This window comes from Heloderma suspectum, chromosome 1, assembly GCF_057233095.1.
Source record: "Heloderma suspectum isolate Gila_16-S chromosome 1, 16-S_ref, whole genome shotgun sequence".
Classification (NCBI taxonomy): Eukaryota; Metazoa; Chordata; class Lepidosauria; order Squamata; family Helodermatidae; genus Heloderma; species Heloderma suspectum.
In genome coordinates, this window is record NC_139458.1 from 21,003,144 (window position 1) to 21,125,039 (window position 121,896).

At 44.3% G+C, this 121,896-nt stretch overlaps 1 protein-coding gene across 1 annotated transcript; it reads right to left on the reverse strand.

Annotated features, from left to right (window-relative positions):
* Positions 1 to 19,097: 19,097 nt before the first annotated feature.
* On the reverse strand, positions 19,098 to 121,677 carry LOC146356986 (60 kDa lysophospholipase-like). The gene is made up of 16 exons (XM_084826635.1): positions 121,394 to 121,677; positions 108,176 to 108,305; positions 103,222 to 103,333; positions 94,730 to 94,855; positions 93,255 to 93,338; positions 91,241 to 91,367; positions 70,836 to 70,948; positions 65,367 to 65,552; positions 62,627 to 62,740; positions 58,209 to 58,328; positions 57,378 to 57,473; positions 56,074 to 56,237; positions 45,007 to 45,093; positions 25,976 to 26,075; positions 24,251 to 24,311; positions 19,098 to 20,265 (listed from the first exon to the last, which is right to left on the reverse strand). Exons 1-15 carry the CDS (start codon positions 121,557 to 121,559, stop codon positions 24,255 to 24,257), a joined length of 1,782 nt encoding a protein of 593 aa, XP_084682761.1. The 5' UTR covers positions 121,560 to 121,677; the 3' UTR covers positions 19,098 to 20,265; positions 24,251 to 24,254.
* Positions 121,678 to 121,896: the final 219 nt, after the last annotated feature.

Genomic DNA, 121,896 nt, shown 5'->3' on the forward strand with positions numbered 1-121,896 from the left:
AATATTATCCTTTACTGCAACAAAATTGTGCTTGTGATGTAGCGGTTACAGTGTTGGACTGGGACTTGGGAGATCTAGGCCCTATTCCTCACTTAGCCATGAAGCGCCCTGACCTGTTGCTGACTTTCAGCCTAACCTACCTCACAGGGTTGTTGTGACGATAAAATGGAGAGGAGGCGGAGGACCATGTAAGCTGCCTTGGGTTCCTTGCAAGAGGAAAAAAGGCAGGATAGAAATTTAATTAATTAACTACATTAAATTAATAAGGGCACGATCCTGTCTTTATGGTGGCAGGTGAAAATTTTTAAAAATCCTCCCAGGCGTTTTAAGTACAATAGTTTTAATCACTGCTTTAATCACTATTATTATCTGATTGATTATTTTTATGTCTGTATTTTCCATTTTTTATATTTTATTTTATATTGTACCCATCATGGCTGGCTGGGGCATGCTGGGAGTTGTAGGCCTTTTCTCTGTCTAAACATTCATAGGATTGTTCCCTAAGTGACTTTAAAATGCAAAACTGTGCATGCTCAGAGTATTTCTATATGTGTGTTTATATATATAATCAAGGTTGGCAAACACTTTTTGTTGATCTTTGCTCCAATATATCAGGAATGTAGAAGCAGTTGTAGGGGCCGCGGTGGCTTAGTGGTTAAGACGCTGAACTGCAGACTGGAAGGTCGGCAGGTCAGCAGTTCGAGACCCGAGTGCTGCGTGACCGAGTGAGCTCCCATCTTCAGTCCCAGCTCCTGCCAACCTAGCAGTTCGAAAGCAAGAAATTGCAAGTAGATAAATAGGTACCGCTTCGGCGGGAAAGGTAACAGCGTTCCGTGCACCTCGGTGTTCAGTCATGCCGGCCACATGACCACGGAAGCGTCTTCGGACAGCGCTGGCTCTTCGGCTTAGAAACGGGGATGAGCACCGCACCCTAGAGTCGGACACGACTGGTTGGGGACACCTTTACCTTTTAGAAACAGTTGTAAAGCATGAAATGGTGGTCGGCCATGTATATCACTTCAGCCACAATTGAAGTGATACTACACATGGCTGTCTAAAGGAGAGACCATAAGACCATGGAATCCAGGGTCTAAAATTACCTAGTTGCACCACTGCAAATACCAGCTCCAGAAAGGGGATGATGATGATATGGACAAAGGAGAGTGAACAACTGAGATGTCTACATGAGAGAACTCCAGCAGAGCTATTCCCACTGAGAGTGTGAGAGAGAGAGAGATTTGAAGAACCCTTTGCAGACATCTCAATTTATGTGGCAGTGGGTAGAGCCAACGTTCCTGGCCATTCAGTCCATCTCAGTTCAAAATGTGGCTGACGTTAAAAATGAGTTGTCAAGCACAGATGTAGATCATTACGTGTGAACACCCTACATGTATGCAATTCACTGGGTATACATAACAAAATATACATACACAGGATTCTCATTTGTGAAAATCTACATGAGGATTTTACACTTTTCCTTACACTGAAGAATTTTTCTACCAAGGGTAGGCATAATACAGCCCTGTGGGCCTCTTCACCACTGCACTTCTTTTTTCATATCTGATATGGCAACCCTAGAGTTTTGAATCACTATGTCCAGCCTTGTTTCAAGTGATGTAAGAACTGCATCCATTTAATTAATTTGTAAAAAAAGAAAAAAAAAAAAGAAATGTATATGTCATCCTTCAAACATACTTCTAAAAAAAATATAAAAATGGAAAATACAGACAAAAATAATCAATCAGATAATAATAATGATTAAAGCAGTGATTAAAACTATTGTACTTAAAACGTCTGGGAGGATTTTAAAAAAATTTAACCTGCCACCATGAAGATAACAACGTCGGTGCCAGGCAAGCTTGCCTGGGGAGGGAATTCCATAAATGTGGTGCCACCACTGAGAAGGCCCTCTGTCCGGGGAGCACCCACCTCTGTCTCTCTTCTTCACACATTAAATTTCTTAAAGTGAACTCCTAAGTTTTTTTACATGTACATCTAAAGATGTAAAGTGGGAAAGTGATCTACCAGTACAGACATCAGGCAAATGGGATTCAGTGTGCATTCAGTTGCAAACATCAGTTTGTCCTTGTGTAATGTGTGCAACTTCTCTCCATTTCCCCATCTATAAATATTAGGGCTACGCACTGCTTCAGCCCAAAGCCCAAACTCTGAGCTGAAACAGGGCACTTCGTGCTGCTTCCGAGGCAAGGCAGAGGGACACAAAGGGGCATGAAGCACGCGAGGATGCTCCAAAGCACTTTGGCGTGCTTCGGCATGATCTGGAAGCCCAGACGTGCCGCCCAGCCCCCAGCTCCTTACGTGAGCCCTCAGGACGCACGTCGGCAGCCCTCTTCTTGTGCCAGGGATTCACCATTTTAAAAATGTTGACTCCCTGTATTCCAGAAACAGATCCTGTGCTAACGGCGGCCATCAAGCATGCAACATTAATGCAGCATACTTGACAGTTTGACAGCCATCATTTGCCCAGGATCTATTTCCGGAAACACAGGGAGTCACCATTTTAAAAATGGCAAATCCCTGGCACAAGATGATGGCTGCCAGCACACGTCCCGAGGCCCCAGATAAGGAGGTTGCAGTGGAAGGCAGCAGTGAGCCGTGGCGGGCAGTAGTGGCAGCGATGAGTCCCTGGAACAAGAAGATGGCTGCCAGCACACGTCCTGAGGACCCAGGAGCTGGGGGCTCACACAGTGCAGCGGGGGGGGGCAGAAGCAGGTCGGGGAGTGCCTAATTAGCCCAAAGTAGATTGGGCCCAACTCAGAAGCTCCAAAGGGGCCTCCAAGGTGGATCAGTGGGTCCCTATGCAGACCTAATAAATATTGGTTAGCTCACAGCATGTTGGGATCTTTGTTGTTGTTGTCGTTCAGTCGTGTCCGACTCTTCGTGACCCCATGGACCATAGCACGCCAGGCCTTCCTGTCCTGTGCTCTCTCCCGGAGTGTGCTCAAGTCCATATTCATTGCATCGGTGATGCTATCCAGCCATCTCATCCTCTGCCGTCCCCTTCTCCTTTTGCCTTCAGTCTTTCCCAGCATCAGGGTCTTTTCCAGAGAGTTTTCTCTTCGCATTAGGTGGCCAAAATATTTGAGCTTCAGCTTCAGTATCTGTCCTTCCAATGAGCAGTCGGGGTTGATTTCCTTTAGGATGGACTGATTGGACCTCCTTGCAGTCCAGGGGACTCATAAGAGTCTTCTCCAGCACCACAGTTCGAAAGCATCAATTCTTCGGCGCTCAGCCTTCCCTATAGTCCAGCTCTCACAGCCATACATTACTACTGGGAAAACCATAGCTTTGATTAGATGGACCTTTGTCGGCAAGGTGATGTCTCTGCTTCTTACTATGCTGTCTAGGTTTGCCATAGCTTTCCTCCCAAGGAGCAAGCGTCTTTTAATTTCATGGCTACAGTCACTGTCTGCAGTGATCTTGGAGCCCAAGAGAGTAAAATCTGTCACTGCTTCCATTTCTTCCCCTTCTATATGCCAGGAAGTGATAGGGCCAGATGCCATGATCTTAGTTTTCTTAATGTTGAGTTTCAAACCAGCTTTTGCACTCTCCTCTTTCACCCTCAACAAGAGGCTCTTGAGATCCTCTTCGCTTTCTGCCATTAGGGTGGTATCATCTGCATATCGGAGGTTGTTGATAATTCTCCCAGCAATCTTAATTCCGACCTCTGATTCATCCAACCCAGCATTTCTCATGATGTACTCTGCATATAAGTTAAATAAGCAGGGTGGCAATATGCAGCCTTGTCGTACTCCTTTCCCAATTTTCAACCAATCGATTGTTCCATGTCTGGTTCTTACTGTTGCTTCTTGACCCTCGTACAGGTTTCTCAGGAGACAGGTAAGGTGGTCATAAGCTATGCCGTGCAGGGCCACCTAAGACAGGCAGGTCATGGTGGAGAGTTCTGACAAAATGTGGTCCACTGGAGAAGGAAATGGCAACCCACTCCAGTATTCTTGCCAAGAAAACCCCATGGAATGTATCACAAGGCTAAAAGATATGACGCTGGAAGATGAGCCCCTCAGGTCGGAAGGTGTCCAATATACTACTGGGGAAGAGCAGAGGGAATTTCCAAGTAGCACCAGAAAGAGTGAAGCGGCTGGGCCAAAGCTGAAAGGACACTCAGCTGTGGATGTCTCTGCTGGTGAAAAGAAAGTCCGGTGCTGTAAAGAATAATACAGATACTGAAGCTGAAGCTCAAATATTTTGGCCACCTGATGCGAAGAGAAAACTCACTGGAAAAGACCCTGATGCTGGGAAAGATGGAAGTTAAAAGAAGAAGGGGATGGCAGAGGATAAGATGGCTAGATAGCATCACCGATGCAATGAATATGAAGTTGAGCACGCTCCTGGAGAGAGCGGAGGACAGGAAGGCCTGGCGTGCTATGGTTCATGGGGTCACGAAGAGTTGGACACGACTTAATGACTGAACAACAACAACAAATATACAGCCTTGTCATACTCCTTTCCCAATTTTGAACCAATTGGTTGTTCCATATCTGGTTCTCACTGTTGCTTCTTGGCCCTCGTACAGGTTTCTCCGGAGACAGATAAGGTGGTCTGGTACTCCCATCTCTTTCAGAATTTGCCACAGTTTGTTCTGATCCACACAATCAAAGGCTTTAGCGTAGTCAATGAAGCAGAAATAGATGTTTTTCTGGAATTCTCTTGCTTTCTCCATGATCCAGCGAATGTTGGCGATTTGATCTCTAGTTCCTCTGCCTCTTCAGAACCCAGCTTGTACTTCCAGTAGTTCTTGGTTCGCATACTTCTGAAGCCTAGCTTGTAGGATTTTGAGCATCACCTTGCTGGCATGTGAAATGAGTGCAATTGTGCGGTAGTTTGAACAGTCTTTGGCATTGCCCTTCTTTGGAATTGGAATGTAAACTGACCTTTTCCAGTCTTGTGGCCATTGTTGAGTGTTCCAAATTTGTTGGCATATTGAGTGCAGCACTTTAACAGCATCATCTTTTAGGATCTTAAACAGCTCATAATCAATCTGATTTCGATATTGACCATCTGGTGATGTCCATGTGTAGAGTTGTCTCTTGTGCTGTTGGAAAAGAGTGTTTGCTATGATCAGCGTGTTCTCTTGGCAAAACTCTATTAGCCTTTGTCCTGATTCATTTTGTACACCAAGGCCATGCCTGCCTGTTATCCCGGTGATTTCTTGACTTCCTACTTTAGCATTCCAATTCCCTATGATGAAGAGGACATCTTTTTTTGGTGTTAGTTCTAGAAGGTGTTGTAGGTTTTCATAGAATCGATCAACCTCAGCTTCTTCGGCATCAGTGGTTGGGGCATAGACTTGAATTACTGTGATGTTGAATGGTTTGCCTTGGATTCGTACTGAGATCATTCTATCGTTTTTGAGATTGTACCCCAGTACTGCTTTTCCCACCCTTTTGTTGACTATGAGTGCTACTCCATTTCTTCTAAGGGATTCTTGCCCACAATAGTAGATATGATGGTCACCTGAATTAAATTCGCCCATGCTTGTCCATTTTAGTTCGCTGATTCCCAAGACGTCGATGTTCAATCTTGCCATCTCATGTTTGACCACCTCCAGCTTACCTTGATTCATTGATCTTAATGTGTGAAGGGCAAAGCATGATTGTTCCTGCTAGTCCTGCTACCAGCCTAGATGCATTCATGGGAAGCTGTGAACAGCACCTATGCACGTACAGTTGCGGGAAGGACCGTAGCTCCATGGTAGAGCATCTGCTTTGCATGTTCAGTCCCTGGCATCTCCAATTAAAACCAGAACGTGGAACCTCCAGCCCGCATAGATTCCACATCCAGTCCATAGAACTCCCTTGGGTTCCTCCAGGAGGTAGAGTTTGGCCTCCATAGATCAGAGATAACTGCAGGGATTCTGCTGTACGCCACCCCGCTCCCAGTTGGGAGGACAAATGGTATATGGCAACTTTCCATGTTTCTGTGTTCTGCACCTGCCCTTAGGAGCCTAGCAAAATGCCAGCCCCTGACTGCACAGAGAGGGCGTGTGCATGTATAATCTGCACACCTATAAGCTCCCTTCAGACCTTCTCAGGAGTGCTGGGAAGTTGAAGACAGGGACTGTGGCTGCATATATGTCATGTCAATAGGGCACTAGATATGCTTTCCCTTCTAGAAAGACCAAGCTGTTTCTTACTAACAACCAAATAGCAAATAAATAAATGGAGCAGTTTGTTTGTAATTTTAAAAATATTTTTATACTGCCTTTCCACAGAAGTCATCAAGTTGCCATACAGCTGATCAAAATAAAACAATAATAATACCGAAAATCAGCAATAAACCATGCTAAAACATTCAAAACAACATTAAAATGGCTAAATGCACTTTAAAAGGCCAGATTGGAAACAGATTACAATAAACAGATTACAAATGGTCAGCATAAACCACAAATTTATGGAGGAGTGGAAACATTTTATTGAATATTGGCAAAATAATTATGGTATAGAAATTAATATATATTTCTGTTTTACTATCTCCTAAATTATTAGTATAAAGGCAAGTTAGATGTGATGCTTTATGTTAATTACCTTATGTGTGTATTTAATTTAATGATAATTTCACATTAGTATCATTATGTAAGTCTTTTTTCATTGCATAGGTAGTATTTCTTATATAATTTGATGCAACAGATTGATAGTAATGTAATGATTATATTGTTCCTAAATAACATTTTTATGTATCTGTGTGTCAAAAATAAACTTCAAAATACAAACAAATGGTCAGCAACTAGTTTTGACAGGCAGAGATAAGTGAGGGGAGGGAAATTCTTTTCCCCACATTCCAAAATAACATGCCTCCAGGCCGCATTGTCATAGATCAACCTAGCCTTCCCCAACCTGGTGTCCTCCAGATATTTGTGGACTTCAAATCCTGTCAGCCCCAGCCAGCATGGCCAAAGGTCGAGGTTCCTGGGAGTTGTAGTCTAAAACATCTGGAGGACACCAGGGGCCAATCTACACTTACAGGGGTTTTTTTTGCTTCCAATGAGGTTTCACTGCCTGTCTTTCACACCGCACAGTACCCGCCTCAAATTGGAACCGGAATTTCCTGCTTCCATGCTACCGTTTTCGATACCCTGATATCCTGGTATTTCCCCTTAATGTGCTCTGATTTTCCTTGTTCGTTACCATATCTGGTTGTAGTTTCCTCCCATGCCTGTCCATATACAGCGGTGTTTGTATTTCCCTCTTGTCCAATCACAGCTCTCAAGGCCCCATGTCGTCTTCCAGCTACTGTCGTCTTCCAGCTACTTAAGCAAGCCCAGGAAAGCTTAAATGTTTTCACAGTCCCATCCATGCTCGCTGCACGGAAAACATACACATATCCAGGCAGACAGTCCTCTGTGTCCACAGACTAACATAGATAAAAATGTCCATGGACAATTATAACGTCATCTCAGCAGCGGGGTGCAAACACAGGGCGGTCTTCGAAGATGCAAAGTTTTGAAGTGTCGAAGAAGCTAGCAGCCCCCCCCCCCAAATGCGAGCACTGGGTGCCACTGCCGCTGCCCCTCTTCCTCACGCTGGCTATCAAGGGCTGGCGTGGGGAAAAGAGCATTGGCAGACAGCCCCCAGCCTCTCGCCCTGGCCTCCAGCAGGTGGAGGAGGGAGAAGAGGATAGATGCCTCCTTCTTCCGTCCACCCTCACCTGCTATAGCAGTAGCAGGAAGGGACAAGCTGGTCGTTTTCTCTAAGGCCAGGAAAACATGTGGAAAACGACCAGCCTCTCCCACACCACTGCCGCTGTAGCAATGATGGGGGGAGGATGAGAGGTGCTTCCTTCTTCCCCTCTTCTTGCTGAGGGAACTGGTGTGCGAGGGGGGGCGGGGTGGTAAATCTCACAGGGCTTTGAGCCCCAACAGGATGCTCACGCAATCCCCACACACACAGGGATAGAGGAAGAGAGGGATGGTGGGCGGGGAATCAGCAGAAACAGGAAGAGTTTATGCTCCTCCAATGAGAGTCGCCATCTTTAAGAGCAGGAAAACAGCACAGTGCTCGAGTGTGAACCGTGCTTGTGCATTCAATGAAGTACTGCAATGGGGAAACAGGGTGAGTGTGGATAATCACATTTTAATGCGATGGCATTTACCTCGCCAGTCTACCAAATTTGATGCACTAGCAGATGCAATGTAGATTGGCCCCAGGTTGGGGAAGACTGTCATAGATGCTGCTTTTATCCTTATTCTTTTTCCTTATTTGGGATTGGGAATTGGAGGACCAGATGGCATTTCTAAGAAGGCTGGCGTGTGGCACAGGGACAAGTAGTTGCCGACCCCAAGTTTATACTTTTCATTGTACAAGGCTGACGAGCATTTCTCGGGCTTTCTGCTTCCATTTTGCAGGATCACAACAGAACCCTTTTTCACATGCTTCCTTTACCCCCTCCCCTTTCCCCCTCCTTCTCCCCGTATCTGAGTATCTGAGTCTCCCATTATCTTTCATTGATCTCACTCCTCTTCTCGCCACTTTTCCTCTCTTCATGGAGGGAACTCAAGCGGAACACAACAGGGTAATTTGGTAGCTCATTATCTGCGATCTATTTAAAAACGGAACAAAGGGCATTTAGTGCAGGAGACACATTGGATGATCACGGCATCATGTAAAGAGCCCGCAAACTTCCGTGAGGGAGCAATCTCAATCACAGGATAAACGTTCTGTGTGAAGAAAGCCCTAATCTGAATTTTGCCATCTTTCTTTCCAGAAGTCATGAGGCTACAAGCAGGCCTAAAGCAAACACAATCGCAAATCACCTACATTACAAATCCATATAGGGTTTATACCACTATAAGTGTCATGATTTCATCCAAAGAACTGTTTGTAATCCACCCAGAGAACATTGGCGATTGGGTGGATTAAAAATATAATTAATTAAACCTTGATATTGTAGTTTGGTGAGAGTTTAAGATTTTTCTGAAACAGATCTTCACGCTTCTTCCCTTCCCCATACCTAGCACGACAGCCCCTTGGGTAGAGGGAATGACTGTCACACCTCAAACACAACTGTCCTTTCTGTATCGCACACAGAACTGCAGAACTTGGCAGAAGCTCCACCCACTGCTGCTACTCCCAACTCTACAGGAGCTGCCAAGGTTCAAAACAATAACTAGCCCACAGTACCACCACCACCACCCCTGAATACATAACAGACCTTATTTATTTATATATTTATTTATACCCCACCTTTGCTCGTATTGCTCCAGGCAGCTTACAGAAATAATCAACTACAATAAAGACAGCAATATATAGAAGGAAAAAACAACAGTAGGAACAAAAAACAGCCACCGTAAAACATCATAAAAAACAGGGCAGCAGGCTAGTTTAGAGGGTACCAGGCAGGTTGTATGGCACACACACAATTCTGTCCCCCAGTATCTCACTGCTACTCCCATCCTCTCAGCATCTGCTGCCTGAGGCAGCTGCCTCACTCTGCCTAATGATAGGGCCGGCCCTGCTCTAAATCTGAACACCTGAACAGGGCTATTCGAAACCCATGACCGAATCTCCCATCTCTTAATAAAAAAATTATAACAGCTGCCAGGGTGGGGATGGGCATTCAGATTAGGACCATATTGCTGGGAAAGGTGGAGGGGGGCCCTTTCTCCCCACACTGTTTTCTTGATGTAAATCCCAGCCCTCACCCCTCTGAAGCCATTACTTGTCCTGTTACGGAAAACCTATGGGATATCCTCTATTAAAACCCAGTTTAAGTCTGCAATACATTGCATACTTACCTGGGAGTAAGCCCTGTTAATTGAAAACAGTGAGACTTTTGAGCAAACACACGTAGGACTGTGCAGCATATCTGTGGTGTAGAAATGCTGTAAATGTGCTCTTCTCCATCCTTGGAAATTGGACCACTGTACCAGTAGTGTGATTCCTGTAGATCAGTTTTTCCCAAACTGATGCCCTCCAGATGTGTCAGCCACAAGTCCCACCATTCTCAGCCAACAGGGTGATCTGGTCCTTGGCAAGAAAAAAATACCAGCTGTCTGTTTCAGTCTTGACTGAATGGTCCCAATCCAGCAATGGAAACCAGGTATATAATACCCATTTGTGCTCATTGTTTGCGATCCAGAAAGGAATTTGAACTACAAGGGTACCCGGGATTGTGAACTATGAAGTCTACAAGCAGGATCCCGGTATCCTGCTGGAAAAAGGAGGAGCAGTTCTGTTCTCTGATGTGCTGCAGTAACAGTGACACCACTGCTAATGGACAGATGTGGTGCTGCAGTTACCAACTCAGTGGGGCTTAGGTGACCCAAGACACCAGTAAGGCTCCAACTGGTTCCATAAAGCTGAAGATTCTAGCCTGCAGGGCTTAAACTCATCATCCTGAGCTGCCCTGCCAGCATCCAGACCACCACCAACATCTTGGATGCAAAATGAAATGTGCACATTACTACATCTGGAGTTGCTATAACCTGCCACCATTCTATACACACCTAACCAATCCCAATGCAAAAGTTACTTTTGGCAATATAATCCTGTTTGTCATTAGAGGAATTATTACTATTGAGTGTTGGCACCACCAGTAACCTATTTTGCAGACATAAATCCCTTCATTACAGCCTCCGAGCTAAATTACGAACCTGGGTCCAACAATAACCTCAAAGCGGAACAGCCAGCAGAGTTTCAAATAAATGCTTGGTAATGCGAGATGATGCTAGAGAAAGAAGTAGATGTTTGAAGACCAGGATCTATTTTTCTTCCAGTGTGCTGAGAACCTGGACTGTTATTGATTAGATATGGTTTTAAAATAATGTATTTCCTTTATTTTTTTCATTGAAAGGCACTTTACATAGTAACATTGGCCAACAATTTCAACATTCTAAGTGTGCTGTCCTATGGCTGCTAGTCAGAGGCTAGACGGCCATAGGATAGGTTGGTTCCCAGGAACCGACCTTGGGGCCCGTGCTCTGAGGTTGGTTCCCTGAGAACCAACCTCTACCCCCTCCCGCGCTGCCTCGTAGAGGAGGAGAACTCTGCAGAATGAGCAGAAGGGCCCCCAAATGCTGACTTAGCACATGTTGAAGTCAGTGAAGTAATACACATTGTCATCTAAAGAGAAGGACCCAGAAGAGGAGCGCGGAGCGGCAAAAATGGGGCATTCCTAGGAGCGTCTCGGGCCTGGGAAGTCACAAATGCCGGTACGACACATCCTATGTGTCATCCAGCTGCTGCTTCCTGCGCTCCGAGGTCCCATGGCTAGAAATCAGCTGTCAAGCCATAAATGCAGGGTGGCTGAAGCACAGAGGGGATGATCCCCTCCACGCGTCTCCTGCCCTGCATTGGATAGGTGGTCGCCTCTGTGTTCCGAGGCGGCCGCCTATGATAGGATTGCACCCTAAAACATCCTCTGAAGTGTTCACGGGAGTTTCATATACCCTCTTCTACTCCGAGTGTTGTACATCTCATGTGGGAAGGGCCATAGGTCAGTGACAGAGCACCTGCTTTGCATGTAGAAGGTGCCAGGTTCAATCCTGGGATCTCCAGGTAGGACTGGAAAACTCCTGCCTGAAACCCTGGACAGCTGCTGGCAGTCAGTGTCGATAATACGGAGCTAGATGGACCAACGCTCTGATTCAGTGGAAGGTAGCTTCTGATGTTCCTATGCTCCAGATGGTGTCACCGCTCTTGGCTCCATTTGTCGCCTATGTGCTAGAAGAACCCCTGTCCCAGTCGGGAGGCTAACATGGTTAACCCCCGGCCCTAAAAAGCGTAGGCGACACAAAGTGCAGGCTCAGGGGGCCACACAGTGAATGAGTATGTGCCTGAAAGCTGTGAGTAGGGGGCTCCTTGGGAGTAAAGGGCCATTTGAGGGCAGGAAAGGGCCCTTTAAGTCTTTGCAGCTAGACACAAATTGTGCCAAAATGGAGAGTAGGTGAGTTTAAACCCAAGCGGTTACTTTGCTTAGCCAACTTAACCACCACTGCCCCAATAAACCCTAAAACCCACTTCTGATAACTTTTTACACAAAGACTTGATTTATTTTAGAGCAGGAAATGCCTCCATTTTGAAGTACACATGGGATTCTATCTATCCTAAATAGATAAAATCTCTTCCTTTTCTGCCTCACCTTTCCAAACTTTTTCCAGGTATTGTTTTGCTGTACAGAACTCATGGGCTCTCGTATCCCAGCTAAATAGGTTTTAAATGCTTCACAATATTGTTTGGAGATCTTCTGGACGGTTTCCTTTGCAAGCTGTAACTCATCCCAGATTTTTGTGTGTAGGATGGATGGCACATTGTGCAAGACATATTGTGCAGAATTATCACGCCAGAGCCATGGGGTTTGCTTATTGGCTACAGCAGATCAATCTTCATTTATAACACAGTACTAACTATTCCCAAACCACAGGCTGGGGATGGTTCATTCTACATCCTTGAACTCAATGGCCTGTACATACAAATTTACTCAAGTTCGTGGCCTTTTAAAATAACTTCTTCTATATCTGGCATTCATCTCATCAACATGTATTGAAAGACAGCTAACTCCTAGCTTTGAAAGAATTTCATTTGACTATAATAACTGGATGCAGGGATGCCAGATAAAGAGGAAGAGAATGTCCCACCCCTCCCTCAGCTTCCAGGAGCTGTAGGGTGGCCATGTGTCCTCTTTTACAGAAGGCTGTCCTCTATTTGAGGGGCTGTCCAATTGCAGTTTAAAAATAAGGAACCATAGGAAGTATTTCCCATCAACACCTGGACAGCAGACTGAAGAGGCAGACACACAGGTCACCTGGTCACAGACTTCTGCATTATTGTGAAATGCACTATATTTCTATTGAAATTATAATAATTATTTCTAAATGTGCATCTATACATATAAATTAACATATGCAACTTTTATGAAGATCGCTGCCCTCTTTTTTGGTGATGCATGTCCTCTTTGGGGGTGATTCAGAAGTGCCCACCCTTTTCAGGAGTGCTTGTGTTTCTGGCTAGCTGACTGGTTCTATGCACTAGTGTGATAAACCATTAAATTGGCCTATGTACCATGTATGCCTGCCAAAGGCACAAATCTCTTTGCTTAAAAAAATGTAGGTGAGTGGGTGACTGATCCAGGTTGGTAACATTGCTGTAGTCATTTTGAAATCTTAAAAAGGAACTGACATGTTCTCTGTAGGCACAGTGAATGAAGGGCAGCCCAACCTCCAGACCCCTCCCACTTCTTGTAGAATTGGAGAATGCCTGCTGCAGGGCTGTGTTTGGCATCCTGTCAGGAATCCGTATATAACCCTGAGAAATACGTTCTTTAAATTACCAACATCTGAGTGGAGCTTGAACCCAGTAGTCATATTCTCAAAATGTATTGGTCCAGAACCAACAGCTCTGTAAAAGAACCCTACTGATGAGCTGCTTGGAGGAATAGGGGCTACCACCCTTCTCCTCCTCTTAAATAGTCAGTCAGCTGGATAACAGTTTTCTTTACATATATGCATCCCTGGCTATAGAGAGTCGTGCACACAACACCCACTTATGAGTGTGATTCCACAGCCAGCTAAGGACATGCAGAGCTTTTGGTGGGTTAAGGCCTTTTTGTTTTTTGCAATTTAGCAACATGTCCTAGTGCTACCAGGGGTGCCCCTGAATTCTGTAGCACCCAAATTCTGTCCTGCATTTTGGAGGACTGTCTCACGTACGGTTTGTTTATCTCACTGTGGAAATCAAGATTGTAATTTGAGGTTTGATCTCATATCAACAACTTCACCTCTAGGTTCAGGCAATGGTCTTCAAATAGAATTGCCTCACTACTCGATCTGCAAATTACATTCTTGGATAGGTAATTATAGTTTAGTTGTTGTTGCTTTTCCTATTCTCTGACGAAACAAGGGTGCTATGAACATCCAGATCTGCTATGGCATCTGGCCAGTTTTTGAATGATTTATCAATAGTAAATAAGCAATTTAATAAGCTCCTATAGCCATAGGCCACTGCAGAACTCAAATAAAGAACTGATTGAATAATTTTCTGAAGTACATTAAAACAAAAATATACTGCCTAAAGCTTAGTCAAAGATCAACTACCCTATACATTCCAAGTGTGCCAAGCAATTAATGAGTTTATAGCTGATTAATGATCTACCTTCTAACAAATTAATCTGTCAATTCAGTTATTAAAGATAAATTCATTTGCATGTTTCCAAAATCTCAATCTAAGTGCCAATTTTAGAAATGGAAGGACAGGTTAAATACCTTATGATTTAGGCTGTAGTACTATACACACTTACCTGGAAGAAAACCCCAGTAAAAACAGTGGGGCTTACTTCCAAGTAAATATGTGTCCTCCTTAGAAGGCTAGGGTATTTTTGAATTCCCCATTACAGGAACCATCAGAAACTAAGTAGCCTTTTAAAAAACCCAAGTATCCATTTAACTTGCAGTGCCAATGATTAAAATTGACCTCCCATTAATTAATTTATTAATAGCAAGAAGCTATTGGAGAAGAGGTAAAGGTGCAGAAAAGAGCAACCAAAATGGTAATGAGACTGGAGCGACTCCCCTATGAGGAAAGGTTACAACATTTGGGGCTTTCCAACTAAGGGGAGACTTAATGAAGGTGTATAACATGATGCATAGGGTAAAGAAAATGGAGTTTTTCTCCCCCTGTCATAATTCTAGAACCCAGGCTCATCCCATGAAGCTGAATGGTGGGAGATTAAGAACATAAGAAGAGCCCTGCTGGATCAGACCAAGGGTCCATCTAGACCAGCATTATGTTCACACAGTGGCCAACCAGCTGTCGACCAGGAACCCACAAGCAGGACACAGTGCAACTGCATCCTCCCTGAGGACAGACAAAAGGAAGTACTTCTTCACACTGTGCATACTTAAACTATGGAATTCACTACCACAAGACCACCATTGTCTCTGGACCAGAGCGAGAGGGCAGGTGAAAAAGCAGGTTGCAATGGTGAAGAGAAGCAACTCCAGGGGGCTCTTGTCACTGGGCCCCTGCTGGGGTGTGGGCCTTCGACAGGTGCCCAGCCATGCCTGTCATTGACACCAGCCCTACCAACTTGAATTGCTTTAAAAGGGGATTAGACAAGTTCATGTAGGATTGAGCTATCAATGGCTGCTAGTCTTGATGGCTATATGCTACCTCCAGTATCAGAGGCAGTATACCGAGGGCGTCCCACAGGCACCAGATTGGCCATTGTGAGAACAGAATGCTGGACTAATCAGGCCTTGGGTCAGATGATCCAGCACATCTCCCATGTTCTTAAGCTGCCAGCCTTAATAAATACATTAACTACTCTGAGCATTCTTTATCTAATCAACTCAGCTTCAGTCACAACTGATTTAAAACTGCACCTGCTTTTAGAAATTGCTCCCTAGTTTTGCTGACTTCTATTCAGTGCAAGACACAGCATCAGTAATTTCCATTCCTTTATTTATTTGGATGTATACCCCACCTATCTTGTAGGCTCAGGGTGGCTGACAATAACTTTAATACTTAGTTTCTCTTAACATCCTCCCTCTCCACAGCCTGTAACCCTCCAAACGTATGACATCCACGGACCATCAGTGGCAGAACTGGAACACTGTTACTGTCAGCCGCTAAGCAAAAAGACATAGGGAGGGATGGGGCAGGAACAATCCCAGCTCATGCCATACCATTCTCTAAAAATGCACCTGGGTATTAGAAATTTAAAGACTCCTTTCCAAAAAAAGTCACCAGCAAATACTTTCTTGGCAACGGACAGAAATACTATGAAAGATATGAAAGACCAATGATTTGGCTTGGCATGCAAAGACAAAGATGTGATTCATGTTTAATGTATAAATGTAGGTCACTAGTAGGTTGTGCTAATTATGTGTCCTCTCATCCTTATTTGCATTCTCCACAGAAGAGTCTTTTTGATGCAAAACGTACAGTGCAATCCTATACATGTCTCCTTAGGAGTAAGTCTTGTTTGGGGGCTTACTCCCAAGTACCTGCATATATGTCCCTATCTTCGAAAAAGGGCAGAAAGGAGGAACCTGGGAACTACAGACCAGTCAGTCTGACATCAAGCCCTGGGAAAATTCTGGAGCAGATTATAAAGCCATCCATCTGGAAGCACCTTGAAAACAAAGCAGTGATTACTCGAAGCCAACATGGATTTGTCAAGAACAAATCCTGCCAGATGAATCTTATCTCATTTTTTCATCAGGGAACCTCCCTTGTGGACTGTGGGAATGCTGTAGACATCATATACCTCGACTTCAGCAAAGCTTTCGACAAAGTGCCCCATGATATCCTGATAAGCAAACTAGCTCAAAGTGGGCTAGATGAAACAACAATCCGGTGGATCCACAGTTGGCTACGGAATCGGATTCAAAGACTGCTTATCAATGGGATCTTCTCAAACTGGGGAGAGGTAACGAGCGGGGTACCACAGGGCTCAGTCCTGGGCCCAGTGCTCTTCAACATTTTTATTAATGACTTGGATGAGGAGGAGTAGGGAATGCTGATCAAATTTGTAGATGACACAAAATTGGGTGGGATAGCTAATACCCTGGAAGACAGAAACAGAATTCAAAGTGATCTTGGGATAAATTCAAAGGGATAAATGCCAAGTTCTGCACCTAGGAAAAAGAAACCAAATGCACAATTACAAGATGGGCGATGCTTGGCTGAACAATACTACAAGCGAGAAGGATCTTGGAATTGTCGTCCATCACAAGCTGAATATGAGCCAACAATGTGCTGTGGCTGCAAAAAAGGCCAATGCTATTTTGGGCTGCATTAATAGAAGTATAGCTTTGTGATTTGTTTGAGGATCTCCAAGGGAGGGAGTAGAGAAACTTCTCTCCGTCCCCTCCCCCAGTGATCCTGACACAAATCATTCTTTTTGTGTGGCACTTGGTGCCACTGGATTGGCAGTAACAAAATAAAGCAATACACGAGGCTCATGAAACACACTACACAGGGACAAGATATAGTGGTGCTATCACGGTAGGAGTCTGGGGCAGATATCAGGGCCCACTCTGCAGAACGAGCAGGAGGGCCCCCAAATGCTGACTTAGCACATGTTGAAGTCAGTGAAGTAATACACATTGTCATCTAAAGAGAAGGTCCCCAGAAGACCAGTAAGTCCAGAGTCTAAAATTGCCTAGCCACAACACTAACAGGGCATATGGCATCTAGGAAGAGGCCCCCATTGCTGAGAACCAACCAAAGAGCAGAGTGATAGGAATGTGCCTTATACCAGGTCGAACTATTTGCCCGTCTAGCCCAGTACCACCTACTGTGACTGGCAGCAGCTTTCCAGGGTCTCAGGCAGCTGGATGCTTTAAACTGGAGATGTCAGGGATTGAACCTGGGCCCTACCGTATGCAAAGCACACGCTCTACCACTGAGCTGTGATCAAGTGCTGCCACTGAGGCAGCCCCCATGTCCTCACCAGCCGGCATGGCAAGCCTGCCTCGGAGCATCAGTCAGCAGCAGCGCAGCTGCTGATCCTTCAGGCACGCCCAGCACAGGCCTGCCGTCCGCAGTCACTCGCCTCCACAAGGAAAAACACACAAAGACACAAAACGTTACGAACACCAATGGAGGTGCGCCGCTGCTATTCATGGGGTCATCCCATGAAGCTGACTGGTGGGGAGATTTAGGACAGATAAAAGGAAGGGCCTCGTCACGCAGCGCATACTTAAACTGTGGAATTCACTACCCCAAGGTGTAATGATGGCCACCACTTCGGATGGCTTTAAAAGGGGATTGGACAAATCTATGGAGAAGGCTATCAGCGGACCATCAATATAGTCCTGATGGCTATATGCTAGCTCCAGTATCAGAGGCAGTGAGCTTATGTACACCAGTTGCTGGGGAACATGGGCAGGAAGGTGCTGTTGCTCTCATACCCTACTTGTGGGTTTCCCACTGGCAGCTCGTTGGCCATTGTATGAACAGAATGCTGGGCTAGATCCAGCATAGCTTTTCTTATGTTCTTATGAGCCAATGTGGGCACAGCGTAGGTCTTATGCAAGCAAATATAATTTTGTCCTATAATTGTGGCAGCACACATAGATTCTGTTTATGTTGCTGTTTCCATCTATAAGCTGTCAGCATGAAGTCTACTTTAAACTGGGTCCTTGAACAGACCTTATGGGCTGGTTTCCTTGTGATGTTTATTTCAGTAATTGTTTTAGGATTTCATTAGCTTAATCCAGGGCATAAACCAATGCTAACCTGCTTGCCTTTAATTTACTCGTTCTGGTAGGGCTAGCCACTTAATGGATGTTGAAAAAGTGGCAGATCATGCTTTGGATGAATTTGTTCCTATAGCCAGCAGTCATCTCACATCCTGCCTGGGTTAGGCTTGTGTGGTTTGAAGGTCAAACTATATGTTCCAAACATGCTTTTCCAGAGTTCAACCCTAATTGGCCCAGGATAAAGCCAAGCCTTTGCATAGGCAGAATTTCATTTAAAAAACTGATTATGCAATCCTTGCCTATGGCTATGCTAGGGACTCAATGGAAAGCACATGGTTACTTTACTAGTTTCAGTCACCAGCATTCTAGTGAAAACTTTACCTCAGTTTTCAATGAGCTTGTTGGGGGGGGGGGGGAATTTCCTGGGGTGGGAGCAAAATTCTCAACAAGGTTGAAAAGCCTGCCTTGGTATATATTCAAGATTAAATTGCAAAAAGAAAAGAAAAGGTATCTTAAGAGCATTTGTTGTGGTTATTTTCTTCGTTATACCTCATTATAGCTAAACCAATGTTAACAAAGTGGGCCAATCAGCCTTTTTAAGCAAAAGGATTTGTGGCTTTGGCATCCTTACCTAGGCCCATTTAATTGCTTGTAAGTATAATCACTAGGTATGTAGAAAGCCAGTGAGTGGGCCAGAAATATGAGTGCTTCAGGAAATATTCTGCATTGGTGAACTGGGTTAAATCAGTGCATTGCATTTTCCACTCACAGGTAAGTGGTCCTTGCAAGTGGCTTCTCCACCAGTCACCTAAATCACTTCAGATACCTGACGACATCCTACTTAATATGGGACAAGCTCATTGTTCAGAGCAATGCACCATCATCACCCCCCCACACACACACACACAGCTTTCATGCTGAGCTAATATATTTTTTAAATATTTTATTGAAAAGCATAGCAACATGAGCATTTTCAGAGTAAACAGTAAGAAAATCATGCCTATTTCCAAGAAAATCATGACCATTTCCAGAGGGTTGCCACATAATCATAGAATAGTAGGGTTGGAAGGGGCCTACAAGGCCGCTATGATTTGTTTGCAAGCAAAAGCTTAACTAATGGTGGCATTACAAGCAGAGATGCACAGAGGCTTTCTGAGAAACATCACAAATCTTCTGAAAAAATAGTTAAATTTGATCTCAAATTTTTCCACCTGAACAGGGTCATCTAAACGTGCCTCAGGTGTAGGCAAAAGACCCCCTTAGATAGATTTTGCAGATCTTACTGACATCCTTTGAACTTCCTCTGAAATTACAAAGATTTCCCCTGTACCCCGCAAGCAGGACTCTCCAAGCTCACACTGAATTTTGCTTTAGATGAAACATGTGGTACCTGCAACAAGACGTTGCAATATATCCTCACCTCCTAGCGGGGGTGCTTCTGTTCAAGGTTCCAGCCAGCCAGCCCCTCTTCGAAGATACTCCATTCCACACCCTACTCGTTTTGTTTTTGTTTCCGAAGTGCCTAAGCATCTCATTTCTTTAAAACACTGTAAGTTGAAATGCACAATGTAATTTCTATATTCTAGATTTCTGTTAAAGTGTCTACCCTGACACATCTGCCACTGAGCTACAATAAAAGGCTATAGCTCAGTGGTAGGGAACATTGCTTTGCATGCAGAAGTTCTCAGGTTCAGTCTCCATCACCTCCAATTAAACATTCATGCAAACAATACTACTGGTGGACCAGTGGTCTTGACACACTGTAAAACAGCTTCATATGTGGTTTAAAGACTGCAGTTTGTTCCATCTTCACACTTTCCTTCCTGAAAACATCATTCAGTTCAATGGGCAAGTGTGGGAGCAGAGTTTTACATGTTGCACCCTTACATATTAATGGCAGACCATTTCCTTTCATAAGAATTGGTTTTTAAAAAATCAAGGCTAAGAAAAGAAATCTGTTTACTACATTATTGCTAAAAACAGTAAGCATTAGGTCATGTTCTTCAGTACTTCTCAGCATAGCTTGCATTAATATGTGTACAGTATGTGCCTTTTTTTCATGACCTGATAAGAATTCCATGTACCTAAAGAAAATCAGGAAAAATAGATTAGATATATACAGTTCACTGTCCGGGCACTACTTCCAATCAACCTCTCCCCTTCCTAACTATAGCTTAAAAAGTAGCCTACCACACTCGTTTTCAACTCTTATCAAGGTAATCTAAAAATTGTATATCCTGTCCTCTATTGCATTTTCAGTTCTTCCAGATTTTTATCACATACAAATTTGATGAGTTTACTTGCTATGCCATTAAAGAAAATGTTGAATTGTGGCCAGAGCACATGAACACCTGTGGAATGGAATTAGTTACCTCCATTCTGTTTAATGCTAATTTACTGAAAATTATTACTCCATTAAGGGTGCGATCTTACCTTGATTGTCATCAGCCTCCGAATTTGGATGCTGCTGAGTATCCTATGCAGGGTTGGAGCAGGGACCCACTCCTCCATGCTCCAGCCACCCTGCATTTCTGCCAAGATGGGCGACTTCAGCCGTCTAGACACAGCTCCGGGGAGGGGGAGGAAAGGGGCCTGGAGACCTGATAGGAAGCTGCATAAAGCAGCTTGCACAGTCTTCTCCCTTCCCCGTCCCTGGGATCACTCCCTTTCCCCCATCTTCATGCTCCATTTCCGAGCACAGAGATGTAGCCGGCACAGACAGAACCACGCTGGCTATGAGGGGGTGGGGGGGGCATGGTTTCTCAGAACTGAGGTTAGAACCTTGGCTCCAACCTCGGTTCCCAGAAACCGAACAATCCCACGGCCCTCCAGACAGTGTCTAGCAGTCATAGGATTGCTCCTTAATGTACTTTTTAATATGAAACTTGGCTTGATCTTTCAAGTTTACTGGCTGTTGTCCAGATGCTTTAAAAAGACCACAGTTATTGATCTGAAATACAGGTGGTCTGGGCTGGGTGGGCAGAGGGAGCAGAAGACTGGGCTACAAAAGTGTATGACAGAAACTGCACCGATAACTTAGTTGCTAGAGCAAACAGCTACTGGAATGCTGACATCCATTTATATAGCACCATAGTATGTTGCACCATACAAACACACAAACCAGGATCATTGCCCATAGAAGATGGCATACAATTTAATATACAGAGATAAATACAAGTCATTTCAACACGCCTGTGAACAGACGAGAAACGTGTTCCACAGTACAGAGTTATATTTCAGATAATCTGAAAGAGCATTTGAAATTTGAAGGGGGATTTCAGAGCCTGCCTTGTTAAATATTTACGCAGGACAATTTCATATATTTCACAGCAACAAGCCCAGAGTTGCCACCAAGTGTACAATGAAGAGGAAGCTGTAGACCATCACAGCTCTACGGAAAGCATACCAGCATGATACATGCATTTCAAAACATGTTTGCCTCATTCATGATTCCAATTTTTAGGGGTAAGCTTACAAAGAATCTTAGTAGCACTATTTTTAGCTGATCTGGAAGCACTCCCACTGTGTCCAGTCCACACTTATATTTTCTATCTAGGATTGAGTTGTGAAGGAGGAAAACAACCCCTAAAGGTTGGCTAGTCTGAAGTAGATGCTCACTGTGCACTGCGCTGATTGGATGCCCCTGTGATGCCACCAAGAAACCTCCCTGCAATCACTAGAGCAGTTTAATGCTTAAAAAAAAAACTTTCCTCCTTTTAACGGAGATGGGAACAAATTCCAGAGGCTGCAACAAACTGTATTAGTTTGTTGCAGCCAAACCAACAGAGTTTGGGGCACGAAAGAGAATTATGATGACATAAGCTTTCATGGGCTAGAATCTACTTCAGCTCTCTTAGCGACTGAGTTTTTTTAGCAGGATCATTCTTCTTTAATCACTGGTTTTCACAGCAGCTTTAGATGACGCCGCTGTTCTCCTGCTGCTATCTCACAACTTTCCTTCCCTTTTCCCATGTTATCTGAGAAGGGGGAAAACCCGGCATTTTCTGTGCTGGCGATTGATATCATTTCCCCCTGTGTATTTCCCTTTTAGCGCTTTTTCCCCCTTTGTGTGGGCGTGTGCTAGGGGGTGTTGCTGGGCCGTGTTGAATAACATTGTCATGACAACAAATTGGGCGGGGGGAGGTCACTGACCACTTCCAGAGAGACTGTTTCTGCCTCTCTCCCATTCCACAGCAGTGCTTACTTCTGAGTAAACTCACTGGCTGTAAGGCTTTCCTTTCCTGGGAGTAAGTGTCACTGAAATCTGTGTGGCTTGCTTCTGAGTAGGCATGCATAGGAGTGCATTGTAAGTCTACTTAAAGTAGCAGTCTTAAGGCCTCCCATCCCCTTCAATGCATTCACTTTGAACCTCCCCCTCCCATTGACTTCACTGATTGCTTCTTCTCCCTTTTGCTCACCAGATTGATGGGCTTTTTTCTTCCCAGGGTGGGTGGGGGACTCTCCCATATCAGCCACGCAGGAGAAAGGCTTGACAGTTAGGATTTCAATGGGTATTAAAAGTGCCTTTTCTCCTCCTCTGAATAAATACATCATATAGAGCTTGGAATGGTCATTTTTAATAATTTCCTTTTGGGGTGTGGAGTTGTTTTTAGATAAGGCAGTAATGCTGAGGTGGTTTTCCATAGTACTCCCTCCCACCTAGCCAGCCACTATCTTTTGTCCTAGCCCACCTTGCAGGGTCGTTGGTAAGAATAAGGGGGAAGAGCAACAACAGTGCAGGGGGGGGGAAGCAAGCTGGGTCTAATGAAGAAGGTGTCCCTCATGAAGCGGTCGCCTGGGAGGGGGGCTGCTAGGAATGGCTTGGTCCATTGACTGTATACAAGTCCGTTTGTGTTTTTCTTACTTCTGTAGTTGGGAACCCGGAAATCGGTAAATTCAAACTCAGTAGTCCAAGCAATATACTGCATTTGATTCCATCACACACTAACATATTTAGCAGAGAAGGACTAGCATTGCCAGCAACCTGGGGGTAAACCACCAAGAAGACTCTGTCTCCCTTGGAGGAAGAAGGGGATCAGCTCCCATAGCCTGCTATCCAGATCACTTCCGACTTCCCTCCTGCTGTGGAGGAGTGGAGGGATGGGGCAGAGCCATCAATCATGTTACAGGAACCAATGATCAGGGGAGGGGAGGGAGTATGGAGCCAGCAGCCCCCTTCTGTCCTGATTGTTCCATGCAGCTCTGCCCAGCCATGAAAAGATATACTGCGGAGGGACGCACTATGAGCGATGCCTGTATACAGGGCCAGTGTAAATCCCAGAAAGGATCTTGAATCAAAAGGACCAGTTTGTAGTGGGATAAAATGCCAGGTGTGAAGAGAGCCTTCTTCAGATCCATTAGGACAATGAGCAAATAGAGAAACATAAGAATGTTCATGCTGAACTTTGGGAAATACAAAAGGCAACCTAAAGCATGGGGAAAGGGCAAAACAGACAAAAAAGCCAGTATTCAATTCGTTCACACGTACGCCTGTAATTTAAATTGCAAAAGTGGGCTTGCACAGCAGCTAAAGAACTCATCTGTTTCTATATTCTGTCTGTCTTCACCCAAATTGTTTCAGATGGATCCAGTGCCCTAAACATTCTGCTGGTTCAAGTGCCTTAGCAATGAGGTTTCCTGGCTCTCTCCTCAACTCACCCTTCAAGGGAGAGGCTGTAGCTCAGAGGCAGAGCACCTGCCTTGCATGCAGAAGGTCCCCGGTTCGATCCCCAGCATCTCCAGGCAGGGCTAGGAAAGAATCCTGCCTGAAACCCTGGAGAGCTGCTGCCCGTCAGTGTCGCCAACACTGGGCTAGATGGACTAATGGCCTAACTCGGTATAAGGCAGCTTCCTGTGTTCCTAAGGCACAGCTTATTCACACGGTGGTTTGTTAAGGAAATAGATAGTTATGTGCAAAAGGTTACTGTGAGAGCCAGTGGGAACACTACATGCTGAAACCAGAGAACCATGGCCATGATTCATCCCATTTTCTAAAGGACCTATTCCACATGCAACAGATGATACACATACAGACACGGACCAGCAAATGCCATTAAAAAAAAGGCTTACCACATTAGGCCATGAGCTTCCTCAAATATTCCACAACTTTTTCATGCCCTGCAGCCTTGGCCTACAAGAAGATATTTCAATATCAGTAAGCATCATCACATGATGTGTATATAGATGCACATGTACGTGCTCAACACACACAGGACATACACACGTACGCACCAAATCATACTGTTTCCTTATGCACCATCCTGTATGCATCACTCTTCAACGGAGGCTCTGCTTCAGATCCGTTCAACACCTGAGGCCAGAATGGTATCTACTACAGGGCATTTTTTGTGGTGGCATCTTCCTTATGAAATAACCTCCCAAGAGAACTTCACCAGGCTTGCCCCACTGGAAACTTTAGGAAAGCAGTACAAGTGTTTCTATACCACCGCATTTAAAATTATAATGGTGGAGTTTTTTCAGAGAGTCAAGGATGGTTTGAAAGATAGCGAGGTTGTTTAGAAGAGGGAACACTAGAAACTCATACCTCTTTTTCGGAGCTAGAAACTGAGTGGTTTTATTTTTGCTGCTTTCTATTAACGTTTATTGTTATCTATCCATTCAGAGGTTTTATGTATATTTTATTGCATATTATGTTACTTTTAAATGGTGGTCTAGATGGCTCTTTGAGCTGAGTTGGCAGGATACAAATTTAATACAGATAGATATATAAAAACATCTATACTGTACCACATACACTCAATTAGAAGCATTAATTGCATTAAGGCCATGACTAGAAAGCAGCTCTCTCGCTCTCTCTCGCTCTCCTTCTTTCCTGTCTCTGCAATTTAGCATTAATCTAGAAGTATTAGAAGCAGAGCCTGGAAGAAAGGAGAGAGGGAGAGGAAGAGGGAGACGGAGAGAGGGAGGGAGGGAGAAGTTGTGCAGGCATTTGCACAAACTCCCTAGCAATTACTTATTTGAATACTGCCATTCTTGGTGGCCCTGCTAATTCCCTCTAGGGAACAGCCCTCTGTCGCTCACAAGTGTCAAGTATATAGGATACACACACAGGAGATTCTGTCTATGATGCAGGTCTCCCAAAGCGTCCCACCAACAGCACAGCTCCATTGTATCCTCTAAAACGTCACTCCAGTTAGCATGGCTGGCTGGGGAATGCTGGGAACTGTAGGACTTTTTTCTGTCTAAACATGCATAGGATTGTGCCCTAAGTGGTCTGGGAGTATCTAGCCCTGGGATCTCCAACATGGTGTTTGTGGGCACCAATGTGCCCACAGACACCCCTCTTGGGATCTGCCAGGCTCCCTGCCCCTCCTGATTTTTATTTTATTTCTTAAGAATTGCTTTTATTTATTTTTTTAATAACTGGGAGGCTGGCCTGCTGTAAAGCCAAGTGCTGCCATCCAGTGCCATCTTGATTTCGGTTCAAAAGAGTGGTTTTGCATTTTGGAGCTCAGATCTCACCTCTGCCTTATACTTAGTGTCTTGGGCAAGTTATTATTCTTTTAGTCTCACCAGTTTGTCTTCTGAGAAATGAGCATTTTGTGACCAGCCATGTCCATCAGGGTAGCTGTTTAGTGAATGGGCAATTCCCCTCCCCCCATGGCAGCCATTTTGTGTGAGCATCCCTGGCACACTCTCAAAATTCCAAATATGCCTACTGACCCAAAACGTTTGAGAAGCCTTGCCTCTAGCCTCTGTCTAGAAGAGATGTCTGAATTTAATACCTACATTAAACAGGAGGCCCACTTTACGTATTACAATAGTTATACTTGCCACTTTAAATGGAGTATTCCCATCGTAACCGGGTTGCTTCAGATCCACACCAGCCAGATGCCATCCGTGCAGACCATCAACATCTCCATTAAAAGCAAGACTGGAAAATATATATATATATATTTATATATATAATACTGGGTCCAGCAGACAATTCTTCTAGTCTAGTCCATTATTCTGTATTAAAGGCAGTACAAGTTGCTTTACAAACTTACAACACAATCATGCCTGTTTCGTTGTCAAGTCTTCCAACCAAAGGACTTGTGAACGAATGGAGCTTTCTAACAAATCATTTTTACCTGCATAACGAACACAAGCCAGTTTCGCTTCTGTTGCTTAAATGTCATAGGTTTCTTCCAAGGAAAATTGGGGACAGTAGTTGTAGGCCTAGGGATCTCAAACACAAAACTCTCACTGTCCACACAAGTCCACCAAAGGTGGTGGATCATCAGAGGGGGAAAGAATAATTTCTTCATTTGATCTGAGGAATGAGGGAAAGAAAGAAGCAGGAATGGGTTTGAGGCAACAGGGAAGAGACATGGAGGGGGAAGTCTCGGGTGTTGCCAAGACAGAAACATCCCAAAGTGACTGTCTCCCCCATTGCAGCAGTCCTTCAAGCTTCCCGCCTTTTGCTTCAGCTTCCTTAAGGTGACTTCTCTAGTTGTCTGTCTTTAAAGCTGAGATGTTTTGGAGTACCCAAACATTTCACAACATATTTCTGATTGAACTGGACATACATGCTAGCTGCCTTGATTTCTGCCAGGGCTCCTGCGCCTGTAACAGCTGAATGACAGGCAGAGGACAGTTTCTACCACCATCCTGGAAAAAAACTTCTCCTGTTGAATTTCTGTCATGTACCTGTTAAAAAGAAACCTTTCCACTTGCATAGGATCTCCTTCCACAGGACAGATCCAAAAGGCTTCCAGTTGGCTCTCATGGCTCTCAAGTTATTGCCCATGCTCACTTTCAGGATGATGAACAATGTTAAACCTTTTGAAAAGATGTGGGCACCACACATTTCTTATCTGAGTGATCATTATAGGATGGATATTAACTCCTTGAAGACCTTTTAAATGTTGCCAATATATTAATATGTATTTATTCTGTCATTTTCATATGTTAATTACTGTTTTGTGGTTTTGAATATAAATATTATATAATATTATATACAAATATAAATATAAATATTTATCACTGCTCAGGAATCTTGTTAGATATACAGCGGTAAAGAAATCCTGTAAACAAATAATAAATAAATTATTTATGTAGGAAAGGCTTACATTTTTAGCAGCATTAGAGATTACAATTAGTTTTAAAAAATCCTAAATTAAAATTTTAATGAAGATTGCAATTCTAAACATACTTTCACAGAAATTTTACTGAAATTAACTTAAGAGAAAACATGTTTAGAAAGTGCAGCATTAATGTGCAATGGAAAGATGTTTCCGTTTGGGAGTTTAATAAGTGAATCATACTAACTTCATCACCTGCCCTCCAATTCCAATATTATGCCTAATAATAAACACCTTCTTCCTACTCCGCATAGTTATATGCAAAGGTCCACATAGTTAAAGCAATGGTATTCCCCTTAGTAACCTATGGCTGCGAGAGCTGGACCATAAGGAAGGCTGAGTGAAGGAAGATAGATGCTTTTGAACTGTGGTGCTGGAGGAAAATTCTGAGAGTGCCTTGGACTGCAAGAAGATCAAACCAGTCCATACTCCAGGAAATAAAGCCAGACTGCTCACTTGAGGGAATGATATTAAAGGCAAAACTGAAGTACTCTGGCCGCATAATGAGAAGACAGGATACGCTGGAGAAGACGCTGATGCTAGGGAAAGTGGAACGCAAAAGGAAGAGGGGCCGACCAAAGGCAAGATGGATGGATATTCTGGAGGTGATGGACTCGACCTTAGGGGAGCTGGGGGTGGTAAAGGCCGACAGGAAGCTCTGGCGTGGGCTGGTCCATGAAGTCACAAAGAGTCGGAAGCGACTGAACGAATAAACAACAACAACTTCCTACACAAGAACAGACTGGAAAAACTGATCTGACACCTTGCACCCCACGCACCCCCGGCACAGATGAACAGTTCTTAATGCCTTTCATCCTGGCACAGATTAACAATTCTTCATTGTTGATTAAGAATTGGCTGCCAATATAAACTCTATTGCATATGCTCAGTAGCATAACATTTATACCTATGTGAAAGAAGCACATAATTAACATAAGCCTAAATTTATTATACTGCAGTAAAGATGAACACCTCTGGTAGTTACAGAGCACACACACACACACACACACACACACAGCCTATATTTCCCAAAAGCCATAAATAAAAGAGTGTTCAGAGAACTAAATTGGGACCCTGGATACAGGCATTCTTGCCAATACATCTCTGTCCTAGTAAACATTTTTGTTTTCTTAGCTCAAAAGTCTTAAATCCTGAACCATCAATTCCATAGGGGTACAGGGGCTCCAATATGTATACGGAGCTCCCCACCCTCAAAGGCTTCCCCTACTTCTTTCAATGGAGGAAGGAGCTTCCACCATGGAAGCCACACACGCGTATGCAACGCTACCCCATCCATTGAAGGAAACAAGGAAGGTTCCTCATGTAGATCTGTTTTGTCACCTTTGTCTAGATCTCACTCATATCCTACTGCATCCATTATTGTTCAAGATGCAATCCATCTTCTACAATCAGCATGATCAATTGGTAATGCTTTTCCTGGAATGTACCAATTCAGGCGGCAGATGGACACAGTTTCTCTTTTGAATACTCCATTGCTAAAACCAAAACAAAACAAAAACCTCCCTGAGCACAGGGGAAAAAAATGTAAGGATAACCAAGCTAGTTCCTTCTCCTTGATATGCCCATTTTTCTATGTGTGGGGAGAGTTCCACCCCACACCACTGCCCCCCTGGTGGAACATGCGGGCCTTCATCTCTACAACTTAAAGTGGTACACTCCAGGATAAGCTTTAACGTTTGTTTCTGCTGAATGTACACACTGGACCGTCAACTCATTCAAACCTTTTACAGACATGTTTCTTCACTTTGTGTGGCATCATAATAGGGCCAAGGCAAATTTGCGTCCCACACCTCTTACAATGTTATTACTAGAACATTCTTTCGCTATTGTATTGTTTTCTGTGCATTGGCTTCTGTGCACTGACAACAACAAATCCCGGAGCAGGGAGACAAACAAAAGGCTTGGAATGTCTGCCAGGAAAAGCAGGACAGATTACAAAAGCTCCAAACAGCTGAACAAGCAATACTGCTCGATGAATCAGCCACACAAATTAATAGGGGTGTATGAGAAGAAGCTTTCGACAGGCTAGTTTCACCCAGTGGGTGTGCCCATGACCAAAGGGGAAAAGGCACAGGTAGTTTCATATTTCACAACGTAAGATTTATCCCATATGAAAATGCAGTTTAAATGGGATATCCTGCAGTCAAGTTGTATTGCATTGCATGTTTTTACTTTAAAATTTGCCAGCCAAATGCAGTGTAAGAGCAAACCTGGGGCAAAAGGATTTTGTTATTCTTTTTAATTTCAAGAAGGCTGTAAAAATAGAAGTCAGCAAGTAGCCCTCTCCAAGAAAAATCTGGCATTCTGAAGGATGATGCTTGCCTCTTCCAGTTGACAACCTAGAGGCAAAGTAGGTGCGGCAAGATAACTTACAGGCAGGGATTTTTAGGGTGCGGGGAGTGGGATGCTGGTTCACTACCCCTCACTCACTTCTCGAAGTAGACCTCTAGGGAAACTAATAACTTACTGGTGTAAAGTACCTCCTCTAGCAGAGATGGCAAGAGAAGAGAGCCATTGTGGTGTAGTATTTGGACTACAAGTTAGCGTTGGACTAAAGGTTGGACTAAGACTAAGATGGCTAGCTGGGCAATGCTAGGAGTTGTAGGACTTTTTTCTGTCTAAACATACATAGGATTGTGCCCAGTTACCACGTGACTTGGGGTTTTGTCACTATCTTTCCGCCTAATGCACCTCACAAGGTTGTTGTGAAGACAAGGGCAGGACCAGGTATACCTCCCTGACGTCTCTGGGATAAATTATTTTTATCTTTTTCCCAATACTGGGAATACTTTTCCCAATACTGGGACTCAAGGCGGCCTTACAACATTAAAACTGCTACAATTAAAACCTATGAAAAGAAATATAAATACAACTGTATAAAAGTTAAAAATATAATTAAATCATCAATATTAAAATTGTAAAGATATTAAAACATTAAAAGATTAAAAGAAATAAATTAAAATAAAAATGAAATAAATAAAAACAAGAGATGTCTGAGAAGTTTTCAAAAGGCTGGTGGGTGTGCAAATATTTCCTTGAGGCCAGTCAGTGGGATTTTTTAAATAGCAAAAGTTATGGAAGTGTTACATTTATGGAGTGCCCTCTACTTAAAACCATATAAATTCTGGGACTTTAAAGACCACCTATATTTCTGAGTGATCTTTAAGATCGCTTAAGGAGAGCCTCTTGACTATAGCACCTATGGATCAAATTTGTATCATGAGTGCAAACAAAACAGGTCTTCTCAGTGGCTCCCCACAACTGGGGAACTCCTATCCCTAGGAGATTCTCCCAAGACCAAACTTGAGTGTTTTCTGCAAGCACTGTATGATCTTCCGTGGGGCTGGCATTCAATGGCCAAGTATGGTTTAGCAGCTATATGGTCATTTTAGTTTCATACAGTAGCTTAAAAAGCTCTTCATAAACACAGAATTTAATATAGTGTTTTAGAAAGAGCCAGGAAAATATAATGGACAGGGGCTGGAGATCAGAAAGCGGCTAAGACTGCAATCCTTTGCACACTTACATAAGAACATAAGAAGAGCCATGCTAGATCAGACCAAGTGTCCATCTAGTCCTGTTCTGTTCACCAGCTGCCTGTGGGAAATCCAGAAGTAGTACATGAGAGCAATAGCACTTATACATGGCAGTAATCCATGGAAGCAATATATGGAAGTAAATCCCATTGATCACAGTGGGACTTCTGAATACACATGCATAGGATTGTACTGCATGAGACTGAGCTACAAATCAGCAAGCCCATAGCTCGAATTTCATCTCAGCCATGAGCTCACCAGGTGGTCTTAAACCGCTCAGCCCCCCAAATGCAATATGAGAATAATAATACTCACTCACAGGGTTGCATTGTGCACTGAAATGTACTATACAGGAACTAAGTATTCAATATTATGTATTTCGTTTTATTACTATTATTAAGCTACAAAATTCATTGGGTGGCTTTGGGCTAATCTCAAGATCTCAGCATAACCTATTTTACAGGTTTGTTGTGAGGATAAAATGGAGTAACACCATATAAACTATCCTGAGCTCCTTGGAGGAAAGGTGAGATAAAATGAGTTAAAAATTGAAAACACTGTTTATTTAAATAAAATATTTTAGCATTTTGTGTTTTGAAATGCTAATCTCAGCTCTGAGCTCCAGCATAAGGAGAAGTAGGTGAAATGTCACAGGAAATATCTAAGATTTCCTATGAGACTTACAGGGCTGCTCTGATACGGTACAGCTTGAGGTCCTCCCTGCCTCTGAAGCCACTTCTCCGTCCTGAAGTGTTGATAAAATATTTGTAAGCGTTTGGGAATGTGCAGCACTGGAAAGCAGTGGAATGCTCTGGCTGCAACAGCCCCTTGATGAGAGGAGAAGGAGAAGGAGCCAAGAACGGCAGCGAGTGTCAGCTCCGGGTGTTTGAGGGCCCTTGGGCAAGAGACCTTCAATTGGCCCGTTCCCTCAGTGAGTCTACCTGCCCACCACCTTTGCCACCAGCTGCTGTAGCTCCTCCTCCTTTAATGGTTTGCCATTAGATGCTCAGTGAGTAAGGGGTGGCTATGGCTCAATAGGGCAGCACAAACTTTGCATTTGTGAGGTCTCCACTTCAATAAGTGAGGAAGCAGGGCCAGCCCTACCATTAGGCAGAGTGAGGCCACTGCCTGAAGTGGCAGATGCTGTGGGGCAGGGAGCAGCAGTGACATGCTGGGATGACAGAGTTGTGTACTCCACACAGCCTGTCCTTTGCCCCCCTAAGCTAGCCTGCTGTCCTCAGGTGAAATGGAGGAAGGCATCCCATTGCCAGTGTTGAAGTAAGATTCACCCGCCAGTTTGGTCAGCTTTTGTACATGGAAAGGAGGGAGGGCGCCATCTTGTCTTTCACCTCAGGCAGCAAAAGATCTTGGGCTGGTCCTGAGAAAGGTCCATCACTTAACATAGCATATTTCTTTCTAAAAGCCTGCCTTTTTGCCTCCAGTGGTGTGGTGGTTGCCAACCCCATAGTCACTCCCATGCCTATCTGAATATATGTAAAAGCTTCCCAAGGTTCCGGCACATTCCAGCGTGATGAAAAGACAGAACCCAGAATGGGAATTATGCAACAGAAGAGGCAAGATTATGCGGAGAGGAGGAGCAGGCTTGGTTCTGTGTCCTCGCTGACAGGGTTCCTGCAGAGGGGTATATCTGAGTGCAGAGCACTCCTACAGGCTTCTCCACACACACACCTCTTCCCATAATTATGATGAGCATTTGCTAGTTTTCAGTAAGGATGATGATGTGCAGGAGAGAGACAGCCAAAGAAGACCTCAGGGCCTGCTCCACCAGGACTTTCCCCTCCTCCCAGCCACAGGGCCACCTACCATCAACTGCCCTGTGGGGAGAATTCCAGGAGAGAGGGAGGCAGTGGCCATCTGGGACCAACTGCCCAGTGGGAAAGATCCTGATAACTTTTAAAGAAATATATATTTTTTTAAAAAATTATTATTTTAAAATTATTTTTATGCTACTTGTAAGCCACGTTGGCAGGATTTGTATCCTGAAAGGCAGCATATAAACAATTGTAATAAATAAAATAAAAATAAGTTATGAATCCAAATGGGGGGGGGGAAACCCACCTCAAATAAAAGATGGTCACATGTATTATATTTCTAGCCCATTTCAACTTTGACTTGCAGGCTCAGTTTATTGTCACAGAAAACGATTGAAAAGTAGCATTTTTCCCCGACATAACAACTTTTGAGCATTTCATGTGAGGCCTCTTTAAATAAATACCTTTCCCCTGTGAAAATGAGATAAAGTATTCATATGAGTCCATAATCACCTCAAAAGCAAATACGTATACTGAGCCTAACCCCCCCCTACCCCCGCAACGGATTTTTGCCTCTTGTTCCACTTCAAAAAGAACACGAGAGAGGCAAGAGTCTAGTTCAACACAAATGTTTTGCAGCATTCAATCTTTTAACCATTCTGTTTCAATTTTTATGATTCTTCACGGCACTCACAGTTAAGCTTACTACATAGTGGAATTCCCTCCCTAATTCCTAGCGAATAAAGATATCACCACTAAAAACAATGGAATTGATTAGAACAAGTCATTTATTTAACCAAACCATTCTCCTCACGGTTCATATATTGGGTTAATGATGTTCCTGGCCTGGGAAAATTGCCTTTCAGATTCTAGCCCTTTCCCTCATAATGAGTCAGGAGATTTACTTAAACTCTTTCATCAGGTGCATCACTAATTATGTCCTTTCCACCATCTTAGATATACACAAGATTAGTAATATGTTGAAAGATTTCATAGGTGTATCTAATAAAGAACTCTTCAGTTGAATTTCATGTATTAAAAAAAGAAGACAACTTGTTACTGAAACAACCTGAAGTAAAAGGCTGAGAATGGAGTTTGTGAAGCTGAGTTTGTGTGTAAACCGAAGATCCTCAAGCATCAATATTTCAGGATAAAAATGGCAAAATATAAATCATTCTTTCAGTTCTGGTTGACAGGGAGAACACAGCAGCAGAACAAGTAATCTGCAGTGTTTATGTCTGTACCTACTGAATCGGTGTGCCTATGCTTTTGAATGTGCACCCCTCATCCTACCCCGAAACTAGTAGCAGTTTCTTAACTTGCAGCATGTCAAAGGAGCTCACCCTCCCAGACAAGACATGATTGGCGTGGGAAGAAAGCATCAATCCTCTGAATTCTGGTGTGGGGTCTATGTGAAGCAGCCATTAGTTAAGCACATGGGACAGATTCGGGCTGGATACAGCTTATAAGAGGGTTGGAAGTAGTGCAACAGAGTAATCTGTGCAAACAGCCATTTCTTTTGTCCATTATCCTCTGTATCATCTCAGCTCTTGCAGGTTTCTGAAGTGCTTCGTCAAAAGCCTACAAAATCTCCTTGACCCAGACAAAATAAATGGGGGCGTATATACCAGCATTACCCAATGTGGTATAGTTTTGGACTACAACTCCCAGCATTCCTGACCATTGGGTATGCTGTCTGGAGCTGATGGGAGTTGAAGACCAAAAATCCAGAGGGTGCTAGTTTAGGGAAGGCTGGTATACACCCAAGGCAACAGTGGGCTCTTTCATACCACCTGCAAACACAAGTCTCATCTGTCTCCACCCTAAGAACCCCCCCCCCAAAAAAAGCTAGAAGTTGCTCAGAAGTGCATACTCACAAACTGCATAACCCATGGATGATGACTGCAGCATCTTCCTCCTAAGATGTCTTCAGGCCTGCAGAGCCTGTGACCCACCAACATAGCCCACCAGCCAACAGAGTCTCAATAATGTGTTTTTGCTACCCATCTAGATCTACACCATACAAGGTGCATACGTCAAGGGCAGGCGTAGTTGGACACCTGTCAAAAGCCCATAGCCCAGCAGGGGACCACTGACAAGAGCCCCCTGGACTTGTTCCTCCTCTTCACCATTGCAACCTGCTTGCTCACCTGACTCTTGCTCCGGCCCACGGAGTGGTGGTGGTGAGATGAAGGAGCAGGAGATGCCACTCCCTACTTGCTCACTGGCTCTCTGCCTATCAAGCGAGCAAGCACTAGCAATGAGGAGGAAGAGGACGAGGACCAAGAGCAGCTGGTGACAATGATGGTGAGAAGGTCGACTCACTGAGGGAGGGGGGCCCTCAAAAACCTGGAGCCAGCACTGGCTGGTGGCTTGGTAGGTCACATGTTGTATAGGCCTGTCCTAAGAGGATAGTCCTAAGAGGGAGAGCTAGGTGTCTTTGCTCATCTTTTCCCAGGAGCTCTTGCATATCTTTCTTCTCAACTCCCCACAAGAAGCACGCTAAGCCACCATGGGAGATTGAGATGTTTATAGCTGAAAAGTGTCACCCAGACAGTGAAGAGATTATGCCTCTCCGTTGGTGAAGAGCCTTGATAAGCAGAGTGGTGATTTCGCATGAGGGGAAGATAATTCTGCCTCAAGCACATTCAAGGATACCATTCCTATTAGCCAGCCTGCCAGTGCCTTTTTATGCAGTCTCTGTAACTGCCGGGACAGATGACAGATTAAGATCATAAAAACCCCACTCCATATTTTATTTCACCAGAAAGATAATCAGGTATTAGAGGCATGGTCAAAGTTCTGTCAGAAGCATAATTTTTCCAGACAGCTGTGATCAGAACTGAACAGCATTTTAGCCTGGAGATGGGCTATGATAACAGGCTTGAATGAAAGCATCCTTGGACTTTCATTAACTGGCATTTTGATATATAGGCAAGAGAGCAGGGAAAGAAAGAAAAAGGGGATTTGGTTGCTTCTCCTCCACCCTGAACACTCCCACACCTTGCATTTTTCCATTTGGGGTGACAACGAAATATGAATAGGTCAAGGCTCACCCCATTTTCTACTAGTTATTGTAACAGAGATGTCAATCAAACATAATCTCTGGTCAAATAAGATCTTGCAGAGTCATTTTTAGAATGGATTCGTATATTCCTGCCATATATTTTTTTCTGTGACATGAAAACTGGTTTTGCAGTTAATGTTAGGAAAACTGTGAGCCATTTCACACTGCAAGTCATGGACAAGGCTTTATATGCCGTGGGGCACATATGCCCCACTGCCATTCACAGTAGGCGATGCCCATGTACTCTGCATTTTCTTTTCTTTTTGAGAGGCCATTTCTGCACAGTGGGCACTTAGAATATAGGAATCTGCCTTATACCAGGTCAAAATATTTGTTTATTCTGATTGGCATCAGCTCTCCAGGGCTTGGGGCAGGAGTGCATAACCTCTCCTTCTTGTTGTTCAGTCGTTAAGTCGTGTCCGACTCTTCGTGACCCATGGACCATAGCACGCCAGGCCTTTAGTTAATGGCAGTAAGAGCTTTAAGCTAAAATATGCTAGTATTTTTTGGCATTTTTACCCTGCCCCTTTCACCTTCAGCCCAGTTCACCAGGTCTACAGCCTTTCCCAGTGCTGCTAACTGAAATGCTTTTATAACTGGAGATGGCAGGAATTGACCCTGGGACCTATTACATCCAAAGCATGTGCTCTCAAATATTGGTCCCTCTCAAATATTATTTCCTCCCACCATTATTTTCGTGTACAAAATAATGTACAACGTACCACATGCTATTACCGCTCATGGAACTTTTTTGTTGTGTGCACAGGTGTGGGGAAACAGTGACTGGCAGGAACACACAGCAAGTTGGTGGGAGCAGGGGAGGGAACCGTGCAATCCTCACACGTGATAATCTTTATACAGAACATGAATTTCCTACATAGAAGTGGCTTTCCATGCAGGAATTTTGCAAAGCATGAAGCAGCCCTAAAATAGCATTGGGACACAGAGCTGGGTTGCGACCATGTTATACTTGAGTTCATGGTTCTAAAGGAAGCAAAAGCCGAGTGTAGCCAAACCCGTACCCTGGATTTTAGGAAAGCTGATTTTAATAAACTCAGAACAATGATCAGTATGGAAAGCAACTCTAACGAGAAAAGGAGTCCAGGATGGGTGGGAGTTTTTAAAAAAGGAAAGTCTCAAGGCACAATTACAAACAATTCCAACAAGAAAAAAAGGTGGAAGACAACAGAAGTAGCCAATATGGCTTCACAAAAAGCTTAGGGATGACCTGAAAACAAAAAAGGACACATATAGGAAGTGGAAGGAAGGTCAAGAAACAAAAGAATAGTATAGGCAGGTAGCAAAGAATTGCAGGGATGGCGTCAGGAAGGCTAAAGCTGAGAACGAGCTGAGGTTAGCGAGGGATGCTAAAAGCAACAAAAAAGCTTTCTTCAGCTACGTGCATAGTAAAAGACAGAGGCAAGAAATGGTTGTTCTGCTATTAAATAAGGATGGCAAAATGATAACAGATGACAAAGAAAAGGCAGAAGTGCTCGATTCCTACTTTGGCTCAGTCTTCTCCCAAAAGAGGGTCTATGACCCCCCTGGCAAAGGCGAAGTACAGGCTGAAGGAGCTGGATTGCAGCTTGAGATTGACAGGAATATGGTCAAGGAACACCTCATTACTTGGAATGAGTTCAAATCTCCAGGGCCAGATGAACTGCACCCTAGAGTAATAAAGGAACTGGCAGAAGAACTCTCAGAACCACTGTCTATTCTCCTTGAGAAATCATGGAGGACGGATGAAGTGCCAGATGACTGGAGGAGGGCTAATGTGGTCCCTATCTTCAAAAAGGGTAAAAAGGAGGAACCTGGGAACTACAGACCAGTCAGTCTGACATCAATCCCTGGGAAAATTCTGGAGCAGATGATAAAGCCATCCATCTGTAAGCACCTTGAAAACAATGCAGTGATTACTCGAAGCCAACATGGATTTGTCGAGAACAAGTCCTGCCAGACGAATCTGATCTCATTTTTTCATCAGGTAACCTCCTTTGTGGACTGTGGGAATGCTGTGGACATAATATATCTCGATTTCAGCAAAGCTTTCGACAAAGTGCCCCATGATCTCCTGATGAGCAAACTAGCTCAAAGTGGGGTACATGAAACAATGATCCAGTGGATCCACAGTTGGCTACAGAATCGGACTCAAAGAGTGCTTATCAATGGGATCTTCTCAAACTGGGGAAAGGTAAGGAGCAGGGTACCGCAGGGCTCAGTCCTGAGCCCAGTGCTCTTCAACATTTTTATTAATGACTTGGATGAGGAGGTGTAGGGAATGCTGATCAAATTTGCAGATGACACAAAATTGGGTGGGACAGCTAATACTTTGGAAGACAGGAACAAAATTCAAAGGGATCTTGATAGACTGGAGAGCTGGGCAGAAAATAACGGAATGAAATGTAATAGGGATAAATGCCAAGTTCTGCACCTAGGAAAAAGAAACTAAATGCACAGTTACAAGATGGGGGATACGTGGCTCAACAACACGACAAGCGAGAAGGATCTTGAAATTGTTGTCGATCACAAGCTGAATATGAGCCAACAATGTGATGTGGCTGCAAAAAAGGCCAATGCTCTTTTGGGCTGCATTAATAGAAGCATAGCTTCCAAATCACGGGAAGTACTCGTTCCCATCTACTCAGCACTGGTTAGGCCTCATCTGGAGTACTGTGTCCTGTTCTGGGCACCACAGTTTAAGGAGGATGCAGACAAGCTGGAGAGGGTTCAGAGGAGGGCAACAAAGATGATCAGGGGACTGGAAACAAAGCCCTTTGAAGAGAGACTGAAAGAACTGGGCATGTTTCGCTTTGAGAAGAGAAGACTGAGGGGAGATATGATAGCGCTCTTCAAGTACTTGAAAGGTTGTCACAGAGAGGAAGGCCAGGATCTCTTCTCCATCATCCCAGAATGCAGGACACGGAATAATGGGCTCAAGTTACAGGAAGCCAGATTCCGGCTGAACATCAGGAAAAACTTCCTGACTGTTAGAGCAATGACAATGGAACCAATGACTTAGGGAAGTGGTGGGCTCTCCCACACTGGAGGTATTCAAGATGAGGCTGGACAGCCATCTGTTGGGGATGCTCTGACTTGGATTCCTGCATTGAGCAGGGGGTTGGACTCGATGGTCCTGTAGGCCCCTTCCAACCCTACTATTCTATGATTCTATAAATTGAAAATGCTGACTACCCACTTTACAAATTTAACCAAATTTGCACCCCCCAAAAAAGTATACTCATAAAAGCATATTCAGAGAAACAAAGAAATACATGAAGTGGAAAGTTAGTCCTGGGTAATAAAATGCCTTGGTTCAAAATTGCATCATACACTGATTTATGTATTTTTCTGGTTCTTGCTGAAAGCCCCAAAGCTTTTTGCCATCCTCTAAGGCTAGCCAGTTAAACAGGTTCTTTAGAGGGCAGAAGAGGCTAAGTGCGGGGTCAATTTATTTGTGAAATAATATGTTGCTTTTTTAGCCACTCCTCTTAATAATCCTGACAGCTGAGTAAGTTCTGACAAAGCAAATTCCAAACCCGTCAAACTGGAGAATGAAGACTGTATTTATTTATTTTATTTATTTATTTCATTTCTATACCGCCCAATAGCCGAAGTTCTCTGTATTAGTTTTCTTTATGGAATCAAAGGCTGGAATGAAGAAAGCAAAATTGGTCTTAAGTTCAAAGATCTTCACCTCATTTCTGTGTTGCAGTACTTTGGGAACTTTGCAGCATAGCTGTTTTCTTGTCATTCTTTTTCTTATCATGACAACTGAGATCACCTAAAGTCTCCCAACAAGAAATTCCTATATTTCATGGAGGATAGGCCTATCAATGGCCAGTGGCTCCGATGTCAGTGGGATTGTATATCTGCTTCAAGTTTCAGACAGCATCAGTCAGAACTCACCTTGGATAGCACCTTTAGAGTTCTGACTGGTGCTGACTGAAACCCAGAGCAGATTCATTGCCCCATTGACACTGGAGCCACCAGCCTCCACTAACAGCGGCAAATGGTGGCTATATAGAATCTCCATACTCAGAGGCAGTGTACCTCTCAGTGCCAGTGCCAGGTTTTGAGGGCCCTTGGGCAAGACAACTTCAATGGGTCCCCTTCCCTCTATGAGTGTACCTTCTCACCACCATTGTGGTGACAGCTTCGGCTATTGGGCGGTATATAAATGAAATACATACATACGTACGTACGTATGTACGTACATACATACATAAAATTGTCACCAGCAGCTATAGCTCCTCACCCTCTTTCCCATCGTTGCTACCACTTCCTTGCTTGACAGGCAGAGAACCAGTGAGGAAGTCAACAGTGGCATCTCCTGCTCCTCCTTCTCACCACCACTGTTGTCTAGGACAGAGCGAGGGGCAGGTGAACAAGCAGGTTACAATGGTGAAGAGGAGGCACAACCCAAGAGGGCTGTTATCAGTGGGTGCCTGCTGGGGTGTGGGTCCTTGGCAGGTTCTTAATCATGACTACCCCTGACACCAGACCTGGAACCTCTGAATATCTCTTGCTGGGGAGCAACAGCAGGAGAGAGCCATTGCCCTCAAGGCCAGCTTGTGGGCTTCCCAGAGGCACATGGTTGGCCACTGTAGAAAGCTGGATGCTAGACGAGGTGGATCAGTCCAAAAGATCAAAGGTGGATCAGTCCAAAGATCAAAGGTGGATCTTTGGACTGATCCACAGCTCTGCTGAGTTCTTAACTGGAAGTCTGAGAAATGGTAGAAAAGCCTTCAGTGGGAATTCATTTCCCTGTGAGGTCATCAGGGTTAGAAAACCATATTTATTTATTTATTTTATTTTATATGTTTCTATTCCATTGTTCAACCCCAAAGTGTTCCCAGAGTGGCTAACAACCCAGAATAAATAAAAACAAGCAAATACAAGCAAAAGTAGAGATAGCAGCTTTAAAAACACTAGAAATGGATGTAAAAACAGGAAGAAAGGGAAAAACCTGTCCGGCCACTGAGGTCATCACAGGGCATGTTCCCAGTGGTTCCACATGGACTCATTGCCTGATTGGAGTCCACCAGGAAAAGAGCCTTCAGTGTGGTTGCCCCCTTCCTATGGAATTCCCTGCCTCTGGAGGTCAGGCAGATGCCAATGCTTTGTCGCTTTCGACGCTCCTGAAAACACTGGTATGTCAGGAAGCCTTCCTTGAGTGACCAGCTGTGGTTTATCAAACTTGGTTTATCAGAAGTCTGTTTCTTCTAAAATTATTTAAAATTATTTTAACATGCTATTTTTATTCTTTATCCTGTCTGCTGTTCTCCACTCCAAGGTCTTTGGATATGGAGCGGCATACAAATACTGTAAGTAAATAAAGAAATATATTTTTAAAAGCCTAGAGTGCTAAGCAAGATTAAAACAGTTGTTAAAACAGCATCTAAAAGTTATGTGCCTCACAACAGAAATAATAAACATGGCCATCTAAAAGGAAGGCCTATAAGATAATTAAGAGCGCAATCTTATGCATGTTTAGACAGGAAAGAAGTCCTACAACTCCCAGCATGCCTCAGCTAGCATGGCTGGCTGAGGCATGCTGGGAGCCGTAAGACTTGTTTCTGTCAAAACACGCATAGAATTGTGCTCTAAGTCCAGGATCTAATATTACGCTGCTGCACTACTGGGAAAGGATACCCAAAAAAGGGCCTCTAAAGAAGATCTCAACATCTGGGCTAGAGGTGTGAAGGCCCAGAAGAAGAAAAAGCTCAGAAAAAAATGCAGGAAAAATGTGTGCTTTTTTCCTTGTTGTTGTTCTTTACTCCTCAATGGTTTTTTTTTTTTTATCTTCAGTGGAAATTTGAGGGAACACTGAATAAAGCTCCTTGTTTGTTTTGGAGTGAACAAAAAGCTTTTTAATAGAAAAGTTATACTTACTCAATGTATAATATGGAGATGTATAAGTATTACAATCTACAGCAGGCATGAGGAACCTCCAGCCCACCAGGCTCTCTAAGATCACCCTTGAAGCTCTCTGAGCTGGGCTTGCCTCCTTCCACCATCATGCCCCCTTGCTGTTTTTTCCCCTGGTTGAGGAGCATGGATGTGTGAATCAGCGAAATTTGAGCTCGCCAAAGTTCTCCCAAATTGTATTGTGAAGCTCATTCGGACTTGGGTCTGTATCAAATTGCAAGGTTTATTTTATTTTCTCATGAAAATCCATGTGTATTTCCATGTGTATTTTTTCCAAATGTATGCATCAGTTGTATCCATTCTTTTCCCATTGATTAAACTGTGTTTGTGCACATTTTTACCATGTGCATTTTTCATGTTCGTTTTTGCTGAACGCATTTTGTTTTGGTCTGTAAATCACACTGTAGGCTCAGAAATGTCTGGACTTCAGCCACGGATTGCATCTGAGTCCATGTTCGGTCCAGAAGGTGCAAACTGAGTAAATCCTGATAAAAAATGAACTGAAACTAATTTCTCATACATCCCCAGGGAGGAGGTGCTCTTGGGGGCTCCCTAAGCTTGCCTATTACACCCAAGTGTGGTGGAGGCTGCTGTCCATTCACCACTGTTGAAGTAAGATTCATCTACCTGTCTGGTCATCTTCTGTACCACCCTTCATGGGGGTGGGGTGACATTTTGTCCTTCGTCTCAGGCAGCAAAATGACTTGGCCCAACCCAATCTATGTCTTACTGTATTCTATATAATGTGCATTTATACACACTTGATGTGTGGCCCTGGGAGTGCATCCCAGGGGCCACAGAATTTTACAAATCTCCCTGAAGGGCAGAGAAAGAGCAAGATGCCCAATGTCAGAGAGGTAGATCTGACTTTGCAAGCCTCCTCTGTGGGGCTCTGGATCGGTCCACAGTTGGGGCTTCTCCAACAGTGGAGAGTACAAAAAGGAGGCCTTCCAGGGGCCTCCCCTTGGCATGTTGGGAGAGGCTGTGGATCCACAGGTTCCAAAAGCCTCCATGCCCCCAAGATACCCCTGGAATTGATGTGATTATTTAGTAATGATGCCTCCTGTTAGAAAGGCAGAAAAACCAAAAGGCATAACAGAATGACTGTTTACCAGTCCCACATGCACACAAAGGCTACCTTAGGAAAATAAAGGAGACCACATTCTTCTTCAGTGAAGAAAAGTAAAATAGTTTACTCGCAGTATTCTTGCATATAAGATGCAGGTACAGCATAGGGTTTCAAAAGGAGTTTGTTCAGTCCATTTTGTGTTCCATTATTCAGGCAGGAGCAAGAGCAAACACATCTGCTCCCAGCAATGGCAGAGGTCAAGAGGGGAAAGGAGGGGAAGGAAGGGGAAGAGAAAAATCACAGGAAACCACATTGTAGGCTATAGAGATCCTAAGGCTAGAGGTGGAAATTCCCATGCATTAGCATACTGAAACACTGCCCCCTTTCAGCAACTTGCAGACGGGGTTGCAGTATTCCCAGCAGGAACAGAGGAAGAACTATGCCAGCGCCACAGCTGTCATAGTTCATTTCCCTCTCATCAGTATCAATGGGAGTGAAACTGTTGAAGAAGAAGAAGAAGAAGAAGAAGAAGAAGAAGAAGAAGAAGAAGAAGAAGAAGAAGAAGAAGAAGAAGAAACACTAGAAAAGGAAAAGAAAAATGTTGCTCCTTTCTCCCTTCTACCATGCCAGTATGAGCCAGGCAGGGCTTTCGATAAGGCAAATTCTCCACCTTTGGATCTCCCTGCCCCAACAGATGGATCACTCTGCCCAATTTCCCAATAACCAATGATCCTTAATCACGCTGCTGGCACTAATATCCAATAGGGATAAAAGGCCTGCTTCACATGCTTGTTCCTCCCATGACGACTGCAATAGGAAGGGATGGCTCCCATGCATTGTGTGAATGGGCCACCACAGATAAATCCCATGGGCAATGCTGTAAATGGGGTCAGTTCACACGTTCCACTCTTAAATCGACAACTATACTGTAAATGAGTGTAGAGAAATCAAGTGACATACATGCATGTGTGAACCAGTCCAGAGTCACAGTTAGGGATGTCAGAGAAATCCACAACAGATTCAAACGAGTTTAGATTTCTACAAACCTGACTGAAAGGATTTTCTTAGGCCTTGTAATTGTTATTTAGTATAGTAAGAAGCTTTTGGGGTGCAGGGGGGTTTGGGGTAGCTTGACCATAGTGCTTGTAGTGAGGTAGAAATTGGGGTAATGCTTTGGAACTTAGAGGGGGCAAGTAAGGGAGCAAGAGACACACAGATCTACTGTATTAAAAGCTATTTAGATACTATATATATATATATATATATATATATATATATATATATATGATATGTTGCATTAATCTTTCAGCTGTGTGAGTCATTATAAGGGAATAAGGTGACCAGTCAAGGGAAGGGAAGGATAAAGAAAAGAACATGTTGTGGTTTGGGATTCCTTATCTGAAAATAAAGGGAAGCAAAAAGAGCCGTTCACCTCATAAAAGGAGAACTAAGGCCCATTTTGGAGTAAACAACCTATATCATATCAAAGATAGGAGAGAACTTTGGGGGGAAAGGATGGATTTTCTGGGAAGAGGGAGGCCTCAAATGTGACATGGACCAATAAATTTCAGAATTTCAGAATATGTATTAGAAAGGAGCTCGCCTATTAAAAAGGTGTATTTAAGTCTGAGCACAGTGAGACCTGGGGTCCTCCTCCCAGGTGCAGGGCCTTGACAGAGGTCCTGAATTGTGAGAAGGTTCCCTTTGCCGTTGAGGGAGGATACCCCTTTGCTGGTAAAGTACAGGTGTGAGCGGTGGCCATACAGCTGCAGGATTTGTGAGATTGTTAAACTTTCTTTATCTTTCCTTAATAAATGCATTTTGCTTATGTCATTGTTTTAGTCCTTATTTGTAGAATTTAAGTAAATTTGAGTGAATGTGGACATTCTGGCTTGAGTCCTCAAGGGAATCTCACCTACAACATCAAGGCTAACCTGGGGCTATCAAAGAAGGTGTGCCCAAGTATCTAATACCAGGGACCCTGAAATTTTAGCCTCAAGTTTTTCCCTTAAACAACCTATGGATTCCACAGCAGACCGGCTTTTTCCAAGTCACACAGATTCCACAGACTTGTGGATTAATTTTTTACTTTGGGGTTGGGGGGATTTGTGCAATTTCGTTTGTTTGCAAATATGCACTTGCGCTAATGCACATTTGCACAAGTGTGCATTAGCACAAACGTGCATTTGCAAACAAACAAAATTCTCATACCAAAGAATCAGATTCCTTCAATGAGCGGACAACAGAACAAAAAATGCCTGACTATCCACGAAACACAGACAGAATGGATTTAACAAAACCCAGTCACACTACAATGTAGTCTCAGAAAAAGCATCTTTTTCTTACCTGCAAAGTTCTGTTCCAACATTTATGAGCTCTTGGCTGGAAAGATGAGCTCCAGTTATGCGGAGCAGGCGAATCACATGGTGGTGCCTTTAAGAAAAGGGGGGAAAGAGAGGTTTTATTCTTAAACACGCTTTCTAGAAACATCTGTAGCATACTAAGAAACAACTCATTGATAAACTGGATCTGAGAACCACTTCCCACACTGAACTTTCTCCACAGAACAGAGACTTTACTTTGTCACTAAGGGATAAATCCTATGGCCGCTAGTCAGCAGCTAGATATCCATAGGATATCTGGCTTTCCGGGAACTGACCTCAGAGCCTGTGCTCTGAGGTCAGCTCCAGGAAAACCGACCTTCCTCCTCTTCCGCGCTGCCTCACAGGCAGCCTGGAACAATCTTGCACCCCGCACTCGCAAGAGGAGTGTGGAGTGGCCAAAATGGGGCGTTCCAGGGGTGGGGAAGGCGGAAATGCCGGTACAACACATTCTATGTGTTGTCCAGCAGCCTCCTCTCCCGCTCCATGCAGACACCAATTCTTGCCTTCATCTATCCCCCTCATCTCGTGATGCCCTTGAAGCAGGTAACGTCACTCTACTGCACGGCAGAGCTGGCCCGGGAACAGGTTACTTTCAAAGCTAACATATTACTCAAAAGCATAAGAACATAAGAGCCCTGTTGGATCAGATCAATGGCCATCTAGTCCAGCATTCTGTTCGCACAGTGGCCAACCAGCTGCCCATGGGAAGCCCACAAGCAGGACATGAGTTCAACAGCACCCTCCCGCCCATGTTCCCCAGCAGCTGGTTTACACAGGCTCACTGCCTCTGGTACATGTTACCACAACAAACATTCACATTGCACTGCAGCAGCTCTGCAGCCTTTGCTCCCCTGGTTTCTCAGCAACGTTCTCTTCTTCTTAACCCTCACAGTCCTTGGCCTCATTGGCTCCTCTACCATTTTATCTGATTGGCTGATTGTTCACACACACACACACACACACCAAGGAGAGAGCCTTTTCTGTGGGGGCACCCCAGAGAGGCTTACCTGGCACCTACATTGTGGTATTTTTGTGCCAGGTGAAGGCCTTTTTATTTTCCCAGGCTTTTTAGCCTTTCAGGGTTTTTTTTAAAAAAAAAAAAACACACATTAGTGTGTTTTAAGATCCTTGCACTGCTGCTGGCTTTTGCTTTGGTTCTTACTATGGTTTTAAACTTTTAAAAGTGTTTACGTTATGTTTTATTACGCTACTGTATTTTATAGTTTTAAGTTTTGTTATGTGAACTACCTGGAGAACTTCGGCTATTGGGCAGTATAAAAATGTAATAAACTAACAAGTGCAAGCAATTGGTGACAGCCTCACCTAAGGGGTAGGATTGTGATACGATTGACAAAATCACATGAGTTGTCTCAGCCAATAGGAAGGGCAATGTGAGCAAATGAGGCAGAAGATTGTGTGAGAGGGAAAAAGAAGAGGGAAAATAGCATGGAGAAGAGCAGGAGAGAAACACAGCAAATACATTTGCGATGAGTGCAAAAATATCACCAAAAATAGGGGGCATGCTTGCCAACATTCACAAAAAAGGGCATAAAAATGAGTTAAGTCGTTTCAGCTCAGCCCTTCCTTTCTACATTATGATTTGCAGGAGCAATGCCCATAGAGCCTGGTCTATGCATGATCTTCTGTCCAGCTGTAGGATTGCAAGCATACGAATAAAAGAATTGCCTGTGCTCAATCAGACCAGAAGTCCACGTAGCACGCAGCCGCCAAAGATGACCAATGTAACTGTGGATGGGAGAACCAGGGATGGTTGAGCTTGATGAAGTTCTCCTACTTTTACTTCAAAGCTTGGTTCACTTCATTCCCGTTCAGTTCATTCCTGTTTTTCAGTTCGTTCAAATGGGAAAAGTTGCACATTTTTCAAAAGTTGCTCCTTTTGAGAAAGTTCTGCATTTTTCAAGTGCTCATTTTGCGAATGCAAGTTTGAGAATTTGCAAATATTATCGGAGAAGGTGGGCTCCCATTCGTATTTGGGGTTGTGAACGGGGCATTTTCAAGGGACGTGTGAACTGAAACAAAACTCCATCAATCCGTAAATGCAATACCTTCGGAAAATTCAGAGAGCAAGATGGAGACAGCTGTCTCCTCATAGGCCTGTGGTCCTCCATCTGTGCAAGGGAAATGAGCACCATCAGGGAGCTCTGAACAAAGGAGAACTATTTATATCCAACTCCCAATAGCCCCAGCCAGCATGGTCAATGGCCATGTATGATGGGAGTTGTAGTCCAATGACATGTGGATGGTCACAGGTTCCCCAGCCCTTATTTAATCTTACTTTCAGTGCTTTCTGAAAAATGAAGACAGGGAAACCCCCTTGCTACAACACGCCCAGCTGGCATATGACTGCACCGAATTAGAACTTAAGGGCCGGTAGGCTTAGGATGGGCACACAGGGCTGGCCATAACCCCCTTTCCCATTCTTCCTACCCATAAAAATCACACCTTTGTATGGCACTTTGGCCCCATGTAAGGGTTTTGTTGCTGCAGCACTGCAGCAGCAATGATGGCTGTTTTTCAGCATAAAAGTTCCCTGGAGAGAGGGAACAAGGCATCTCATTGCATGATAGCTGAACCAACACGCATGTATGCCTCAGCTGCATGCGCAAGCACATCACAAGAGCACCTTCAGTATGTTCAAGAGGCAAACAGGCTTTAAAACCACCCTAACACCTAACCTTAGAACTCAGAAGTGGCATGTAACATGTCCAGAACAGTATGTGGGAGCTTCGCGCTGGAAACGGTTCCCTATTGTTTGTTTCTAAGGTAACCACACGCACACAAACTTGCATAAGGGTTGCCAGATATGACTAAGATAGAACACTATCACATGTGAAGAATAGGACTTCTCAAAGAAGTTTTGTTTTTGTTTTGTTTCTGTTGATTAGTGGAAAAAACATATTAGATCACACTGCTATTTTCCCTTCTCTGAATTTCCCTTCTCTGAAAAATAAAAGAATTAGTCAATGCTCTGTTCCATTAGCAGAGATGTATTACTAACTGCTACTGCAATTATAGACCTCACATGTTTTGTTTGTTATCTTAAATATTTCATCACAAGTGTTCCTTGAGACACAGCACATCATCAAGGACAATTCTACCCTCCCCACTTTCTGGAGGCAGCAACTGTTGTACTTACTTTTTATTCCACAGCACAACCTAACGTTTATACCAGTAAATGTTGAAGGAAAAGTGTAAACAATTTGTGCATCAACTTATACTGTGTTTGGTGAGGGAAAGAGTTGACTTGGTTGTGAACGGTCCTGAACTGCAGTTCAAGATCCATATTCTTGAGCAGCTAGCTCAAGCTGCAGTCCTACACACCCTTACTAGGGAGTAAGTCTCATTGGACTCAAAACGTAATTCTGAGGAAATATGCTTGGGATTATTGCACTGTCAGTTACATTCTGCACAATCAAGTAATTGTGGAATATGCATGTATTGCTGAACAGGCTTGGAAATGATGACCAAGCTACCCGAGGACTTGAAAAACCTCTTCGCCTCAGAAAACATCAAGGAGAACGTGTTTAACATTCTATGGAGAATGTGTCTAACATTTTAATTGGTTTACTCTAAGTATGACTTAATCTGGATCCAACCCACTGGGCTGGTTTGCATGACAAGGCCAGGTCATCATATGGTCGCCATTTTGAATACACAATCCTCTACTACTAATAGAGGTTGTTTAGGGGTTGTTTAACCCTCTAATAACCCATGTTGGCTGGGTTCGCATGACACAGCGCAACCCCTTGTTGCTCCGATCGCAGATGGCATACTGAAAATGGCAGCCGCATGCACCCAGCATGCACCATGGCTCTTCATGTGTTTACCAGGTCAAGTGGGTGGGCTGCATAATTAGTTGTGTATAATTAATGTAATTTACTATGCAGGTGAAGCAGTGCCTTGAATATGTAAATTGCAAGCACCATCTATTAGGCTTCTTGAAATAATGGAACTTTAGTCAGTCAACAACAATCTTGTTCCACTGACTTCAGTGGAACTTAAGCATGGCTAATGACTTCTGCATTAACTTGTCTGCTCTGACTCGCACCTGAGTTAAGAATGTGAGTGAGGATTGACAGGGATGGGAGCCACAAATGCATTTCCCACCAGTCATTTAAAGAAATGTAACCCACTCCTAAACTTGAAGGGTTTCATTCTTTTGGCTCCTCAGTTCTTCTGTGAGAAACAATGAACTGACCTTTCACACTAAACATTGCAAACTTCAAAAGGTGGAAGCACTGCTTAATGTATGGAGGAGACCAGGAGGGCTATGCTTGTAAACAGTCAGGACAAGGTTCTCTCCATGCCCTTAAAACTTCTAAAAGTAATATACTTGCAGATGAGAGAACATTGTCATGTTTACCCAGAAGTGTAAGCAGCCACACACTGTCGTTGGCTAGTTATTTTGCTTTCCCAGAATGGTTACTAAAGGGCTCATTCACACAGCTGGAAACATAAAAATATTGCACACATGGACCTGTTATGCTGGATCTGTTGCACAAAAGACAGAACATGTATCACATGTACACTCGGTTCCCACAACCCTTCCAAATTCTTTTTCTTTTCTTTGTTTAGAGGGAAGGATTGTAGGAAATTGGGTACACAATATTTTGTTTTATTTATGTATGTATTTATTATTGCATTTATATCCCGCCTTTTTTCCTCTTGCAAGGAACCCAAGGTGGCTTACATTATCCTCCTCCTCTCCATTTTATCCTCACAACAACAACTCTGTGAGGTAGGTTGGGCTGAGAGTGTGTGACTGGCCCAAAGTCACCCAGTGAGCTTCCATGGCCGAGCAGGGACTAGAACCCGGATCTCCCAGCTCCCAGTCCAACACTCGTGCCACTATACCACACTGGCTCTCTTTATTTGATTTATTTATTTATTTGATTTATTAATTGCCCATCTGGCTGGTCACCCAGCCACTCTGGGCGATGTACAAGTATGTAATAAAACAGTCTAAAACAATAAAATTGTACAATAAAAACACCATTCTCTAAAAATACCCTAACCCACCCCAAATGCCTGCCTGAACAACAACATTTTTAATGCGCGGCACAAGCTCATTAAAGAGGGGGCATCACCAGTATGTGAACCGAGAACTACCAGAAGCACAAGCTGGGTTTCGAAGAGGCAGAGGAACTAGAGATCAAATCGCCAACATTCGCTGGATCATGGAGAAAGCAAGAGAATTCCAGAAAAACGTCTACTTCTGCTTCATTGACTACGCTAAAGCCTTTGATTGTGTGGATCACAACAAACTGTGGCAAATTCTTAAAGTGATGGGAGCACCAGACCACCTTACCTGTCTCCTGAGAAACCTGTACGAGGGTCAAGAAGCAACAGTGAGAACCAGACATGGAACAACCGAGTGGTTCCAAATTGGGAAAGGAGTATGACAAGCCTGCATATTGTCACCCTGCTTATTTAACTTATATGCAGAGCACATCATGAGAAACACCGGGTTGGATGAATCACAGGTCAGAATTAAGATTGCCGGGAGAATTATCAACAACCTCAGATACGCAGACGATACCAACCTAATGGCAGAAAGCGAAGAGGATCTAAAGAGCCTCTTGTTGAGGGTGAAAGTGGAGAGTGCAAAAGCTGGTTTGAAACTCAACATTAAAAAAACAAAGATCATGGCATCTGGCCCTATCACTTCCTGGCATATAGAAGGGGAAGAAATGGAAGCAGTGACAGATTTTATTTTCTTGGGCTCCAAGATCACCGCAGACGGTGACTGTAGCCATGAAATTAAAAGACGCTTGCTCCTGGGGAGGAAAGCTATGGCAAACCTAGACAGCATAGTAAGAAGCAGAGACATCACCTTGCCGACAAAGGTCCATCTAATCAAAGCTATGGTTTTCCCAGTAGCAACGTATGGCTGTGAGAGCTGGACTATAAGGAAGGCTGAGCGCCGAAGAATCAATGCTTTCGAACTGTGGTGCTGGAGAAGACTCTTACACAAGTCCCCTGGACTGCAAGGAGGTCAAATCAGTCCATCCTAAAGGAAATCAACCCTGAGTGCTCATTGGAAGGACAGATACTGAAGCTGAAGCTCCAATATTTTGGCCACCTAATGTGAAGAGAAAACTCTCTGGAAAAGACCCTGATGCTGGGAAAGACTGAAGGCAAAAGGAGAAGGGGACGGCAGAGGATGAGATGGCTAGATAGCATCACCGATGCAATGAATATGGACTTGAGCACACTCCAGGAGAGAGCGCAGGACAAGAAGGCCTGGCGTGCTATGGTCCATGGGGTCACCAAGAGTCAGACACGACTGAACAACTGTTCAGAGAGCCAGTGTGGTATAGTGGCAAGAGTGTTGGACTAGGAGCTGGGAGATCCAGGTTCTAGTCCCCACTCGGCCATGGAAGCTCACTGGGTGACTTTGGGCCAGTCACACACTCTCAGCCCAACCCACCTCACAGGGTTGTTGTTGTGAGGATAAAATGGAGAGGAGGAGGATAACGTAAGCTGCCTTGGGTTCCTTGTAAGAGGAAAAAAGGCGGGGTATAAATGCAATAAATAAACTGAACAACAACAACATGGCAGAGTTTCCCAGGGAGGGAGTTCCACAAAGTGGGGGCCACCACAGAGAAGGCCCCCACTTTGTGGAATATGCATGTTTTATGTGTGTGGTGCCCATGTGCAGGCCTGCACTCTGTCATGCATACAGTCTTCCTCCATTTTAAGTCTTAGGAATATAAAAAAGCCCTGCTGGATCAGACCAAAAGCCTCTCTAGTTCAGCATCCTGTTTCCTCACAGTGGCTAAACAGATGCCTCTGGGAAGCCCACAAGCAGGAATGAGGGCAACAGTGAGGCCACTGTTGTTCCCTTTTAAACTGGTCCTTAGCCATTCGGCCTTATGTAACACTTTCCTCCTGGTTTTGTTCTCCTATTATTTATACTATATGAACTATTCATATCCCACCTACTAACCAAAGATCTCAAGAATGGCTTACAATATATTTTAAAATACAGCAAAACAGACAAGAGTTACTAGGGAGGGACAAAGGTATATACAAGTTTCCCCCCATACCTCAGATTGTCCAGCTCCTAATCCTAACCTGTTTCTAAAACTCTAGGCCAAGGGTGCAGAATCTCGGGCCCAGGGACCAAATCTGGCCCTCTTGGGGACCAAATCTGGCCCTCTAGGGCTCCCCAGATGACCACACCCTCTTCCCCTGGCCTCTCTCCCTCACCCCCATCGTTTGGTGGTTTCTTGGTTTTTGTGTAGCTTTTTTCCCATTCTAAAAAGTTGAAATGCCTCTCCTAAGGCTTTGTTACTGGAAGTATGAACTTGAAGCTAAAAATATGCTGGTATTTTTGGTCCCTCCCATTTTGCCTTTAGCCCTGCCCACCACTGGAAAGCAGGCCCCGAGAGCTTCTCAGGCTGAGAGAGGTTCAACACCCCTGCTCTAGGCTATGGCAGACCTCAGAGGACATGGCTGCTGTAGCAGCCAGAAGTTAGTCCCTCACAGAGTAGGGCTTCCTCACCTGGCCAGCCATTGGTGATGTCTCTCGTAGACATCATGTTTCCATTTGGATGCAGTTGCTCCTTGAACTGCTGTCGGATCTCAACAGCTCACTAAGATTGTGTGTGTTTATGGACAAATGTACTTATTCCATGCCCCAGGACTATTCACATAAATGCTTCAAACTATGCTTCAGAATTACCCCAGGACCTAGGGGAATAAATAGTTTACTATTTGGATAATGCCATGCTACAGGCAAACTAGAAGCACAGAAGTAACCGGCCATGACACCACTTCTTTAGAAACCCTCATTCAGCCTGGAAGATTGCAAGAACTATCATCCAGTCACATATATCGCCTTCTTGGTCAAAGTGCTTGAGAGAGTGGCAGCTGTCCAACTCCAAGTGCTGTTGATGAAATGGAATGTCTTGACCCATTTCAATCTAGGTTTAGTCTGGGGTTTGGCACAGAGGCAGCCTCAGTCATCCTGATGGATTACCTTTATCGGGCGAGACAGGGGAGTGCAATCCTGTTGATTCTCTTTGAACTCTCAGTAGCTATTGATACCATCCATCAGGGTATATTCTTAAACCAACTCTGTGAGTTGGGGTTGGGGGCCACAGTGATACCATGGTTCCACTTATACCTGAAAGTATAAGTGGAACCATGTAAGTTCCACTTATAGTCTGTTTCAGAAAGTAGCGCTAAGGATTTCTGCTTGACTCCATGGCACTTCAGCTGCAGAATCCTGTAAGGTTGTATCTTAACCCCCACACTCTTTAACATCTATATGAAGCCACTGGGTGAGGTCATCTGGAATTTGGAGATTTACACTGGGATTTACACAGATGACACCCAGCTCTATTTCTCTTTATCATCAGAGCCAGGTGAGGCTGTGGAGTTGCTGAACCATTGTCTGGATTTGGTAATGAGCTGGATGAGAGCCAATAAACTGGAGTTCAGTCTGGACAAGGTGGAGGCCCTGGGCATAGGAGGTTCCCAGGTATGGGAGGCTGGTGTATTACCTGTCCTGGAAGGGTTTGCATTCCCCCTGAAGGAGCAGGTGCACAGCTTGGAGGGGCTCTTGGATCCAATAGTATCACTTGAGGCCCAATTGTCCTCGGTGGCTTGGAGCACCTTTTGCCAGTTTTGGCTTGCTCATTAGCTGCAGCCTTTCCTGGATAGGTATAGCCTTGGCTACAGTGCCAAGCAGTACTGTAGCAGAGTATCCATGCTCTGGTAACTTCCAAGGTTGGATTACTGCACTGTAATATATGTGAGCCTTCCCTTGAAAACTCTTTGGAAGCTTCAACCAGTACAGAATTGAGCTGCTAGAATTCTGATTAGTTTGCCTAGATGAAGTCATATTACATCAGTTCAGAAGCAGCTACGTTGGCTGCCTATTCACTATGAAGCCCAATTCAAGGTGCTGGGGCTTACCTTTAATGCCCTAGACAGCTTGGAGCTCAAATATCTGAAGGAATGCCTCCACCCCTATCAACCTTCCCTAGCTGAACAAAACCAGTACTGCGGCTAATTGCTACTAACAATACAGAATCTCTGGAATCATATTGAGAAACAGTGTGGTGTAATGGGTTCATTATACATTATAATCTGGAATGAGAGAAATTAAGGACCAACTCACTTAGTCAAAATTGATTTTGGATATATCAATACAGCCAAGACATTTTCAATCAAGCCAACTGGCCCTTCTAAGATACATCTTAGGGATATTTAAGTGTAAGAGGATCATGCTTCAGGATAGAAGGTGAGATTGCATGACCACCAATTCCTTCCTCCACTACCCCCAATTCTATGAATTTGTACTACTAGTATAAAATATTGCTATAGCTAAATTCCTTTTCTGTATATAATTAATTCTGCAAACCTGTTGCACCTACAGTAGTAGTATCTAAGTAATTCTATACGTTTTAAATAACCCAATTCCACCTTAAGCTTTGCAGTGAAGTCTGTTGACAGAGTAGGCCTGAAGCCATTGGGAACTGACAATTGATTTAGTTCATCCTCTCAGCCTGACAAGAACATAAGCCTGAATCCAAAGATGGCTTCCAACTCCCCTTTCGGCAGCTTTTAAAAGATCAAGCATCCCAGTAGGAGTTCCTTGTGAGAGTGGTAAAGCAAAAGAATCTGAATAACAAACTCATGTGAAATTCCTCAGGCAGTCACTGGGTGCGGTTAAAACACACATACACACACAGCTCTTTGCAGGAACATCTTGCATAGCTGGGCTGGACGAGTGCCACCTCGGTTCACCAGCAAGTTTGTTTAACTTGCTTTAAAGAATTTTAAGAGATTGTTGTCCATTTTTCATGTATTTGAATGACTTGGTTAGCCATCAGATTGTCATAGTGACTATTAAGATTGCAGGCCAAGTGACTAAGAGTGCAATCCTGTACATGTATAGACAGAAAAATAGTCCTACAACTCCCAGCATGCCCTAGCAAAGCCATGCTGTTTGGGGGATCATGGGAGTTGTAGGAATTTTTTCCTGTCTAAGCATGCATAGGATTGTACTCTTAATGACCTATCTGCAGTGCAAAATACTAATCCAAGAGTATGGAGACCAGACCGGATAACTACTAAGGTATCCAGACCAACTCTAAGAAGAAAGTTTTGTTTGCTTGGAATTCCCTAGATGTTGAGGGCGGGGTTGGGAGAGTGATTATCCACAGGTGAAGCTAGCACTGTTAGGCTTGTTGGATTATGATGCAGGTGTTATGAGCAAGACTCTTTTAACTCTAAAGAGATTCTAAGGAAAAACATATTTAGCTTACTCAATAGCCAGAAGTTTTCCTCCAACAAACAACAGATTCGAATGTGACAAAGTTGCAGAGTGAATATGAAGCGAGAGTGCCTCATCCTGTTCCTTCACAATGCTGTCCTATTTGCAACACTTTTCCATCCCTACTGCTTAGGAGATACGCATGCTCTTGATGCAAGGACATCCTATAAATCTACAAGACAGGAGAGATATGAATGGTGATTCTGGAAGAGACAGAATTGCAAAGGCACAGGAAGCGTGAGGCACTTGTCCTTCCTGTTCATGACACCATCCAGGCCAAAACCACTCTAAGGGTGCAATCCTATGCAAGTTTAGACAGAGAAAAGGCGTACAACTCCCAGCTTGCCCCAGCTAGCCTTGCTGGCTGGGGAATGCTGGGAGCTGTAGGCCTTTTCTCTGTCTAAACATGCATAGGACTGTGCCCTAAAGCACTGTATAAAGTGGAACTAGGTTTCAATAAAGCAGCACAGGCCTTTACTAGGGAGAGGCCATAGGTCAGTGGTAGAGCACATGCTTTGTATGTAAAAGTTCCCAAGGTCAGTCCCCAGCATCACCAGTTAGGGCTGGAAGACCCCTGCCTGAAACCCCAGAGAGCCGCTACCAGTCAGCGTTGATAATACTGGGTTAGATGGATCAATGGTCTAGCTCAGTATAAGCCCGCTTCTTATGTTCTTATTCTTCCAGGAGCTTGACATGAACTGCATTTTTTTTTTTTAATACCTGAACGTGATAGCATTCATCAGCGGAGTAGCTCCCAATCGGTCTTTTGCATACACGGTTGCACCAGACTCCAGTAGATGTCTGACTATGTCCAAATTGCCTTCACAGCATGCAACATGAAGTGGAGTGCGGCCATCATAATCCCCAGAGCTCAGGTTTCCACCCTGTGACAAAGTTATGTCTTGAAAAATATCATTCATACAGCTAACAAAAGTTTCACCTATACACCCACGTTTTCCAGTTATGATCAGGGCTTGGGCCCAGCACAGTCAAGAAAACATCTCCCCACCCCACCCCTGCCATTTTTGTTTTATCATGATCTCTAGGATTAATGGAAGGCATCTCTTGAGGTGGCTTTCTGCATGCCAGTCCACGACAGTTGAAGTACATAGAAACAATCAGTCAGAGCCCTCTTCAGACCTTATGTGAACACATGGAGGGGAACGTGAGATTGCACACAACCAGCCTCTACTTATTCGTGAGGTCTGAAAAGGGCCCCCAGTTGTACATGTGTACAGAGGCATGTGCACACGTCTCCTCTGCATGATCAGGTGTCCCTGCTTTTTCAAGGGTCCTTTCCATGGGAAGAGAAACCCACATGCATACACTTATACATGCAGGGGGCTCTTTTCAGACCTTATTATGAAAAAGTGGGAGATAGGAACACATGATCCTGCTCTCCCTGACCACATGCTTGCATTTAAGCAAGCCCTTTATCATTTAACACTATTGCAGATAACAATCTGATGACCCCCTGCCAGAATCCAAAAGCAACAGCAAAGTGATAGCTTTATTAGGATGAATGACAACTTCACAAACTGGTGAGCAAGCTTTCGGCTTCACCAGAACTCTTCTTTAGACTGGATATTAAGCAAAAAGATGTGGGCGGGGGGGGGGGGGAGGGGAGAGAGAGAGAGTCCGCATTTGTAATACTCTTAAGATGATGTGGCAAAGGTTTTATGAAGACTTAATGAGGTTGTTCAACTATACAAGGCACAGAAAAAGATCTCCTGGGACAAAAATAATGGCTGCTCTCCCTTTGAAAATATGAAGGCCAGCAATTATTCAGATCTGTCCCTAGCTCTGATCTGCTGTTACTTTTGGATTCTTTCTAATGGATCAAAATAGCTACCTGCAATTGTTTTTCCCTGTTGTGAGACTACTTTGAGTTTTTTATTGTCTCTTCACTACTTGGGACAAATGTATTTAGGAGAATATACAAAATTCACGAGCACAGGGGGTGAGGTTTGCTCATCCTCAGGAACTGAGTGATATATAAAATACACTAAATAAGAAGTTTTTACCATATTCTGTAAGGCTTTTAGAGCATCCAAGTCACCATTTTTTGCAGCCACACAAGCCAAAGGAGGAGTCAAAGCATCCCTAACAGCTGCTAGTTCCTGCAAATGTAAAATAAACTCTTAGCAATGCACACATATATATATTTCTCATCTAATCATGCCCGCATATCGCTTGATTTGCTTGCGTAAGGTAGCTAAAGATGCTTGTGCTGCAAACACCTTCCGCAGCACACCTGCTCTCTCCTTCTGGTGCACAGAGGTCTGGGATACAGCATGCTCTGGAACAAGGGTTTGGACTAGATGGCCTTTTTATCACTTCAGGTTCTACGAAATCATGGATCCTCTCTCTGTATTCCAATTATTCCAGCAATTTTCAAATGCAGGTGTTTTTGCAACTTTTAAAAAGTTGTTTGGAGTGATCTTGCTTTAACCTGTCTTGAATGCTCATGAAAAGGCAAGATTTTTAATTTTGTTTTTTAAAAATCAAATCAAATACACAAATGGGGGGGGCTTGATAGCCAAGAACTACTTTGTACTCATGGCTACGTGCAGAAAACTGATCATGCGGACTAACCTACTGTCCTGAATGATATATTCAACTATCCCTTTTGCTGTTTTAAACTCCGGCTTCCATCCAATGTTGTGCAAGGGAACTTCCACTGGTGCAACGGGCTTCCCCTTCCTCTCCTCCCCCCTGCAGCCCTCACACCCACCCCAAATCCGTTCTAGAGATGATTTGGGACGGGGTGCAAGGGGACGGGAAACAAACACAGTTGGAGACTCTACCTTTTGCAATGAGGTTTCTGCTTAAACAAGTTCCATTTGAACAAGTACCTCCTTGCAGCTGATACACAGATATTTTGCAATCTCTTGAATAAACTTGCTATCTTTGAGGGTGATCTGGGTTCTGATGGGCACAACAGTCATCTCTCCTCTCAGATTCTCATTCAGCATCTGAAGGAGAGGAAAAAGAAATAAGTAAGCAAGCTGGGAATCAAATAAGAGAATCCAAGGTTGACTCTAGCCCTAACAGGCATTCATTCTGTGTACACTTAATGTGTGTATGTGGCAGTTCAAAACAAGCCATGGTTTCAACAGATGGTTTATGAAGCTGGCCTGTTAAACTAACCAGTTTGCTATAAACCATGATTCCCGGTTTGTATGCAACAACAACCTGAGATTCTGTGAAAGCAAAACTAAATGCAGCAGGAGGAGGTGAGGGGAAGGGTCAGTCCAGGAGCCTGAGTCTTGCTTGGACTCATTCCAGCTTGTCCACATAGTGGTAAGCCATGGTTTAGTGTTATGTGTTAACTGGTCCGCAATTTGAACATCTGTGCAGAGCCACTTAATGTTTTGTTTATTGATGTTAATTAGAAAGGCTTCTATAATCAAATCTTGTAGACACCAGAAAGCTCTTCAAATTGCTGGATGTTTTTTGCAGGCTTCCCAAAAAGTACAAAACAAAACAAAAACACAGAGACCCATTTGTGGTATTAATTGCCTTGGAATAGGAAAGAAAGATCATGCCAATTTTCATCTGAAATAACTCTACAACGTAAAAGGCAAGATAAATGATTAAGTATATCTTAGATACAGTACAAAGGGAAACAAGGACAGGGAATATGCAAATGATTGTGTAATATTGGATCATGGCCTGTAAAAAGAAAAAAGGCCCTTCAAACTGCTGAACTATTTTTCTACAAGATTTAAAAACATTCGAAATGGAATCGATATGTAAAGATATCTCGGAAACCCTTTGGAAGGAAGGACCCTCCAGCTGCCTCACTTAAAGCAATGAAGATGGTGGTGGATTTTTTTAAAACCCAGGACTCTCATATGGTAGTGGCCATCTAGAATTTGGGTTCTTGCTTTGTAAAAGGATTGTATATAACCACAGAACTTCAGCTATTTAACTTAGATCTCAGTGGAGGCTGGTGGCTCTGAAGTCAGTGGGGGGCTAAATCTGCTCTGTGTTTCAGTCAGCACCAGTCAGACCTCTAAAGGAGCTATCCAAATTGGATAGCTCCTTTAGAGGTCTAATTGGTTCTGACTGAAACCCGGAGCAGATTCAATGCCCCACTGACATCAGAGCCACCACCCTTTACTGCTAAAACTCACTTTGGGGATTAGATCCTGTGAATTGACTGCAATCTTAAGTGCTATCTACATAGCAGATTCATTATCAGTTTTATACCAATGCAATAGTCATGGATCCCTAAAGAATCTAGGAATTGTAGTTTGGTCAGTGGTGCTGCTAGAGCTGAGAGGGGCCTTGGGCTAGGTGCCTTCTGCCTTGTGCTATCTTGGGTACTCTGTTCCCCTGGCTTCCCCCACCCACCCCCCAGATTGCCCTGGCTTTCTCCCACTGCCACCCCACTTGCTCTCTCTTCCCACTGACACCTCAGTTTCTCCCACTGCCACCCCGGTTGAATGATCCAGAGCCATGTTGCATCAGACTAAGGTCCATCTTGTCCAGCATTCTCTGTTCACACAGTGGCCAACCAGTTGCCTGTGGGAAACCCGCAAGTAAGACATACATGCAATACTGCCTTCCCAGTTGTGTTCCCCAGCAACTGATGTACATAGGTGTCCTGCCTCTGATACTGGAAATAACACATGGCTGCCAGGACTAGACCCATTGACAGCCTCCTCTTCCATGAATTTGCCCAATCCCCTTTTAAAGCCATTTAATTTGGTGGCCACTTAGCAGGCAGAAGGAAGGAAACAAGCAGGTTGGGTCTCTCTTCTTCCTTTGAAAAAAGAAACTTTTTTACAGAGGTCGTCTGACTTGCCAGGCAGCCCAACAACCTCTGTTAAAAGGTGGGGTTGGTTGGGGGTTAAAGAAAGAAGAGACGACCAAGTCCTTCCCACCTCTTGGTTGCTATCCTACCCTGTTCAATCTTCTCCCCCATGCCCCACCATCATGCATGACCATGGCAGTACCTGATTTCCCTTCTTTTAAAAAACGCTTTACAAAAGAGGTCAGGTGCACTGCAGAGTGAAGATCCAGTTGCGCCCACTATCCTCATTTTCCCAGTATGCCTCTGGGCCCATGAGTACTCTGGGGCGATAAAGGTAGCAGGTGCAACTGAATCTTGGCTCTGCAGCACAACCTCTTCTGCAAAAGGTTCATTAGAAAGGAAACAAGTTGCTGCTGGAGGCCCTCTGGGCTGCAGGGTGCCTCATAGTCTGGCCCTAACAGTATCTCACTGATGCTTGGTTAAGCAATTCCCAGGGTCCCCTGGGATACTTGAGAGAACAGGGAGGCGGGAGGGCAGGAAAAGGTTCTGGTGCAGTGCAGGGGCACCACTTTTCAAAAAGAAAAATGAAACGTGCTGCTGCACACATGCAGGTCTGTACATGCACATCATGGGTATCAGTGGATTTTGGCCTTACTTGCTTCTGTCATGTAGAACTGCTCCATTATTAGAGAGAGTCTGGGAATACAAATCCACTGTGATAACTATCTGGAAACATGGCTGTACCAAGTTAAAGAAAGCGAGGAGTACTGTGGGAAGGAAGACTCCCCCAGCTTCAGTTTTGTGTAGGCATGCCTTAAAAAGACAGAGGAAAAAGAAGACATTGTAGGTGTGCGAACTGGGAGTGTTTCATTGCTCCTTCCTAGTGGAGGTTAGAGACTGGTTTGCTGTACAGGGGCGTGTTCCCCCATGGCAGGGGTGACAGTTAGGGAGAACAGTTAGAGAGAACAGCGCTCCTGCCCCACTCCAGGTTTCAGACAAAATGCAATTATTCTTCAGCAGCAATTGCATATGTAGTTACTATGAGGAAGAAATCAGGAACCAGAACAGATACTTTTAATACAGGTTTTATTTTTGCAATTTAATCTAATTACAACAGCAGGCCTTTGAGCCTATTGGGTGAGTGGGACTTGAGGTAGTGGGCTCTGAAGCTCTCGTTCAGCACATCCAATTATCATCAGCCACACAGCATCTCTAAACAGCACACACAAATCGTCCCCATAGTTCATTGGGCAGATGAGGTAACGGCAAGATAACCATGGGGTAATACACACGGTGCAGTGCACAAGTATGCGCAAAACTCTGTGCATGATGGTACCTTTTCGGTTCCCTGTATTCTTGGCTTTGCACTAAAGCACCAAAGTGGAAGCACCTGATGCTCCCTCCCCACCTCACCCCCACAATGAGAACATGCCGCGGGAGATTCCAACGTTAAAATGGTCATCTCTCCAGTTAGTAGGAGAAGAGAAACCAGCAGACAACACACTCAGTGCTACAGCTACTACATCAGGGGTGGGCAAATTGGGTGAGATATTACACCATTGGAAGGATAAATGCTCACCTCCTATAATGCAACGGATCAAGGACTTTACAACGCTTCAGATCTTTGAATGGGTGGCGTATAAATGCCACCTTTGAATGGACACTTATTACAATATCTGGGCCGCTTTTGTTGAAGTTTATGTACAATTGCTAGAAAGATATATTTTCATATATATGCATTTCATATGTATTCACTGCTATGGATGTATATAAATCTATCTATGTATATTTTTTAAAAATGGGGGGGGGAAATGTGGGTGGGAGAGGGCCCCCCCAAGTGAAACCCCCTCCCCTGCCGCCAGAAGTGGCCACGCAGCTGCCAGAAGTGATCGCACGGCCAGATTCCCAGCGATTCTGGGATCCAGGGCTCCACGCTCATCCTGATTCCCAGCAAAAGCACCACTTCTGTAGAGAAACAGGGCAAGCAAGGAACAGCTGCACACTCAGTATGGTAAAAGCAAAGCCACTTTCATAGGAAATCTAGGGCTGGGATCCAAAGGGTTAGTTTAAGTGCCCCTAAGGCAGCCTTCCCCAACCTGGGACCCTCCAGATGTTTTGGACTATAGCTCCCATCATCCCTGACCACCAGCCATGCTGGCTGGAGCTGATGGGGGCTGTAGTCCAACACATCTGGAGGGCGCCAAGTTGGGTAAAGCTGCCCTAAGGCATGCCCAGTGGCTGAGGTTTCCTTTTACTTTGAGGAGCAGCCCCTCCCTGCAATGCGATGCCACAAACTGCTCCCGTCGCTTTCAAAGGTGGCCTGCTATGCTGCCTGCGGAGGTGTTGTGGGTTGAGGCTTGAGAAGCACATATCCAAGCCGCCCTTGGGCACATGCAATGAGCCGCGCAGGTCTTCAGCTCTAGGGCTGGCCAAAGGAAATAACTTCTCCGCAAGCCATAATCTGAGAAAAGGACTAGAATTTTAAGAACTCAAAAGACAAAAACATTTCACCTGTCTCTTCTCAGCCAAGGTAAGTCCAGGTTTGCTCAGGACATAGGACAGCTTGGCTAGAGCGGCTTCCGGCGTCATATCTGCCCCCGGAATCACACCTGCATCCATAAGAGTCTGCAGTCAATAAAAAAAATGCAGCTTGACTGATGAGTGCATTCTTTCATGAGCTAAGCATATTGGAAAGCACGTCTAACGCAAGGCAGGGCCCCCGATTTATGCCAATCCTCCCTACCTACTGCAGCCCTCTATCTTATTTATTTATTTATTTATTTATTTATTTATTTCTATACTGTCCAATAGCCGAAGCGCTCTGGGCGGTTAACAAAAATTAAAACCAAATGGCCCATAATAAAACAATTTCAAATATATAGAACATCAAAACCACAATATAACAATACAACCACAATAAAACCTAGCAGCAGTACAGGAACTTAAAATACAGATTTAAAACAGCAAAGCTAAAAGTCTAGAAAGCTAAAATGCTAAAATGCCTGGGAAAATAAAAAGGTCTTCACTTGGCGCTGAAAGGAATACAATGTAGGTGCCAGGCGAACCTCACTAGGGAGCTCATTCCACAGCCAGGGGGCCACAGCAGAAAAAGCCCTCCTCCTAGTAGCCACCCACCTCACTTCCTTTGGCAGGGGCTCACAGAGAAGGGCCACTGAGGATGATCTTAAGGTCTGGGCAGGCACATATGGGAGGAGGCGATCCTTCAGATAACCTGGCCCCAAGCCGTTAAGGGCTTTAAATGTTAATACCAGCACTTTGAATCAGGCCCGGAAATGGATTGGCAGCCAGTGCAATTAAAAAAGTACTGGCATAATATGAGCTCGCAGGCCAGTCCCTGTTAACAATCTTGCTGCCATATTTTGGACTAGCTGAAGTTACCGGACCATTTTCAAAGGCAGCCCCACGTATAATGCACTGCAGTAATCCAAATGAGAAGTTATCAGAGCATGGATAACTGTAGCAAGGCTATCTCTGTCCAGATATGGGCGTAGTTGGTATACCAGCCTAAGCTGATAAAAAGTGCTCCATGCCACTGAGTTCACCTGTGCCTCAAGTGACAGTTCTGGATCCAAGAGCACCCCCAAACTACGAACCTGATCCTTTAGGGGGAGTGCAACCCCCTCCAGAACAGGTTGAATATCACCTAGCTGGGCAGACGAACCACCCACTAACAGTACCTCCGTCTTGTCTGGATTGAGTTTCAGTTTATTGGCCCTCATCCAGTCCATTACCGTGCCCAGGCCCTGATTCAGAACAGCCAATGCCTCACTTGGGTTTGATGAGAAAGAGAGGTAGAGCTGAGTGTCATCCACATATTAATGGCACCTCAGCCCACACCTTCGGATAACCTTCCCCAGCGGTTTCATGTAGATGTTAAACAGCATAGGGGATAAAATAGAGCCCTGTGGAACCCCATGGCACAATTGCCATGCCACAGAGCAATAATCCCCCAGCACCACCTTCTGGAGTCAGCCATCCAAGTAGGAGCGGAACCACTGCAGCGCAGTGCCTCCAACTCCCAGCCCAGACAACCTATCCAGAAGGATACTATGGTCGATGGTATCGAAAGCTGCTGAGAGGTCCAGGAGAATCAACAGGGTCGCACTCTCCTTGTCCCTCTCCCGGCAGAGGTCATCCCACAGGGCAACCAAGGCAGTTTCTGTTCCAAAACCAGGCCTGAAGCCTGATTGAAATGGATCTAGATAATCCGTTTCATTCATATGGGTCTTATATCCCATATTGTTGCAGCAGAGTGCTGCAAGCTTCAGGAGCACCTTGCTTATTTATTTATTTATTTATTACTGACTGACTGACTGACATTTTTATAATGACCGATAGCTGAAGCTCCCTGGGCAGTTCACAACAATTAATACTATAAAATACAGCACGATAAAACATAATCTATTTATCTTTAAAAAGAATTAAAACTACAGTATAAAACCAAAATAAAAACCAAATAAATAAAATATGATATATATAATCATATATATATGATTTAAAAACAAAAAAATGAATAACTAAAATGTCTGTGAAAATAAAAAGGTCTTCACCTGGTGCTGAAAAGACAACAGTGTGGGCAACCTTCCCTGGGAAGGGCAATCCACCGAGAAAGCCATCACTGGAAAGGCCCTCTGCTGAGGAACCACCCACCAAAAAACCCCAGACCTGCCCCAAGCTTAACATTTGGCACCACCACTTAAACTTAGTTCCCCTCCTATTCATCTAATCATATCAGAGTTAGGTTTAATTCTGCCATTCACTTTAAACCTTTTGGAGACATCCCACTGAGAGCCTGGCTCACCAGCAAACCTCTGGGAGGGGTGAGTACATACAGCTGTGTGGCGGAGTTTCTTAGACATCTTCACATTGAAAACCTCTGATATATGCACCCTGTTGTATTATCCCTAATTATATATGGTGGCCCCCATATCCAGTTAGGCACACAAACGCCTCCACAGCATGCTCAAGCACTTCCAAACTGATGTAATCATCATCCGATCTGGATTTCACCATCTTGCACATGCTTGGCCAAGTATAATGCAACCTCCAAGCATGTCCAGAAGTTTTGGTAGTTTTGGCCCAACCTCCTTTTGTCTTTGGCCCCATCCCTTTTTGCATCTGGCCTCACCCACCACTGGAATGCAGACCCCCAAAGCTTCTCCAAAATGGAATTCTGCCCTTCAGCTGAAAGAAGTTCTCCACCCCTTGTTTAAATCAGAATTCCTCTCACCTTTCCTGTGGCATAGACTAAAGAAACAGTTCCTCGCAGACACTGGGTGCAGTTCAGAATCACCACATTGCGATCAGTTGCATTCTTAAGCTCATCTAGCAACTCTGGACGATTATTGGGGGCATTCCCAAGCCCATAGGTCTCAAGTACAACCCCTTCCATTGGACTCTGAAGAAACGCCTTGACCTGCATGAAATAAACATGATATAAGCAATTACATTTTAAAAATGTGTGTCACAGAGCCAGTGTGGTGTAGTGGCTAGAGTGTTGGACTGGGAGTCAGGAGACCTGGGTTCTAGTCCCCACTCAGCCATGGAAAAGTCACTGGGTGACTTTGGGCCAGTCACAGACTCTCAGCCCAACCCACCTCACAGGGTTGTTGTTGTGAGGATAAAATGGAGAGAAGAAGGAGGAGGAGGAGGAGGATTATGTACGGCACCTTGGTTCCTTAAGGAGGAAAAAAGGCGGGATATAAATGTAATAGATAGATAGATAGATAGATAGATAGATAGATAGATAGATAGATAGATAGATAAGTGTGTCACTATTGGAATTTGGCTCCCCCCCAACTATTCACATTGTTGTTGTTCAGTCGTTAAGTCGTGTCCGACTCTTCGTGACCCCATGGACCACAGCACGCCAGGCCTTCCTGTCCTCCGCTCTCTCCTGGAGTGTACTCAAGTTCATATTCATTGCATCGGTGATGCTATCTAGCCATCTCATCCATACACATACATATTCCTAAATACAAAGCCAGGTTGTATTAATGCAATCTTCTATATATTTATAAAACAGTCATACAAGATACATTCCTCTATACATTGACATACTTTTATGGGGTACAGGCTGGAGAAGAGTAGGGCTAGGACCTACTGTACATAATAGAAGAGACAGATGGGTAGGTACAAGATTGGTTATACTGGGATGAACAACTTGGGCTGAATCTACACATAGCAGATTTACCATTATCATACTGCAATGATAACTACTGCTGCACATGAAACCAATAGGCACCAATAGTTATCACCGCAGTATGATAACAGTATAACTGCTGTGTGTAGATCCAGCCTTGATCAACACTAAGATGCAATATGGAAAAAGTATGATGAGCCAGAAAGATGCAAGTAGGGATGTACAGGTTGTGTAAAATCCATTCCGTCTGTGTTTCGCGGGTTGTCAGGCACCTTTTCTTCTGTTGTCTGCCCATCAACAGAATTGGATGTTTTCTGTTTCCAAATTTGTGCAAATTTGAATTTGCGCAAATGCACATCTGTACAAATTCCCCCCAAATATGAATTTTCACATTTTAGCCTGGGAAGGGGGGAAATGCACATTTTGGGCCAGGTTTTTGTATTTTGTGTATTTTTCTACAAAACCTGCGCAAAATTCGGGAAGGTTAGAAAACCAGTCTGCAGTCCATGGAATCCACCTGACAGGGGAAAAGCCAGTCTTCTGAGGAATCTGTGGGTCGGATTCATGAAAATCTGAACTCAATTTGGTTCCATTGCAGATTTCTCTGACATCCTTAGATACAAGTTGTTGTTGTTCAGTCATTCAGTCGTGTCCAACTCTTAGTGACCCCACGGACCATAGCACGCCAGGCCTTCCTGTCCTGCGCTCTCTCCTGGAGCGTGCTCAAGTCCATATTCATTGCATCAGTGATGCTATCTAGCCATCTCATCCTCTGCCATCCCCTTCTCCTTTTGCCTTCAGTCTTTCCCAGCATCAGGATCTTTTCCAGAGAGTTTTCTCTTCACATTAGGTGGCCAAAATATTTGAGCTTCAGCTTCAGTATCTGTCCTTCCAATGAGCACTCAGGGTTGATTTCCTTTAGGATGGACTGATTTGACCTTCTGGCAGTCCAGGGGACTCGTAAGAGTCTTCTCCAGCACCACAGTTCGAAAGCATCAATTCTTCGGCGCTCAGCCTTCCTTATAGTCCAGCTCTCACAGCCATACATTACTACTGGGAAAACCATAGCTTTGATTATGCGGACCTTTGCTGGCAAGGTGAAGTCTCCGCTTCTTACTATGCTGTCTAGGTTTGCCATAGCTTTCCTCCCCAGAAGCAAGCGTCTTTTAATTTCATGGCTACAGTCACCGTCTGCGGTGATCTTGGAGCCCAAGAAAATAAAATCTGTCACTGCTTCCATTTCTTCCCCTTCCATATGCCAGGAAGTGATGGGGCCAGATGCCATGATCTTCGTTTTTTTAATGTTGAGTTTCAAACCAGCTTTTGCACTCTCCTCTTTCACCCTCAACAAGAGGCTCTTGAGATCCTCTTCGCTTTCTGCCATTAGGGTGGTATCGTCTGCATATCTGAGTTTGTTGATAATTCTCCCGGCAATCTTAATTCCGACCTGTGATTCATCCAACTTGGCGTTTCTCATGATGTGCTCTGCATATAAGTTAAATAAGCAGGGTAACAATATGCAGCCTTGTCGTACTCCTTTCCCAATTTTGAACCAATAGGTTGTTCCATGTCCGGTTCTTACTGTTGCTTCTTGACCCTCGTACAGGTTTCTCAGGAGACAGGTAAGGTGGTCTGGTACCCCCATCTCTTTCAGAATTTGCCACAGTTTGTTGTGATCCACACAATCAAAGGCTTTAGCGTAGTCAATGAAGCAGAAATAGACGTTTTTCTGGAATTCTCTTGCTTTCTCCATGATCCAGCGAAAGTTGGCGATTTGATCTCTAGTTCCTCTGCCTCTTCAAAACCCAGCTTGTACTTCCAGTAGTTCTCGGTTCGCATACTGCTGAAGCCTAGCTTGTAGGATTTGAGCATCACCTTGCTGGCATGTGAAATGAGAGCAATTGTACAGTAGTTTGAACACTCTTTGGCGTTGCCCTTCTTTGGAATTGGAATGTAAACTGACCTTTTCCAGTCTTGTGGCCACTGTTGAGTGTTCCAAATTTGTTGGCATATTGATTGCAGCACTTCAACAGCATCATCTTTTAGGATTTTAAATAGCTCAGCTGGAAGACTGTCATCTCCGCTAGCTTTGTTGTTACTAATGCTTCCTAAGGCCCACTTGACTTCACTCTCGAGGATGTCCAGCTCAAGTACAGTGACCACACTATCATGGCTATCAGGGACATTCAGATCTTTCCTGTATAGTTCTTCTGTGTATTCTTGCCACCTCTTCTTAATCTCATCTGCTTCTGTTAGGTCCCTGCCTTCTTGGTCCTTTATAATGCCCGTCTTTGCATAAAACGTTCCCTTGAGATCTCCAATTTTCTTGAAGAGATCTCTAGTCTTTCCCATTCTGTTGTTTTCCTCGATTTCTTTGCATTGTTCATTTAAGAAGACCTTTTTGTCTCTCCTTGCTATTCTCTGGAACTCTGCATTCAGTTGGATATATCTTCCCCTTTCTCCCTTGCTTTTCACTTCCCTTCTTTCCTCAGCTACTTGTAAAGCCTCATCAGACAGCCACTTGGCTTTCTTGCATTTCTTTTTCTTTGGGATGGATTTCGTTGCTGCCTCCTGAACAATGTTACGGACCTCCGTCCATAGTTCCTCAGGTACTCTGTCTATCAGTTCTAATCCCTTAAATCTATTCCTCACCTCAACTGTATATTCATAAGGGATATGATTTAGGTCATACCGGAATGGTTTCGTGGTTTTCCCTACGTTCTTCAATTTAAGCCGAAATTTTGCAAGAAGCAGCTCATGATCTGAGCCACAGTCAGCTCCACGTCTTGTTTTGACTGACTGTATAGAGCTTCTCCATCTTTGGCTGCAAAGAACATAATCAATCTGATTTCGATATTGACCATCTGGTGATGTCCATGTGTGGAGTCGCCTCTTGTGCTGTTGGAAAAGAGTGTTTGCTATGATCAGCATGTTCTCTTGGCAAAACTCTATTAGCCTTTGTCCTGCTTCATTTTGTACACCAAGGCCATGCTTGCCTGTTATCCCGGTGATTTCTTGACTTCCTACTTTAGCATTCCAATCCCCTATGATGAAGAGGACATCTTTTTTGGGTGTTAGTTCTAGAAGGTGTTGTAGGTCTTCATAAAACCGATCAACCTCAGCTTCTTCGGCATCAGTGGTTGGGGCATAGACTTGAATTACTGTGATGTTGAATGGTTTGCCTTGGATTCGTACTGAGATCATTCTATCGTTTTTAAGATTGTACCCCAGTACTGCTTTTCCCACCCTTTTGTTGACTATGAGTGCTACTCCATTTCTTCTAAGGGATTCTTGCCCACAGTAGTAGATATGATGGTCACCTGAATTAAATTCGCCCATGCTTGTCCATTTTAGTTCGCTGATTCCCAAGATGTCAATGTTCAATCTTGCCATCTCATGTTTGACCACCTCCAGCTTACCTTGATTCATTGATCTGACATTCCAGGTTCCTAAACAATATTGTTCTTTACAGCATCGGATTTTCTTTTCACCACCAGACACATCCACAGCTGAGTGTCCTTTCAGCTTTGGCCCGGCCGCTTCACTCTTTCTGGCGCTACTTGGAAATTCCCTCTGCTCTTCCCCAGTAGTATATTGGACACCTTCCGACCTGAGGGGCTCATCTTCCGGCGTCATATCTTTTAGCCTTGAGATACGTTCCATGGGGTTTTCTTGGCAAGAATACTGGAGTGGGTTGCCATTTCCTTCTCCAGTGGACCACATTTTGTTAGAACTCTCTGCCATGACCTGTCCATCTTGGGTGGCCCTGCACGGCATAGCTTCTGGCTTCACTGAGTTACGCAAGCCCCTTCGCCACAACAAGGCAGTGGGGAAATAGCAGTAGCTGGAGAACATACAGAGAGGACTCTGGATTGAAAAGTTGGCTATTGATTGACTTCCCTTTGCACTCAGAACCACAGTATTGCAACAGACCTAGTGGCCATCTAACCCCGTTCCTTTTCTCCAGTCCTAATTACTGAAGCCTGGCCTACACAATGCAGGAGAATGAGCTGGTAGAATGCTGAAGTGGTAGAAAGAACTGCAATTTCTCCAGAAACTGTGCTTAACTCTTCACGCAGCCCAGTTTCTGGACCTACTGCAGTTCTTTCTACTACCTCAGCATTCTACCAGCTCCTTCTCCTACTACGTCTGCACTGTTCATCTCCCTTTCCTGACCTCATCTCCCTTTCCTGACCTCAAACGATCAAAATTGTGGAAGTGCCTCTCAACAGAATAAGATTCAAAAGCATCATAAGACATGGCTTTGTTACATCCTTGGTTACATCCCCCCCCTCCCCCCAGTCTTTGGACTGTTTTTGCCATTACAATTTTTTGACATGAGAGCATTCTTGGACGCATCTCACATCTGAGCAAGTATTGTGGGAGTGTTGACTACACGGAGTTAGCTTGGAGGAAAAACAAAAGCACTCTGGGAGTGGCTCAGTAATACCAGTGTCTTTTTTCTCATTGTTCATCATATGTAATCAACACTCCCACATTTGAGTGTCGTCATAGCTTTTGCTTCTTGAGATGCTCTCAGAAGGAGGGAGGACTGACCGTGGCAGCAGTGATCCCTGGGAAGATCCTCAGCAGCCCAACATTGCTGTTCATGTTGGTGTGGATCTCAAATTTCTTGGTGGTACTGGCTCTCCATACTGTCTCCCAGTTAACTGTGAAAACAAAACAATTATCCTTCATTTAAGAAGCATTCCTTCCAATCCCAGCTCAAAGTCTACCCCTTCTATGAAGCCTTGGACTTAATCCTTTACAGCATTAACCCACGCATGTTTAGTCAAAGACTTGCCACTCTTTTCAGTGCAGCTTACTCCTGGATAAGTGTCCATAGAACTACAGCCATAAGCTTCATTCAGGGCACAATCCTATGCATGTTTGGACAGAGAAAAGGCCTACAACTCCCATAGGATTGTGCTCTCAGTTGGGGATGAAGGCATGTAGTGTCTAAAATTTAGATTGGAAACTTCTTGAAGCAGAGAAGCGTCTTGTATTATTTTGTAAAGCAGCATGTATGCTGGTGGTGTAACATATAAAATAGCAAAGTAGCAATTACAGGACAAAGTAGCACTTACAGGAACTCTGGGGGAAAGCGACCATGTTATACTTGAGTTCTTGGTTCTAAGGGAAGCAAAAGCCGAGCATAGTCAAACGTGTACCCTGGATTTTAGGAAAGATGATTTTAATAAACTCAGAACAATGATCAGTAAGGTCCCATGGCAAGTGACTCTAACAAGAAAAGGAGTCCAAGATGGGTGGGAGCTTTTAAAAAAGGAAATTCTCAAGGCACAGTGACAAACAACTCCAACAAGAAGAAAAGGTGGAAGACAACAGAAGAAGCCAATGTGGCTTCACAAAAAGCTTAGGGATGACCTGAAAACAAAAAAGGACACATATAGGAAGTGGAAGGAAGACCAAGCAACAAAGGAACAGTACAGGCAGGTGGCACAGAATTGCAGGGATGGCGTCAGGAAGGCTAAAGCTGAGAACGAGCTGAGGTTAGCGAGGGATGCTAAAAGCAACAAAAAGGCTTTCTTCAGCTGTGTGCACAGTAAAAGACAGAGGCAAGAAATGGTGGTTCAGCTATTAAATAAGGATGGCAAAATGATAACAGATGACAAAGAAAAGGCAGAAGTGCTCAGTTCCTACTTTGGCTCAGTCTTCTCCCAAAAGAGGGTATATGACCCCCCTGGCAAAGGCGAAGTACAGGCTGAAGGGGCAGGATTGCACCTTGAGATTGATAGGCATGTGGTCAAGGAACACCTAATTACTTTGAATAAGTTAAAATCTCCAGGGCCAGATGAACTGCACCCTAGAGTAATAAAGGAACTGGCAGAAGAACTCTCAGAACCGCTGTCTATTATCTTTGAGAAATCATGGAGGACGGATGAAGTGTCAGATGACGGGAGGAAGGCTAATGTTGTCCCTATCTTCAAAAAGGGTAAAAAGGAGGAACCTGGGAACTACAGACCAGTCAGTCTGACATCAATCCCTGGGAAAATTCTGGAGCAGATGATAAAGCAATCCATCTGGAAGCACCTTGAAAACACTGCAGTGATGACTTGAAGCCAACATGGATTTGTCAAGAACAAATCCTGCCAGACGAATCTCATCTCATTTTTTGATCAAGAAACCTCCCTTGTGGACTGTGGGAATGCTGTGGACATCATATACCTCGACTTCAGCAAAGCTTTCAACAAAGTGCCCCATGATCTCCTGATAAGCAAACTAGCTAAAAGTGGGCTAGATGAAACAATGATCCGATAGATCCACAGTTGGCTACAGAATCGGACTCAAAGAGTGCTTATCAATGGGATCTTCTCAAACTGGAGAGAGGTAATGAGCGGGGTACCGTAGGGCTCAGTCCTGGGCCCAGTGCTCTTCAATATTTTTATTAATGACTTGGAGGAGGAGGTGCAGGGAATGCTGATCACATTTGCAGATGACACAAAATTGGTCGGGATAGCTAATACTTTGGAAGACAGAAACAAAATTCAAAGTGATCTTGATATACTGGAGCGCTGGGTAGAAAACAACAGAATGAAATGTAATAGGGATAAATGCCAAGTTCTGCACCTCGGAAAAAGAAACCAAATGCACAGTTACAAGATGGGGGATACGTGGCTCAACAACACGACAAGCGAGAAGGATCTTGAAATGGTTGTCGATCACAAGCTGAATATGAACCAACAATGTGATGTGGCTGCAAAAAAGGCAAATGCTCTTTTGGACTCCATTAATAGAAGCATAGCTTCCAAATCGCAGGAAGTACTCGTTCCCCTCTACTCAGCACTGGTTAAGCCTCATCTGGAGTACTGTGTCCAATTCTGGGCACCACAGTTTAAGAAGGATGCAGACAAACTGGAGAGGGTTCAGAGGAGGGCAACAAAGATGATCAGGGGACTGGAAACAAAGCCCTATGAAGAGAGACTGAAAGAACTGGGCATGTTTAGCCTTGAGAAGAGAAGACTGAGGGGAGATATGATAGTGCTCTTCTAGTACGTGAAAAGTTGTCACAGAGAGGAAGGCCAGGATCTCTTCTCGATCATCCCAGAGTGCAGGACACGGAATAATGGGCTCAAGTGACAGGAAGCCAGATTTCGGCTGAATATCAGGAAAAATGTCCTGACTGTTAGAGTAATACGAAAATGGAACCAATGACCTAGGGAGGTGGTGGGCTCTCCCACACTGGAGGCATTCAAGACGAGGCTGGACAGCCATCTGTCAGGGATGCTCTGACTTGGATTCCTACATTGAGCAGGGGGTTGGACTCGATGGCCTTGTAGGCCCCTTCCAACCCTACTATTCTATGAGTCTATGGTTCTATATCTATTAAACAAGGTTGACCACATTCCTTCAGTTCTGCTCCATTATTGTTCCAACATTCTGATATGCCCCAGATCCTGCTCAGCTTCTAGTAAGAATTGCAGGTTTGGGAATATCAAGAACAGATTGCACACATGCGCCTGCACAGTGCAATAATAAAACCAAAAAATCTGCACCTTTTGTGCTCTAAAGCAGCCTTCCCTAACCTGGTGGCCTCCAAAACCGTTGGACTACAACTCCCAGCATCCCCCAGCCAGCCATGCTGACTAGGGGATACTGGGACTTGTAGTATAACACATCTCAAAAGTACCAGGCTTGGGAAGGCTAATCTCAAGGAAGAAAAAACAGAATTTCAAACCCAAACTGGGTCTTGTAAATTTTAGAAGAAGTTCAGAAAAATAAAAGCCATTCCATGTTTTTTTTAAAGTAAATATATACCTTTTTAAAAATTATGCAGTGGTATGCCTGTGCAAGTCCAAAGAATAACAAAATTAAAATAGAGAAGGAACAGTTTAAAAAAGCTTTTTTAAATGCAAAATGCTAGAAACACCTCTGGAAGATTCTATGGATTCTGGCAATCTAAGTTTTGTTCTGGAAAACTTATCTGATAAAGCAGAACCTCAGTATCTGGGCAGGGATCTAGCAGGGGCAGTTTCTGTAAGTATGTATACAAAAATAACAGTGACATCAACACAAGGGTCTCCTCTTTGCTTAATAATCAAGAAAAAACTAGGGATATGCTGAGAGATTAGGAGCGTTTTTATCTGTGACTCCAGAAATTGACATAATGCTGTCCATTGAATGCTGCCCATCTAGTCCAGCATTCTGTTCACACAGTGACCAACCAGCTGCCCATGGGAAGCCCACAAGCAGAACATGTGTGCAATAGCACCCTCCAGCCCATGTTCCCCAGCAATTGGTGTAGATAGGCATACTGCCTCTGATACTGGAGGTAGCATATAGCCAACATGACTAGTAGCCATTGATGCCTCATCCTCCATGAATTTGTCTAATCCCCTTTCAAAGCCATCAAAATTGGTGGCCATCACTACAACTCATGGTAGCCACAATGTAGGAGGTGAATTGAACAAGCATCAAATCAATTGGCAACACAAGTAAGTCAAACTACTCCCAAAACTGGATGGTAGTTTTTAAGTGCTTTGTGCTAGGCTGATGGATCTGATTTCGGTGGGGTGGAGATTCCATTCTGGGTTTTAGTTACAACCAGCCAGAAGTCTAAAGGAGGTGCTGGGCCCTATTCCCAAAATGGGTTCAGCACCTTGGATAGCTCCTTTAGATTTTGGCTGGTTGGAACTAAAACCTAGAATGGAATCTCTGCCCCACCAAAATTGGGTCCACCAGCCTCATCTGCTGATACGAAGAAACTCTAGTGCAAAAGAAACATTCTGACATTTTAATCCCACTTTCGTTTTACTTAGCAAGTGCAACTGTGTTAACTTGAGCCTATGGGGGGGGGCTCAGCAAAGCCACCTTGCGGCATCAGCAACATGGCACATATTTCACACGTCTTTAACAGACAGATGTTGTTACTCTTACTACTAATCATCTCCAGAGTTTATAATGCAGTTACTAGTGATTAAATAAAATGGCAATGATTCAATTAAGTGTGATTATACATTGCAAGCCAGATGCCAGCTGTTTAACTAATAGTCACTCTTGAGTTCCATTACTAAAATGCCAAAACATTCATTATTAATTCTGGAAAAGCTCACGATCCAAGCCTAGCAGACAATGGTGTGTAAATAATCTTAAAGACTGACAGAAAGCTGCATCTAGCAAGACGTGCAGGTATACACTGTCTAACCAAAAGATGTTATAAGCCAGGAGCGCAGAACCTTTATTGCGTGCTGTTTGGTTTTAATTTTTGTGAACCACCCAGAGAGCTTCAGCTACTGGGCGGTATAGAAATAAATAAATAAATAAATAAATAAATAAATAATAAACCTCCGGTTCTCCAGGAGTCTCATGCTGGCCCTCCAGGGATCCCCAGAAGACCACACCCCTTTCCCCTGGCCCCACCCACTTTCCCCCAACTACTGATCATTTGGTAGTTCCTCTGTTTTTGTGCAGTTTTTTCCCCATTCTAAAAAGCTGAAATGCCTCCCCTAAGGCTTAATTACTGTCAGTAAGAGATTTAAGCTAAAATACGCTGGTCATTTTGGTATTGTTGCTCCAAACCATTTCTCTTTGGCCCTGCCCTGTTTGCCTCTGGTCCTGCCCACCACTGGAAACCAACCTCCAAGAGTTTCTCCACAATGGATTTCGGCCCTCGGGCTGAAAGAGGTTCTACACCCCTGGTATAATCTTTTTAATCCAAACAACTGTGGGAACATATAAAATGCCTGGCTAAGGAGGAATCTGGAGAAACAGGAGTTCCGTTTACATCCCATTCATTATTATATTTTACACAGAACCTAGAAGGATACTATCAATGCCATAAATGAAAGTTGCGTGTGTCAGTTCATACCTGCAGACATTCACAATACTTCTGGGAACCACATGTCACAAGATCAGACTTTTAGGGAACCGTCCCAAGTCAGAAATCAGTTTCACCGAAGCCAGTGGGATGTGCTTCTAGAATCTAGATTGATGTGTTCCCAGGATCTGACCCAGAGTGGTTTCCAATACATTAAAAGTTGTACAGCAGTGTGAATACCAACACGTTTCTCTCCTCACTAGGACACTTCAATGAGAAGAACCATACCTCCAAAACCTGATGACACGTGACTGACTTAACCACGGAAGTTCCAGGTGATTACAGGTCTCCAACAGCCTACCTAAGCCAATCCTGCAGTTCAGCCTACACAGTACAGCCACTTGCTTCCTCCATTTCCCAGCATGTAGGTGCTATGAAACAGGCTTCCAACAGAAAGATTGGTACACTGGACAGAACTCTTCCTCCCCTATGCAATATGCCTGACAAATCCTAACACCACTGTTGGGATAATCACTAACGTACACTTGACTGCAATGGAGAAACCCAATTGTGTATATCACTCTTTGTCAGATAAGGGTTCAGTGGCAGGGGGGAGGGGGAGCTGAAAGCCAAAGATAAGCAATCATATTTCATAAAAATGTCACAAGAAGTTATCTTTTTTGCAGCAACTGTGGATTAGTTTGTTTTCGTCCTCGATCAATTCTTGCCCACCAACTCCCTAAGAAGGACTTCCTTTCTGAGTGGATATTGCAAAGAAGAATTATTGCCAAGTCTTCCTTCAGAATATGTCCTACCTAGTTTGGGAAAATGTGTGTGTGCATGTGTGTGTGCCTGTGTGAGTGAGTGAGTGAGTGAGTGAGTGCATTTCAAAACTCTGAAAAAGCCTGAAACATACACTTTGACATGACATACATTGACACTGATCACTGCAGATTGATTGCCAAGATCTAAAAGAGGTCATGCAAAGAGGGCAACCATTTCTCTTAGAAGAGTTTCTGGAGTTGTGCCTCTCTGAAAAATACACTCTACTGCTTACTTTACTTATTTACAGTATTTATTATTTATTTATTTCACTTCATTTCTATACTGCCCAATAGCCGAAGGTCTCTGGGCGGTTCACAAAAATTAAAACCAAAAAGCGCACAGTAAAACAATATAAAATATAACAACATTAAAATATAACAACATTAAAACCACAATATATCAATACAACCAGAATAAAACCAGAATAAAACCTAGCAGAGATTTAAAATACAGATTTAAAACAGCAAAGCTAGTGTACTGGAGCTATATACTGCTCCATATCTAAAACAGATTTTGGAGTGGTGAAAATAAAGGTAAAATAGTGAAAAGATAAAAAAATTAAAACACCATATTAAAATTATGTTTTAAAAAAAACAGAATGCCAATAAAACTGTGGCTGGCTTCGGTAAATAAAATCTCTTCTGGAACATGCTGTTTGCAGGAGGCAGCGGAAACAACACAGCGTTGGTGCCTGCCTGACCTCCAGGGGCAGAGAGTTCCAAAGAACCTTTATAATAACAATATGAAAGGAGGCTGTTTAACTATAAGATATGACTATTTTAACCCAAACCCATAACTATGGACTTTCACTAGGAGCTTCCACTGCTTGGCACCCTTCTGAAAGTGAATGTAAACATTTCAATTGATCCCATTTACCAGGGAGAGCCCTGTGTTCCTGGTACGTGTCCCTAGTAAAATACTGCCCTTGTTTTATCTTTGGGGGATGCTATCCCCACAAATCTGTGTTGGCATGTGCATTCATGCAGCAGAATTGCCATTTGGGGGGTTGTAGCTCCTTCCCCCAGCTCTCCAGATATTAAACCTGAGTGGGGGCAGAAGATATACAGTGAGGGCGTTGTATCGTTGGCAATTAGAATGGAGGTACAGGTAAGTTCAGCTACCCAGTCTGGCCCTTTTCTTAGTGCCGGGACAAGGTTGGGGGAGAAATTAAAATAAAAACATAAGTGGCAGGAGGGGCCTGTGGTATGCCGGGCTTAGTGGTATTTACTTCTGAGCAAATGTATATAGCAGGGGTCCCCAACCTTTTTGGGCCCGTGGCACTATGGAATTTTGTGGGAGTGTCATTGGTGCATTCACAAAATGGCTGCCATGGGACCTGCACATTGATAAAATGGCTGCCAATGCTGGGCATGGCCAGTCATGGAACACTCATTTCCCAGAAGGCAACCTGCTGAAACTAAAAGAAAAGTAACTTGCACAACATCCTAAGTACAAGGTAGAGCTGGGAGGGTCTGAGCGCCAAAACACAAACCCACTCTTCTAAACCCAAATAAAGATGGCGTTGCAGAACAGCACTGTGTTTTGCAGCATGCCAGCCTCTCAGTAATTTTTTTAATTTAAAAAAATCTTAAGAAATAAAATAAAAATCAGGAGGGAGCCTAGCAGGGGACAAGAGAGGTGTGCCCGCAGACACCACACTGGAGACACCAAGTGTATAGGATTCCACCGTAATCCTACAATCCTACATACTCTTACCTATTAATAAACCTGAAATTTCCAAGAAAATATACAAGGGATAGGGGTGCACCTCCCAGTACAAAAACATTTTCATGGATTGGCATCCAGTCCTCCTACCATGTGTAGCACCTATGCTGTATAGCAGCCTTGTGGATGATCAACTGAGCAATAGCCCTGAATAGTTACTGATAAGAACCTGTCATATCCCACAGCCTTCCTGGCAGGACCAGGCCTGAACTGGATGAAACCTTGGAGAACAAGAAGCACCTTATTGCTGGTCCTAGTACTTATGCAGTTCGAGGGGAGTCAGTGGACATCAATCACCCTCCTGAGACGACCACCCTGGAAGATGCAGCTTCAATGAGGCTGCAAGTTCAGAGGAAACAACGCACCCTGATAGGTTCATGCCCCTGCCCAAGATCATCCGCAGGATCCCAGGAGCAGAGGCAGTGGTGTGTCTGAACCCAGAAGTGAAGATGAAGTGCCCATCTAGCAGCACAAGGCCAACCATCGATGAAACCTATCTATGAAAGTGAAGCTCCATTTCTCACATAAGAAGAGCCCTGCTGGATCAGACCAAGGGTCCATCCAGCCCAGCATTCTGTTCACACGGTGGCCAACCAGCTGTCAACCAGGAACCCCCAAGCAGGACACGAGTGCAACAGCGCCCTCCCGCCCATGTTCCCCAGCAACTGGTGCACATAGGCTCACTGCCTCTGGTACTGGAGGTAGCATATAGCCATCAAGACTAGTAGCTATTGATAGCCTTCTTCTCCATAAATTTGTCCAGCCCCCTTTTAAAGCCTCACATGCTCTGAATCACAGCACTGATGACAGGCCAAGTCAGAGTGGGGTATTAGAATCAACTATAATGCGGCTCAGTGGAGGTCTAGCCAGTGCTGGGTCCCCTGACACTTCTTGCTGAACAGCATCCCTGAACTTGGACCCGCTAGACCAGCCTTCCCCAACCTGGCGCCTTCCAGATGCATCAGACTGCAACTCCCATCATTCTCAGACAGCATTGGTGATGCTGGCTAGGAATGATAGGTGTTGTGGTACAGCTGGAGGTCACCAGGATGGGGAAGGGTGCACTGGATGGCTCCTTGGCATCTCTGGTCAAAGAAAATTTAGAGCCACATGGTAGGAACAGGACAGAACCAATGGAAGGCATATCACAATGGCATGAAGCATGAGAAAAAGAACAATTATCTGTTTGCAAACAGAAAATCTGATCTGGCTAAAATGCTAACACTTTGTGTAGAACCTTTTCTGGCACAACACAACAGAATTCAAGCAACCTGTTGTGATTTGGGTAGGCTGATCTTGTAAAAGAGCTTTGCACTCACTGATGATACTCCTTTGCATTGTGTAAATTAAAATATACACTTCATCAGAAAGAGCTGAGATAAGCGCATCACTGATCTTGCTCTGCTGAAATCAAGTCCTAAAAGGTTTTTTAAAATAAATATAAAAAGTCCGTGATCCTAAGCACATTTACTTGGCAGGGGCCAGAGCTCAGTGGAAGGGCACATGGTTTGAATGCAAAAGATCTCAGGTGTAATGCCTGGCATCTCCCAGGCAGGGCTAGGAAAGACTCCCATCTGGAGAGCTGCTACCAATCACAGTCGTCAGTACTGAGCTAGATGGACCATTGGCCTGATTCAGTATAAGACAGCTTCTTATATTCCCAGGGAAGTCAGCAGGACTTATGTCTGATTAGACACCCTTAGGACCATACTTAAAGATACAGTGATAAAAGGTAGCAATAGGCACACCCCAAACTAGTTTACCATTTTCAAGTTCTGAGACAAAACTGCTTAGAGGCTGTTAGGAGTCACAGGTCTCACACCATGAGCAGTGGTGTAGTGGAGGCAGGGTTCACAGGGTCAAAGCACCGGGACTTTTTCCTTAGCAGGGATGCTGACATCATCTGCCACCCCTTTCAGGCTTCCCTCTGAGCTGAGCTGCAATCCTCACAGTAGCTGTGACAGAAATTGATTTTTCAGAAACAATATCATATTGTGAGCTATCCCGGTTGTAATGCAAAGTATTTTGGGGTGGCTTGGCCTTGAATGGGTAGTTGACCCACTCAGTTTACAAAAGACCTACAAAAGACATATATAACACACAGGGAGTGGGAGTGGCTGTTCACACAACATGCTAACCCACAGTCAGTGGTTGAGTGTGGGTTGTTGTTAAACTGTGGGTTGCTTGCTGAGCCATGGGCTAGCGTGTTGTCTGAACCCAGGACATTTTCCTCAAGGTGGCTTGTTAACCATGTAGTGGTGGCTTGTTAACCGTCCTGAACAATCGAACAACAATGTGTTCTCAAGGTGGCTTATTCGAGAAAAATAAGCCACACTGCATGGTTAACAAGCCACCGTGCAGAAAATGTCCTGGGTTCAGACAACACGCTAACCCACCGTTCAATAAACAAGCAACAGTTCAACAACAACCCACACTCAACCACTGAATGTGGGTTAGCATGTTGTCAGAGAGAGAGAGAGAGAGAGAGAGAGATCAACACAGCTGCTGCATTTTTGGAGACTCCTTGAGGGCGTAACTATGGGGACTGTCATGAGGAGTGTCCGTACTTCAAAAATTACTGCTACACCACCGACCGTGAGTGTGATTCCATACTCCATCTTCCACTGGGAACCAGTTGTTTTCAAGAGCCAGGCCCCTGCCACTGTCTCTTATAAAGCTCCCAGTTCTGCTCTGGGAAATGTTGCTGAGGGATGCCATCTTTATCTGGACCTGAGCTCTTGATAATGGTTGAGGAAATAATTCTGTGTCTTACTCAACAGGTAGCAGCTTTTTCAAAACAGATAAAAAAATGATAGCTCAGTCTAAACCATACAGTGGGGACTGTGAGTCAATTCTGAATGAGATTTACACTGAAAAGCAGCCAAACCTCCCAAAACAGAGTTGTGTAAAAGCCAGTGGAATTGCTCTCTCAGCATCCACATCAAGTTTCAGCATTAAAGCTGAATGCATTTCACAGCTCCATTCCAGTGTCACAAGAAGCATTATGAAGTGGCTTAGACCAGCCTTCCCCAAGCTGGTGCCCTCCAGATGTGTTGGACAGCAACTCCCATGATTCCCAGCCGGCATGGCCATTAGCCATGCTAACTGGTAATGATGGGGCTTGTAGGTCAACACATCTGGAGGGCACCAGGTGGGGTGAGGCTAGACTAGACAATGGCACATTCAGCATGTCGAAGAGGAAAATAACCCAGCAAAGTTCCTCCAAGAGCAAACCAAGCACTTGCAGACAGACACGCAATGCTTCCTCATTTGGTGACTCACAGTTCAACATATTAATGGCCCCTTCTAAACAGTATCGTGTCTGAGATGATGTCATGTGATCGTGAAATTTCTGGTTTGGTGTTAGATTCCTGATGTAAGCCACCACTTCATGCTGCAGTCAACGACAGGTGATGAAATGTACGTGTGGGAATTACTTCTAGGACAAGCTGTTTGCCGTTTAGGTTTTCCTTCTTGCCCTGGCTGGCCCATCGGGCAATTTTGAGAACCATTTTACTAGAACTCTCATCTACAGTAAGGGCCCCCAAAAGGCCCATCAGGCCCGCCAAGCTTCTCTGGGTCTCTGCCTCTTCCCCTCTCATCTCACTGTTGCAAGGAAATGTGAGGCTGGGGGTACCAGCAGTCACAAGGCACAGAAGGTACTTGAAAGGTTGTCACAGAGAGGAAGGCTGGGATCTCTTCTCAGTCATCCCAGAGTGCAGCACACGGAATAATGCGCTCAAGTTAGAGGAAGCCAGATTCTGGCTGAACATCAGGAAAAACTTCCTGACTGTTAGAGCAATACGACAATGGAGCCAATTACCTAGGGAGGTGGTGGGCCCTCCCACACTGGAGGCCTTCAAGACGAGGCTGGACAGCCATCTGTCAGGGATGCTCTGACTTGGATTCCTGCACTGAGCAGGAGGTTGGACTCAATGGCCTTGTAGGCCCCTTCCAACCCTACTATTCTATAATTCTATGATTCTATGAAGGTGACAGCACCAGAAAGTATATTTGGGAGTCACCACCCTTTTCCTGGCTCTACTCCTATGCCTTTAACAGCAGTCTAAAATGCAGTAATAAAGCAGGAACTGCGACAGAAATAAAAAGAATTTGCCTGTTTCATTTCTGCGTGCCAGGCTGATATTAAAGGCACAGACAACGCTCTTGGGCGGTGGGGAAACAGGTCACCCCCCTGGTTACCTAAACAAGTTAAGCTGCTTTAGAGGGACACAAAGTGAGTAAATGTTAGAAAATGCCCCCCTCGGGATAGAGAAAAGCAAGAAGCTTAAAAAGCAGAAACATCTATGCTAAAATCCCACAATACCAGAATCTAGAAAGCTCTTAGTTTCAAAAGACTCAGCAAGAAGAAGCAGGCACATCTGTTGAGGGCATGGCCACCAGATACCATTTAGACTGTGCGCTGAGGACCTTGCAGCCCTGTTCTCTTTGTTGCATGCAATAAAAGCAACACTGTCCAAAGGCAGGAGACGCTGAACTAATCCAAGCACGTTCTAGAAAGCAGCAGGGCTTGGGTTAGGCAACGTACTGGAGCCACGCTGCAATACAGGTTTGAACTCATTCATTTAAAGGAGCGCAGCAGCTCCCAACTGCGACACCTCCCTAAGGAGGGTGCGGGAGGTGGACTGCACTCCACCTCATGAAATCAAACCAGAAATGCAACTTTCAATGAGTTTGGAGCTCCAGACAAACAGCGACGCTTTCTTCTCACCAGGCTGAAAGGAAGCCAGACTCCATTACATAAGTTTGCGCAGTATTCATTTAGAATGCAGAGAGGAAGCCAAGAGGTGGAGAACCTTGAACAGCCTATGGGTAGAAGCTCTTGAAGAAAGGCAAGGCAAGGCAAAACGCACACGCGCCGCCCCCTTTCTCCTGGCAACAATTTGCTGAAAGATAATTGATGCATGTTTTTAAAGAGAGCAGAGCGAGAGAGAGAGCATCCTGTCTAAATATTCATTACAAGAATAAACACGTCTGCATTTATGAGGGGTGGGATGGTGTGGAAATACCCTTCACTAAGCTGCATAGAAACAACTTGAGCTTTTTAAACTGAATCAGAACTGCTTAGAACCACTTCACACATGAGTTTTGAAGTGTGCACGTAAGATGTTTTAGGTATACTCTTAAAAGCTGAAATGGTTCATGAAACAAGTGTGTATCACAGAGCGGGGCTTGGACATGGCTTCCTATAGAATATACACTGAATGACACACCCAGGTTTGTTACTGTAAAATATGTTAAATGAATTCTAGTACTTATTCTTTTGACTTCACCAGACGGTCGACACCGAAATCAGATTGACTACATCCTTTGTAGCAAAGGTGGCATACATCTATGCAGTTGGTAAAAACAAGACCTGGAGCTGATTGTAGTTCAGATCACGAACTTCTTATTGCACAATTTAGAATCAGACTAAAGAGAATAGGGAAGACCCACAGATCAGTTAGATATGAGCTCACTAATATTCCTCATGAATATGCAGTGGAGGTGAAGAATAGATTTAAGGGACTAGATTTAGTAGATAGGGTCCCGGAAGAACTATGGACAGAAGTTCGCAACATTGTTCAGGAGGCGGCAACAAAAAACGTCCCAAAGAAAAAGAAAACCAAGAAGGCAAGATGGCTGTCTCCTGAGACACTGGAAGCAGCCCAAGAAAGAAGGAAAGTAAAAGGCAACAGTGATAGGGGGAGATATGCCCAATTAAATGCAAAATTCCAGAGGTTATCTAGAAGAGATCAGGAATTATTTTTAAACAAGCAATGCGCGGAAGCGGAAGAAGATAATAGAATAGGAAGGACAAGAGACCTCTTCCAGAAAATTAGAAACATCGGAGGTAAATTCCAGGCAAAAATGGGTATGATCAAAAACAAAGATGGCAAGGACCTAACAGAAGCAGAAGCGATCAAGAAGAGGTGGCAAGAATATATGGAAGATCTGTATAGGAAGGATAATAATATCGGGGATAGATTTGACGGTGTGGTCAGTGAGCTAGAGCCAGACATCCTGAAGAGTAAGGTTGAATGAGCCTTAAGAAGCATTGCTAATAACAAGGCAGCAGGAGACGACAGTATCCCAGCTGAACTGTTTAAAATCTTGATGCTGTCAAGGTGATGCATGCCATATGCCAGCAAATTTGGAAAACACAAGAATGGCCAACAGATTGGAAAAAATCAACTTATATCTCCATACCAAAAAAGGGAAGCACCAAAGAATGTTCCAACTATCGAACAGTGGCACTTATTTCACATGCCAGTAAGGTAATGCTCAAGATCTTGCAAGGTAGACTCCAGCAATTCATGGAACGAGAACTGCCAGATGTACAAGCTGGGTTTCGAAAAGGCAGAGGAACTAGAGGCCAAATTGCCAATATCCACTGGATAATGGAGAAAGCCAGGGAGTTTCAGAAAAACGTCTATTTCTGTTTTACTGATTATTCTAAAGCCTTTGACTGTGTGGATCATCACAAATTGTGGCAAGTTCTTGGTGGTATGGGGATACCAAGTCATCTTATCTCCCTCCTGAGGAATCTGTATAACGACCAAGTAGCAACGGTAGGAACAGACGATGGAACAACGGACTGGTTTAAGATTGGAAAAGGAGTACGGCAGGGTTGTATACTGTCACCCTACCTATTCAACCTGTACGCAGAACACATCATGCGACGTGCTGGGCTTGATGAAGCCAAGGCTGGAGTTAAAATCGCTAGAAGAAACATTAACAATCTCAGATATGCAGATGATACCACTTTGATGGCCGAAAGCGAGGAGGAGCTGGGGAACCTCATGATGAAGGTGAAAGAAGAAAGTGCAAAAGCTGGGTTGCAGTTAAATCTCAAAAAAACCAAGATTATGGCAACCAGCTTGATTGATAACTGGCAAACAGAGGGAGAAAACGTGGAGGCAGTGACAGACTTTGTCTTTCTAGGCACAAAGATTACTGCAGATGCTGACTGCAGCCAGGAAATCAGAAGACGTTTACTTCTTGGGAGGAGAGCAATGACAAATCTTGATAAAATAGTGAACAGAAGAGACATCACACTGACAACAAAGGTGCGCATAGTTAAAGCAATGGTATTCCCCGTAGTAACCTATGGCTGCGAGAGCTGGACCATAAGGAAGGCTGAGCGAAGGAAGATAGATGCTTTTGAACTGTGGTGCTGGAGGAAAATTCTGAGAGTGCCTTGGACTGCAAGACGATCAAACCAGTCCATACTCCAAGAAATAAAGCCAGACCGCTCACTTGAGGGAATGATATTAAAGGCAAAACTGAAGTACTTTGGCCACATCATGAGAAGACAGGATACCCTGGAGAGGATGCTGATGCTCGGGAAAGTGGAAGGCAAAAGGAAGAGAGGCCGACCAAGGGCAAGGTGGATGGATGATATTCTGGAGGTGACGGGCTCGACCTTGGGGGAGCTGGGGGTGGCAACGGCTGACAGGAATCTCTGGCATGGGCTGGTCCATGAAGTCACGAAGAGTCGGAAATGACTGACCGAATAAACAACAAGCTGGACTATTGTATTGTACCATACATTAAGCTGCCTTTAAAGATGGTTCAGAAGCTTCAGCTGGTATAGAATGCAATTGCCTGAGTACTGGTAGATGTTAGGTAGTCAGTTCACATGATACATGTATTTGAGTTCAATGGGGTTTACTCCCAAGTAAGTGAGTATAGGATTGCAACATAAGTTGATTTGTTCACTTACTGAAATAGGTTTGAATTGGTGGGTGCTGTGTGTTTCTTAATTGTATGGATGTGTTTTTAACTGATTTGCTTTTATGTTTTGATTCAAGTTCTGTATTTCACCTAGCGCTGTATTGTTGCTGGCCTCCTCGAGCGCCATTTATGGTAGAAAGACGAGGTATAGCTAAAATGATGATGATGATGATGATGATGATGATGTCGCTTGTCCTTCAGCAAAGCCAAAGGTGGGAGAATGTGGATGCTGCATGCCCCATGCAGTAAACTCAATGCAGCAGTGAGAGGATGGAAAAAAGAGACACATATTGATAACTGGCAAATAGAGGGAGAAAACGTGGAGGCAGTGACAGACTTTGTCTTTCTAGGTGCAAAGATTACTGCAGACGCCGATTGCAGCCAGGAAATCAGAAGACGTTTACTTCTTGGGAGGACAGCAATGACAAGTCTTGATAAAATAGTGAAGAGCAGAGACATCACACTGACAACAAAGGTGCGCATAGTTAAAGCAATGGTATTCCCCGTAGTAACCTATGGCTGCGAGGGCTGGCCCATAAGGAAGGCTGAGTGAAGGAAGATAGATGCTTTTGAACTGTGGTGCTGGAGGAAAATTCTGAGAGTGCCTTGGACTGCAAGAAGATCAAACCAGTCCATCCTCCAGGAAATAAAGCCAGACTGCTCACTTGAGGGAATGATATTAAAGGCAAAACTGAAGTACTTTGGCCACATCATGAGAAGACAGGATACCCTGGAGAAGATGCTGATGCTAGGGAAAGTGGAAGGCAAAAGGAAGAGGGGCCGACCAAGGGCAAGGTGGATGGATGATATTCTGGAGGTGACAGGCTCGACCTTGGGGGAGCTGGGGGTGGCGACGGCCGACAGGAAGCTCTGGCGTGGGCTGGTCCATGAAGTCACGAAGAGTCGGAAGCGACTGAACGAATAAACAACAAACTTATTCTTTTATTACATTTATATCATTGCAGGTCATCTGCTCCAACCCCCTGCTCCATGCAGGGAATACAGGACTAGAACATCCCTAGCAGATGGATGGCCAGCTTCTGCTTCTACCTAAAGACCTCTAGTGACACCGGAGAAAAACGGGTCAGTAGGGATGTATGCAGTGGAGGCTGGTGGCTCCAATGTCAGTGAGATGGTGCATCCACTCTGGGTTTCAATCAGAATCAGTCAGAACTCTAAAGGAGCTATCCAAGGTGCTTTCACCTTGCACCATTGGCCTCATCCAGAAAGGCTGTTTCTTATGTTCTTACTGCTGAACTACAGTCCATCTACAATTCTAGTGAAATACTAGTGAGGATTAATAGAACAAATGCAGTAAAGAACTATGCAAAATTAAAAAACAATTTCTAAGTGATTAATTGTAGTGGTAAGCAGTAAGTTGACAATACTGATCTAGCACAAAGGAGGGCCTTCTCCATGATGGACCCTACTCTCTAGAACTTCCTACCCAAAGAAGTCTACCTGGCAACATCTCCACAAAACATCTATCAACAGATGCATTTTATACTCAAAAGCCTCCACCAGGTCCTAACAGACTATTACCAATAGATTATTTTTTTGTTCAATTCTGATGCTACGGCCACTGTTAAAAGCCCCCTGACACATTTTAACTTGTTTAAATATACTACTTTGATTTGTACATCTCTTTGAGCCAGTTTTTAAGAAAAGTGACTCATAAATTAATAAATCATTATCATAATTGGTTGTCCTGTCTGTCCTGCTCAGTGAAGCCCAGGATCTGTGACAGATGATGTGGTTCAGGCGATTGCATCATTTGTAAGGCAGCAACCATCAAAAAGCTGAAGGAGAGATTAAAGATGTCTGAAACAAAGATGGCTGTTAGGAGGGAAGAAGTCATGTAGCTAAAGAGGAATATGTTGCAACAGATGCTCAGAGGAGCAAGCCAGCCTATTCTGCCATGCTTCAAGTCAGATGTTGACAAATTGAGCAGACCTCAAACTCATCAAACTGGCCAAAAATATCTTCCTTTTTTTTATACCCAGCCATCTTCACAGTCTGCAACACCGGGCCCTGGTCCCATTACGCTACTCAGATTCCTCTTCACCCTCCATTTAATTGCTGGAAGTGTAGCATCCTTCCCTATCTGTCTGTCTATCTGTCTGGCACCTTCCATCCTAGACTGCCTGTAGGAGCAGCAAGTTAGACTTCTTGAAGCAAATATACATATGTAAGATGCTTAGTTCATCAGCAATTCTTTCTCCAACAGGATTACAGCACAAAGGTGTTCTAAGCCTGATAGCTTCTGCTGAAAGAAAAAGGCTTCCTGGAATAGGATATTGCCACCGGGACAGCAACCTTCTAGCCCGGGCTGCTCATTCCCTGTACTCAGTCCTAACGGCGCAATCCTGTGCATGGCTGGGCCATGCTGGGAGTTGTAGGACTCTGTTCTGTGTAAACATGCATTGGATTGCGCCCTAAGTCTGATTTCAGTGCCAGCAAAGTGAAATTTTGTTCTAACCACCCCCTATTAGTCAAATCTGTTTATTTTGCCAATAAGTGTATTCGATCAGTATATTTTAATTGTGAACTTGATACTGGCTTTTTGGATATCTGCAGTTTTTGCAGAATTCAGAATTTTGTGGTGGCAAAGAAGAGAAGTGTGAATAATAGGGAAGAGACAGAAAAGAGCAGTCACAGGGAAACTCTCTGGCTAGAGGCCACAATGGAGGATAACTCTGTGTAATATAAAAATGTCACCCTCTAAACTCTGGGTCCTGCTGCAGAAAGTTTGAAACCTAAAAAGTTGGTGGTGTTGTGTTTTTTCAATGTAAAGCGAAAATCCTCAGATAGCAACCATGTCACGGAAATTGTCCAGCTCTCCCTTTTTACTCCATTGGCAAACTTTTTTAAAAGGGTGTTTCCAAGTTATCATTAAATAAATTATTATTACTGAAGTTACTATTAGTGATTTTTGTGAACCACCCAGATAGCTTTGGCTATTGGGTGGTACATAAATGTAATAAATAATAATAATTACTGGCCATTGACACAGCAAGAGAAACTTCCTTGGCCTGTTCCCTATTTTGTGTACATTTTATATACCCTATTGCTTTACATCTGCCCTTAATTTAGGGACCAAACCATGTTATGTTACAAGCATTTTTAATTAACATGCTTTGAACTGGTTACATCTCTTTCTTGAGAAAAAGCAACTGCAGGTGGCCCTGATCCAGATCAGGACGGTGGCACAAGGGAAGAATGGCTAACCATCCCCCATGCGGTCTTCACACTCACTTGTTTTTCCCCAAAGCTGTTTTGGGAGAAAAACAGCATGGGGGGAAGTTGTTGTCCCCCCCGCCCCATGCAGAACTACAGTCCCTATTAATATGAGGGTCTTTTTCTAAAGAAGAAAGAAAAATGCCCAGATTTAAGCCCGTTAGTTAGAAACGCTTTTTATGCATTGTGTCATTCGGCCCACACCGATGCAATGGATATGGACTTGAGCACGCTCCGGGAGAGAGCGGAGGACAGGAAGGCCTGGCGTGCTGTGGTCCATGAGGTCACGAAGAGTCAGACATGACTTAACGACTGAACAACAACATCGCTACTAGCACAGCAAATCTAGATGGCCCAGTGTTTGTAATGACATTGGTACCACCTTGCAGGCAAAGCTGAGAAGAGAATCAGTGTTGTCCAAGAATCTCCATGACCAACCTTCGTAAGATATACACTTAATACTTTCCCTTGTTCCTCCACACCCTCACTGCCCCAGCCCCAACCTTTGCTTAATGGATGCTGTTCAAATGTCTCTTCATCCATGGTTCAGGAAACTGATCCAAGGTAGTACCTAAATAAGAGACTTATTCATGGTGTTTTTCCAAATATTCCAAGCCATATTCTTCACTGGAGCCAACTGAAAAACTGACCCTGATGCTGGGAAGGATTGAAGGCAAAAGGAGAAGGGGACGGCAGAGGATGAGATGGCTAGATAGCATCACCAATGCAGTGAATATGGACTTAAGCACGCTCCGGGAGAGAGCGCAGGACAGGAAGGCCTGGCGTGCTGTGGTCCATGGGGTCACAAAGAGTCGGACACGACTGAACAACTGAACAACAACAACATTCGGCCCAAAAGAGCAAGTAAAGGCTAATACTTACAGCCATATGTTTTATTTTATGTTGTATCCCATCATTTGACTCAGAAGAGTCCATGAGGCAGCTGCAAGAGTTCCGGAATTTTGAGGGTTCTTGGACAAGAGCTGCCAGTGGGCCCCTCAACTGGCGTTCGGGAGGGCAGGGGCAAGAATCCAACCCAAACTTTAACTGGCAGCACAGTTGACGCTGTGGGCCTTTAGAACCCGGCAGTTGCCTTCTTCAGCCAACCCTTGGCACCAGCCAATGCTGCGAAACCCCACTCTGGGTTTCAGTCATAACTCTAAAGGCGCTATCCAAGGTGCTGAACCCAATCCCCAAATGGGTTCAGCAGGTTAGATAGTTCCTTCAGAGTTCTGACTGATCCTGACTGAAACCCAAAGCAGATTCACACCCCCACTGAACCCGGAGCCAACGCCCCCCCCCCCCCGCCTGGTGCCAGCCATGTCTGTATGGTAGCTGGGCCTACTCCCGACCCTCAGGTGTTCACACACTGTCTACTGCAATGTAAGCAGAACTCACAGGACTCCATATGCGTGATAGGCTCCATACTGCATCTGATTTGGGTAAGTGCAACAACATACTGAGGGCTCAGAGGCCAGTTTTTAAACTGAATTGTCCTCATCAAAGTACAAGGCAATAGTGAGTAGGATCCACATACAAAGAAGAGCCCCATGATTAGGGGATAAATCTGCATAAAAGCCTTGACCCAATATTACAACAGTTCAGGAAAGGGTTACAGATGGTATCATTCCAGTCTGAGGGCTGAAATCACAGCATTGCTTACCTGTAATATCCACCTCAGCATTTGCAAGTGGAGGCAGGTTAGGTGAGGAAAAGGCACTGAAACTCTCTGTATCCACCTTAGTCACCCGGTTTCCCCTGTACAGTTTATTATAAAAGTACAGGCACACCTATGAGGACGAGAAAGGAAACATGTCAGTAGAGAAACCTTGTAATTAAAAAGATCCAACAGATTAAAAAAAAAACATGTCTGACTCTTTCTTTAAATATCATGAGAATGATTTAGGAGAAGGTGATAAATATAATGACAATTATGCAGGAGAGGTGTATATTTTGCATGCTTCAAAAGTGCCACATCTGTCACTTAGTGTTTTGGCTTTCAATGACTGAAACTAAATATAAGTGAACTGCTTGTGGCATTTCCTTCCAAAGAGCAGGTTTGGCCGTTCTCAAGGATTGTCAAGAACCTCTGAGGCTGAGTTCCGATGACCAGGATGTTAAAAAAAGGAAGGTTGTGTGGGATGTGACTAGAAGGGGTACCATTTTCGTGTACATTAGGGCAGGGACGGGCAGGAAGTCGATCTCCAGATGTTTTGGACTTCAACTCTCAGCATTCTTGACCATTGGTCATGCTAGCAGGGGCGTCTGGGAGTTGAAGCCCAAAACATCTGGACTTCTGCCCACTTCTGCACTAGGGTCTATAAACGGCCGCACACGCTTTGAGATGGCTGGGAGAACAGGTGGCACTGTATTGCTAGGGGGGCAAGCAGGAGCGTAGGCCTGATTATGCCTTGGCCACCTATGCTGCACCTATGCTGCAGTTTAGCCCCTGTGGAATAGAACAGGCAACGTTTTCCTACCACAGCTTGTTTTGCCTTTCAAACTGCTGATAGTCCGCTGGGAAGCTGATAGATAGTGATCTTCTGAATACATGGAATGCAGTTTCTATGTTGAGAATGTTACTTTTCTCCAAAACAACCAACACTTGTTTAATAACCGGCATCAAATTGAGGTGGGCTGCTCTGGTCATACTGACATTTTTTTAAAAAACAGGGGTGGGCAACCTGTGGCCCTCCAGATGTTTTGGCCTACACTCCCCATCAGCCCTAGCCAGTATTACCAATGGTGAGCAATCATGGGAGTTGTTGGCAAAAACATCGGGAAGGCCACAAGTTGCTCACCCACCTTTTAAAATAATTGTGAGATGCGAAATCATCTAAAAAATGATTGGAAATCTATTTGTTGCAGTTAAAACTATAGGTGTGCAATACTGGATATTTATTTATTTATTATTTATTTAATTCATTTCTATACCGCCCAACAGCCGAAGCTCTCTGTAATATCCAAGGTTCTTTTATGTATTGAAGTATGGTTTAGGAAAGCACTATTTGTCACGAAGATGGATAATTTAATGGGATCGATACATTTATAAAACGGAATCAGTAATGGGAAGGATGTCTTACTGTGATGAGGAGCTTTTGTGGTATACTGAAGCATCCACTGTAAGTATCCTAAATTAGAGGAGCAGTCGTTTTATATTTGGTCATGTATGATTTTATAACCTTGAATAAAAAGAATAATAAAGTTCCCCGCCAAGAAAATAAGTTGCCAATTGCACTTTTCTTTCTGGTTGTATATCCTGACTGTAATATTTGAGCTTTTGCACTGAAAAGACTGGGATGGTAATCATACAATCATAGAACCGTAGGGTTGGAAGGGGCCTGTAAGGCCATCAAGTCCAACCCCCTGCTCAATGCAGGAATCCAAGTCAAAGCATCCCTGACAGATGACTGCCCAGCCTCATCTTGAATGCCTCCAGTGTGGGAGAGCCCACCACCTCGCTAGGTAATTGGTTCCGCTATCGTATTGCTCTATCAGCCAGGATGTTTGTCCCGATGTTCAACCAGAATCTGGCTTCCTGTAACTTGAGCACATTGTTCCATGTGCTACACTCTGGGATGATTGAGAAGAGATCAGTGAGGAAAGAGGGAAAGTGTAGAACACGCAGAGGTGCAAGGGCAAGAACAAAGAGACTAGAAGCAAGACGGTGGGCAGACCTCAGGGATTACAAACTGTCCAGCAATCAGCAGCGCCCCCAGCAGATTGGCTCTGCCATCATTTCTCAGTTCATATATGGGCACCTAGAAAAAGAGAGAGAGAAACAACAGCCAATTGCCATTTAAAACACACACACACACCAGCAGCAACAGAAAAATAGAGACTCCAGTATATGTAGTACAAAGCAAGTGTAAAGCCATGAATAATGTATGAAACATTCCCTTCTCATATGATGTATTGGAACTGGGACATATTTCTTCATCTAAACGATGGCAGATGGTGGGATTTCTCCTTTTGAATGTAAAACATATCCTCCCCCCAGCTCACAAAGTTATCCTTGAATTCTGCATGTTATTTACGTTGTGGGGAGGGAGAGAGGGAAAATTGGATATGTAAAAAATATTGCTTGCCAAATGCAACCCCCAGTGGCCAACCGATGGCCTTGCACATTATTTAGAAGCTTCAGCTAGTACAAAATATGGGAGCCACCTTCCTGATGGGGGTACCCATTATCCTCGTACAATTGTAAATTCTCCTTTGGTAAGCAACGAAGCGCCAAACTGCATGTGATGAGGGAGATCTGTCACAGGATCCCTTTTTCTCTTTCTCATTACTTCAAAGCAGCCACGATAGACTGCTAATTTGATCACAGCACCAACACAGGTGGAAATGAAAGTTAAATGTTTCCATTCAATACACTCATTCCACTCATTTCCTCAATTGTAATCCCCTCCCCCGAAACTGCAATTAGCTCCACTGGAGGAAAAAACAAACAAACACGTACCAATACTGTACGTGACATCCTGTCCTCCCACCCAGCGGGGCTAATAGTGGGTTTTGGAGAGGGGGAATTACAATCAGGGAAATGGGGGAGGATTAAAAAATACTCCACCAGCACCACTGCCCCAATCAAATTAGCAGCCCCCTGTGGTGCCTTAAATTAATGAAAAAGGGCCTTTTCTGCAGCGGCCCCACACCTTTGGAACAAGTTGCCATTGGAGGTCCGCCATGCTCCATCACTGCAGGGTTTTAAGAAGGCCTTGAAAACATATTACTTTACCATGGCCTTCTCTTGATTTGACTGCTGCTGTTGCTGTTATTGCCATCAATGTTTTTGCTGGTTTTATTGTAGGCTTTCATTGTTGTTTTTATTGCTATTTTATTGTATTTATGTTTTTATCGCTTTTAATATTTCCACCGTTTTTATGTCTTTTATTGCTGTAAGCCGCCTTCGGGGGGCTTCTGCCCTGAAAGGCAGCCAAGAAATATTTTGAATAAATACATAACATACATACATGGGATCACAGTCCCCTCGTGCCATGTGTGGCTTGGCCCAACCTCCTCATGTGCCCATCTGTGACACAGGGACAGGACACACACCTCTCGCAAGGTTATCGTGAGAAGGAATGAGATCAATACTATGCACACTCAAGCTGAACTCCAACTTAGAACATCTTTCAAGGAAACCTCTTACCTGAGATCCTGTTAGAACAATGGTTTTACCCAGGTTCTCACACATGAAGGACAGTGCCGAGGCTGTATAGGCCATTGTGTCTGTGCCGTGAAGGATCACAAAGCCATCATACTTTTCATAGTTTCTCTGTTGATGCAAAGCAAATTTCTTGTGTTTAGAGAATATACAATAAAAGGGGGAATTATAATTTGAAGGAAGTTAGATAACATGCCATATTTAAGAACAATGGTGAGAGAATTGATTTTTAAAATATAAGGAATTATATTCCCCCTCTCATGTATTGTTAAATCATTTTCAAAAAAGCAAATACAGTATAGGTGCCATCATTTAAAACGGTGAAGTAATGTACAGTGGGCGGTGGCAGGGAGTGGGGGGAGAGAACCAGTTTCTTTATTTGTCAGGTTGTCTTCATCTCCTCCTTCCTATGCCTCTTCTTTTTTTCTTTTTTTTTTGCAAATCCAGATGCTCAAATTCCAACTGCCCCCATTTACCAGGGAGAATCGCTATTTTCAGGTCCCTGCCCCGACAAATCACCACCCCAATGTTTGCCCTTTGAGGATGTGCAGTTCAAAATATATTAGACTTCAGGAGTGAGCTCCCTCCTCAGCTTTTCTAAAAGTTAAATCTCGAGGGGGGGGGGGGGCTGGAATGCATTTTGTCTCTACTGCACATGCATGTAAATGCACTTGTGTGTTGCCCCGGCTGTGGGCATCGACCTCTTAGGTTAGAGGTGCCAAGATAGTGATAAATCAGATGCAAAGGTTTTCTTACAAGGAGACTTTATTGGGTAACTTAGAGCACACAGGCGTACCCAATGGTTGGATCAGACAGCTTCTCTGAACCACGAGCCATGGGGTCAAATGGGTTTTATACCATACATGTCAGCAGTGAGGCAGCACGACACTAGCAAGCGCCCCCTAGCATCCATTCCCAGCATAAACTAACAGTGTTTGGTTCTCAAGCACAGCTACCTAAGATAAACAAACTTTGTTTCCCAGGCCAGTCTTGATAAGATAGGGAATGTATCGGCTTTTGACTCATCTCACATGCTCAGAGGCTTACTAGCAAGGAAATTGCAACAATAATGAACTTAAGCAAGCATTATGGATCTCTAGGCCCCTCTAACACTATAAATGACTTGGCGACGCTTCTGGGGCCAATACATTATGCATGAATGCTAAGGCGCCATTTGAGAATTTGAGAAGGAGTGATTGGCTGGGGGCATTCTTTTTCCTGGCCATCTGATTCCTATCCTCCTCAGTTCCCTGCTTGCCTGGGAGCAGGGTGATTATGCCCATGTAAGGCATCGAGGCAGGGGGATACTCCCAGATACTCTGCCTGTGCTTGGAGAAGGAGAAAGGAACACTGGCAAACAAAACTTTTGTTTGTGCATGCGCAGATTTGTCACGGCCGGCAGCACAGCAGACAGCCTCAGAGGGGTGGCTTCGTGTCTGCTTGCACGGCACGCACTGCCATGGGTAAACAATCAAATTTGTCTTGAGGTCAGGCTGGGGGGGATGGCTTCATCCGCTCACTAGACAAATCGCCACTGTATAATATGTATAAGGAAGCGAGGTGGGAGGCTTCAGCAACTGATCTTTGGAATGAAAATTGGGATGGAGCACTCAATCAGCATTTCACAATATTTCCAGCTGTGAAACACTGAAGTATAAAGTTGCTGCCTGGGTGGATTTCTTAAAGGCTTATAGTCAAAACATTTATAATGGAGGAATGAGAGTTCATGTGAGGAGCGGGGATTGTAATTCAATGCAAAAAGACAAAGAGCTAACACAGCAATAGTCTGACATTTTACATTTTTATTCGGTAAATAATTTGAATGCACTAAAATGTGGTGTTAAATAAAATGTAAACACTTGAGATTTCAGCACCTGTCATTCCAGCACTGTGATATTCACTCATTGGCCAATGGGGGAAGATCTTACTGACCGGCTGGGAAGAATGCACTCCCCACCCGCCCCCCACATCCCACCCCTTTCATCAACGTATTTCAAGAAGGGCCGTAACTCATTGGCCGAGCGGCGGCTTTGGAGGTTCCAGGTTCACTGTCCTTTGGATCTCGAGGATCTCAGAGAGCAGGCCTGGGAAAAGGCACTCCAGGGCAGGACCCAGGTGTTTGAGGGCCCTTGGGCAAGATGCCCACAACAGGGCTTCTCCCGTAGCGTCTACCTTCTCATTGCAACTGTCACCAGCTCTTACTCTTCCTTATCCTCTTTCTCGTCATTGTTACCACTTGCTTGGCACGCAGAGAGCCAGTGAGCCAGTGAGCTCCTTCTCACCACCACCATTGTTTGGGTTGCAGCAAGAGGCAAGTGAACGAGTTGCAGTGGTGAAGAGGGGGAGCAACACCAGGGGACTCTTGTCAGTGGGCTCCTGCTGGGGTGTGGGCCCTCGGCAGATGCTCGACCATGCCTTCCCTTGACACTGGCCCTGGATACCTCTTTTCTTGAGATCTCAGAGCCACTGCCAACCTGAATAGACAATACTGGGCTAGAGACCAGTGATCTGATCAGTATAATGTATCTGTTCATGTCCCTACATAAAAGAGAGAGAAGTTCAGTTGTTTTTAATGGAAGCTGAAAATCTACATAAGGGCTTGAAATATACTCGATGGCCTTGTAGGCCCCTTCCAACCCTACTATTCTATGATTCTATGATTCTTGAGGAGGCAGGCCTCCTGGCTGACCAATCCAAGGAAGCTCTACTGTTTGAGTCCTATTTATTTGGGTATTCCAATCTGGTTTCCAAGGACGCTCTGACTTGAACATAATTAATTGTTGAAGAGTACAGTCAACATAAAATCTAGTTCTTTCAGTAGCTAATTATGAGAAAATTCAAAGAGCTGTTCTTCAATGTATACATATTAATGATGTGTCCTTAACCAGAGGAAGACTGCTAATTAAGAAAAGCTTAGCCGTGGCTTTAAAACGGGAATGTTAACATATGCAAATGAGGCGTATGATCTGATTTCTTGTTGCCGCTTTTAGTTGGGGGATTATATACCATTTACGGGAACAGATTAAGCAAACTGGGCTATTGTCACAGCGTACAAAGAGGATATACCATTTACGGGAACAGATTAAGCAAACTGGGCTATTGTCACAGCGTACAAAGAGGAAGCCCACAAAGAGGAAGCCCTGTCACCCCAGCCAAGGCAAAATACTAATGTAAGACTGCCCTCTTCTGGCCAGAAGACAGCACAGAGGTGCACTAAATATATCGATATAGATACTCACAGGGAGACCACACACCTGCAGCCTCAATAAGTGTATAGACAATTGTTTCTGTTTGGTCCCAGAGAACAGAGAGATTCAAAAATCAGCAATTGGATATATTATATTTGACTGACCCCTGTTAGTGGAGGAGATGGTAAACTCCAGCTCAGTGTTTCCCAGATGTATGAAGCATCAGTGGTGCAGCTAAAACTCCATTTTATTCCTGTAGTCAGGATAGAGCTCTGATTTAACTGAGCTTAAAATGCAACACTGCACGTGCTCAAAGGTTTTTGTTTAACATGGTTAGCAAATATACTAACATATAAGGAATGTAAAAGCAGTTGTAAAGCATGGAAGAGTGGCTGGAGGGCAGGGAGAAGAGGAATGTTAGCTGTGTACTTCACGAACTGATGTAGTATCCGAGGCTATCTAAAGGGCTCATTAAGTCCAGAGTCTAAAATGACTGAGCTGCACCACTGTGAAAGATATCTGAAGCTGCCTTAACCTGTGTCCAATCAATGGTTTATCTTGCCCAATACTCTCTGCTCAGACAGGCAATTGCTCCCTAGAGTCTCAGGCAGTGCTCTTTCCTACCACCAGCTACCCAACACATCTTTTCTAACTGGCGATGCCATGGGCATTGCCACCGAGCTATGGCATCTCCCAAAATGTGAGAGAGAACACTTCCGATAGCTGCGAAGCACCTTGGATTGCTCCTTTATAGAGTTACGACTGGTTCTGACTGAAACCCGGAGCGGATTCACTGCCCCACTGACATCGGAGCCACCAGCCTCCGCTGGTTGAAAGGCTGCATCCTCCTGCATCAGATGTTGGCTCAATAAAAAGTCACTGACACCTAATTGATTTACAACAACAACGTTTTTATAGATTATTTACAACAGCTTTCTCCACCCTAATGCCCTCCGAGTGTGCTAGACTACAGATCTCAGAATGCCCCAGTCATAACCAATGACAGTGCATTTAAAACAAAACGTGTGTTATATTTGGGGAGATTATGTAGAAGATCAGATTTTTAAAGAAACCCAAAGAAAATTAAAATTGAAATCATGCTTGCCATGGCTCAAATGCCAGTTTCTCCCCAGTCCTGCTCTGTTTGTTGTTTGTCTTCTTTTCTGTTACTCTTTGGCCTCCAAATAAAGTTAGTTGGGGACCTTATGCTGTCTTTGGTGTAAAGCCTACACTCAATGGTGTACAAAATTATGCATGGTGTAGAGAATGTGGATAGGGAGACATTTTTCTCCCTCTCTCATAATGCTAGAGCCCAGGGTCATCCCATGAAGCTGATCGGTGGGAGATTCAGGACAGAGAAAAGGAAGGACTCCTTCACACAGCACAGAGTTAAATTATGCAATTTGCTACCACAAGACATAGTGATGGCCACCAGTTTGGATGGCTTTAAAAGGGGGTTAGAAAAATTCCTGGAGAAGGCTGTGAGTGGCTACTAGTCCTGATGGCTATATGCTACCTCCAGTCTCAGAGGAAGTATGCCTTTGTACACCAGTTACTGGGGAAGATGGGTGGGAAGGTGCTGTTGCACTCATGTCCTGCTTGTGGGTTTCCTGTGGGCAGTTGCTTGGCCACTGTGTGAATAGAGTGCTGGACTAAATGGACCCTTGGTCTCATCCCGCATTACTCTTCTGATGTACTTGTGATCTTCACACTGTCTCTCCAAGGCTAGATCGACACTAGTGCTTTGTATCAGGTATGGAAGTATACCGATAACTGTTGGAGCACATTACACATTCTGTATACTGCTTTCCTAGCACTATTTCCTTTATTCTGTATTATCCAAAATACCTCAGCAGAGGTCATGGTGTGTGCTACGAGGAATAAATGCGGAAGAGGGATATAGCGTTACCATGATGGGGTTTTATCAATGTGGCACGAGGTTGAGATCTGGCCCAGGCCTCCAAGCGAGAGCTCTGAAATCAGCAGCTGGAAGAAGGAGCTGTTCAGTTCCTGTCCTTCAAGCCAAGGTCTAAGGCAGCTACTGTGATGTCGGGGAAAAGGGTGTCAGTGGCAGTCGCACAGAGTAACACGTGCACTAAAATCCTATGTGCCAATAGCAAACTCAGTTCTCTGAGCACCAATCCCTATGTAGTCAAAATGACACCATCCATGCCCAAGAGGGAGGGCTCAATAGGCTTGAGGGAACCTTAAGGTTTGCAGAATTAAAAAATATGTAGGGGGAAAAAACACTATGGGAGGAATCCAAAACAGCCCCAGTGATGACTGAGTGTGATCAGCAGCCATCGAATGCTAATTAACGGTTGGAAGAGGAAAAACGGGTGGGGTGGGGTATGGAATGGACTATCCTGGAAAATATCCTGGAAAAGGCTATGGCTGGTGGGCTGGCGGGCTGGTGCCCTAAGCAGGAGCAATGCAACATTTTGCAATCTTTATGATTCTGTCTCCCCATCTACACATTCTCACACACAACACCACGCCACCCATAAACTTTGCAGTGCCTGCAGCTACATTATACCGCCACCTTGTGGTCCAATCGATTTTAGCATGAAACTAAAATGCCAAGATAAGAAAAGATGGTACGCTGCTTGCAAGAAATACATGCCAGGCCTATGCAAAAAGAACCTGATTGTGACATAGGAAGAGCCACGCTGGATCAGACCAGGGGTCCAATGTAGTCCAGCATTCTGTGTTCACACAGTGGCCAAGCAGCTGCCTTTGCGAAACCCACAAGTAGGACATGAGTGCAAAAGGATCCTAACTCTCATGTTCCCCAGCAACTGGGGTACCTAGGCATACCGCCCCTGATACTGGAGATAGCATATTACCATCATGACTAGTGGGCATTGATAGCCTTAGCCTCCATGATCATGTAAGCAAATAATGTAAAACTTACATCAGACCTCGTTTTCCTCATCACTATTTCCCAGGACAAATCCGTGAGCAGAATCCTAGTTTTCGGTTGCATCCTGCTCAGAGGTTCATCCCTGGAAAATCTGTGCAGAACTCTGTAGAACTCTTGATGATGCAGGGGCTAGTGTTTGTTTGTTTGTTTATTTATTTGTTTATTTATTTATTTAATTTCTTGATCGCCCATCTGGCCGGTCACCCGGCCACTCTGGGTGATGTACAACAGTACAATTTAAAACAGTAAAATTACACTTTAAACCTCATCTAAAGATACCCTAACCCACCCCAAATGCCTGCCTGAACAATCAAGTTTTCAATGTGTGGCGGAAGCTCATTAAAGAGGGGGCATGGCGGAGTTCCCTAGGGAGGGAGTTCCACAGAGTGGGGGCCACCACAGAGAAGGCCCTCTCCCTCATCCTCACCAGCCTAGCTGTCCTGGCTGATGGGAAAGAGAAAAGGCCATCCGAGGCTAATCTTGTTGAGTGGCCTGTCTGGTGTTGCTGGAGGCGCTCCTTGAGAAAGGCTGGGCCGGAACCATATAGGGTTTTAAAGGTCAAAACCAACACCTTGAATTTGGCCCGGAAAACAACTGGTAGCCAGTGCAACTCCTTCAGCACCGGAGTTATGTGATTATGCTGGCGGCTGCCTTTAATCAAGCGAGCTGCTCCTTTCTGCACCAGCTGCAGCTTCCGAACCATCTTCAAGGGTAACCCCATGTAGAGAGCATTACAGTAGTCTAGATGAGAGGAGGCCAGGGCATGTACTACCGATGGGAGTAGATGGTCAGAAAGGTAGGGGCACAGCCGCCGTATCAGACTGAGTTGGTGTCAGGGTTGGAACTGAGCCCATAAAGCCCCAAAGCAGCTCTGATTCTGAGGAAGAGCTACAACCAGTGGGAGAGGAGCCCGCTCGTCTCTCAGAGGCGCAGCTGCAGGGAGAGGCCCCCCTGCTCGCATTCCTGAGAGAGATAGTGACCTTGGCAGCGAAAGAGTGGGAGATCGATTGTTCCTAGACACAAGGCGCCGGCGCAGAGAGAGGCGCAAGGTGGAGGGCACCGAGAGGAGGTGCTCAGCCCGCTTGGCACTACGGCAATGGCTGCACCCCGATGCCCCACAGGTAAGGGGGGAGCCTCCCCTCCTAGCCCATAAGTTTCAGAGCTTTCCTGCCCTTCTCAAAACGGGGGACCAACTGCGTAGATGGAGCTTAGGTTACCCTGTTAGGATACCCTTTGCAGTTCCTTGCTTAGTCGCTGGCAATTAGCATCTGAAAGAGCCATTAAGTTGTAAAGGAATAAAGCCTTGGAGAGAATCCCTTTTGTCTGCGTCTTGTTTGGGCTACTGGAGGGGACTTTAAGAGGCAGCTAGGGCACTCCTGACAGCTGGTACAGTGCCGTCTGGCTCACAGCTGACACCTGAGCCTCCATGGACAGCTGGAGTCCAAAATGACCCCCAGGCTGTACCCCATTCAAAACCAGGTCAACATCCCCCAGCCTCCTCTTCCCACCAAAAGTACCTTGGTCTTGTCAGGGTTCAGCTTCAGCTTATTCCTCCCCATCCAGCCACTCGCCATCTCCAGACATTTGGACAGGGATTCTACAGCCAACCTTGATGAAGATTTGAACAAGAGGTAGAGCTGCGTGTCATCTGCATATTGATGACACCACACCCCAAACCTCCTGATGATAGCCCCCAGCAGCTTCACATAGATGTTAAATAGCATCAGGGAGAGGATGGAACCCTGTAGCACCCCACAAGTGAGTGACCACAGGTCCGAAAACTCCTCTCCCAGTGCTACCCTCTGGTACCTGCCGGAGAGGAAGGACCGGAACCACCGTAATACAGTGTCTCCAATGCCCAACCCCTCCAGGTGGTCCAGGAGGATACCGTAGTCAACGGTATCAAAAGCCGCTGAGAGGTCGAGGAGAACCAAAGCTGTTTCTGTCCCATGCCCAGGCCTGAAGCCTGATTGAAATGGTTCTAGTTGCCCCCCGCTGGTGTTGTTCCAGCAATGCACTTATAAGATTGCTTCAAAAATGCATCCCATGGGGAGCAAATCCTACGTTGGAATAAGCTTTGAAGGAAAGCATGCTTTTTTTAAAAAAAGGAGACAGAATATGGAAATAGCCTGTTATTGTGAGTAGGAAAAGCTAACCAAGTGATTCGCACACCTTGTGCTGATCAACTGTGAGTATTGATAAACAACTGAATATGTTGAAATATCCTGCCAGCTAAGCTGCAGATACTGAAAGTGACGAGATTTTGCCGGTATAAAAAGCATCTCATCCCTCAAATCAGAACTGTTGGGATTGCAGTGTGAAAAACAATATGTCCAGCAGCAAATTGCAAGAGAAATCCAGAATACCTGAAGACACCTAGCAATCTTGTCCCATTCAGCAGGTGTCATATTTGAAGAGTCAAGCAGTGGAGAAAGTTCCAGGATTGTGAAGATAATTCTTTTATTTTGCTCAGAAAGCCTGCCAAAGAAAGAACATTTTGCACAATGAACTATGTTACTTGCACCACTTTTCAGCCCACCATGGACCTGCACTTGATGAGAACGCCTGCCGAAGAGTTTTTGTTTTGTCCTGAAGAAGTCCCCTGTGACAGAGTTTGATATCTATGATCAATCTTCTCTTCCCACTTGGGCTGCCATCGTGTTCCAAAAATTTTAGCCAATGAATCATATGAGATTTAAGGCACAGCCCTATGCATGTAAGTCCTACAACTCCCAGCATCTCAGAGCCAGCATGGCTGGCTGAGGCATGCTGGGAGTTGTAGGCCTTTTCTCTGTCTAAACATGCATAGGATTGTGCCCTTAATCAATTAAATCTGCATATGTTTGAATATACATAAAGCAATAGTTATGAAGAAAAAAGCCCACGCACGGTACAGAAAAAGAGGAATGCTTCCTCTAACATGGTGTCTGCTTCCCGTGATTTTTTTTGTAAATACTTGTATTAAAAACAGTGAACAGTTTATATATATGCACCACTTTTAAAAATTAATTGGAGCATTTTTCATCTAACCAAATATTCAACTAAGCATTGCACCCCTAATACCCTCCTGGTCAGTTTTCTACACCAACCAGAACTCCTGAGCTATGTATCCCTTTTGAACTCTTGACACTCAAATTTGCAAAGCCACAACAATGAAATCAAACCAGCAGAAGACACTGGCTTGAACACTGGGGATGGACACAACATGATGATGTAGGAGGCTGCGTGGGGCAGGACTTCAGTCCAGGCAGCCTTGTGAGTACCCTTCCCAGGCAGGAACAATATATTTTATACAGCTGGTGTACTATTAACATGGCTCTTACCTGTGCTGAGCACATAGGAGAGAGCAGACAGGTTGGGCACATGCTTTGCATGCAAAAGGTCCCTGGTTCAACCCTGGCATCCCTCACTAAAAGGATCAGGTAGCAGGTGATGGGGGGAACCTCTACCTGAAACCCTGGAGAGCCCCTGCCAGTCAGAATGGGCAAACAGCCTAACCTGGTATAAGGCAGCTTTCTATGTTCCTATACATCCAAACAGATAACGTCAAGAACGCACGTTTCATTTTTACTGCTAGAATCTAAATAACAGAAGCAGCAGCATTTAAATATTTAGTTACACAAGGGTATTGTGATCAGAACCAAACCGATGTGTACCCGTGGCCCAGACAATCCAAATTCCCCATTAAAAATCAGATGAATTCTGTTATCTCTATCAAAGATGCAAATCTGCATGATTTTTCTTACTCTGCCTAATCTATTTTGCTTTTGGTAGTCAAGGAGCTCCACAGAATACTGAAACCTCACACCCAGCCACAGAAAATCTTATTCAGCCACCCCACTGCCTTCTTTGTTGTTGTTGTTCAGTCGTGTCCGACTCTTCGTGACCCCATGGACCATAGCACGCCAGGCCTTCCTGTCCTGCGCTCTCTCCCGGAGTGTGCTCAAGTTCATATTCATTGCATCGGTGATGCTATCTAGCCATCTCATCCTCTGCCGTCCCCTTCTCCTTTTGCCTTCAGTCTTTCCCAGCATCAGGGTCTTTTCCAGAGAGTCTTCTCTTCACATTAGGTGGCCAAAATATTTGAGCTTCAGCTTCAGTATCTGTCCTTCCAATGAGCACTCAGGGTTGATTTCCTTTAGGATTGACTGATTTGACCTCCTTGCAGTCCAGGGCACTCGTAAGAGTCTTCTCCAGCACCACAGTTCGAAAGCATCAATTCTTCGGCGCTCAGCCTTCCTTATAGTCCAGCTCTCACAGCCATACATTACTACTGGGAAAACCATAGCTTTGACGGACCTTTGTCGGCAAGGTGATGTCTCTGCTTCTTACTATGCTGTCTAGGTTGGCCATGGCTTTCCTCCCAAGGAGCAAGCGTCTTTTAATTTCATGGCTACAGTCACCGTCTGCGGTGATCTTGGAGCCCAAGAAAGTAAAATCTGTCACTGCTTCCATTTCTTCCCCTTCTATATGCCAGGAAGTGATGGGGCCAGATGCCATGATCTTCGTTTTTTTAATGTTGAGTTTCAAACCAGCTTTTGCACTCTTCTCTTTCACCCTCAACAAGAGGCTCTTGAGATCCTCTTCGCTTTCTGCCATTAGGGTGGTATCGTCTGCATATCGGAGGTTGTTGATAATTCTCCCGGCAATCTTAATTCCGACCTCTGATTCATCCAACCCGGCATTTCTCATGATGTACTCTGCATATAAGTTAAATAAGCAGGGTGACAATATGCAGCCTTGTCGTACTCCTTTCCCAATTTTGAACCAATAGGTTGTTCCATGTCTGGTTCTTACTGTTGCTTCTTGACCCTCGTACAGGTTTCTCAGGAGACAGGTAAGGTGGTCTGGTACTCCCATCACTTTCAGAATTTGCCACAGTTTGTTGTGATCCACACAATCAAAGGCTTTAGCGTAGTCAATGAAGCAGAAATAGACGTTTTTCTGGAATTCTCTTGCTTTCTCCATGATCCAGCGGATGTTGGCAATTTGATCTCTAGTTCCTCTGCCTCTTCGAAACCCCGCTTGTACTTCCGGTAGTTCTCGGTTCGCATACTGCTGAAGCCTAGCTTGTAGGATTTTGAGCATCACCTTGCTGGCATGTGAAATGAGCGCAATTGTGCGGTAGTTTGAACACTCTTTGGCGTTGCCCTTCTTTGGAACTGGAATGTAAACTGACGTTTTCCAGTCTTGTGGCCACTGCTGAGTGTTCCAAATTTGTTGGCATATTGAGTGCAGCACTTTAACAGCATCATCTTTTAGGATTTTAAATAGCTCAGCTGGAAGACTGTCATCTCCGCTAGCTTTGTTGTTACTAATGCTTCCTAAGGCCCACTTGACTTCACTCTCGAGGATGTCTGGCTCAAGTTCAGTGACCGCACTATCATGGCTATCAGGGACATTAAGATCTTTCCTGTATAGTTCTTCTGTGTATTCTTGCCACCTCTTCTTAATCTCATCTGCTTCTGTTAGCTCCCTGCCTTCTTGGTCCTTTATCATGCCCGGCTTTGCACAAAACGTTCCCTTGAGATCTCCAATTTTCTTGAAGAGATCTCTAGTCTTTCCCATTCTGTTGTTTTCCTCAATTTCTTTGCATTGTTCATTTAAGAAGGCCTTCTTGTCTCTCCTTGCTATTCTCTGGAACTCTGCATTCAGTTGGATATATCTTCCCCTTTCTCCCTTGCTTTTCACTTCCCTTCTTTCCTCAGCTACTTGTAAAGCCTCATCAGACAGCCACTTGGCTTTCTTGCATTTCTTTTTCTTTGGGATGGATTGAGTTGCTGCCTCCTGAACAATGTTACAGACCTCCGTCCATAGTTCCTCAGGCACTCTGTCTATCAGGTCAAATCCCTGAAATCTATTCCTCACCTCCACTGTGTATTCATCAGGGATATGATTATGTCATACCGGAATGGTTTCGTGGTTTTCCCTACATTCTTCAATTTAAGCCGAAATTTTGCAACAAGAAGCTCATGATCTGAGCCACAGTCAGCTCCAGGTCTTGTTTTGACTGACTGTATAGAGCTTCTCCATCTTTGGCTGCAAAGGACATAATCAATCTGATTTCGATATTGACCATCTGGTGATGTCCATGTGTAGAGTCGTCTCTTGTGCTGTTGGAAAAGAGTGTTTGCTATGATCAGCGTGTTCTCTTGGCAAAACTCTATTAGCCTTTGTCCTGCTTCATTTTGTACACCAAGGCCATGCTTGCCTGTTATCCCGGTGATTTCTTGACTTCCTACTTTAGCATTCCAATCCCCTATGATGAAGAGGACATCTTTTTTTGGTGTTAGTTCTAGAAGGTGTTATAGGTCTTCATAGAACCGATCAACCTCAGCTTCTTCGGCATCAGTGGTTGGGGCATAGACTTGAATTACTGTGATGTTGAATGGTTTGCCTTGGATTCGTACTGAGATCATTCTATCGTTTTTAAGATTGTACCCCAGTACTGCTTTTCCCACCCTTTTGTTGACTATGAGTGCTACTCCATTTCTTCTAAGGGATTCTTGCCCACAATAGTAGATATGATGGTCACCTGAATTAAATTCACCCATGCCTGTCCATTTTAGTTCGCTGATTCCCAAGATGTCAATGTTCAATCTTGCCATCTCATGTTTGACCACCTCCAACATGAGGAGGTTGGTAACCAATTTACCTTGATTCATTGATCTGACATTCCAGGTTCCTAAACAATATTGTTCTTTACAGCATCGGATTTTCTTTTCACCACCAGACACATCCACAGCTCAGTGTCCTTTCGGCTTTGGCCCAGCCGCTTCACTCTTTCTGGCGCTACTTGGAAATACCCTCTGCTCTTCCCCAGTAGTATATTGGACACCTTCCGACCTGAGGGGCTCATCTTCCGGTGTCATCTCTTTTAGCCTTGTGTTACGTTCCATGGGGTTTTCTTGGCAAGAATACTGGAGTGGGTTGCCATTTCCTTCTCCAGTGGACCACATTTTGTCAGAACTCTCTGCCATGACCTGTCCGTCTTGGGTGGCCCTGCACGGCATAGCTTATGGCTTCACTGAGTTACGCAAGCCCCTTCGCCACAACAAGGCAGTGATCCATGAAGGGGACTGACTTCTTAGATTTCAGTAAGTATATTGTCAACCATACGGGCTAGAAACTTCCCTTTTAAAAAGGGAAATGTGAGATACTCAGGAATCTGCTTTCATTCTATGGTACTTCTGTGTACCTGCATATACATAATCCTATTAGGCTCTACACAAAGTAAAAAGCTAAACATTCAGGATATTTAACTGGAAGATTCAGAACTCCAGCAACAGCTGATATACTGTAGATGTTCCCAATACCTACGGAAGCACTAAAGTGTCATCTCCAAGCCCAAACCGGCAATACAGGTCAGTTTCCTTGGCATATACTGCATCATGAAGAATTGGGATCTTCTTCAGGGCCCCGGCTAACTTGTTGGCCTCAGGAGCAAGACCTGAGAAACAGGAGGAAGAAAAGAAAAACAGGAGTAAAACAAATGTCTTTCTATTTCTTAGATTTCATATTAACTACTCAAAGTATACAAGGAAATGACACAAAACGTGAAAAGTAACCACCCCATAAGGAAAATTTGTGGTGGCGGGGACTCTGTAGAAGGGCCTCACTAGAAGAGCTTTAACTGCAGACAGGTTCACGTGGGAGCAAGTGATCCTTGGATTATAATCTTAGGTTGGCTTGAAATGTCATGCTTCTGCACAGCAAGCCAAGTGCATCATCACCTGTTAGTTTCACTAGTGGCGCTTGACTGAAGCTGTGTGTATTGCTTTCACAAGCTGCCTGCACAAGTTCCCTTGTGAACATGAGACAGCGTCACCAGCCAAATGTGGACATGATCGCGCACCGCCTTCTCCCATGTGAGCCTGCCCACTCACGGAGAACATCAGTGGAGGCTCTCATCCATTTTACCGCCACCTGACATTTCGTCAGTGGGGACCAGAAAAATGGTCTTCTCTGTGGCTCCAGAACTCCCTGCCTAGGGAGTCCCACCTTACTCCCTCTCTGATGACCTTCCATTGTAGTAAAGTCTTTAAACAGGGTGGCCCTGCCATTAGGCAGAGGGGACAGTCCTCTGTTTGAAGGGCTGCCAGAGGACCATCCTCTATTTGAAGGCACCTTCCCTTTATATGCTTGTAGGGCACAATCCTATGCATGTTTAGACAGGAAAAAGTCCCACAACTCCCAGCATTCCCTAGGTAGAATGGGATTGCACCCTTAAGGTGTTACAATTTTTAATGCTCTTTGTTTTGTTAAATCAAAGCTTCGTTTCACAAGTCTGACACCAGATCCCATCCCTTCTTACACAGAATTCTCATCAATTAAGATTGCTCTGATAGCATGCCCCAAATTAATTTCTTTACTCAAATAGTCTTAATGAGATGCAGGGCTGGAAAAATCTCAGGCACCAGAATGGAAATTCCCTAGAAATTTGGAACAGGTTGGTCGTATAAAGTTAAACATTGTATACAACACAGATTTGTGCATCAATCATTAGACATAGCTGGTTCATACCCACGTTGCAGTTACTCATTAAGGACAAAAGTTAAAGTCAACATCAGACATTTCCTAGGGAACGCCTCCCCAAAAGAGATGGGTGTGTGCTGCAGAGACATCTAACTTTACCCGCTTTGTGACATTTCACTAGCATTTGAAATGTTTGTTTAGGACAGCGTTCACAATGAACATTACACTTGCAGCTGTTGCAATTCACTGGCTTAATCAGAAAGAGAACAAGGAAGACAAAGCTACTTTAAATCTCGAGAGGTAAGTCCTCAGCTTTTGTTCTTTTCTGCTAATAAACAGAAACAAAGCATCTGAAAGGTGAACCAGGAAAGAGTATTTTTCAAGTCCAAAAATAGCTAAAGATTCCACTTAGATAAGAACAGCCATGCTGGATCAGACCAAGAGTCTATCTACTCCAGCATTCTGTTCACACAGTCGCCAACCAGCTGTCGACAGGAGACCCACAAGCAGGGCATGAGTGCAGCAGTACCCTCCCGCCCATGTTCCCCAGCAACTGGTGTACATAGGCATACTGCCTCTGATACTGGAGGTAGCATAGGGCCATTAGGACTGGTAGCATTGATAGCCTTCTCCTCCGGGAATTTGCCTAACCTCCTTTAAAGCCATCCAGACTGATGACCAATGCACTGCATGAAGAAGTATTTCCTTTCATCTGTCCTGAATCTCCCACCAATCAGCTTCATGGGATGACCCCTTTGGGTTCTAGTATTATGAGAGAGGGAGAAAAATGTTTCCCTATGCACATTTTCCACACCATGCATAATTTTGTACAACTCGATCGTGTCTCCCCTTACTCGTCTTAAGGATGAAGCTGAAGAATCTAGTTGCCCCCTGCACTTCCACAGAACTCAGAAATGGAAAATAAAAGTTGGATCAAGGAGCGAGCCATTTTATTTAAGTTGAGCAAATTGACCTGGCTCCAGGTGGTTGGAACAGCCCTTAGTCTGATACAGTGAATCCTTCAAGCAAACTCATACAGCTGTCAGAGGTGGACACATTGTGCCCACCTCCTCTGAGTGAAGCCATGCTGAGGGAGGGGTTTGCCCACTCCATTCTCCTGAGAGGCTGCCCCACAGCAGCGGGGAGGGGGCAGGCATATCAATCTGTCCCTCAGTTTACTAATCTTTCCTGGCTTGTGCTGGCTAGGAAAGGCTGCCCCCCTAGTGGAAGAAGGTGTTACTGGAGGCTTCAACCATACAGACACATTAACATTAATTAAAATTAATGCATTTCAAAAACAAAATGACCCTAAGATGCACACCCCTAGGGTCCCCTTAGTATGCATAGCAAGTTTTAGGTGTCTTATGTTTCACAGTCTTGGAGCTATGGTGCTGACAGACAGACACACAAACGTCCTCTTTCATTATCATAGATTCACACGTAAACCTTTAGACAAAACCATATAAACACCCCAAACTCTTCCACTGAAGATAAAATGGTTAAGTTCCTAATTGTAATGTATCACAGATCCACTACTCTGGCTGGAAAATGTAGATAAAGAAAATGGTTTAACAGCCCAGCCCAGTCATATATCTGTTTACTGAGATTTAAGTCCCATTGAACGTAGGGCTGAAATCCTATGTACGCTTACCTCGAAGTAAATCTATTGGTCTCAGCAGGAATAACTTCCAAACAAATATACATAGAATTGAGCTGCAAGCATGTCTAGGACAGCAACCATAGGCATAAGCTTCAGCAGGAATTTTTCCAGGGGTGGAGCAAAGCTGCACAGCAGTTTGTGGTTGTAATTTGCACACATAGGTGCATGGTGCTACAACACACCTGTACACTTTCCTTCTTTGAGTGCTTTGTTGCTTAGCATCACATTCCATTACATTTAGGGCACACTCCCATGTATGTTTAGACAGAAAAAAGTCCTACTTTTGAAGTCCAAAACGTCTGGAGGGCACCAGGCTGGGGAAGGCAACTCTAGAAAACAGCAGTTGAGTCTGTGGGGGTTCCTTTGGCAGTGGGAGGAGAAATAGGCATGCTTGGTCAGGATTTAGGGTTCTAGAGGACCCTAGACTACTCACTTTACTTTTCACGTTGTTAGCAGCCACTTTTTACATCCAAAAGTATACAACTTTTACACAACTTGAATTTTGAACTGCAGCAGTGTTCTTTTGGAACTGCATAATTTTCCTGGAACTGCACATTTTGTGTATGTTGCACATTTTTTAAAAAAAGCCTTGATAGCATCAGAGAACAGATCTACCATTTCTGAGAAATTTGTATACCTGGTCTACCCCTCCGCTGTTTTTCAGTGGGTAGACCTGATGTCTGAACAATGTCCACCTGCAGCTGAAACCTTCAATTCATTTCCTGATTCCTTTCACCCCTGTAATGACTCTTGGGTCAATGACAATTACAGGGGAGAAGGGTGTTAAGACTGGGGGTGGGGGGGATGACCTGCTCAACTTGCAACCTACTCCTAGGCTCTGGTCTACAGGCAATGCACAATAGATCACTATGTAATCCCACTGTGGAAGAAAGCTGTGCCTCTTGAATTTCTGCTTGCCAGCTGGCTGATAATGCCATGCCATATCTGCATGCCTATTACGGGATGGGTGGGGCCTTTTTTACTCAGTAGTACTTCCAGTCCCACCCCAGGACACCCAGCCTGACCTTCCCTCCTTCCATACACCCATTGTTCCTATAAATTAAGACACTGATTGCAAATCTGCATAATACCTTCCAATGACAAAATCTGGTGTTTAGGATTGCAAAATTTGAGATTAGGGCAATGTTTCAGTCTAGAGATACGACTTCAAAGCAAGCCTCCTTTTCCTCAGCTGCTGCCTCACACCACATATATATTAATACAACACAAATTGCAACTGAAAATGTGAAGGGGAGGCAATTTGAGCAGTTCAGGTCTTTCAACAGATTTGACTTCTTCCTGTCTCAGGCCTGTCAAAAGGGTGAATCTGCTGTACAGGTGAATCTGCTGTAGGGGGGCAGATTCTGAACTTTCATTAAAAAAAATATTAGCCTGCAGAATAAGAGATATAAAGAAAAATGAGCCCTCGTATGAACCTGTCCAGGTATTAAGATCTGCAGGACAGGACCTTTTGAAGGCACCATTACCGGCAGAGGATCCTTTGTCGGGCATGTGTGAAACGGCTTTCTCCTGTGTTTCCCCCATACTATGAAATGCATTCCCTCAAGAACTACAAGGTTGGTTCCCGGAGAACCAACCTTCCCCCCTTCCGTGCTGCCTCACAGGCAGCGTGGAACAGCCCCGAGCTCTGTGCTTCGAAGAGGAGCACAGAGCGGCCAAAACAGGGCGTTCCGGGGGCCGTTCCAGGGCAGGGAAGGCGGAAATGCCGATACGACACATCCTATGTGTTGTCTGGCAGCGTCCACTCCCGCTCCACCTTCCCACGACTAGACAGACGAAATCAGCTATCTAGCCACAAATGCAGGGCCGAAGAAGCATGGAGGGAACGATCCCGTCCGTGCTTCTCCTGCCCTGCATTGGGTAGGTGGTCGCCTCCAAATTCGGAGACATCCACCTATCCCCACAGGATTGCACCCTTAATGTCTTTACCATTTTTAATGTTCTTGCTTTTATTGTTTTAAATTGTTGTACACTGCCTTGATGGCTTTTAGCAGACAAGGTGGTATATAAAGGCCAGTCATCATCATCATGGGAAGGATTATGTACGCCGCCTTGGGTCACTTCAGGAGGAAAAAAGGCAGCATATAAATGCAATCAATCAATCAATCAATCATCATCTAAATAAATAAATGTGCGGGCACAATTCTAACCAATCGTTTGGTGAGAATGAGCATGCTCCTGCCTTTTGGTGTTTCTGACCAGTGAGTGAAGTCTGAGATTCATGTTTAGGAAAGCCATGTTAAAGAGAAAGAGCTAGAGTTACATGTGCACCTATGGTCTGGAGAAGGAACTTCATGGTTCAATTTAAAGCTGTTCTTTTGGTCTTCTCGGTAGAGAATGGATTGTTTCCCAGAGAAAACAACTGAGAAATCCAGGATTTTAGTGCTGCTGTGACTGGGCAGTAGCGTGTCCACCCAAAAGCAAAATGTATGGGAAGGGAAGGGGATTATAAATGGCTTTTTCAGCCATAGGAGGGAGGTGAAAATAGGGGGAATTTTGTGGGTGGGTTGCTGTTGCTGCTGATATAAATAAATTGATATATTCATGTCAAAGCCACAAATTGTTTGGCTTAAGGAAAGAGATGTTTCACCTGTGCTGATGATGTTTCTTTAAAGCAACCTTCGCCATGATTTGTACATTGGCCATGCTGGCTGGGGCTGATGGGACTTGAAGTACCAACTTTTAAATGTATTTCCTGAACAATGGTACAAATCTGGCCACTAAGCCAAGTTAATTTACAACTACATAGAGTATTATTTATATTGTTTCATTCTTACAAGCAGCCTTTGCATCTCTTTGTCTCACTGTATATATTTTGCATGCTATCCTTTTTACCTATAGAGGGCATGTCTTTAAAATATTCCCATAGAGGTTCTTTCTTATGACCAGCACCCATGACAGCTTGAGGTTAGCAACGCAATCCTATACATGTCTCCTCATTAAAAAAAGTTCCATCGAGTTCAATGGGGCTTACTCCCAGGTAAGTCGGTATAGGATCACAGCTTTAGTAGGACAATATAGGAAGATGCACATTGGGCAATTTTGCCTTTCCTTTTTCTTTCCAGTGTTGCTCCATTCTGTTTCACTCTGTCTTGGCCCAGCCTTGCCCTCACAAAAAAACAAGGTAGCAAGCAAACAAACAAATGCCCATGATTGATAGATCAAAGCAAAGTTTGATCATTACTGGGCTGAAAAACTCCAATTTAAATGTTTTAAAATCCAGTTTGGGGAATTTCTTTAAGTATCATTTTTTTAATCCAGCCTGCTATATTGTCTTTCTGTGTTAACTAACTTCTTTGCCTTGCTTGGCCTGATTCCACCACCACATAAGCACAGAACAACAATCCTATCTAGCCGGTGTCTTTAAAGAAACTTCCAAAGAAACTGAAAGCCCAGAATTTTCGAGAAGCAAGAGCTGTTAGTTAGGCTGGACAAAGCCATTTTCATGATATGAAAAACTGAATGGAACGTCCACTTGATTCGTACGAAACTTCATTTTTATGAGACTGTCGGTGTATGTTTAGCATGTTTATGATGAGATTAATTGTAACTATGTTGCTTTTTAAGTTAGAGAGAAATTTAGTATTTTATTTGTGATTTTTTTTAAGAATAAAAAAATTGATTTAAATAACAAAATCTGATTTAGGCTTTTAAAATCTGATTTTTTAAAAACATCGATTTTTTCTCTGCTCCTACGTTGAGGCCCTTTACACTAACATCCTCTACAAAGATGGACTACAAGCCATCAAGCATACCATCCCTGTCGATGGTACAGCATATCTAGCCATCAAACTGTGCCACTTTGTACTTCCCTACAATTATTTCAGCTTTGGGAAGAACGTATCTTCAGATCATGGACACTGCCATGAGTATACAGACACACGGTATGCTAACATCTTCATGGCTCACTTAGAACAATGCTTTCTCAGCTCCTATCCCCATAAGTCTCTTCTCTACCTGAGATACTCCAAGGACATTGGAGGCACTATTTTCCATTCTGGGAAAATGTGTTAGGGAAAGGGAAAGGTAGGGAAAGGTGTCAGTAATGACAGGTAGGATATGGTTGTGCAAACTAAGGATTTGAGGGATAGTGTATATTTGGGATATGGAAATAATTTGAAAGATCCTTAGATCCATGCCCAATGGATCTTATCATTCAGTTTGAAAGAACTTTTCTAAAAAGTACTTTGCCCCATTTGCCTTAACCAATTTGAAAGGTATCCTAGATACCCCTGCCCAAATAGAATACAATTAAACAATTTGATAGATATTCTGAATACCCTTGCCCAATCTAACAAGTCTTTCTACAGTTTAAGCATTTTGCTTCACCTTGCTAGTTATGTCCAGCTAACTGATCTTCAAGATGTTTGTCTTTAGCAATGAAAAGTACTGAACTTCAATTAAACAACATAAGAAATTGTAATACTTACTTTTATTAAGGTTTAGAAAGAAAACAAGTTCAGAATAAAACACATGCAAAACACCTTTAACTAAAGATACACTAAAGATACATAAAAGAAGATTTCAAACTTACACATACATTTTGCCGAAAAAAGGGCTACTTCCCTCGAGAATCTCCTCTCACTTCGATTTCAGAAGTAGACCCCGAAGCTAACATGAGGTCAGATTTTTACCCTTTTGCCCATTATCCTAAAATTCACACCCATTACTATATATATGGAAACCTTAATACTTTAAGCTTGCTGACTGCTCCCTTATTGGTGGTCAAGCCCTCTTGGAAGACCCTTCCTCTACTCTTAATGTCCCTCATCTTGTAATTGTGGTGTGATGAGTACATGATATCTACATCTCATGTCCTAAGGAAATATCCCAAATTTCCTAACTTGTTCTCTGTGGTTTTGACCTGTCCAGGCCATGGACCTTATTGAACAAGAAGGTTTCCATTTTCCCCAGGTCAAGCTTCCTGCCAGTAATAGATCAAAAACAAACTTTGGTCCATACAGCCATTTTAGCGATGCCTCTTTGATATGCATGAAATTACCATTACCTTAAAACTGCTTACAGCATCTCTGTTATCTGGAGCCATTAGGGAGGGGTTCCATGAGGACTTGAATAAATCTTCACCCCACCATCAACTCAAGCCTAGACCAGTCCATGCAGCAGGCTCACTTTCTGGAGATTACTGTGCAAGTACATCATACACATATTGGGCAGTATCCTATTGGGTCATTCCGCTAATGCAAATTATGTTTAGCTAACATGAGAAATATTTAGTACAACACCAATAGTGTTAGCTTGCACGACGGGATTCCCCATAAAGCCCATCATGGAAGCATTGCACTAGAGGTCTCCAATGCTAGTGCAATATAATTTGCATTAGTAGAATGACACCACAGGATACTGCCCATAAACCCTCCTTATATCATTAACCTACTGACCACTACACATACTTACATGCCTCCACATTCCACCCAGAACACACCCCAAAATCCATTGACTACAGCCAACCTGTACAGTACAACCATTTCTGTTCAGACTTATTGGGTAGAGACTCACAACTTAAGGGTTAAAATCAGGCATTTCTCAGACTACAAGACCCACCCAAAGAACTGGGGTGGGGGGACAGATCAACAGGGCCATACTGGTATCCAGGAATAATTTACAACAGGACAGACCCAAAAGAGAAAACAGAACACCACTAGTTGTTACCCACCAACAGTTCTCAGCTAAAACCACTCAAATGTAGCATCAGTTCTCTGATGAACATCCTGAACAATGATCTCTCTTGCAGGACCTGAGTGGTAGTTGATCACAGAAAGCCACCCAACATAAAACCTTGGTCAGCAACAACAGACCAAGTAACAAAGGTGCAGACACAGGAACCAGACCCTGCAGCAGACCCAGTGCCAACTCCATCCCCACATCTACTCTAGCAACACTACTGGAGAACCTAATAATGTCATCCATAACATCAGGGGTTCATACACTTGCTCATCTTTCAATGTGATATATGCCATTCTTTGCCAGCAAAGAACTACTGCATTCTACATAGACAAAGAGACAAATCTCCATATAAAAGAATAAATGGACACAAATCTGACATCAGGGGACACTTCAGGCTCCCAGAAGACTCTGTCACATTAATATGGCCACTCCTGAACCAAGGTACTTAAGAGAGCAATCCTACGTGGATCGACGGTCGCCTCCAAGCCCGGGGACGACCGCCTATCCAGTGCAGGGCAGGAGGAGTGGTGAGGAGCGGATCTCCTCCTCGCTCCCCCTGCCCTGCTTTCGTGTCTAGACAGCTGATTTCGGTTGTCTAGCCGTGGGACCTTGGGGCGTGGGAAGTGGCAGCCACATGACACATAGGATGTGTGGTACCGGCATTTCCAACCTCCCCGCCCCACCCCCAGGAACACCCCGTTTTCACCACTATGCACTGCTCTTACGAGCGCGGCGTGCAGGGCCAATCCGTGCTGCCTACGAGGTGGTGCGGGAGGGGATAGGGGACGGTTCTCCAGGAGCTGACCTCGGAGCATTGGCTCCAAGGTCAGTTCCCAGGAACTGACCTATCCTATGGCCATCTAGCCGTTAACTAGCGGCCATAGGATTGCGCTCTAAAAGACCGATTTTAATGGAAAACAGCTGCTACAATTCACCAAGTCATTCAGCTCTGTCACATATGGCTTGAATATGGACAAAGGTGTGTGTTTTTTAATCACACTGGATGTGTTAATCAGCTAACCACTGCAGGGATATCTGTGTTATCACCCAACAACTTTTTGTGAATGGCCACTTTTAAGGTAATTATCACTTTCTACATTTCAGTATTCTCTAATCTCACTGTTTATAATCCCCCCCCCCGCCCCCACACCTAACCATGTGAATATATACCAGTAACTCAGGAAACACACCATGTATCTGATCAAGTGAACGGCAGTCCTTGAATATTGCTATAGTTATTATCAAGTGTAAATAAATGACCACAACAAATGCTCTAAGAATACACTGCTTGTTTTTTATCAGTTTTATCTTGCCAGCTAAAGATCAAAGACCTCCAGCAATTCCTGTTATTTATGTTTTTTTAAACTGCTATTTTTAAAATCACATCTTTCAGCAATGGGAACATCATGCTTGGCACATAATTAACATTTTAAGAAAATATAGTATGTTAGGGTTCCCCTCTCCATTTTTTCTAAGGAATGTCTTTCCCATTTTTCCACTGGAACAAAATAGAAATTGAAAAAAAGAAAAAGAAAAAGCTCTGATGCAATATTTTCTCTTCCACAGTTATGAGTTAAATATTTATTAAAGTAGCGTTTTAAAATAATATTGGAACAGACAACGATACTGTCGCATAACTTCTAGATCCCAAATTCAAAGGTAGTAATATCAGTAGGGATGCCATTGCTTCTATGCTTGATTTGATTACGAAGCAAGCAGCACTCTTACAACTTGATGCTAAAAAAAGTACTTTCAAATACTGCAGAGGATCTTCAGGTATTTCGTCCAGGCTAGGAATCTGCCGAGCAGGGTCAGCCCAAGACGTTTTGCTGCCTGTGGCAAAGGACAACATGATGCACATCCCCCATTCTACTTATAAAAGCTGGAGAGGCTGGCAGTTGAGTCTTACTTGAATTCTGGTGTTGGGCAGCATCCTCTACCTCACCTGAAGACAGCAAGCTAGCTTAGGGGTAAAGGCCAGATGTGGGAAAAACAACTGGCTGGGGGATGCTGGGAGCTGTAGGACTTTTTTCTGTCTAAACATGCATAGGATCGTACCTTTAAACTTTTAATTACAGTCAACGGTTATGCATAAAACATTTCATGTTTTCACAGTGCAATCCTATACATGTCTACTCAGAAGTCAGTCTCATTAATCCCAGGTAAATGGGCATAGGATTGCATTCCTAAAGTAGTAAAGTCAGTCGAATAAGTACGTTTGATAAGGAAGTCATAGAATCATAGAATAGTAGGGTTGGAAGGGGCCTACAAGGCCATCGAGTCCAACCCCCTGCTCAATGCAGGAATCCAAGTCAGAGCATCCCCGACAGATGGCTGTCCAGCCTCGTCTTGAATGCCTCCAGTGTGGGAGAGCCCACCACCTCCCTAGGTAATTGGTTCCATTGTCGTATTGCTCTAACAGTCAGGAAGTTTTTCCTGATGCTCAGCTGGAATCTGGCTTCCTGTAACTTGAGCCCATTATTCTGTGTCCTGCACTCTGGGATGATCAAGAAGAGATCCTGGCCTTCTTCTCTGTGACAACCTTTCAAGTACTTCAAGAGTGCTATCATATCTCCCCTCAGTCTTCTCAAGGCTAAACATGCCCAGTTCTTTCAGTCTCTCTTCATAGGGCTTTGTTTCCAGTCCTCTGATCATCCTTGTTGTAAAGGAACTTGTAAAGTAAAGGAGGGGGTTCATCCACGTAAACACACCCATGTATATATACAGAGTGGAGATGGGAGGGGAAATGGGGCAATTCCACCAGCCCTGCTGAAAGATCTCTTCCATGAAGGGCCCTCATCCCCCAACTGTTGCCACCACCAGCCATTCCAGCAGGTTGTACAAAGGGAGATGACAAAGCAAAGCAGGGCCATTCCACCAGCCCTGCTAAAAGACTACTTCAGTTTTTCCTCTTCCTTTCCCATCCCTTTTTCCATATGCGTTGTGTCCTTTTTTCAATGTAAGCCTGCAGGCAGGGACTGCCTTGTTTTTATGGATTTAATGTAAGCCACTCCAGGAGCCTTTTTGGCTGAGGAGCAGGATAAAAATAAAGTAAATGTTTCCTAACATTGGACTGGAGCCATGGTATTGTCAGAGGGTGGCTAACTCTTCCTGTATGCCATTTTCCTGATCTTGATCCCCAACCCCATCCTAGATGCTGCTATTTGCTCTGCATGGGAGAAACTATGAGTTTGCTACTGCTGGATAAATGGCAGTTTTGAGGGGATCAGCAAGATTGGCATGGGGAGGGTTAAAAATTTATCTTTGCCAGACCAGTTTAGAACACACATGGATGATTTTACCTGTGGGAAATATTTTTGGAAATTTTTATCATGGAACTCCCAATATATCACATTTACATTGGTCGTAAATTGTGGTTTTATACCTCGCTTCTTTATTCATTAATTACTAATGTGGATAAGCATACATCAAAGGGGTGGAGAAATGCCACTCTTTTTAACCACCCTGATTTTAAAAACTACAGGCTGAGTAACGTTGCTAGGAGGTGACTGGCCTATTATATTGAGTATGAGCCCTTAGATAAAAGAGTCGTTGTTTTCCCTCCTACAGAGGAGGCACGTCCAAAATCACATCACACAGATTGGTCAGGATGGTTAAAGAGTGGCAGAAGGGTAAATATTTCCCACTTTTTCAGTATGTGATCAAGTGAGAGTTCTAGTCTACATAAAGTGGAGAACTGGAGAACGATGTGACCTTTGTGGGAGCAGCGACCATAACCTCACATTTTGTGTTTATTAAACCGAAATAACTTTTCCCCCTCTTTCCATACTCATCATCAATACAGATTAGAATCCCCACTTCACCCATACACTGAGAGGAAGGGGGGGGTCCACTTTTTTTCCACCACTCTTTTAACCAGGATTGCAAATTCAGCCAAGCGTGGAATAGCTCCTTTAGCATCCAAGAGCTAGAAGTGGGAATTTCTGCAGATGCAGCTTTTCACACCCCTGCATACCAACCTATGCCTACCAACATTTCACCTTCTACAGTTACTAAAAGGGAGAAGAGCTCGTACTCTTCTACACCCTGCCATTGGAATGTAATAACGTTGCGAGACCTACTGTACAAGACTAAATAAGCTCTTGGAGGAAGGAATAGGTAACTTTAGGAAGCTGCCTTATTCTAAGACATTGCTCCATCTATTGTCTGCACTGACCACCGATGGCTCTCCAGGATTTCAGGCAGAAATCTTTTCCAGCCCTACCTGGACTGAACCTGGGACCATGTGTGTGCAAAGCATATGTTCTACCACTGGCCCACCGACCTCCTTTAGGGCAGCCTTCCCCACCTGGTGCCCTCCAGATGTTTGGACTTCAGCTCCCATCAGCCTTTGCCAGCATGGCCAATGGCCAGGAATGCTGGGAGTTGTGGTCTAAGTCAAGACAACTGGAAGGCACCAGATTGGGGAAGGCTGCCATAGGGAATACCCCCTTTCCATAGCACTGCCTCACTCACCTGTGTGCCAGGCTGAAATTCTGAGGATGCATCTCCCCCGCCCCCAGTAATAGGGGGAAACTACCCCTGTTGAATTTCTACCTGTCACTAATTCTGTCTAGTGTGTGTGCGTGGAGGGGGGGAGGAATTAGCCACCACTTCAGCATCGCAGAAGAGCCTCCTAGGAACCCCTCTCGATGACATGGTCCGCCAAGACCCCCTCTCCCAGTCACTCAACTCACCCTCGGACTGAGGCACCATCCCGATGGTCCCTCCGGTGTTGATCACTAGCACCCGCACCTCGGCCATGGTTCCGCAGCTACCCGCAGTCTCTAGGGCCAGAGTGGGCTCGGTGGACGAGAGGGCTCTGGCCAGCGCGCTGCATTCTTTGTCCGTCCGCGCTGCCATGATGGCTTCTCAGCCCAGTTACCTGCCCAAGTTGGTGGGCGGTCAGAAGTGCGGGTAACCGGCCCGGGCAACGTGGTTATCCCTATGCCGGCTCTTAGCGACGCCCCCTTCCGGAGTCGCCGGCTCTCATTGGCCGCGGCCTCGACCTGCCCCCCATGCGGGGGAGGGGGCGAAGAGAAAGGGGCGACCCGCCCCCTTCCTCCCATTAGGCTGTTTGCCCGCCTGAGGCGAAGGGCAGCTGGAGGGGGCGCTCAGCCTGTATTGAGGGTCGCCTCACAGCACAGGCAGCCCGCCAAAGGCTTCCCCCACCCGACACCCTCCATCGGCCTTGGCTATT

Coding starts and splice junctions, on each gene's coding strand:
- LOC146356986 (XM_084826635.1), bottom strand. CDS start 121,559: ATGGCAGCGCGGACGGACAAAGAATGCAGCGCGCTGGCCAGAGCCCTC. Junction 94,856..103,221: donor AGATTGCTAGGTGTCTTCAG/GTATTCTGGATT, acceptor TTGCATCAACAG/AGAAACTATGAAAAGTATGA. Junction 62,741..65,366: donor TAGTCTATGCCACAGGAAAG/GTGAGAGGAATT, acceptor TATTGACTGCAG/ACTCTTATGGATGCAGGTGT.